The 134,580-nt window shown below is 41.5% G+C and overlaps 4 protein-coding genes across 8 annotated transcripts; 1 reads left to right on the top strand and 3 right to left on the bottom strand.

Moving 5' to 3' along the window:
* Positions 1-966: 966 nt before the first annotated feature.
* Positions 967-9,680, top strand: LOC134532091 (uncharacterized). Its single transcript, XM_063368341.1, has one exon. It carries the CDS (start codon positions 1,139-1,141, stop codon positions 2,108-2,110), a length of 972 nt encoding a protein of 323 aa, XP_063224411.1. The 5' UTR covers positions 967-1,138; the 3' UTR covers positions 2,111-9,680.
* Positions 9,681-10,207: 527 nt separating this feature from the next.
* LOC134532090 (fatty acid hydroxylase domain-containing protein 2) lies at positions 10,208-35,496 on the bottom strand. Of its 4 annotated transcripts, none has more exons than XM_063368339.1 (7): positions 35,367-35,496; positions 20,652-20,799; positions 18,277-18,380; positions 15,570-15,715; positions 14,921-15,102; positions 13,529-13,801; positions 10,208-11,983 (listed from the first exon to the last, which is right to left on the bottom strand). In XM_063368339.1, the coding sequence occupies exons 2-7, from the start codon at positions 20,786-20,788 to the stop codon at positions 11,824-11,826; spliced, it is 1,002 nt and encodes a 333-aa protein (XP_063224409.1). In that variant the 5' UTR covers positions 20,789-20,799; positions 35,367-35,496; the 3' UTR covers positions 10,208-11,823. The 4 variants fall into 4 exon arrangements, with proteins under 4 accessions (XP_063224409.1, XP_063224407.1, XP_063224406.1 ...); XM_063368337.1 differs by lacking the exon at positions 35,367-35,496 and adding an exon at positions 29,550-29,651; XM_063368336.1 differs by lacking the exon at positions 35,367-35,496 and adding an exon at positions 24,256-24,507.
* A 9,231-nt stretch (positions 35,497-44,727) lies between these two features.
* On the bottom strand, positions 44,728-70,749 carry LOC134532089 (adenylate cyclase type 9). 2 transcript variants are annotated; one of them, XM_063368334.1, is made up of 8 exons: positions 69,340-70,749; positions 63,976-64,958; positions 62,043-62,252; positions 58,824-59,084; positions 56,745-56,845; positions 55,409-55,537; positions 54,562-54,661; positions 44,728-54,130 (listed from the first exon to the last, which is right to left on the bottom strand). In XM_063368334.1, exons 1-8 carry the CDS (start codon positions 69,561-69,563, stop codon positions 52,431-52,433), a joined length of 3,708 nt encoding a protein of 1,235 aa, XP_063224404.1. In that variant the 5' UTR covers positions 69,564-70,749; the 3' UTR covers positions 44,728-52,430. The 2 variants fall into 2 exon arrangements, with proteins under 2 accessions (XP_063224404.1, XP_063224405.1); XM_063368335.1 differs by lacking the exon at positions 58,824-59,084.
* An 8,528-nt stretch (positions 70,750-79,277) lies between these two features.
* LOC134532309 (gamma-aminobutyric acid receptor subunit alpha-2-like) lies at positions 79,278-132,823 on the bottom strand. Its single transcript, XM_063368727.1, has 13 exons — positions 132,561-132,823; positions 130,105-130,177; positions 129,919-129,991; positions 107,389-107,590; positions 103,067-103,245; positions 96,828-96,895; positions 94,547-94,767; positions 89,723-89,805; positions 87,295-87,429; positions 84,794-84,946; positions 83,354-83,514; positions 81,821-81,973; positions 79,278-79,625 (listed from the first exon to the last, which is right to left on the bottom strand). Exons 1-13 carry the CDS (start codon positions 132,821-132,823, stop codon positions 79,278-79,280), a joined length of 2,112 nt encoding a protein of 703 aa, XP_063224797.1.
* Positions 132,824-134,580: the final 1,757 nt, after the last annotated feature.

The raw sequence follows: 134,580 nt of genomic DNA, 5'->3' as shown, positions 1-134,580 counted from the left end.
ACATGAAATTCGGATAGTACTGACGCCTTCTGCCTTCTGCCAAGGTGATGTTGAGGGTGTGGAGTTGCTTCTGGGCGCCAACTAGCAATAATAGCTACGTGCGAGTGCGTAGCCGAGACTCTTGACTCAGGGCGTGACGTCGCCACGTGGCCGGCAGGCAGTAAGGGTCGTTCCGTCAGAGTTACCCCCGGCTGTTTTAGCCACCAGGGACGCTATACTACGGGCGTTGTAACAAATACGCGGGGCTCGATTCAAAGTGGTTTATTGTCAGGCACGCTATACATGCGCTGCGTCGTGCATGACCCGCTTACTGGGAGCCGCGCTCTACAGGACACGTTTCTTATGTGCTGAAAACTCACGCAATTCCGGTATAGATGGCAAGGGCGGAGGTCGAGAGGCTCCGCGGGCGACTCGCGTCTCGTCTCCTTGGAGGGCGGTGATTAACTGGCGATGGCTGTGACGTCCGCACGACTCCCCAGCCTCGCTCCCGCGAAAACGTGTCGTGTGCAAAAGTAATCCCGGGCCATGCACGCCGCCTGATCGCGCTAAAGTCCAGAATTACAATTAATATTTAAACATAGCCATTACTCAATTAATATTGGTTTTTAGAGTGTTGAATGTTAATTTCAAAGTCCAGGTAATCAGGTCACCTAACAGTATCCCCTTGGTCGACTCTCGCGCAGGCGACAGTCGATTAGGCAGGGCAGCTTACGTTCGAGGCGTTGCACCACCCTGCACCCAATTTTTTTTCTCTCATCTACTTAGAACACTATTATCGATAGAAAAATTAAATTATATGCTATTACATGTCTCTTTTTTTACTCAATAAATTAACCGAATTTGCCAATTTTTTGTATTTTTATTAGATATTGTCGTAAAAATTTACTGCTTAAAATGATTTGTATTAAGAATTATATATACGAAAATAAGTCGGGATATTAATTATTTTCAAGAAATTTGTGTACGAAATGTTGTCCAATCGCAAGTTATCAGAATGTGTTATCAAACATTGTGATTTTTTTTTTATTTCTGAAATGTACGATTGAATCAGATTGACACGTAGGCTCGGTAGTGATTTTTTGAAATTATTTTACAGTTATATTTTCCGTGTGTTTTATTTTACTTTAAGAGTCGTACAATGTGGGTTTTACACACACTGATCTTCGCTGCGGCTGTATTGAATGCAAGCTCACAGAACTCGAGCGAGGTGTCTGGTGTTGGCGTCGCGCCCTCACAGCGCCCCTCGGGGGACCCGGTGGGCTCCATGAGGCTGCCGATGGAAGGGGGCGGGGCGGTGGCCTCGGTGGCGGAGCAGCGCGCGGCGCGACCCTCGCTGACAGAGGGGGGAGGCGCGGTCGAGCTCTCGACGCCAGCCTCCGGGGAGGCTGCTAACTCGTCTGCAGCCCCGGAGACAGCGCACTCTCTTGACGCGGTCAAGCAGTTGGACGTGGAGCAGCTGCTGGCTGCCGAGGGCGAAGCCAGCGCCCGCAATCGGACCTCCTCCGTGGTCGGCCGCAAGGGTGCGCCCGCAGATGTCCCGCTAGACACTCCGAGCGTGACCGAGGCGGGTGAGAGCGCAGAGGTGCAGTCCTTGTTCACAGACGAGCCCAGGAGCAGTGTGACGCCAAACATCGCGTGTCCCAACTCCACGCTGTCGGGGAACACGAGTGCAGGGGGCAACTGCAGTCAGAACCAGCACGCTGAGGTGTCTTTTCCGGAGGCACCTGGCGTCAAAAGCTCTGAAGCATCTACAGTCATGCCGACTGTTTCTAAACCTGTTGTGTCTGAGCACTCCACGCCAGAAACCCAGGTTGGCACTTTCACAAACAACACCACCGCTCAGAACACCTCGCGTAACGACCATCCGAAGAAGAAGACGAAGCCTTTGAAACCTGCCATGACGTCTGATGAAAATGAGACGAAGGAACAATTGGAAGCCACGGACACGCCTGCGTCGAAAGGCGACTACATCGTCCCTATTATCGGGATAGTCCTTGCAGTTCCCATGGTGGTGATCCTTTTCATGTTCTTCTATAAAAGAAGTGCCGAGTTCTGGGAGCGGAGACATTACAAAAGAATGGACTTTCTGATTGATGGAATGTACGACTGAAAGAATATGTAGTACATTTTCTGTTGGCGGCTTGAACCTTTTCTTTTCCATTTCTGGCATTTCAATAACTTGGGCTGTACTGCAGGAAAGGTTAGTAGTTGTGGCATTTAGGGGCAATTCTGAATAAACTATACATTATGATAATGATGATTTTGAATGCTGCTTGGTTGATTACCCAACTAGAGCCTGTTTTTAAAACTAAGTCTGCACTACTCTGCTTCCTGAAGCATGGTAGTAGTGAGTCAATAATACAATGAAGATGGCACATTGCTCCCTCTACTAGTAGTGCAGTACTTAAACCCATATTGTCAATAAATTAACCAAATAACGAACAGAACAGATGAACAGGCATGCAAGTAGAGTCGTACAGATTTGCAAACAAAATAAGTTAATATCATAGAGTAGGGGTTTCTGGGAAATATGCAAATAATAACTTCAGTGAAAGATTGAAAGGTTTGTTTTGTTTGGTCAGCTTTAGTTATAATACTAAAATCTTAAATTTTAAATTTTCTGCGATTTTATATATGTTGCTGAAGTAACCTAACCAACCTTTCATTTCAGTTATTGTTCACAATATTTCCCAGAAGCTAAAAATGAATTACGTAGGGAGGTAAAGAATGATTGGAATTTTTTAAAAAAAGTAATCGGGAAATAAATGAGAAATAAAAGCAGTACCCAAAAATTAACATTCATAATTTATTTTTAAGTTTCTCAGAGAAAGTAAGTTGTCACTGGGTCTATGTTGACAATATTATAGTAAAATGTGAAGAGTCACTGTTTATAAGTAAAAAAAGAAGAGTAACAAAAGTAAGGTTGTTAGGTTATTTCCGCCCCATTAATAATACGTAAATTATATTTTTAACTTGGGAATTAACGTATTTATTAATGATGTTCAGATGACCAAACCATCCTTTCAGTTTGGTATCGTTAGACTTAGTTCCTAGAAGCCGCAACTCTGCACACTTGCTTCGCTTATTATTGAAGTGTGCATGGGTGGAAAATGTGTTGGTTCTCGGCCAATGGAAAGTCATGGCATTTGTTCAGTCCTGTATTCTTGTACTAGCAGGAGCTGACAATATATTCAGTGCTGCATTGTCTGTAATTGTTCTTTAGAACATGCTTTCCAATATGTGCAGGGAATCGTACTGCTTTTTTTTTTTTTTTTTTTAATTCTGCTGCAGCCTTATAGCATAATTCTGAAAAAAAAAAAACTTGCACGATTGAGTCTAGTGAATATGTTTTAACATGTCAGATTACTCGAATGTGCAATGTAGGCTCTTATGAAACACCGTTTTGTGAGAAGGGGAAATGTGCAGAAACAAGCCGATGGATTAAAGCAGCTTAAGGTGCGTCAGTCGGGAAGTAAGCAGAGCTGCTTGTGCTTGATTAGGTCCTTCTTCGGGTCAGCTGGGTGACATCTGGGAACGTCTGAAGCCAACCTGTTCACACGTGTTCGTCTTGTTTTCCGAACGTCGGTCACAGCATCCGAGTCGGGACACTTGTGAACACCAGCGTTCATGGCCTAGTATAACTGTTCCAGGCAATTTTGGAGTTAAGGTGCTTTTAAAAAAGAATAACTGTATGAAAATTGTGGTCCTGGGTTACTGTCACCCAAAACATTTTTGCTAGTTCAAATGTTTAATATCTGAACTGTGCCGCTCTCTTTCTCGGAGCATGGCGGGTACACCTGCCTGCCTGCCACCGATGTTTCTTTAGACAGCTCGAGCACTTTCTGCAGTCGCCTCACATTGCGAGGAGGCAAAACAACTTTGCCCCTTTTACACAAGCATGTACGCATTGGAGAAAAAAGTCAAGAATGTGCTAATTCACCTACAATTAATTAATATATAAAAAAAAATTAACTCCATATATGTTGGATACATCTATAGTTGTGTAATATACTTGATTTACTCTCTGTCCTTTTTTATCACCTAAAGAACAAATTTTAGGTTTTTGCAAACCGGAAAACTGGGGGGGAAAAAAGTACATGTTATCCCTTATTCTGATGAATGCACTGGACAGCTAGATGATTGACCTGTGCTTGAACTGTGTTTGCAGTTCATAAGCTGGCAGTGGGTATAGTTGGAATTTAAAAATAGTACTTCAGTTGGATTCATATGAAAATAAATGTGGGAAAGACGAAAGTGGTCAGGTTTACCAGGAAGAGGAAGATTGTCAGGAGGGAATATCGCTGGAGGGGAGACGTGATAAGTGAGGCCGACAGCTATAAATATCTAGGGGTGGTACTGCAGGGTAACCTGGGGTGGGGGGAGCATGTAGACAAGGTAGTGAAGAAGAGCCGACAGGCCCTGGGCATGCTGGTACGAGTGCTCAGGGGGGGAAGCAGCAGCATACGTGACAAGGCCTATAAAACTATGGTCCGCCCCATGCTGGAGTATGCCGCAGCAGTGTGGGACCCATACACGGCAGTACTTGAGAGGGAGCTGGAGGGGGTGCAGAGGAGAGCAGCTAGATGGGTGAAGGGCAAGTAGAGGAGAACGGACAGAGAAGGGAAGGGGGAGTGCAGTATCACAGAGATGATGATAGGAATGAGATGGGAGAGCTTAAAGGATAGAAGACAGAAGGAGAGACTGGTCAAGATGTACCAGGTGCTGAGTGGAGTGGGAGGATGGGGAGAGCTGGGGGGCAAAGTCAAAATGGGAATGCCTAGAAGTAGGAAGGAAAATACTAGGAAGGTTTTCAGAGGTGGAGAACAGAAAGGGGAAAAAATGCGATGGTCGTGAGGACAGTAGGGGAATGGAATAGGCTGGAGGAGGAGTGTGTGGCGGCTGGGAGTGTGGACCAGTTCAGGAGAGTGAGGGGAAAGTAGGGAGAATGCTTGCCACCGGGCACTTTGTACCCAATCGCAGCTATATATTAAATAAAAAAAAAAAACACCCAAACATACAGTAGGTAGTTGTAATTTTTATCTTCACTTGATTCAGAAAAGCCTCTAAACTCTGAAATTATTCTGGTACGTGATATGTAATCCATTTTAATAACTGGTTGTATCCTTGTTGCCATTGGACTGTATCCCGAATCCTTTTGATTGGTAACTGCCTACGACATGAGCATTCATAAAAAATAACTAGTGGCCTTAATGCATATTACAGTTATTGTAAAATGTATTAAACCTCCAAATATTAAGTCTACTTGCTGTACAAGTCTTTACAGTTTCAATCTTAAAATGAAATGTGTAGGGAAGTTGGGTCAGTTCAAACTGCCGATAGCTTGTCTTCTTTCTGCTTTAGTCTTGAAACTGGTGATGCCACTGAGTTGTACTAGGCCAGATATGTTTTTTTATCTAAAATGCAGTCAAAAGCATGGATAAATTAAGGTCGTGTAATGAACGTAGGTCCGGGAAATTCTTCTCTTTATCACTAGAATCATTACAATGTACAGAGCTACAATGGATTCCTGTTACGTGGCCTGCCGTACCATCAATCATTTGCACGGTACATAGCAGTGTTGTAGAGAGAGAGTAGTTGTGTACTACACTGGTCATGTGGCATTCCACACAACAGGGATCCAGTGTAGCCTGTCTCGCTGTAAAACAGTAATAGTTCTGGTGATAAGGAGAAGCATTTCTGCAAGCTCTACACATCTTGCACATGTTTACGCAGTTCTGATTTGTATATTTGATCCACACTGCGTACTCACAGATCTGTGTAAGGCTTCTTGGATCGCAGTTGCGTGAATGCTTTGTTGATGTATTGTTGCACTTGCTAATTGCAAAGCCTGTTTAGTTTGTACGTAGTGCGGTCGTCCGACGTGACGACTCGCAGCAGCCTGTTGAGGTCGCAGTTGTTGGCGTTTGTTGGCAGCGACGGCCGGTGTGTTCCACTAGCTCATCAACTAATATCGTCAACGTGTTTGCTTATTACATTTATCATTTCCGTGTAATGTCTGCCCGTGCTTTTCCTTCGTCGCATCTGCATGGCATAAAGCAATGCGAATCTTGCCAGACTGAGCACCAGTTTCGAACGAGAGGGACGGGCAAATGGCAGTCTCTGGTAGATGCAGCGAAGCAGCAATAAACTCACGCTGGCTTGTTGCTAGTGTTGATAATGTCGCTCTGGAGGTGTAGCAATGCGAGGAGCTGAGTATTGTCTATATTGGAACGTACGAGCATTTAACTCATTGCTATTGTGAATACTTAATGTATTGTGTGTGTCTACATTACAACATGTTATTTTAATTTTTTTTTTTAATTTCAAAAAGTGTCTTGTAGTGTTTTATTAACATAATTGTCAGGAAGTTTTGTTTACTTTCTAATTTTAAATTTTCATAATGTGACTATCGTGGAGTCTTGTCGCCACATCGAGGTAATTTGATTACGACCTGGGTTCTTGCGTGAACGAACACCTCGAGGTATCCTCCCACTGCTACCAACGCTCACACCGCTGTGTGTGGAGCGACGTAGCCACGTGTCCGCTATGCTAGTTGTCGCGACAACGTATGCTTTACGAAAGCGTATGCGTCAGCGGTCACGAATGGAAACAGGGAGGTTTTAATGCAAGTTTGGACACGAAACTAACAGTTCTGTCTTGATTGGTGGCCATAAGCACCCACCACGAGCAGAAATGTGTGATTTATTTAGTTTTGTTAATTTTAAAATTTGGTTAGTGAAAATAAATACGCGTGTTTATGTATGTGTATACACACTGCCATCAACTCAAACACTTAGTGTAAATAATATTTTTTTGCAGTTATTTTGAAATAATGTGTTGGATTTTCTTAACAGTGAATGATTGGCCGATATTAACTATTAATAGGCAGAGTATTTATAAAATGCTTAATAACAACTAATAGAGTGTTTGTCAGATGAAAATCAATAGAATGCTGATTGCATCTGGATTAAAACACACCAAATCACAAATTACGAAACTGCATACAGCTGTACAAGCGTATATGATTGCAGTACGGGAGTTGATGGTAGTGAATTACATTATTATAAGTGTACTTAGTGATGGTGGATGTATGTTGTTCCATTATTGGTAGAACCATATTATCGAAAGATTTTAAGTAGATAAATTTTATTTTTTTATTTTTATATTGGTGGTTTATATTTTGGTGTTTTATGGTGCTATTAATCTGAAATTTGAAGTACGTTAAATGGAATCTTGTATTGTTATTCCTCAAGATGATTTTTATGCTTTTCTGTGGCCGTACCATTCCTTTATTTGGTCTGTGTTGCATGCACTTGTTCACTGAAGATTGTTCCAGAAGTGCTGTAGTGGTTTGTTGACATGCAGATGTTTGTGTGGGTTAGAGCTTTGTTTACAGTGTCTGTGAAACTTGGTTGTTGTTTTATACCAGTTGGGTTAGGGTTTGGCACTCTGTGGAAGCTTGACGTAGCAACTACTCTGCCACATGTAGTACGTATTTATGATTTGTTTCACGGCAAATGGTGTGCACCGAATGCCTGTCATATTGTGTAAAAGCTCTCTTATTCCTCTGATGATTGTTCTTCAGTTGGGTTAAATTTGGTGCTGTAATTATTTTAGAGTTAATGGTTTTCTCTCCATGGTTACTAATTAGATACCACTTTGGTTCTTCTAGTAATTTTTTTATCGGATTAGCAAGCTAATTATTTTAAGTAAAAATTTTTTTAAATGTTAAATATTAAGCTTTTTTCAATTTTATTTTAAATTACGGTCTGAATGCTGTGAAGAGAAGAATATGTTTTTTGAAAATGTTTCTGTACATAGCATTGTCTGTGTCCTTTGAAATTATCTTCACAGGCGTTAACAGATAATCTTGCCTTGTTTTTAAATTCAGTGTTGACGTGCAGTGGTGCTCTCTGATGGCAATGGCACATGCAGTGCAAGAATCATTCAGAGAACTCGCTGTCCGAGCTGCGATATTGGAACATTCACTTGTCTTCTTTGCTAAATAAAAGACTAACTGTGGGGCTATACAATCTATATCATGCCGGTTACTACGTGTACATAAACCATGACGTCATATGTGGCAGTGATGAAAGCAGACAATAACATAGTGTCTAGTAGCAATACCTTTTGAGTGGCTGCTAGGGAGTTAGTGGCAGTAGCAGATTGTAGCAATAAGTTCCCATTGTGTTCCCCTGCCATTTCGTTAAAAAACACAAAGCCTCTTATGTTCCTGGTATTCTGTTAAAACAATCAATCCCTCGCTCATGCCGTACCGTCCAAAATCACGCTTCATGTCTGCTAGGTGTGCGGATGTTGCAAGTTGCAATGCTGTGATACGTACACAGCATGGAAGTGCTTTGCGAGACGCCTCCGCTGCTCGTGTTTGCTGCGTCTGCGGTCTCGATGTTTGCAACAAGCAGCTTCGTACAAGAGAATTGTTCATTATTTCGCACCTCCCGTATTCTTCATTTAATTCTTGTAATGTGTTTGTGATTGATGTTCCAGAATAGATATTTAAGATTTAGATAATGTGAACAAAAAATATTATTCAGGAATGTATTGTTTAGTAACTTTGTACGGTAAAACTCCAGTAGTTAATGCTCCATCCAACCAAAACACCCAACTGTGCTCTTTGATAAGAGTATGCAATATTTGTCCTGCTTATTGTAAATTCGAACTGAAAATTAAGAATTGAATTATGTTGAATTTGACAAAGAAAAAACTGGCCATCTGGCAACTATGGAAGTGCTGTTTTCTTTGAATATATTGTTTCTCTTATTTCACAGGAACTGTAAAAGTATTTTGCATACTTAAAACTCATATTTCTATCTTTTGAGTTCGCTCATTTATCATATGTATGTATAGAATCAATCTGTTTTCTATACAAAATTATCCATAACTATGTTCTCTCTCCATTCTACTGAAGTCTGAAGTTTCGCTGTGTTCCTGTACCAAACTACTGGTAATAAGTGTGTACAGGCATTATTAAAATAATGCGATGTTAATAGTACTGTATAATATAAAAAAATGTATTATATAGAAACTGTACATAACTTGCTATGTTGCCATGTACTGGTTGAGAATATTTAACTTCATAAATACCACTAAAAGCTTAAGTTTAAGAGATGAGTGTGTGGTCAAAATGCAAGACCTTACTGCTTATATGTGCTGTAATCTATAACAACAGTGTATCATTTTATAAATAATGCAAATATGTCAATGGGTTTAATTTTTCTTTATAATTTTTATACTGTAATCAAAAGTTTCACTAATTCATCTGTATCATCCAATTTGTTTTAAACAGTTTGTTTTTAATATAACAAATATATGTTCTTGATACGTGTTATATTATCAAACTGTTGACAAGTAGTTTTTAAGCTTGCTATGCCATGTTCTAAAATAGAATTTAGTTTTTGTATCATGTTTTCAAATAGTTTAATAAAAGCACATTAGTAACACTCACAATTTGTTTAAAATACAGCTAATGTTTCATCTATGGTTATTGTAGTTTAAGGGACATGCATGAAACCGTATGTTCCTACGTAAAGACTGGGATTTTATGAATGTTTAAAGATCGTGATGCTGATGAGTTTTATGCGACAGTAACTGCACACACAGTGATACTACGTACTGTAGCACTAAAGGGGGGAAGAGAAAGTTATCTTTGGAGAAAGAGACTAGATCAAGCCTATTTGTTTTTCAATGTGTCTGCACTTGGATTTTCTGGGTCTACTATACCTTTTGATTAGGTCTCTCTCTCTCTCAGTGTACACAAGCAAGGCAGTTGAACCTGATCTCGTCTTCATTCATAGAACTGGTTTGGACAGTCCCACACCACTCTTGTACATGAAGGTGCAAATTCTTGTTTTGATTTTCAAGACTGAAATCTGACGTGTTGCATACCGGGGAAACCATAGTAATGCGTGGCGCAAAGTAAATTAACGTAAGAGTTAATATGGTCTGAACTAACATTTTCAAAGTGCATTTTGGCTTAGGAAACTAGGATGATAGTGCTTCAAATTATTCCAGTTCACAGAAAACACCTTATGCACTCTACTAAAATAGTAAAATAAATTATGTGAATCATGTCTTCATAGGTTTCACAAATCCCATCACAAAAACAGAAACTTTTTATCCTGGCAAAAAAAAAAAACCCTTGTTCCAGTGTCCATGTGCTAAAACTAGTTAAAGTAAAATAACACCAAACTTGTACAGATTTAATTACAACAATTGACAAATAGGTCTGAATACATTTTATCACATGAATACACTGCATTGTTCTAGAATCTCGCCGTGTTCCTCGCAATATTGACACAATACATGCAAGTCACAGTCACTCCTGATTATCAGAGCAAAATAAAACAGCAAGCGTTTGATCACACCGACTTCAGTACATGCTGAGCTTGCCTCGAGCGGCATGACGCAGCCGCTGGAAAACGGACAAACAATAGCAATAAAACACAATGCTTATCCCTTGCGTACACAGGTAGTGCTGAAAAGCTGTTTGCCGGCATCCAAAACAAATCGAGTAAAAATATACACAAGATCCATAATGCAGAACAGACGACACACAACTCTCTCAACTACACTTGATCGAACACGTTCTACCACAATTTGCACGGTTAAGTATGCGAGTCAAGTGTATGACATTGGTTTGATTACACAGTACACTCAGTTTTGTCTACACACTGAGAATGATACAACCTCACAAGTGCCTCTTTATATTCACACTTCTGTGATAATATTTTGCTTGTATTGTTATAAAAAAATATACACTGTTGAACTACTTTATACAAAAATAGCAATTTTTTTTTATTTTCTGGTTTAAGAGCATGATAGTGAAGTAACCTAACACACAAAGCTTTAGTATATATTTTTTCCCCTTACCAAACAAGACACTTTAAATGTGCAAATAAAAGAGTGCAATATAAATTTGCTGACATCAAGATGATCAGTTAGCTAGAAATGCCAATCATAAAAAACAGCCTTGCATGCACAATATTTTTTGTTAAAAAACAAACACACATATTTCACTTATCAGTTCGGAGATAAGGTACAAGCCATGGAACACTTGTCGACCGCCCGATGTGGGAACTGATCAGGCTCATCACTCCCGGTGCACAGCGCTGCGACACGCTCACACCTCTGCGCTACACGGAGGCAACAGCTGTACCGGCACCGTCCAGCACTGTACATGGACGCCCACAAAACGCAACTCGCACTGCCAATTCCCACATCCGCGAGATAAAACACTCAAGTAAAAAACATACGTCAGACTTTACATTAACGACTAAACACATTCATAAAATTTTACAATCACTTTTAAAAATGTTGACAAACACCTGTCAACACACAAGGTATTTTGAAACTGATTAACTTTGAACAAAAATATTTTTGTCATTTATACTTTATATTATGTTTGTTGATAGTGAGCTAAACTAACTTTAGTCTTATGGTCGCCTGAAGGCTGAGCTCGGTATTATCTCAACAGGCACAGCTGCAATGTTACAAATTTAAAAAATACAATTAAAAAATATATTAATCAGACATGGTTTTTACCAAAGAAAAGTCTGTGAATATTTTTAATTCAATTCTGTCCATTTTTCTCTGACCTATAATTTAATCAGTAAATTTATTAAATCAAACATGTAAATTTCACATTAACTTTACCAGTGATGGGAAAAAATTTGTATTTTCAACGGTCCCAGGTGTTAAATTGTGAACGGTCAGTACAGATATGAGATTCAGGGCAGATGCCAGTGAAGAGTAACGACACTCGAACCAATTTAGAGAAGCGACACAGAGCCCGTGCCAAACCCCCTACTTGGCCGCGCACTTGTTCTGGTCGGGGAAGACCTCGCGCGCAGGCACCAGGCTCAGCATCATGATGTGGCGCGCGTAGGCCCGAGAGTTGCGGAACGCCGTGTCCGTGCCGTGCAGGCGGTCGAGCACGCCCAGCACGCCGAAGCACTGGTTGAACCTGCAACGAGCACAGGCGCGTTTTTGTTGCTGGCCGTCGGGTCGTCTGCGCGCTCCCTTGCGTGGGCCGGCTGGTGCCGTGTCACACGACTCTCCCCCCCGGCTGGTCTCGCTTCCAGCGGGACGTGACTGCACGAGTGTTGTTTACTTTCAGCACACCTTCTACAGCGTGTTTCCACGTTGCAGTGAGCATTCAAACCATGCAGTTCCCCTGACAGCAAGCAATACCGGGGACTGGCTTCTACCTGAAGCGGCAGCCAATGAACCTCTGACAGAGAGTATATCTGCAAGTTTAAATGTCACATAGAACAAGGAAGAGTGGCTACCGAGACAAATGCTTGGATCAATGACCACAGAACATGCAGTGCAAAGATGTGGCAAGGATTGTTCGATGCCTGGACCGTGAAACTGCACCCCCAGCTTTATCATATGCATTAACTGACAGCATTCCAGAAGCTGTCCACATCAAAACACTAAAACTTATCTCAACTTTAATTCATAAATTATTGTATATTTTGGCCAAGTGAAAGTAATTTATAATCTTCCTTAATGTTTTTTAGTAAGAAAATTCGCAAAACAGACAGTCAATGATACAACACCAACCAAGCCACTCATGTGAAGATTTTTTTTCAGTTGGATTCCATCTGTTGGTCTTGGCAGCTAAGTCGCACTACTGTGCTGTCAGCATTTACACTTTCTTTGGAGTTTATCATTACTGTCACTTATCATTGTAGTACTGTTTCCCGTTTTCTAGCGGGTTAAATTACTCATTTCACATTTGGAATTCCAGTTGAAACTCTATAGACATTCGATAATCTGGCAAAACCACAACTCAAGCAAGGCGATGGTCCCTCACATGCTGGGTCAACAACCCTTCACTGCAGTTTTGTTTCTGCGTGTGAATAACGGTCAAACCAGTAATGGTATGACTACCATAAGCTTGTTTTGGAGGTCATTACAAAAATGGGGGATGCACACACTTCAAAATACTTAATGTTACGAGTGCAATATTTACTGCACAATTTTTTGACGTGATAACGTCTTACAAATCGACGAACGCCGGCTGCAAGCACGAAAAAGTGTCCCGTTATGCACATTGTTCCATTACGCTGTCGGCGAGTGCAGTAATAATAGGTTATGTTACAATTGACTAAAAAATTATGGTGACTTATATAATTGATGATAGATATTTGATCACAGTTTATTTACATGAAAACTCGTTCATAATTATATTTAAACTTTATAGCTAAACGCCAGTTTTTAAAATTAATTACAAGTCATCTACACGTGAACTGTTTCGTCGACTGTTTATAAAGTGAAGTGAAAAGTTAATGTGGTTTTCATTGCTTATTACAACAACAATTTCGGCAATAAAGGTTAATTATTCTTGCATACATAATTTCAAGTATTTATTCTTTTATTATTAAAATAAAAATGATTCAATTTTATTCATAAAAGTATGCAATCATTTCATCAATGTTTTGTTATGACGTCACGTTAAACTATCGTCCGTGAACCGACTTCACAGACAACCACTAGCACGAACCTGAGGTGGTGGAAGTCGTGGGCCTCGGGCGACGGGAAGAAGGGCAGGTGGTAGCCCGAGTGGGCGTTGAGCGTGGACAGGATGGCCAGCGAGAACCACAGCCAGGCGGTGGCCACGTGGGAGCCCATCAAGAACACGCCCAGGAAGGGCGGCACCAGGTTCGAGAACACGTGCTCCACCGGGTGGCAGTAGATGGCGGTGACCGCCACCGGCGCCGTCCACTCGTGGTGGCGCTTGTGGATGTGGCGGTACAGCACGCGGCTGTGCAGCAGCCTGCGGGCGGCGCGATAATACCCAGCTCTTTACAGAACAAGTAACTTCTGCCACTGATGTTTCTTTAGACAGCTCGAGCACTTTCTACAGTCAGCTCACATTGTGAGGAGGCAAAACAACTTTGCCCCTTTTACACAAGCATGTACGCACTGGAGGAAAAAGTAAAGAATTTTACCTACAATTAATTAAAATTTAAAAAATTAATTCCATATATGTTGGATACATCTATAGCTGTGTGATATACTGGATTTACTGTCTTTTATTATCACCTAAAGAATAAGTTTTAGGTTTATGCAACCCGACAACTGAGAAAAATATGTAGATTAACTGTGGTAAGCTGCTTAGCTTGGCTTCTACTTTTCAGATACATTACTTTTGCATGCTAAACTTAATCACTGGCTATCTCATAAAAAAAATTAAAATATCTGAAGAGTAACTTATCTTTATATCACAAGTACAGTGTAACAGGCCTTTACTCGCTCTATACAATACTTTATTTCTGCCGTTAGATCTTTCCTTGTTTAGCAAGTGGTCCTGCAAGATAGCCTACCTAGCACATGAAATCAGAATTTTGTAAATTGGCATTTTCATGTTATAACTCATTAAAATCCAAATCTATGAATAGAAAATTTTTAAGTATAGGGCTGTTATAAAGGTGTTAAAAACAAATACTTTAACAAATAGTAGATGTTCCGGAAGCGGATACCCCTCAGCACCAAGTAACACAGTTATTAAATTTGATCCTGGCAGTGCTCTGGGAGTTGGGACGAATTCTCCCCTCAGTATTGCTTGGTAGAGCTCTGATTGCAAATAAATACCACTGTCACTGTTTTTTCTGTAGCTGCCAACCTCGATAACAACAAACCGATATTGAAGGTCAACAACTGTTTCAAGCACTATAGAAAAGAATTCTTTGTAGTTTAACATTCTTCCAGAATTCTTTCTTTTGACATACAAGTAGAATATGCTTACCATCGAGGACCTCGAAACAATTAGGAAAATTCCATCTCTTGTAGAAACTTTCGATGACACACTCCAGATCTTCTTCAGTTGGAAAGGACATGTGTTTTTATTTTTTTTTTAAACTTTAACAAATGGAGGCGAGACCCGCCCACCCACCTGTGGGAGTAGTAGAAGCCCAGCTCCTCCATGAGGATGTGCACGGCCATCTCGGCCAGCACCCAGTGGAAGGTGGGCAGCTCCCGTATGGGCGGGAACCCCCGCCAGCGCATCAGCAGGTAGCTGAGGTAGGACACGGGCACCCCCACCACCACCTGGTTCACCAGCACCCAGCCAATCACCTGCACACAACGCCAGCCCTGCCGGTCAGCGTCTCGGACAAGCAACACTTTCATCTGCAGCAGAAACCACTATAGGTTTTTTAAAATAGAGAAAGAGAGAAAGAGAGAGAAAAAGAAAGAAGAGAGAGAAAAGACAGAAAGAGAAAGAGAGAAAAAGAAAGAGAGAAAAAGAAAGAAAAAGAGAAAAGAAAGAAAGAGGAAGAGAAAAATAGAGAAAAAGAAAGAAGAGAGAGAGAAAAGACAGAAAGAGAAAGAGAGAAAAATAAAGAGAGAGAAAAAGAAAGAAGAGAGAGAAAAGAAAGAAAGAGGATAGAGAAAAAGAAAGAGAGAAAAAGAAAGGAGAAGAGAAGGAAAAGAAAGGAGAAGAGAAGGAAAAGAAAGGAAGAGAGAAAGAGAGAAGGAGAGAGGTGTTCAGATACGAGTTCATAACCCAGAAGTGTTGGGCTGCCACGGGAAGGAGAACTGACCTTAATCAACTTGGCAGAGTCGACGGGCTCGTTGGTGCCCGGCTGGATCTTGTACCTGCGCAGCGCGGCCGGTCTGTTGGTCACGTCCAGCACGGTGTAGATGCCCCCAAACACCCAGTACACGCACATCGTCAGTGCGATGGTGCCTGCGGACACACCACACCACAGCAGCGTTGCTATCTCTCACCTGCGCCACCAGCACCGACACTATCACGTGCTGATAACACTCTACACCGATACCATACTCCATTTGTGAGGAACATAATACCACGTGCAAAATAATGACACAATTTATATTCAGATCTGAGATTTGAGGTGTTCAAAGTGCTATTAATCATACCGGTTCCCTTACAAAGAAATTATCCCCGCATGGGAAATTTTTTTGAATAAAAAAAAACTTATAACTTTAAATGAAACTTTATGATAGTGAAACTATCCTGGAATAAGTTTTTGTACACTTTAATTGTGATAGCAAGAAATAATCACATCTTTAAAAGAAAAGAATATTAGAAAGGCCATTATATTTTTGTGCTGCTATCTCTAGTATTTATGCCGTAACATCACAGTGTGTCTTTCTTTGTTTGTTTTTTTCCCCCACAATTTGCAGGACTCTGCCCTCCTCAGCTTTTACAAATAGTTTTTGAGGGGAATAAATACTGTGTTTTGGTCACTCAGGTAGATCAGCTGACTGTATGGTCCAAGGTCATAGCAACATAGTTTTCCTTACTTGTATTATATCATTCTTAATATTCTTATAAGTAATTTGTATATTTAATTACTTAATTCAGAAAAGCAGTCTATGCTTTTACTGATTTTTAACTTTTTTTTTACTAGGTTATTGTTTGTGTATATGCATTTTTTTCAGTATTTTGTTAATTTTAGGTAAATATGGTTTTTATGCCAGTATTTTAATTTTGGATATTTTGAAAGCTATAAGTATGTTTCTGGAACATTGAGTATTGAGTTGGTAGTAAAAGGAAGGATGAGAGACAGATGCATGATTCAGCAATGCCAATTTTTTAGAATTTTTTTTTGTGCCGAGCCATTCAGGTGCATTCTAAATGTAATTCTTATGATGGGAAAACCGGCAGATGTTCACTCTCACTAGAGACAGATAAATTATCATGCTGTTGCATCAGCCAATTATAAAAAGACTTTGTGATTTTTCATAGTTTTTCATAGGAAAAATCACATTGCAAGGGTTAGGAAATTTCTATACTACTGTAAGAACTTGTTGTAAGAGCTGCGTTGTGATTAGTCAATGAGGTCACACCCTGCTTTGTGGACATAGCTGCATAGCCTTGTTTTATAGTAGTTGTTCGAGTGCTGTGACAACAGGGCACGTCATATCATGTATTTTATACGCACGGTAGGCGTTGGCCACAAACATTCATTACTGCGAAGCCCCTCCTGCACTCTACCTCCTCAATAATATCTGTGGTGTCAGTGATCGACAATCAACTGTTTTTCCGCGAGATATTGGACTTATGATGATATGAGATTCGATATTGCTATGCAAAATTCTGTATCAAGAATTATTTATATCTAAGTAACCATAAAATAATATACTTATTAAAATATAGTTTATAAACAACAACATTCATTAATTTCTTTCCTGCTACAGTAAGTAGCTAAAATAATTCACGTAATCTTTTTTTTTAAAATACAAATGATGAATGAAATACAATAAACATCAACATTCATTAATTTCTTTCCTGCTACAGTTAGTATTTAAAACAATTTATGTAATAATTTTTTGACGTGACGTCTAATAAATCGATGAACGCCGGCTGCACGCACAAAAAAGTGTCCCACTACAGATGTCCCACTACGGATGTGTCCTGTTTGCTCATTGTACGCATGCGTGGCATCTCTCTTCCACTTGATTGGAACAACCATCATTTGAGTTTTCAATCATATTTTCGTAGTTTGAATTATTAATATTATGTAATTTAACGATTGTCCACCGATTTTCAGCACAATCGGTACGGTTATTTAAAAGTAATGTTGAATATTCAAATATGTTTTGAACCAACAATGGTGTTTTACAGTTACACATATTAATTCAAATTACACCCGGGATCTTTTGCACAATGTTTTAAAAATTTTGTAACACATTATAAATAAGTTTGCTGTATTTGGGATGCGTATTTGTTATAAAATTGTGTTATAAAAACGAAATAATATTATTCCCCTACCGTGAACAAAATTTTTATAAATACTATGTATATAACATCTGAAACACTTGTAAAACTAAATACGGCGCACGCAACACTTCAAAAGTAATAAATATATTTGAATTAATGAATGCAAATATGTAAATGTAAATTTATTAATTAAACTGTACATTTCATTTCACTCCTTCTTTGTATCCATACAAAAAAGTGATGATTCAATTTTATTCATAAAAGTATGCAGAGGTAGATTTTATCATACAAAAAATAGAAAAATTAAAAAAAAAAATTCTTCCTGAAAGAATATAATATTTTTAATGCCTAAATGGTTTGGTTGCAAAAACCTATTATGGCTCAGTCTCAGGCCGAATATGATATTTCCTTTTCTTCTGGATCAATCATTCCATCAATGTTTTGTTATGACGTCACGTTAAACTATCGTCCGTAAACCAACTTTACAGACAACCAATTGTTTTACAAATACAAATGACGGCGACACGTAGCAGCTCCGAGATGCCCTGCCGGCCACTCACCGTAGATCCAGAGCGTGACGGGGTCCTCGCCGACTGTGTCCAGGAAGCGGTCCCATAGCGCCTGCCAGAAGTCGCCCGACGCACCCCAGAACCTCTGCAGGTGCCTGCAACGCCCCACGCCCGCGCTCGTCTCGCCACAGTCGCACGCTTCAAGGCCTTTATACTGCCACTAACATTCAATTCAGGATAACTCACGTATGATGTGTTTTCGTTAGCAAATACTGGCTTTGAAATGTACTGTAATGATAGGTTGGAAATTTTTCAACTAGGTGGTAAATATATTTTAGAAAAATAAAGAGGACTTCCAAAAAAAATCTTGGCCACTAAAACTAAAAACTATCATCAAAAAATTAAACTTCTGGAACATTTTCTACAGTTAGCATATTTAGTTTAATATTTCAAAAGTTCTAATGACATGCAGTTAAAATAAAGTTTGCTTGAAGGATACAGCATTTATTGTCAGACTATAAACAAACAAAAAGATATGTGAGTTTAAATTTATTTTTCTGAATTTGAAAGTTTAACAAACAATACCCAAGGTAAAAAATACAGTTTTCTGGTTAAGAATGCCATTACTAGACCTCTAATGTAAGTAAAAATGTATTATGTCAAAAAAATACTACTCGATTAAGTCACACAGTGTTTGATGACATGTAAACAGTTTTAAATAATAGGCACATGATCATAATCCATTGCATGTGTATACTTCTATTTCTGATGATATGTTTTATATAGCTTGGAATTGCATCATATCAATAAACGATAATTAAAACTAATGAAATGTTGCAACAAATGCACTATTTCCGATGAGCCACTGCTTCCAACATTTACCAACAGTCACAATAGTAACACACAGCAGATAGAGCAAGAACGAAAGGAAGGGAAATTACAATTGCAATAAGCACATTAGAATGATAAAACCCTTGTTCGCTCAGTTTTGCCACTTTCCTACTTTCATTTAAATATTTGTTCTTTGTTTTTTATAGACTTGCTTTATTACAGATTACAAAAAAAATATACACCTGATTATTTTCTCATATAATACCATAACCATTTAAAGTATTTGGCATACCTAGTTGAAAGAAACGAATTTTTCATCGTGACTTAAATTAAAATGTGTTTACCTTCCTACAGCTTGATAGCCAACATCAAAATTATTACTGTAGCTAAAGTTTTTTTGTTAATCTCTCCTTTCTTCACAAGTGGTACACATAAAATATAAACTGTGTCAAATCATTTTTAAAACATTGTCTAGATAAATAACTTTGTAATATGCAGAGGGTCAACATACTATCAGACTCAGCATCTGTTAGGATGTACTAATTAGTATATCAAGCCTTACTTCTCTGTATCACCGAGAGCCACCGCAAACAGTTGAAGGTCGAGTTGTCCACCCATAACAACACACAGCAGACAACCATGAATCTGGTCTGTGAGTGTGCTTCCTCCGAGTGTTGACTTTAGCCAGAGGTGAGAGGCACTGTTTGCTCAAGCATTTGCAACTGAAGGAAGTGCTGAGTCACACGTCCTGTATGCAAATCACGGCCTGTGTCGCACGCCGCGAGAAGTGGCAATGCTCCACCCGCTTTGTGGCGCTCACCGCACGATGGGAGGCATGGGTTCACTTCCCAATGACCGCAGTTTAGTTAACAACTTAGTAGAAGTCATCTCTCAAGCTTGCCCGCATAAAGTGTAAAGCCACTGTGTTAAGTCCACTACTTAAAAACATTCATCACTACTATCACAATTGCACATCAAACAAAGAGGGGCAAAAAAGTTAACACTACACTGTCGTGCACAGACATGCTTACAACAGGAGACCTGCGCGGCACAGAGCGCTGGCTCCGAGTGTCCACACAAATCTGTACACAAATGTTCCAGACTTTTCCAAAATCATAATTACAAATTTAAATGGCCAATTATGTTGCAATTTTCTGAAAGAAATACAGACAATCCAGCCTCCACCATATCTATGGCTATTCTAGAACCAACTGTCTCCTGCCTACACCATTTTACAGTGTGTAAAACTATGCTAAACCACCATATAGAAAAAACTGTGTTCCAAATTTGGGTGATGGCATATCGTAGAATGACATCTGCCCCTAAAATTATTATCACTGAGAAATATTCACGACTTTTCCAGGTTTTAAAGTAAATTCCCCGACATCCCTGACGAATTTAACTTCCTATGACTATGAGGATATCATGTGGGTACAAGATGATAAAGGTGGCCACCAAGTACTACTTGAAAACTGTGTGTTACTTATTGAAAGTGTCGTTTGCTCCAAACAATGACTAACAACTGCAGACAGATGCCAGATACACTGTCATCTGAGCAACACAAAGTGAATGCACGTTTGCGGAGCCATGCTCACCAGGTGAGGGTGTTCCTGAAGGCAGCGAAGCCAATGAGGGCGGAGCTGACGACGAACAGCACGCTGCGCAGCGAGGAGATGAGCGTGGGCTGGGCCGCGCCCTCGTCCGGGGCACGCTTGTCGCTGGCCGTGCACATGTTGCTGGGGCCTGCGCACACAAACCATCCCCTTCGCAGCCCAGCAGTGTGCTGTCGCACTGTCGCAGTGAGTGCGAGCATCTACTAGATACGGGTGCCGCCGCGTGATTTAAGGGCATGTGGACCCGGCTATCACCTCTCAGGGTCATGACGCAGCCCAAGTGTGACGAGGCTCGCAACCCCCAAACTACCCGAATCTGGCCTAACCGCCCACTCTCAGCGGCAGGCACGCTTCTTAACTAACGAGAATTAACCAGAGTGGGCTCTAGGCATCCCCACACATCGTAGGACGACAAGGAGTCACACGTGGTGTCGGTTGGAACCGGTTTTATTGATTCCCCTTACGACTTACACTTTCGCCTTGAAATACACTGTAAACACACACATGGTAGAGAGATCAACTTAATGCAAACCAGCAATTAAAAATGCTAAGCACTGCCATGCCTTAACCAGGAGTTAAACTCGTAACATATGTCCTGGCCATACTGAAATTTGTAATTTTATTTTATCAACTAGAGATGAAATGATTTGTCATCTCTTCATAATGTAAATTGAATTTCAGAAAGTTTTTTCTTCTGCAGTAAAAATGCACCCCTGACATGCCAATGGTAAACCATTATGACAGAGTAACTTAATATACACAAATAAAGAAGAAAAAATCTATTGCTAAAACTAAATGTTCAAAACTTTTTTAATACTGCAATTTTGATTCACTGTGAAGCAGACTCAAACCACTGTGGGATGAAAGTAGAGGAACAAACAAAAGTATGATGAAGGAGTCGAGGGGTTAACGTGTGTGCAATTGCGAACTGCCTGGCAGAGCTAGGCAGTAGGATGATGTCGCTGCAGTGTGTCTAGCCAAATATTGTAGTAGGACAATAATAGGAAACTCAAGCTATTTAACATGGTGAACGCTGGTGACACCCGACTGCAACGATCCTAGTGGCTCAGCCTGAAGAACACCCGCAAAATTTAAATTCACATGTACATATTACAATGGGCAATCTTGGTACAGATTTTCTGTCGTAATTTGAAATCTTGTTGTAGGGTAATGAATTTACACTCCATATATTTGTATGAAAACAGTGTATTCATAATCAAAACAAGTTGTAATAATCAACAAAATTATATATTGACTTAACAATCATGAAAAATGACCCAACTTTAAACATGATGCAGATCATACAACTTTTAACAATGAAACATAATTAACTTCAAACCTGAATTTTTACAAAGTTTTTTCGTAAATAATTGAGTGAAACATGATGAAAATAGTAAAATTTTAATTTCTCAATATCAGTGCTCATCTGGAAAAAAAAAAAAAAAAAAAATGAAAACTTCAAAAATTATATTTTCGAGTAACGGAAAACACCATTAAGTGTTTTTAACGTTGCTAACTTAAACCAACCCAACCAATTTTAAGCATTTAAAAATGTAGCTAACCTAACCATATCATCTGTTCAAAAGAGTGAACTATTGTTAAAATACTTGAAATATTGTGTTGCTGTTCAGCAGTCATAAAATAGAATGAGAGAAACTCAAAAATATAATTTTCAGAATTTAATTTAAATTTTTTAGAAGAGAGCATATTCTAAAAAAAATTACCATGTAATATTTATTATATTGCTTTTAAAACCATATTATATATAAAAATAATAAATATTTAAAAACATTAAACATTACAAATATATGTGACTTCTTTATTTCATGCTCAGTAATCTCATTTATATTTATTTCCATAAAGGTTGTAGATTTATTTTTTTTCACAGTTAGATGAAGACTGTAATAGTCTTCTTATTTTAAACGGCAGTTGTGCAAAATTTTGCCAATAAGTATCAAAATTCCTTTTTAAAGGGTGGGAAAAAGTACGTAATAGATTTTTTTTTTAAGCCGGTGACATTTCATCAAGCTCGGAATAAAACTTAAAATTCGCATTAAAAAAACATGCAAACAAAAACACACAAACTTTCTTTATATTTATGTATATACAAATATTCACGTAAACACAATCCAGCATTTGGAATATGTTTATAAGATTTATTTTTATTGTAATTAAAAAATAAATGTGATATGCCTACCTAGTGTAAAATAACCAAACCAACGGACTGGCTGTGTATCTAGTTATTATTATTACACTTACTTAAACAATAAAAACTAATGATATTTTATTTCTTTAACTATGGTGTTGAAATGTAACAATGAGTCAAATAAGAAAATGAAAAAAAAAAAAAAAAAAAAACCAGAAAGAAATGGACGGGTGTCGAACATGAGTACTTTTGATCAAACACGCCTCACCGCGTTGATAATATACATAGTTTAAAACTTCCTGTACATTCCCTTATTAATGCAGCAATACTGAAATTATAAAATATTTTTAAAATTGCTAGTATTTCTTTGTGTTTCAATTTAAAATTTATAAAATGTACGTATTCCATAACAGTTTTGCTTCATAGAGATTTATTTGGCACACAGATAAGATTGTTATGTCTCCCGGTATTCATATAAGAGAATATATTATATATATATATGTATATGTATATATATGTGTATATATATATATATATATATGTATATAAAATAATGCCGCCACACGCAGACGACTTCGGCACCAACGGGTCTAAGAAATTTTAGCCAATTTTATCTTCAAAAAAGACTTCTGAGCAATTAGCAATATCATAATTTAATCAAGCAAACCCTGAAATAACTTTAATAGCTATAATAAATAACTATAACTAGAGAAAACTTAAAAAAAAAAAAGTACGTTAAAAATAGTTAAATAACCATGCGTCAAATGCGCTTACGCTGTAAGATCAGGCCATCCCGCTAGAATGCGTTGTATATCGTGTCTCCCGTTTTCTTTTATGACTTTCCTATATTGTTTTACTACAATATTTGGTGTAGCGGAATTGCAATAATAGCCCGTCTCCGGCCGTCACGTGACTTGTAGCCAATCGGATGGCCCGAAAAATTCTATTCGTTCATGTGTCTAAAGTTTGGCAAACTCTTTGACGGGCGGACGGAAAGATTATATCTATGGTTTTAGATGCAGCAATCAACTTTTACCTGAATATAGGCCTGTGGTATTTGTATTACGTCGTTCAGGTGTTTTGTAGAATAACATTGCGATTCTTTAAACTGGCGTTTAAACATTTCCTTTCACAACTCTGAATTTGACCGAGGTTATGCTAATACAATACGTACAAAAAACGACATAATAAGCAAACACCAGCGATACAGAATTTCCAAGAGAAAAATCATTGCTTGGATTGTTGGCAGTACTTATTTGGGAAAAGTTTCTAGCGGACAGATAAACTTAAATTTAAATCGCTTGGCTAGCTGCGTGGCGTTGACGCACTATTATAATTACGGCTTTGCCTTGCTCAGGAACAGGCAGTTATTTAAAAACCTGACAGTTTCCTATAGGTGTGGTTTTGTCGACACAAACATAATTACCATCTACAACTTACTTGTGGAGATCTCTCGCCATTTCTTACGACTTCTCTTGTTACTACGGCCCATTGTCAGTAGTTGTGCTGATTCTTTTCACCTGTCACTGTTAACTACCGAGCATCAACATTCAACACATTGCCTGCCAAGTGCCAAGTCGCGCTCTCCTGCACTGTTGCCAAACTTTGGAACTGTAGTTCTCGTTCAGTTACCACAATTCTCGTACGTGCCACGCATTGGCAGCCTGTCCCCCAAGGGAGGGTAGTTGGTTGGAATCAGTTCGAACTAGAGGTGTAAAAGTAACGAAAACAAGCGTACCCGTATGTATTCGTTACTATAACAATTAGTATTCATTACTATCGTATCGTTACGTTACTCGTTACTTCTGATACCTCATAACATGCTATGTTATGTTATAGCAACGAATCGAGTCGTATTGCGTACGCGTACAGTATGACGTCGCGTAAATAATATTAAATCGAATATAAACAATTAACAATATTTGATAATTAACAGTTTTTGTTAACCAAGAAACAATTGCAGTGCGGCTTTATTATATTATCTCTTAAGAACAAAAAAAAACGTGAAAATACGTGATAATAAAAAACAAAAACATACATATTTCTAATTTGTAAAATATAGGTATAATTTCTTACGTTGTTTCTGTTCCAATCTCAAACTTTGTCTACACACACAATACCCAATAAACAATAAACAGTAAAAAACATGGACGACGAATTTCCAAATTATACTTTACTTAATAAACAAACATCGTTCTTTGTAACGTACGTTTTTAAATTCATCGAATCAGTGCGCGCATGCGTAAAACATACGAAAAATGTGAGTAACGAAATGCATTCGTGTGTAACTCTCGTTACTCGGTACTGGATGGCGAACCCGTTACTCAGTAGTCAGTACCGAATACATACGGTTTGCTACAGTTGTAGTTCGAACACCCAGTTGGTACATGCTGCATAATGTAGTTCCAAGCGCGCTGCAGTCAGTAACGTAGTGTTTTAACTGAAGGAAAGCAGGATATTCTACCAGCTCCTCTTGTAGACGTTCATTCGACAAATAAACTCTTTACTTAAGATGCCACTCTTAAATAGTTCATCTCCAAAAACGGATCAAGGATCCGCAAATTATTTACTTTTCACTATCCGTCTACTGCTTTTACAACGCACGGACAATGGCAAGCAACGTGATTGAATTTCACTGTTACGAAAATTTAATTGAGATACGAGAAAATAACATGATCGGGAATTACATAGGCCCTAAATGATTTTTAAAAAATCCACAAAGTAATGAAAGAACACTAGATATTCTTGCGCGTTATTTGATTTTCTATGTATTTAACACGTTAACAAACATGGCTACCACTGCGGCCAAATACTCGGCTTCTATTGGCCGCACGGAGTAACGTAAACGGCAGAGCTTGGCATTGCTGAGCTAATCCGAACTCTGTGGTCGCGTGCATGCCATTGTAGATACTTCGTTTTGTAAGATACGTCTCCGTTTCCACGCCATTGGGTGGAATTTTTGCTTTTAAATTCGAATTGTTCACTTCCATATAAAAGTATTAACACCATATAACTACCAAAATTATTTTTAGATATACTAGTAGTAGGCTTACAGTCTAATTCCTACTTTCAACTGGAAAATGGTTTGATCTTTATGCTGCATGTGTATTCTGGTTTTAGCAACCCAAGCGTCGCGCTGCAATGCTGCCACTACTTCAGCGATGCAAATTCACGTGTTCTCATGTTGCAACTACACTTATAATACGAAACTCGAAATCTAACTTACGATTGTTTAAAAAAAATGCCGAGCGTGATAAATATATACGCAAATTGTGTTTTCAACTACATTTCGTGACACGAAACACAGGTAGTTTCCGCACTCGCCGCTAGAATTCGTTGCTGGAGCAGCTACGTCGACATTGAATCATTTGATTAACAGACGGAAATGTTAAACTATATAAGTTACGGTTGTGATGAAAGCGAAAAAGACTTAGAGAAACACTAAACCTCAGCTTTGGACCGGATTTTAGACAAGAAATTATATTAAAATTGTCAAAATTCACTATACAGTTAACACTGTAACGCTATAACGTTTCCCTTTGTCTTTGTGAACTTTGGTTCGTACCATTCATCACTGGTGGCAGCACCATAGGACTCCCACCAAATGCTGTAAACCGAGAGATAATATATAATTATGTTATATATCGAAACTCATTCGGGCCACGGGTGTTCCCCCCCCCCCCCCCCCAAAAAAAAACAACCTCGACAGCCAAAAATTACAAAAACCTCAGAAAAACGCTCGGAAATCGCACAACCGACAGATAAATAGTGTCGACTTACCATTGGCCAGTTACTCAAGGAAACGCATTCACAGATTGTATCTAGGATAAACATCAATAACCATAAATCCGGGTATTGCTGGAGTACCTTGTACGCTGACATACCTACATATCGACGTACAAACGCACAGTCATTGTTCTGGCATGGTTAGTTGTTTACCTTTCTTTTGCAGTCCACACAACAGGGCCTTATTGTTGTAAATGATACGATGTTAGAACGAGCATCACTAGTGCCATGTTCGTACCAAGGAATCGAAAGTCAACACAGCCGCTCGAAGTGTATCACTTCTCTTCACTTCACTTCTTGTTGTTTTGGCCTTGGGGGGGGGGGGGGGGGGGGGAGGGGGGGTGTAGTAGGTAGTAGCCCTTAGCCACTAAGTGTATAGAGGGGTCGTGAACTCTATAGCAAGCAGTATTTAATAAAATTCGCCAAAAATCAGTAACACATTAGCAAAACAATTAAATTCATCCGCCCAAATTTCTCTCTCCAACAAACACGTGCATTTTTTTCTTACAAAACGATTCATAAATGTGAAAGTTTACTTAAACTTTATTTTATTACTAATATAATATTTCTAAAAAAGAGGTGGCAAATCCGAAGGGGCGGAAAAGGTAAAAAAAAAAAAAAAAGGGGGGGGGGAGGTTGGTAAAAATCTCCCGGGATCCGTACACCATCGGAACCGGTTGAGTTATGATTTTTTTTTTATCGCTTGAGTTTACGCACCTAGAACGAAAATTACGTCTATTGCTAAATAATAAGTCATGCTGCGATACCCGCAGATCACGTTTACAGTTTTGGTTACAGTTGCACACACAATGGGCTGGTGGATGATCACTGTGCACACAACCTGGCAACGCTGACAGGCAAGCTCGACAGCGGTGTGACACGAGGCAAGCGAGCGCGCTGGGTCGCGGTTGGCGTGTCGCAGCCTACATTCGACAACATTCCGGCAACTGTCTTCCCCCCCCCTCCCTCCGACACGGCCACCAGGAGCAGCGCTGTCTGTCGGCTCGACCCGGGGAAGCCTTCATTTCACAGACGAGAGAGCCACACCCGAAGTTCATACTCGCTTTTTTTTTCCGTACCACAACAGGTGTATTTATTTGGGGGGAAAAAAAATCGCGGGCATTTATTCCCCAAATGCGCGGGTTTAACATATTTTGCGGTCAATTAGGATAGGTTAGCTACATTATAAATACTTTAAAACATTGGTGATGGTTGGTTATATTAGGTAAGTATAGCTACATTAAAAATACTGTAAAATCATTTTATGGTTGCTTAGCAAATAACTTTTTAATATGTAACTATCCAGCGCTGGGAAACCGTTTACACGATTTCACAGTATCATTAATGTACCTAGCTATCCTAACCAAATCAACCGTCCACAATGTTTTAAAGTATTTATAATGCAGCTAACCTAACCTAATTGACCATTAGTTATCATGAGCTGTCCAAAATAAACATTCACGGACACACGGCAAACAAAGAATATGGCGGCGTACAAATAAATACCGTTGCCTTGTTTATGGTCTTTCCTTTTATCAACACCGCCATATTTATTTACAATGAAAAAAAAAAACCGAAGATGCACGATCGCGCGTTTGGCTCGCTCGTCTGTGAAAAGAAGGCTTCCCCATGACCCGCGGAGACCAGTAGCGGATCCAGAGGGGGGGCTAAGGGGCTCAAGCCCCCCCCCCCCCAAAAGCATCTGGGTCCACTATTGTTTTAGTGTTTGCCTTGATAAAGCCTAGCTTCAGCTGGGTCAAGCCCCTCCCAAACCAAAATCCTGGATCCGCCACTGGCGGAGACGTACAGCCGGGCGAGCTCCTGGCGCCAGCCCTCACGAGGCCTGGCTTGCCCGCATCCATCCAGCGCCCGCGCTAGCAGCAAACAACACTTTCCCGACATCCGAGCAGAAAACAAGCCCTACATCACCTGATGTCAACCAAACCAACCCATCGATGACATGTATTGTGGGCAGAAAGACGAACACATGCAGACTTAAATATCAGACATAACAAGAATTCCTTCAACGAAATTGTTTGCCGTGGTTGTGTTGTCCTTCATACCTGTGTATGTTCATCGTTGGGTTTATCTGTTTGTCTTCATCTGTTATAAGCTTGTTTTCTGCAGGTTTATGTTTTCATTTCTAATTCTTTCTTTTTTTCCCTTTGCATTTATGACATTTCCCCCCATTACAATCAATGCAAAACTGCAGTGTTTTATGTCCAGAAAAATTGTATTAAATCGAAATTCCCCATTGCATGACTCATTTAAAAAACGCATCTGAGCAGCTCGGTCAAAAAAACAAAACAACAACATGATTCTCATGCGATCAGGCGCGTGTGACGACGCTAATGTGCTCGCCAGGACATTAGTATGTAACGAATATCCTCTAAATGTTGACGACTGTGGCAAAGGGCGGATATCCTCTAAATCAGCGGTTTCCAACCGGTGGGTCGCGACCCACCAGTGGGTCGCGACTCAGTCCTAAAACTATCAGAAACCATAGAATAAACCAACAGAAAAGATAAGAAAAATCGAAACAAATCGAACGGTGTTTAGATTGTTTTCATGGTTCTTGATTTTTGGCATCTGGGGCAGACAACAGAACGACTACATACCTCACAGATGACTCACACAGTCACACAGGTGGTGCACACTTTGGCAACGCCGCTCCCCCTCCAGTTCTACCGCCACACTGTCGAAGGTCACGCCACGTGAGCGCTATCGTTTACAAACCTGTCACTCAGTCTTACTGTGGACATCGTGCAGTGAGTTACATATTTGGTTATATATCTACTGTTAAATAAATAACTGTTTTGCTACAAAGTGCTTATATTTTTCCAACCATTTTCAAATCATAACACAAATTGTTTATCAATAATCAATCTGTTTCAAAGCATACATTTATATAAGGAATGGATACGATACAATTAAAGTTTTATACTTACTCCACCATGGACCGATGGACAGTGGAGATATTCCGATAGGTAAAGGTGGGTCGCCAACTGAAAAAGGTTGGTAACCACTGCTCTAAATGTTGACGACTTTGGCGAGAGGGCGGATATCCTCTAAACGTTGTGGCAAGAAGGCGGATATCCTCTAAATGTTGACGATTGTGGCAAGAGAACAACGTCTCCCGGGTCGCGGGTGACTGCTTTTCACGGGCTCCTGTTTCGAGCTTCGCTTCGTCTTCAGCACAGTTCGTCACAGTCACAGTCACCTGAGGGTTCGTCCTCATTCATACCGTCTCCTCACCTTGTCTACAAATAAAATATCGTCAACTAAATCGCGTTTATATTTTGTAACTTTTTCTGATTAGTAAGTTTATTGCCTTCATGTTACAAGTGAAGATTCTATTATTTACATATTAACTAAGTTATAATTTTCTGTTTCATGTCATTTACTCTGGAAGTAAAAAGTATATATTGTAAGTTTATTAGGATATTATTCAAGTGAACCCTAGGATTCTAGTGTGTACTAACTATTTAAATTTTAAGTATTTTCAATTTTTAACATTTTTGTTTTGCAATTGTTTCAAAAAATGTTAATGTTGATGTTTCTTTTTATTTAATTGACAATTGGCTCAAATATACAATGTTTGTTATAATTTTATTTAATTAATTGCTAGGCAGTGTTTATAAAGCTGCTTGTTCCCAGATCGCCTTCCAATGAGAAGCATATAACTATAATTTTACATATAATTTCATAAACATAATACATATTATATTTTTGTATAGACCTTAACATAATGAAAACTGCTTGTTTGTGCATGTCATATTGGGCTCAGGGTATTCCGTTAAAAATCTCTAAACCATTCTGTTCTAGGAAGTATCGTAGACAAAGGCTGATGAAGCTGCACGATTGTTTTGCGGTTTTTGTTTATTCATGTGTGTTTGGCAAGCTATGGAAGAAGCTGGGATTAAAGAAGAGTTAATAATTAGAGTGATGCATTGTGCGAAATGGAGGAGGGATGACGAAGTAATTAAAACAAGTCAACGGAGTCAAGCATTGTCTTCACTGCTATTCCTTACACCGTTGAAGATGATTATGAAGAGAGTGGAAGAGAAGATCTCAGAAGGAAAGATGAAGGCCATGCATGTTATTTGCTGATGATTTGATGGTGTGAGAAGAAAAGGATGAAGAGCAAGTAATGGCATGGAGTGAGGAAGTGAAGAAATGTGGTATGATATTCAGCACTAAAAAGACTGAAGTGATGGTCATGACGAGGAACAAAAATGGAGTAGGTGATGCTTTGTATTAGTTGGTGCGGAGTTTAAACAGGTAGAAACCTTCAAGTATCTAGGAAGTGTATTGGAGGGAGGGGAAAACAAGGAGGAAATTGTAAGGAGAGGACAAAAAAGAGATGCATTCTACAAGTGTGTGAGAGATTTGGCATGGAAAGGGAGGTGACATTAAAACACAAAAAAGTGTTCTACAATACTTACTATGCACCCGCACCCGCAGACACTACGGGGCACAGACTTGGACTGTGGACCAGGGAGATGCTGGGAATATCAAAGCAACAGGTATGAAGCTTATGAGGAGTGTGTTGGCGGTTACGAGGCGAGACAGGATCAGGAATTAGATACGCAAACAGGAGCAGGAGTACAGGACTTGAATGAGATCATGATATGGCAATGTCATAAAGGGAAAAGAGATTATGCCTAGAAAAATAAGTAGTTAAAGTACACAGAATGAAGGCCCAAGGAAGACCAATGAGGAGGTGGGGAGAGCAGATAGCTGAAGGAGTGCAGGGGAGAGGAGAAGAATGGAACAGAGTGAAAGAGGAGGAATGGTGGAAATGACAGAAGATGGAGGAATTATACTTTGCTGACCCGGCCGCAGGCTGGGAGCAGCTGTTGATGGCGGAGGTGGTGATGATGTTCATTCAGGCTGGACACGAAACTGTTTTTATCTAAAATCAGGCCATTAAAGTGTTGTTATTGGTGTAACCCAAGTTAGAGGCAGGGGCGTAGCCAGGATTTTATTTGGGGGGGGGGGGGGAATTACACATTTGGCTATTCACCCACCCCCCTTGTGAAGCGGGGGGGTCCGGTGGTCCTCCCCAGGAAAAATTTGGATTTTTACGTGCAAAATGGTGCTATTTTAGCAGTTTTCATAATATAACATTGAATATTGTTCTGCTGTAAACATTATTGATTTTGAATATTAAAATAACACAAATTACAAACTCAACTCAGGTAAAAATTAACCTTCCACACATTTCGAGGGGGGGGGGGAAATTGATCCCTATGATCCCCCCCCCCTTCCCTACGCCCCTGGTTAGAGGATCTCAATTCCTTGTTTATTGCTGGCTCGGGCTCGTAGAGGGGTCAAGCAGTCCAAATGCCGAGCCATGTTCCGGTGACTGGCAGCAGACAGGAAGCAGGTCGGTACAGTCCGAAGCAGCGCGATGTGCGAGATGCGGGAAGCTTACGATTCACGCCGAGTAATCGACATGCCCGAAGATTACCGAATACTTGCCTTCGGGTGTCTTCGGAATTCTTTTGTTTTGCTATGTAGCTAACCTATCTTAACCAATCATCCTAATTTTAAAGAATATTAAATGGACCTAACCTATCATAACCCACTGTCCACACAACCTAACCCAACTGACCATTTTCGTTCTCTATATCACAGATTTGTAATACATAAACCTAACCCAATCATTTGTTAAAATGGTGGACTATTAGATCACAATGTCAGAAAAAATTGTCAAAAAGTACTTGTTTTTATTATTATTTTCCCTTTTATAAAAATTACACACCTTAATAATTGCAAATTTATTATTTCAGAAGAACAAACATAAATGGTGTTTTATTTCTTTTTCATTCATACATAACTTTCCAGTATATGTAGGTAACACTCACATTGACTAGATTTTCTCATTGGTAGCATTAAAGAAGTTAGCATTGACATTTCCGGCATTTAAAACCGACGTTTTTTCACCTAAAAAAAAAAAAAAAAAGGAATTCCGAAGACACCCGAAGGCAAGTATTCGGTAATGTTCGGGCATGTCGAATACTCGGCGTGAATCGTAGGCTTCCCGCGAGATGCCAATGCCACTAGAGTGAATCACCTCCCATGAAGCATGGGGCCAGTTTGTTTCTCAATGACTCACAGGAAAGGAAGTTTAGAACTTGCGCAACATGGAGGGAAAACAAAAGAGAACAAGACTGGGGAAAACACGCCTGTGTCAAGGCCTTTCTCGTGCCAGTCACCGGTCACAAAGGGGCAATTAATTCCCGATTGATAGAACCAATTAAACAATCGAAAACAACTTACTTTATTTTATTTTGAGTATTTGATTTACCTACTGTACGGCGTTTTTCAAGTGAGCTTAAACAAACAAACGAATAAAAAAGTAGTCAACCAGGCGACGGACCGAATAATGGCTCTTGTTTGTTGTATACGTAACATAAACACTATAAGCACACAGGCTTTATTGCTTGAGTCAGACATAATAAAAACTGTACCTGAAACGTATACTGAAATAATGTTTTACCACCAAAATAATCTCGATTTTTGTTTAGATTTTGTTAGCTTTTATAATTTTTATGACAGCAATGTTCTTGAAAAAGCTTACGAGTTGTGCACATTTATGAATGGCGATAGAAAGTCTCCCCTTTGTCCAACTGTGGTTCAGCCGCCCCAGTCTAGGGTCTCTGAGCTCCAGCTAACACCAGCACTTTAATAAGGTGCTCCGTCAAGCCGCATTAGTTAAGTGGTCAGATCACTCGGTACCAACAACACTCGACATGGAGTCCTTGGGAGGAAACAAGACGAAAACAATACATTTTAATATAAATAAAATCTAGGTACTTACAACTATAATCTGTTTGCTTTCAAATCCTTTCCTTTCGTTGGTGGAAATAATAGATTTTTTTTTTTTTTTTTTTTTAAGATTCGTGGAGGGACACACACACACACACACACACACACATATTAACATCACCCTACAAAGAAAAAAAGTTTTTTTTTTTACATTCACAAAACATTCCTTTGGAAACCAGTTGCCAATAAATAGTTTGTAATACTACAAAGAATATAATATTGCAAATTGGTAAAAAACTCTTGACAGTGTGGAAACAATATTTCTTGTCGCGCTTATAAAAAATTGGCAAAAAACTTTATATTTTGATTGATGTTTCACACTAACGTAAATGTTTTAAACAATGGAAAAGATAATCGAATATTCAGCAATTTGACTTTGGTTGGTATTATTATGTATGCTTAGTTATGTTTCCAGCTAATGTTGGAAAGCTATCCAGGGAAAGATTTACAAATAATTTAACTAATGTAGGTATTGGAACAACATAAAACATAAATGCCCCCGGCAAGAATCCGAACCACGTATTTATTACTACGAAAATGTTGCTTTAATGTAGTAACCATGAAAAAAAAAAAATTCCGAAATATTTGTAATTGCACATGATTATTTCAGATCTATTAAAAAAAAAAAATTACTGCCTGAGAACACATGGTTAGCAATGTATCATTCCACTTCAATAATAAAATGTAAAAGCTGTCACTTTTTTACTAACGTGAAATTTTATAGCCCTAAGCTGTAACAGAGCGGGATTATCAAACCAGGCAGTCTTCCGGAACACACTCAAACGTAAGCTGTCGCGTAATGAATGCATGTATATCAAACTATAAAATTTTAATTTCCTGAAGATAAGGCAACACGCAATACACACGATATTGTACAGTAGTGGAGCTCCCAGGGGGACAGTAGTAAACAAGCATTGTTGAATGCTATTGCAAAATTAACGCTTAGCTCCCACGCACAATTCTGCAGTCATGCTGCAGCCACATAACAATACGATGTTTATGTGAATGACATCATAGTAATTAGAAATTGAAATGCTACTTCACTGTCTCACTTATCCGAGCAAACTCTCATCAACTACACTAAACCACACATTTATGCTACATTTTATGAACTAACCGGAAATATGGATGGCCTGTGAAATTTCCACGGGCCTAAAAGCAAACAACTTTTGTGGTTAAATTATTTAGTCCGAAGAAAAAAATTCATTAAAATTTGTAGTAAGTAGTTTAAGACGAAACTACGCAAAAGTTCAAAGAATGAGAATAGAGGGGAGGGGGGTGAGATTGCAATCAGCATTACATACGTTAAGTGTGTGTAAGGAATTGTGGGAGCAAGTGCGAATGCGTTAATACTGGTTATTTAGAACGAAGCCTCGCAGCGTGGCATCAGTCCAATTTTGGTCAATATTTATGTACCCTAAGTGCTGCATCACTCAAAGAAAAGTACACAGACTTCAGTTCAAGACACTAACTTTATTCTTCTGAATGTAAGTGTAACGCTGTTTTAAAATTTCCTGTGTACTTATCTAAATCCCAATAACTGGCCTCAATTTACAATTTCGCAAAAAAAAAAAAATTACATATCTTGTTCACGTCATAAATGTATGTAGCTGAATACAAGGATTTCCGTGGGAGATAAGGTTTATGTAAACAGACCTGCGCAGTTGAAACCGCCCCATCTATCATTGATTTGCAAACTGCTCTGTAAATGTCAAATGTCACAGAACAACGTAACGCATTATACGTTTAAGTGCTAACTCTATCGCCAAGAGTATAAAACCAAACTAGCCACCTTGCTTACTATTTTCGTTTTTTCCCCAGTCATAATCCTACGTGAATTAGATTCCCGGTCCATTGTTGTATGTCACAACGCAATGTAGGCTATACGTATATTGTTTGCAGTACCTGTCAATGTTTACAAAACAACTTACCCCTAATTCAACCAGCAGTTTAATTTTCTTAAGCACCGCGGGGTTTTAGGATAATGTAAATTCACATAAAGAAAATGTAAATCATGCTACAATTATTAGCACATTTAACTAACGAAACATAAGATTTACACTTCGCAGTTCATTGCAGTGCTACCAACATAAAACTGGGAAAATTGTAGGGTATATTTAAGTAATAGCATACTAATGTGAAGATATATCGAAAAGTACCCCTTTTGAAACAGAAATATTGTAGGTTAAAAACTTTTGATCATCTATTTATTTGTAACTTTTCCATATATATTGCTCTCTAGGTAAATTTGTTTTTTACCTACACTGGGGGTGGGTTCCTATTTCTAATGGTGAGCACTAAGAATACTAAAGCTTTTCGCAATGGTTTTAACTTACCTGTATAGGCAACGACCTAGAGATATATAGACTGCTAGTGGGAGGCCATCTTTGATTCCAATTGAATTTGACAGAATGGTGGGCAAACAGTGCTTTGTTAGCAGACGACATACGTTGACAGCAGAAAAGTGGCAGTGTACTAAGTTAATTATGAAATTGCATTGAATCTGAAATATTAACAGTAAAGAGACAACTAAAACTCGTAATGAACGAATACGACTACAATAATAACAAACCCACACACCATTTAAAAGTGGTCATTATTCCATTGCAGTCGATTATTTTAAATTAATAGTACTTAGTTGAGATAAATTCCACGTACTGTATCAAATTACCTACACGAAATACATATTTAATAGGTTCAATAACTGATGTACATATATTGGTCACAAACGTTGGGTCGAAGAAGGGTTAGCTATTTTCTAGCGCATTTAATGTCGTAAATACACATCGCATTACAATGAAACTGTATTTATAATTATATTTCACTCGTTACATCTTTAAGTATTACCCGCAAAAACTGTAAAATTGCGAAAAACCTACATTTTTAGGGAATTTACTAGCAACTTGCATCTTTCTCCCATAAGAACCAATGCTTTTGCAGCTATGTTTTGCCCACCATTCTGTCAAAACAGCTCTCTGTCTCTCTCGCTCGGATTGTAGTTCCCCAGTATGCCGTCGACAGCAGCAATTGGCGCTGAAAGCAGGGTGACAAGCAGTCTATATATCTCTAGGTCGTTGTGTATAGGTTTTCCGGTTGTAAAATTAAAATTGGAATGCTCATTTTCTACTGAAAGCCCATTTTTGCTTACAGTCATTAAAATGGAGGTCGACCTCCGTAGCGTAGTCGGATGGACACCGTGTGAGAGGCTCTGAGTTAGTCCCGGGCAAGGCATGGGTGTAAATCTACAGATGGATATTTGATTTATATGTTAAAAACAGGATTTGACTAAGAAAAGGCATCTAGTGCTGGTTGTGGGCGGAAGCCAATAACCATTAAAAAAATTAATTAAAAATGGAGGAATCCTTAAAAGCCTTGTCACTCTGTCAAATATTTATCTCCAACTATATTTCACAATAGATTTTGAAGGGTAAGGTTGGATGAAAAATTAATTCCTATCAAATAAATTTGGACAGAGATCATCAAATATGTTTCAAATATTATCACACTATCAAAGTTTATTTTTGGTGAGCTATACCTACCTCAAACTTTTCAATTTTATTCTTGTTTTGAAATGGAATAATTCATCACAGTTCTGGTATGAAGTTTTGAATTTTTTAATGCTATTTAAACATTTAATTTATAAATTTCTAAAATCCAAACCTCCTCAATCCTTACGACAATCTTAGTATTACAATTTTTATTGACATAAAACCATTGTTAAATAAACCTTTTTTTCATATTATTTTCCCTTTATGTGCTACACTGAACACTAGGTAAAGCATTCCTTGAACTATGAGGAAGTTCTGAGTTTGCCCTGTGATTAACAGAATCTTGTACCAATAACACAAGCGATGTTCGTACAAGACCAGCTAACTGTGGAAGTTGTAGCTCTAGTTCTGATTCTTAATGAAGAGTTTTGAACAAACTATATGAATACATGTGAAACTTCTCCATTTTCAGAGTACCTAACTACACAATCTTGGACCTGCCACAACGAAAAATAAATCTTTGAAGACTAAGAAGAAAGCAGTTTGTTTCTAAATGCACAGCTCTGTACACAGCACGTGTTATGAACAATCCATGCCTTACTTCCAACTCTGAGGGATAGTGATCTATTGAGATCACCCCAATGATTTCTGACGCAGAAGCAACTCTCACTCTTCTGGTAAAAGCACAGCAGATAGGAAAAAAAAAAAAACCCCTTTGCTTTATATTTGCTACATTTGAGATGCTTCGAGAAAATTTTTCAAACAGTGTCTATTCCTTCAGAAACCACAATTTTTCACTCTTTGCTGAGAGGATGTGATTTTCAGCAGGGGAATTCCTGTTTTGCACCTAGAAAATCCACAATATGTTTATCTTGTGGCTACTAGGAAGAACCATTGGCTGTTGAAAATCCTCTATTTTTGAGAATTATGTTAGTTATGATCAGTGGCGGATCCAGGATTTTGGTTTGGGAGGGGCTTGACCCAGCTGAGGCTAAGCTTTATCAAGGCAAACACTAAAACAATAGTGGACCCAGATGCTTTTGGAGGGGGCTTGAGCCCCTTAGCCCCCCCTCTGGATCCGCTAATGGTTCTGATACTCAAAAATATTTCACTGTCTTAAAAAGTGCATAATATTTACAAGTGCGCTGAAGCGTTCAATTGGAATGCTAATTTTGAAGAATTTCCACAGAAAATCTTCTGCCAAACCAGTGGCGTAGCGTGCCATCTCGGCGCCTGGGGCGGGAAACCCATTTTGCCGCCCCCATTCTATAGGTGCTTAGTTAAAATTAAATTTCACATGCAATGAGGTACCTTTTATTGAAGTTAAAATAGGATGAGCGGTTTTACAAGCGGATTCTACGGGCCTTATGAGCAGCGAAGTCAGAAATAACTTTGTCAAAATCAATATTAGCAGCCAATTCTTGTTCAATCGACAATATAGTCAAGTTTGATAGTCTAGCAGAGTTATGTTCTTATATATTTTTAATGCCTTTTTGGTAATTATATTTAATTTTCGGAGCTCCGAAGTATATGATCAAATTATAATTTTTCGGGGGAATCGTTAAAGTATTTTTTTAGTATTATTATATAGCTATTTTTTATAAGTAGTAATAGGGTATGTATTTTATGATGGATGCACCGATTTGTGATGAAACGATTTTATGATATATATATATATATATATATATATATATATATATATATATATATATTAAATGTTGTCATATAAATTTTGCGTCTTTTTAACTTGCTGCCTCCTCTCACTGTTCGCAACCTTATTAGTATTTTTTAAGCCTGCTATTAGTTTGGGTTTTAATATTTTTTTGGGTTTACCTGCGCTCGCGGTACGGGGCAATATAGGAGTTTTACTGTGTCCCGGTTTGCGGAAGTTGTTTGGTTTGCCCTAGGTTAAGGTCAAACTTTACAGTACAATGCGTAGTACTAAGTTCAATGAGTGCGAAAGAGAGGCATCGACACGGGCCGACGCGTGAAACAAAAGATTTTGTATGAGTAATTAACATAATAAGGAGTGCCGCTCAACTCGGCTCGCGCGCGCCGGGCGGCGCGGCGTGGTGGGATGTTGCCGTTCGTATGTAAACAAACAAACGTTATAAAGAGCTCTGTCAGTGATTTCGCAGTTTTTCTTTTAAATAAATATTAAAAAATAGTTGGTGCGCAAAATTTGAGATAAAAATGGAACATTATAGTGTGTCTGACACATGTAATGAATGAATCATAGATCAGATCTCAACCCGCTTCACCGGCGACCCGCCCCCTCCGCCCCACCCACGCTACGCCACTGTGCCAAACCACCATGGATCAGTAAATTATTTGTCAAGACAAAAATATGCTCCAACAGGAACATTGTAGGTTGCAGATGGCCATTCATATTTGTGTGTGTGTGTGTGTGTGTATGTATATATACATATACACACACATATACATATATACATACACACAATATCAGTCGTGGAACGTAATTTTGTTCCATTTTCCATGAACTTCAAAATTATGCAAAGTATCACTTGAAACAATTAAAAGTTTATTTAAGGCTCACTCTCACATGCCATAATAAGTTTTTAATTTTTTAATAATTTTAATTTAAGGGCTATTTCTAAAATTTTGACTCCATATCTCCCTTGCATTTGTAGCTCTGCATCAATTATTTTTAAGACTATATCACTCAATGCAATATGTGTGTGAAAATTCGCACAGATAATGATAATTACAAATACCTGCATGACTTTATACATCCATGACATCACACTAAGTGATTATCTGTAGAAAATATTTATGGCAGAACCACAAATGCAAGGAAAATATCAAATTCAAATTTTATAAATAGCCCTTAAACAAATGAAATGAAAAAAAAAAAAAAAACTAACTTGGCACGTGAGAGAGCATTAAGAGCAGTCCTGCAAACAGCCTTGTCCTAGTAACTGCAGAGAGAGCCAAGTGATGCAGAAATACCCCAACGCTAAAAATCCCGCAAGACCAGGCAGCACTAAGGACCTTGTGCTCTTCACAGCGTTGGAACATCACAGCTTAGAGATGGAGTATACGTGCCAGCTGCCGCTGTGCTCTGAATGCTACAGTGGTACTACAGTCTGCACACACACCCTGTCCACGAACTACAGGATGTTCGTGTGCACTGGTGCTCTTTCCACTGACCTCATTCACAGTGGCATCTTGTCATGCAGTATGTAAAGCTGGGATTACAATAGCTTGTTGTGTCCATCCACCATCCATCCGTCAACACCACGCATTTAGCCGAGCGATTAAAAACATGACTTCCTCCAGTCATCAAAATATTTTCCCAAATAAGTGTTGCTAATAATCCAGGTATTTCTCTCTCAGAGATTTATATCAATGATGGAAGCGCTGTTCCAGAAGAGGGGTGGTGGGGGCAAATTTTATTTAGGAGGGTATATTTATGTTTTCTTAATTATTTAACTTCATGTGTTAAACTTTTATCTCATGAAAACTTGTATGGAGCCATTATGGCCTAGATATTGGAGACCATAAATTTGTAAATAATATTCCAAGGCCAATCTCAGACTTGTTTAATTTTTTTGAAACTGCGATAGCCTCTCCCAAAAGTCTTCCTGAAGCCGCCATTGCAATGATGTTTGCTATTTATGTTGTGTTTCTGTGCGTACTGAATTAGAATATCCTCGGAAAAATTCAGAGTCACTGTTTTTAACAGCCGCAGTGTTGTTATGCAAAACATCTGACCGAACAAATACAAACTCCACAGGCCTATATTCTTGTGACAATTGACTGGCTCAATCAAACCATTCATACAATCCAAACGTTCGCCCATCAATAGTATAAGCTTGCCAAACTTTTCACGGATGGATGACGGACGGACAGAAGTGACTGGCTACTGTAGTTACGGCCTAAAACTGGACTACTATTGCAATCTTTTACCAAATAAAATTGTCCACAGAAAATATTCAAATTCACTTTATGTACACAATTTAATCTCAGTAATTTACATTACTACTTTTTCAAAATTCATTTGATTAACATATACATATGATTCACAAGTTTGGTAGAGTTAACATTACGTAGGTTGCGAATGGCATGCAATATGCATTACAGATATGATTGGTGCAGACGAGTAATAAAGTAAGCATCGTACATTTCATAAATATAATAATACAAACATTCACAAGCGCTATACAGGTCCAGACACATCCAACCAACGATGGTAAAGAGTCAAATAATAAAAATATGTCATAATAACAAACACTGCAATGAGTATGGCCTTGGTGACAGCTCATGGACACACCTCGGATGACCTTGAGTCCGTGACCCCTGGATGAGGCCTTGTACGGAATGAAAACGTCTAGTCTCCAGATGTGCAAACACTATCACAATGAGTTTACACGGATGCACCTTGAGAAGCTCAGCTATGCTTTCTCTGCCATGTGTTACAGATTCATCACTATTTATCGCTAACCCTTTCATCCCACTCGTCGACTGCAATGGACTAATTATATCTTGATGATACACGGAGTTTATCAAACCTTGAGTGTGTCCAGGAGTTCATTCTCAATGAGTATGAATTTTTTTTAATTATAAATTTATATATCATAACATAATAATTATATATTAATATTATGAATACAGCTTATATTATTACTATAATAGAAAATAACAGTGCAGTTATAGAAAAAATACATAAAATTAAAATTAATTGTTAAAAATTGACAAAGTGAGTCTGAAAGGGTTAATAATGGCAGGTATAGGAATACTGTGTTGCCAAAAACAGCTGTATAACTTCACCGCGAAGTGTGACAAGTGCAGGGCGGTCTCCCACGTCTTGCTTGCTGGACAACAGGACACACTACAACACGGAACCTGCACACCACAACGTTGCGACGTCAACACAGGGAGAGAACTTCAACGTGATAAATGGGATTGATGTGTGTGATCGAGTATTCCTAGCTACGGACCAAATTAAATCATCCTCCGAAGGTCCATCTCTGTCCACACCAGACGTCCTTCTGAAGCATCGGTCCCAACCAATCAGCTGGCAGGGCAATACATGGCATTGCTGTGTACCGTCCATGTTGCCAGATGATGTTGCGTGGGAGCAAGAGAGTACGGAAGCTCACTTTCGTCCTCCTTTCCAACCTAACATGGGACGAGGTAAGTCTCAGATGTTCGCTCACAGACTTTCACAATAACAGAACGTAAATTACTCACAAGGGTACCCACTCTCTTCCTACAGATAATTTCCCTGACTTTTACACTTTTTCCTGTTCTCCATGTTACAGCTAATGTTTTTTCCCCTTGCATCATTAGTTTATGGCAAGATAACAGTTATATCATGATACTCAGTTTTCACAGTTATCATTTTTTTACATCAGTACCACGGTCAGTCTGAAAATACATCTGTTTGGTTAAACTTTGAGTACAGTTAAACCTCGTTTATCCAGACTGACTGGGACCAAAGGCAATTGGGACAATTGAAAATCAGGATGATCCAGGTAATAAGGGTAATAACAAAAAAATAATAATCTTGAAATAAGCAGACTTACAGTTTACTACAATAGAAAAATTAATGTTTTGTAACAAAATTACATAGTATGACCTACATTGTTTACAAATCATTAAAAATTGTATAAAATAATCTATGTCAAAGCCTCGTGATCCTGTTAGCGTCAGACTGGTGCGGAGTAGTGCCTCGGCCGGGGGGAGGGGGAGGGGAAAAGGGGGGGGGGGGTAAACTGTGCTGCTTGTTATATGAATCCATTATTTACTTTTAGAATGACCCTCAAACTATACGGTGGGTGCTGCACACACTTAGCATTATAAAAACTAACAGCAGTTCTTTTTTTGCTGCTGTGGTGATCTGGGTGAAGGCATTGTACATTTATATAGCGATAATATTATAAGGTAACATTATCGTGTGCTAACCGTCTTTGTTTGCATAGATGTAGAATACAACTGTCATTTTTATGCAAACATTAAATATATGTGTCACATGTCTACGAATCTGATCCAGATTATCTGGAGATCCGGATAAACAAGGTTTTACTGTACTTCAAATTAATATACCTACTGTTGTTTTCATCCCTTAAGTTTAAAATTAATGTCAGTGATACAGATTATTAACCGCTCACAAATTTATGATCACAATAATACTCATTATGGAAAATTACTGACACTGTTTTATAAGGTTTTGTGATATCCCTGTGTGTTTCAGATTTTTCCTATCTGTGGGAACCCTGGTCCCACAACCTGCATGGAAGTGTTTTCTGGCAGAGCGTGGCACCACTGAACTCTCCAGCTGAAGCCAGGGCAGAAAGCTCCAATGGAAATTCTTTAAATGATTTATTGACCAATTGTATTCACGAACCTGTCTACAAAAAAATGTCACCGATATCATCTACATAATGTGAAGTGAAGTAAACGCACAAGATCGCTGTTCATCCGGATGATAGAAATGATTAGCGAATTTTGTGGTGTTCGAACCCGGCTGAGAGAAAATTTAAATCTACAATTTTGGGCAGTGAGCTCTCACACACATCTGGTTCACCAATCACCTTCCTCCTCGTCTTCCCACTGCTTCGAGTCTGTTTTTACCCGAGTGACCCCCACTCTAGCTGATCCTGTTGCAGTGTTGCGTATGTGCGCAGTTGGTGCCCGCAAAAGTTTTCAGCTCTGGTGTTTTCTCATTCTGGTCATAGAGTTTAACAGTGTTTATGGAGTCGTTACTGTGTTGGGCAGTAGACAGACTTACGTTTTTAAGGTAATTTTCTTCCAGTTTTCCAAAGTTGGTTTCAGTTTTTACAACTTGTAAATTTTATCTGACAATGGCCTTGTTTTGTCTTTGCGTGCGGTTTAGGTTATCCCTTGTGATTTTTCTATATTTAATACTGGCCATGATCAGTTTTCAGTATGTTTGCTCGTGACTACATGGTTACTGCGTGCTTTTTGTCTGTAATTAACACCAGTGTAACTTTTACTTGCATAGAAAGTGGCCAACGTCCAGAGAACATACATCTGCATAGTATAGAAATGTTTCTTGAATTTTAATTTTTCTCCCTTAAGAACCGCCATATTGATGAAATTTTGTAGCCATGCATCATCTTTGTTTATAAGAATTTTTTCACACAATTCACCTGTTTGTAATTTTGGCTTAATTCTGATAGCTCATAGTGGCCACTATGACAAAAAGAATAAAAAGTTTGCTATTCATAATTTAGCTATCAAGGACATAACACACAAATCATTGGACTGGAATACAAAATGTGACCCACATGTCTAATGATGTCTCTCACACCGGCTGTTCATTTGGAGGACATGTCACATTTGTCTTCCAAGGCCTTCACTTCGTGGCACATCTAGGTCTTTGCTCCCACATCTGTGCGATTTTGGCACCAATTTAGTTGGTGCTGCTGCCTATTTACAGCAATCTGTGTCCACAACCTGCTATAGTCACCTCCACATAGTTGAGTCAATGAAAAGCTTTCATTGGCTAATGGACTGAACCGTAACTCCTGTTGCTCCCCATCAAGGTGGCATTTGGAAAACGGCTATCAAAACATTCATAAGACATCATCTGAAAAGTGATTGGACTCCCAAGTTGTAACGTATGAAGAACTGGAAAATGGAGCAGTTCCATCTTGAGACCACTCGCCACTCACCCCACTGTTACCAGGTGGTAGGACATAGTTAACTTATCTAGAAGATGACCTAACCCATGAAGTTATCTTTGAAAGATTTGTGCAATGGGAGTGCGACTTGATGTAAGCTTTTGGACATAAGCCATTGCTAAGCACATGTGCAATGGCGTATGTCCAAAAGCTTACATCAAGTCTAACCCATGAAAATTGGAGCTCCTCACGCACTGAAAGATGGGCCAAGAAAGCGGCTAACACTCCTGAAGCCTCTGGGAGAAGAGTAGTTATGCACTTACCAGCAACAAGCAAAGTGGATTGTCCCACGTAAAAACTGAGTCATAAGGGATGGGCTTGTTCACCAGGCTAACACGCATCTCTGGAAGGGTGTTTACCGAGACAGCTGAAGTGTGCCTCGGTCAAGATGGTATTGCAAGAGCGACAAAGTGAGGACAACAAGGGCCGAACTGAAGCACCGACAGTCAAACCTTCCAATTCCATTAGAACTATTCAAAACTGACAGTGTCAGGCATGGCAATGTAACATTTATAAAAATATTTTAGTTTTTAAAACATTCAGCATTCAGTGTCTGGGACTTCTTTGTTTATGAACGCAACAGACCTTAGTGGTAAAGATGTTCGAGTTTCTTCCTAGTGACGGAATCGTGTAAGGAAATTATTGTTTCTGCAGTGACATTCAAGATGGCTAACCAGTAAATGTCTCATGTGAAGTGTATCTCATATTCCCATCCTTTGGGCTTTATACCGTGGTCTTTCAGATAGACAGTCAAGTTTTTCATAACTCTCTATAACAATTATATAAACATACGTGCACCAAACATGTTTCAAATCAAACAATTAAAATTAGCAAATACATAAAAAAAAAATACAATTATTTAAAATGTTTTTAAAATCAAAAACACCAGTGATACCACAGCCCACAGAGTAATCGATTATACAAAATCCAAATGCAAGCACATCAGTTTACAAACAAACAAAAAAAAAAACAAACCCTTACTAACATTCACAGAAGCACCATAAATACATATCAGCACCAACATGTATAACTTTGTCATGATAACGTTCATGACATCAGAGCCTAGAGCCGAAGAGTGTGTCAAACTACTGCCCAGATTACAATGCACACTGCAATATCCATGAGTGTTTCTGATAACAATATTCAGGGTAAAAATGACAAGGTCATACAGGTCACACAAGGTCACACAAGGTCACGAGAGGCTGGCACAATAGGTGCACGGCTCTGCTGTTTCTTCGGGCCAGTGCTGCATGAGGACTGACAGAGGCACACTGCGTGATCCAATCAACGCTAACTAACATCAGGTGGGTTTCATGTTTGCTACAGTACCATCAAATATCCCTGACAAAAAAAAAAAAAAAAGAAAGAGCATGTGTAACTCAGTACACGGGATAGAAGTGAAACTTCTTTGGAAATTAAGACCTCGACTCGTAAGTGCTCTCTTTCTCTCTCTTTGACGTCACAAAAAGTTTCAAAACAATGTTTCACGAAAACATTGCGTTCAAATTCGGCCTTGAAACTGTAATTGAAATTTTTACTCTCATTGTGCCTCAAAGAAGTTTCACTTCAAAAATATTTGGTTACACAGCTGAAACAGTACTCATACAACACTTTAACAATACTGATTCACAGAAGTAATTAAAATAGTACGTACTTGAAAGAACATCATTTTCTTGCAAATATGGCTCGATGGCACGGTGCACAACAATAAGCTCAAACCCCGTTGTGTCGTCCTCTGTCCAGATACTCCCTTACTAGACGCCAGCATGTCGGGTCGCGTCAGACACAGGCGGGTCCCTACCGCCGCGACCCGCCTATCCCTGCAGCATGGCGGCCCGACGAGTTCTCTGCACCGTTCGTAACCTATTCTGTCCTTTTCGTGTCAGAAACATTTCACAATGTTTTACGAAAACATTGCATTAAAATTGGGCCTTGAAACTATACTCCCATCACGTCCAAAGAAGTTACAGTTCAAAAAGTTAGTTTTGAACTACATGTGCACTCAGGGGCGGCTCTGTGGCAGAGCAAGCCAGGCGACCACCCAGGGCCCTGCATCACCCCTTTTATTACCTACACAAATATTTATCGTAAACTGCAGACCCTCAGTTCATTTTATAGAGTGAACATAATTTATTTAAATTATATTTTAGTAAGAATATCAAAATTTTACAAGAAAAATTAGCAAATACCTATTCAAAATTCAAATTCCAAGCTGGCTTATAAACGTTGTGTCAAATAGTTTACATACATACACAAAATTTTCCAAAGGATGGCTCCCAAACTGGAATTTTTCTCTGGGGGCTGTTTCAAAACCCCTCTCCCCCTCGGTAAGACCCCTCTCCGAAACATAAGGGACCCGCAGTGAAAGTAAATGGCCCAGGGCCCCGCAAAAACTTGGACCTGCCACAGCGCACAAGTCAAATGGTTCGGACATTTGTTCCCTCTTCTGCAGTCTATTTCATCTGGTTCTAAATCCTGGTTTTTACAAAAACTACTCTACTGCAACCATGGTTATTGGTTTTGCAATAAATAATTTTATAGTCCACAAGAAAACTATTTAATTAACTCCAAATCTTTTAAGATAAAAAATGTACATCATCAGTAACTATATTCTGATATTTCCAAAGTTTTCGATAATTCCCGACAGGCAGCACCCTGGAACATTCCTGTACAGACTGGATCTGCCCGTGCCACTGTGATCCAAAAATTTCGTCTACTGTGGGTTCCCAATGGAAACTGATTTCTCCCTGTAGAGAAACCTCCCCCAACAACCAATATGGTTGTAATGAAATTGTAACAATATCTTACACTTTTTATATTAACTCATTGGTTTTTTGGTTACACTATGAAAAATATCCTGCACTTGTACATAATATTTGTTTTATAAGATTCATTTACTACATAGTATAATTATTTAAAATAGTTTATAAATAATATCATACATAATTAATTAAAAAATGGAACTAGTATACTAGTATACAATATTCAATGTATGACAAGCTTATGCATAAACTACAACTACAAGCTATTAGTAGTTATTATTTTTCATAAATTAAAAGGCAATATCATGTGTAGAATCCAACTGCATTTTTAAAATAAAAAAGTAATTTTTATGTGAGTAAATAAACGTGGTAGTTTGACAGCTTTATCTCATCTGCAATTTTGATCACATACATTATATGAACCAAAACTTGAGAATTGTATTCCAAATTTAAGAAACCAAGCAAATATTATAATGGCATACACTTTCATCTTATAACAGAACCTATAGTTTCGATGCATTAGTATGACTTGCAAAACACAAATTATAAAAACAATTGGTAAAGTAAAAATAAAATAAATAACTGTTGCACTGCTTTCTGAGCTGTGGGAGGAGTACAGTCAGATAAAGATAAAAACCTTAGAAAGTTAAAACTTTATTTACATGTTATTGACTAAAAAAAATATTAGGTAATAAAGCTGGACTAGCAATGATTCGTCGCATTCGTCCGTCCTTTAATCACACCATCTCGTTTCCATTGCAGGTTTTAAAATTGTATTTGCACAAAATTTATATTTGATATATGAAAGAATAAATAAAAAATAAATAAATATATTTATATATATATATATACTATATATAAATAAACTGAGATAAAAAGTGTAATTAATAACATACTCAAAAACAATATTTGAATAAATATCAGAGTGGAAAAAATAATTTTAACAATTCATAAAAACTTACATGATCATTAAACTAATTTATTTTTACTATAAGTTTTTCTCTCAAATTTATTTTTCTAGTCAGTTGGCAGCATCGAAATGGAAAAATAGTATGACGGACGTGCCTAGTGGATAGGTCCTCTAGTTGACAGATGAACGGATAGCAGACAGATGCAAAGGATCATTTGAGATTTCACCTTAAATCTGCCAGTAATTGACTTTTCCTTGTAAATAAACATAACCCAAAATTTAATTGCATGTAGCTTTAATGAAATAAATGAGGATGGAAGAAAGTTTGTCAAAACTTAAAAACACAAGTTCAATTACTGTAATTTACTAATTTTTGCTGGCACCTTTGAGGTTTCTCACGGCCGAGATCATCGCGACAGGAAATGTTGTCGCAACCAGGGGCGAAAATATGTAGGGATTTCTGGGGTGGGGGGGGGGGGGGATTACGTTTATCATTCTTGTTTCACAGTTACGATTCCTGTTTCACAGTCCCAGTGGAAGCGGGCCCCCTCGTGAGGGAAATGTTGCTCCCACGGCGGCGCCAGGCTTTCCTCAGGTTGCAAGGATGGGGGCTAGACCACCTGAACAACCCCGCGCGACAGACCTCCCGAGGCACGGACATAGAGACCGCACGGCAACATACCGGCCCCGGCCAGACAGCCTGGGGTCCAGCTTGCTCGGAGATACCTCCCGAATGTCGCACTAGACAGCAACTGATGCCACACTGCACCAACTCCACATAACTCTAATACAAACACTGCATGCACCAATACTTCATATCACGTTTGGTAACTAAGAGGTAACTATTTTGTATTTACAGTTTTTCCACATCTTGAAAAAAAATAAAAAATAAAAAATAAATAAATCCTTCATTTCCTATAATTTGCACTAACATAGCTGCACCCTTTAACCCTTTCAGTCACTCCTTGTTAATTCCTAATATATACCTTATTTTAAGTTTTTAATTGTAAATAAACTTTTTTTTTTCTGGATTTCCTTTGTTTGACAATTATATTACCCAATAATACAAATGAATAGCTATTTTATAATAATTAATAAAAGAAAATTTATTTATTTCGTAGCCATAAAGTATGATGTCCACTAGAATTAAGATAGGCCTTAACCCACACATTAAAGGTTCGATAAACTCAAATCATCATTGATATAGGTATAAACTGTCCACTTACGCGGACGAAAAGACTGAAAGGGTTAAAAGGGCTATGACCAATCAGCATTCCAACACCCTGTACAGCAACCCAGCAAGGGCGAACACCTAACATACAAAATGCGTTAATTAGTTATCCATAGAGACACTATTTTATGGTTTCATTTTTTGGACATCATCTTTAAAACAGGATATTTTGGTGTTATTGTTTTCATTTATAGAAATCATGTTTTTGTCGCATAAAGATAGGGCTTTCATTATTCAAAAAATATTACTGAAAAATATTTCCTGATGTGATAAGTTGCTTTATGGCTGTTCACTGTATGCACACAGTTGAAATATAACTGCCAGGAAAGAACAGAGAATAAGATTCATAATACCTCGACTTAACTACCCTGTCTTATGCCAATCCAGAGCTACATAATTTTAAAATCAGATTCGTTTGTCTTTTGATTTAATGTCTCTCGACTCTTGATTCTCCACTCCGTCCACACTATCGTTCAACTTACGACATGTTCGTACATGTTTCATGAGAAGGAAATTTTGTGTGAGAAGAAAAAAATCTTTGATTCATCAGACAATTTTGTTAGATTTTTATAAAGCCCTTTATATCAAAATAATACCAGTTTATGTTTTTGTACTTCCTAATTATATTGTATTATCTAAGATTTTATTACAATACTTTTTCTAAACTACCATGTTTTATCTCATACAAGTCGCACATTTTATACTGAAATCAAGTTTGAAAGGTAGGGGTGCGACGTTTAAGCGAAAAATTTTTTTTGTTAGCTAATGTTATTCATAAACATAAAACCCATTCACAGAAAGTACGTTTATTTAAAAGTGGAGTATACAAGAGCACGCCGAACAATTTCAATTAATAAGTCATGCAACAAAAACCTTTCAACTTTAAATAAAAAAAACAAAATGTAAATGCAAATGCGAGCGTGAACTAACGCATAACTATGTATCGTCATAGTACACACTACGAAAGAGTGCGGGCCATCAAATGTAGTTAACTCGGCACTCGACAGAGATGCAATCAGCGTGATATCGATATTCGACTACGTGTGTGCGCTCTATATGGGAAGCAACATAACTAAACATGAATGATGCCAACAAGCACTGGCTACATTTTTATAAGTGGTACACCGCGGCGATGCAGACGAACAGATAAAGGTATTAACGTTTAAAAATATCTTTAAAAGAAAATGTATACGTCAGACAACTCCATATTTTCATTAATTAAATAAGTGGTAAAGTCCGAATAAATATTAGATTTTTACTTTAAAATAAATCTTTTATATGGAAAAGATGCCTACAGAAAGCGCTTGGAATCTAATAACAGGACCAAAAACGTGATACGACGTTTATGCAAGAAGTTTTTCTATCCAAATTTTGACACCCTAAAATATAGGTGCGACGATTATGTGATAAAAGTGGGTATTTTTTTCTTTAGTTTCTAGTTCCAACTAAACACAATTTGTATGCATAATTGTGCCCTGACTTATGCAAATTTGACTTGCATGATTATTGCTCGGTACCACCTACCACGTAAGTTAAAGGTATTACTGTACACATTTGAGTAGTGTTCCTCATAGTTGTGAGTATTTACACAGTTACTGGTTAAGGTTTTGTGGCATTTTGAAGCAAATACTTTTAAGTTTGGACTAGGCATGTAGCATTCACACAGAATTGATTTTATGGTATCGTATTTTACACTTGAAAGCAAGACGTTGGCAATTGGTGGCAAACTATTAGTCGAACCAGGTTAGCATTAATTTACTAAGTATAAATACACAAACTGGTTGAAGAATTATTGTATTTTGTATTTAAGGTGATTTAACTTATTGGGCGCTGCAGCATGAAAGCTTATGCAATTTTACTATATCAAAGGTTGCAACTTAAATTGCAATATATCTGTTTCAAATTCCAAAAAAAATAGCCTAAATTTTTGTTTTGATTTTAATGAAATTTGGATTTATACATGCGTGATTTTTTTTTTTGACTACTCAAACCTTTTTCACTCTGCTTGTAGTTGACAAAACTTAGGAGACAGTAACATTTGAATTCGGGAGTTCTGGAATAAGTTAACCATTTTTTTTACTGGTAATTTCTGAGCTACCAGATGAGTATTTGAGTTGCATTGTTTACCCAAGAGTTTGGTCAGATAGTGTAAATATATTGAGAGATAACATTGTTATAACTTGATTTAAATTTTATTTAAATTCTGATCAAGTTTTGAATTAAGGTGCATTTTGGTGTTATATGGTGTGCCGACATACTTTCGAATGTTGTTTTAGTTTTATCGCAATCCACCAAATTATCTTGTCCTTACACACCTGGCATCATATGATATGTTTGCCATACAATTCTAATTCACATTTAGTTTCTTTAGGCCACATATAAAGTCTCTGGCTCTTACACACATGTCAGTTCAAAAGAACTGAATGCAAAGCTTGGATAGAGTACAAATTCATACAACAAACCTTTAAAGATAACATCTTACAACAAACTTTACTGAGGATTTTATCTTCAGTCATGTAGAGAATACTGAGTTTAGAGTACAAATAAATATTTTATAAAGTATAATTAGTTATAATAATTATAGACAAGTATGTGACAGTTCACATTTCGCACACAAACAGTGACATCCAAAAATTAATCATCTAGCTAAGTATTTAAAAAATAATTTGTACCATTAATACAGAATCCACAGATACACATAAGCATACAAAAAAAAATACATAAAAGCATTTAGCTTGTAAACAGCACAAAAATAAGGCATTACTTTTCAACAGTGGCAAGACTTTGCCTGCGAGTAACTGACAGGCGAGCTGACAGAAGCAGCAAAGCGGCTGAGAGGTGAGAACAGAACGGTAATCTCGGGAAGCAGGGTTCCCGCACGACGACCCGGGAGGGTCGCGGAGGCCACAAGCGCGAAGCGTGCACGCGCGCGGCTCAGCCGTGGTCGCCGCCCAGCCGGCCCTTCACCAGGTACACCACCATGTCGTCCTTGCCCTTGACGTAGACGCGGCCGCGTGGCTCCAGCTCGTAGCGCTGGGCCAGCACGCCCGCGCACCCGCCCGCCACCTGGATGCGGCCCGGCACACCCGTCGAGTCCATGCGGCTGGCGATGTTCACCGCGTCGCCCCAGATGTCGTAGTACAGCTTGGAGGTGCCGATGACCCCGGCCGTGACGTCGCCCACATTGTAGCCGACGCGCAGCACCAGCTCGAACTCCAGCAGGTCGCGGTTGAAGTCGCGCACGACGCCCTGCATGGCCAGCGCGAACTCCACCAGCTCGAACAGGTGGCGGCCGGGGTCCCTGCTCTGGCGCCGCACCTCCGGGTTCAGCCCCGACGCGGCCATGAAGGTGCTGCCGATGGTCTTGATCTTGTCCACGCAGCGGAACTCGGGCCGCGACAGCAGCTCGTCGAAGTCGCCGATCAGCTCGTTGAGCACGCGCAGGTACTCCTTGCCGCCCTCGTACGACTCGTCGTACATCTCGTGGAAGTTGACGATGCTGGCGAAGATGACGGCCACGTCGCGGTGGTTCTGCGAGTACTTGGCTGTGACCTTGAGCTGGTCGGCCACGTGCTTGGGGATGATGTTGTGCAGCAGCCAGTCCGCCTGATCCTTCATGCTCTGCACTCGCGCCTCGTCTCTGCGGGCCACCACGTTGCCGTGGAAGCTGATGCGGTAGCTGATCTCGAACTCGCGGTTCAGGAACCACACCAGCATCAACAGCAGCAATACGTCCAGGAACACTTCGTCCTGGTACAGGCGGTACGTGTACGCGTCCGGGGTCGTGGCCGCAGTTGTGACGTTGGTCACCGGCATCGCGGTCCTGCTCCTGACGGGTGTGGCCGTCGACGTGACGTTCGCCGGCGGAGTGTGGAGGGCGGACGGATCGCCGAGGTTGGGACAGAACTGGCCGCGGACCAAACACACGTAAAGGATCCCTGCTACGGATGACAAAATACTTTTCATCCAACAGTTCAATTGAGTGAAATTACAAAAATGGACTAGGCCGACAAACAACAAGTAACAATAGTAGTAGTCCAAGCTGTGGTTCAGCAACGAGTCAACGCACGAGAAGTTGACGAGCACGGAGACAGCGGGCAAGCTGACCAACAACGCCCCAAAAAGGTGCCAAGAATACCACCTAGAAAATACATCGAAAACCTTCTTCGATGCCTCTACGACAGAGATGCTGGTGTGAGGCGTGAGCAGGTGGCGGGAACAAAGGGCCACTGCGATCAACTCGACGAGCAACGACACCGCGCACACGGCAGCCCAGGGCACGGACGCCTCGAACAGCAGGAACAGGGAGACGGCGACCATGGAGTAGACGAGGGCGGAGACGAGCGTGTCGAGGTACGTGTTGAAGCGCGAGGTGGCGAGCGTGGGAGGGTTCTCCCCGTGCTTCTCGGTGGTGCGGTGGGCGTGCGTGCGGTACTCGCGCTCCATCTCCCTGTCGCGGAAGAAGAGCGTGATGCGCGACAGCGGGGGGTTGTAGAAGTAGCTGTCGCGCGACATGACGTTGTCCTGGACGCAGCGAATAAGCTGCAGGTCCGACTGCTTGCGCAGCTTGCTGAAGCACGAGCCGAACGTGTCGTTGAGCGGCGCAGGCAGTTGAACTCGCTTTCCGTCCGGGTCTGCAACACGGTTCGTCAGTTCACAGCCCCGACTTTCAGCTGTCTTCAATCAGCTCATTGTGTGGCATTATTATCAGTGTGGAATCTAACACTGATGTGGCAGTAGTGATTGTGCCTGTTTTCTGATGCCAAGAAAAGAACAGTGTAACTTCTGACATAAAATTGGAGACAATTTCTTTTTTAAACACACACAAAGGATACATGTACCTATGCATCTTTGCCTGACAAAAGTAAATAATGAAACCTATAGTATATTTAAAAATTAATTGAAAATTTATGTGTGAGTAGTATGTAACAAAAAAAAAATTACAAATGAGAAGCATAAAAAAATGGTTATATATTCTTAATACATTAAACACTATTTGTTACAAAAAGAGAAAAAAATCTTTTATTAAAAAAAAAAAAAAGACGCGGAGCGGGCGGGGGGTTACCTTGGTCGGCGTCGGTGACGCTGGACTGGCTGGAGGTGTAGTAGCCACTGACTCGGTGCGTGAGGAGGTCTCCCTGCGCCATGCCGTTCAGCGCAAACAGCTGCAACCAGCGACAACACGTTACGCCGAGTCTCCCCTCCCCTTGCACCCGCTCCAGTCCACAGACTATCACGACGGAGGGTCTCATGTGTAAAGATCTTACTAATACAAAAGGTTCATACACCCTCTCAACTGTGGGCGAACAGCGCTGATAAAAGTCCCCCGAGCGCCTTATCGCCACGCGAGGCAAGGCGTAATTAATGCGGCCGGCGAAACAACAGCTAATTGTCCTGTCGCATTAATTATCCTGCCGGCACCACCGACCTATTTTCCTTCGAAAGAAAAACTCCTCCTCCACCATCCCTTTTCATTGCCTCTACAGCGGCAAGGATAGACAAAAAAATACAGAAAAAATACTTATACATTTAGTAACAACAGGAACTCCTACAATCTTCTGCTATAAGGGCTAACACTCGATGGAGCCAACCAGCCTACTTGAGACACACGCTTGCTAACTCGAGTTGCGGTTGGACTAACAACAATTTGCACTAGCTTGCAGGAGTACCCTGAGGAAACCCTGTTGATCGGTACAGCCTTGCCTTTGTTTCCCAACTGTGAAAACATCTGGTGTCGAGTTTGTTGGGACTCGAACCCAGATCATCTTGGCGAAAGGCTATCTGCCTGGCTGATAAAGCGTGGCATTCAGATTCATCACCCTGCACCAACACACCGACACAAGTGGGACGTTGTCGTAAAGGGACGATGTCTCCCAGGAAAGTACAGTGCATGGACGGCATCACGGCATCACCTGCTGCTGGATGCTGCTGCGACGACTCGTGCTGCGGATGCCCGAGTCCTTGCGACTGTTGACCGACACGCTCATGCTCAGGCGGTCCTCCGCGGCCGGCACGTCCAGGAGCGCGCTCGCCAAGCCTCCCTGCACCACGCACAGACACTGTGAGACACAGGGCAGGGGAGGGACCAAGAAGAACACAGATAGGAGGCGTGGGTGCGAGGTGTACCAGTAACTCACTAGCAAACCCACCAGCATCTCACTACAAATACATTAACTTCTTACTTGGAGTATCATTGTGTTATAACACTGTAGTCAGTATCTTTCATATTTGCAGTGCTACCAACTGCAACACTCACCATCAATAATCACATTTTTGCACACAATTAAACAAGCGCTAAACAAATGCTATGACGTTTACGCCAGATACCAGACTTCATTAAAGATAAAATAATTAAAACCACTTCTATACAGTAATGAGATAATCGATCCACCAAGTAGTTTAATAATTACAAAGATTTGAAAACCAACTATTAAATAAAAGCTAATATAAGTTTCAGGATTCATATTTATTTTAATTATTTAACAAAGATTTACCTTCTTATTACATGAGATACATAAAGAATATTTATTGTTTAAAAGCTGATTTTGAGAAATTCTTATGTTTCTGTTTTCGTAATACAATACACAACACTCAATAGTTCTGTAACTGGACGTCTAAATTCGTAATACCGGTAATTACTGATAATTGGCAATACTTGGCAGAACTGTTTTACACACTTGTTACTGCATGCAATGCTGCAAGATCCTTCCTAACCAAACCAACAGATTATTGACACTATCATTAGACACAGTGGAAGATATTTCTAATAATTCCAGCTCGCAGAATTTTTAGTTAGGTACCTAATACAGCATTATTTTAAAAATTATAACAAAATAAATTAAATTTGTTAAATAAAAATTTCACTGAAATAAAAAAAAACTAATACAATCTGAGATAGTAGTACTATCTCTTATTAATAAAAACACAGGTATAATGACTGTAAGTATACATTTTGACAAGACGTAAAGGTCAAGTGTGTATATGGCAAGGCTGGAAGGTTGACCTTATCAGATAACTTCTCCTTGCATACTACCGGAGGCGCACATTTACACTTTTCACAGTCACGGTTTAGCAAGCGCGAGCGGGTCTCTTTGATGAGGGGCTTCTTAATTCCAAGGGAGGAAGGGGGGGGAGGAGACCCCCCCCCCCGGGGGTCTACACCCATCCTCCAGGGTACAGTTACGTAGTTAACCTCGGTGTGTGCTGCACGGTTTGCAGAGCACTGGGACGGGAAAGGGGGAAGCGCACCTGGCGAGGGTGACTGTTGGTCGCGGGCAGCTCCGTGTCGGGCCGCGCAGTCGGGGGCGACGCGGCGCCCACCGCCAGCAGCTCCAGCTCCTCCGCGGTCCCTGCAAGCAGCCCCGCGCTGACACGGCGCTCCACAAGCCACAGCAGCCACAGCACAAACAGCACAGACGCAGCCACCAGCCGCCCGAGCGAATCGAACTAACACTCACCATGAACACAATGAGAATCCCTACTAATATAATTTATTTATTTGGAATTTGTCACATGCCCACCAACAGTCGTAGACTTTAGTGGTGGGGCACTACATGTAATAACAAGAGCACAGTTATCACTGCCAGTGTATGGACTCCCACCTCCGTCGGTACCGTAGGAGGAAAACATCTACAGACGGCCAGCAAACGAGAGCAAGAGAACCACACACTAGCAGTGATGATAACAAAACAGACAAAACACTAACAAAGGTTAAAGAACCATAACACATAAAACATATAGGTAAAATAATATTATTAAATGTTAAGTGAACATTAAGTGAACATTTGAAGGAAAAATAATATAGATATGACAGACCTAAATCAGAAAGTGTGTGTGTGTGTGTGTGCCTGTTTTTCCTTCTTTCATGCAGCAACGGAGCAACGGATCGATATGATTTAAGCATATAGATAGTTTACTGCCGGAGAGTGACGTAGACTACATATAATTATGAAATTCCAACCCTAAGGGAGTGATAAAGGGATAATAGAATGGAAAATCATAGGAGGTAGGTCACAGACACACGAACAGTGAGTTTGTGCCATTTCTCTATGTCCGCCACACAGTGAGTTGTGCTTTAGATACTTGCTTGACTTGGCCTGAGTTTATGAGTCTCGGCACATCACATGGTTTTTGTGTCATTTCCTCAAAACATTACATGTTCAGGTACGGAAGCAGTTTAAAATTTACTATGTAGTTACTAAAAATGGTAAATTACATATTGTTTTCTAAAGACGTTACAAGATTCAGCTAGATAAAAAAGGGTGACAAAACGCTGAACGTAACCAGAGCCTCAGACAGCGGTACTGTCTCCAAAAGACGACGACCAGTAGCACACGAAGGACGACGATGACACAGGAATAGAGGATGAAGTAGTTTTGAGAGCGAGCATCACAAGCGGTAACACACCACGTCACTCACCAACGTACATCGGCACATGACTGTTTACAAAGCTGCAGCAGAGCCTCGTCGCTCGAGGGAGATGACCGCATGTATTAGGGAATTCGGAACCGTCACCAATTTTCAGAACCCGGATTTTTGGTACTAGTCTTTAACGGAACAGAGAATTCCAGGTACTTTCGGTTCTAGGTAGTTTTTTTTATTAAGGGTGCAGCAGTCTGTGGTTGAAGTAGTAATAGTTATTTTGAACGAAAAAAAGTTTTAGTGACCAAAAGGAAAAAATACGTATAAACATTTGTGTTACAATTTTTTAAATTGCAAAAAGGATCTACTGACATGAACAAATCACTTAATTCTCAGCCTTACTCTCAATCTTCAACTTTGTGAGGGGGGGGGGGGAAGAGAGAGAGAGAAAGAGAGAGAAAGAAAGAGAAAGAGAGAGAGAAAGAAAGAGAGAGAAAGAGAGAGAGAGAGAGAGAGAGAAAGAGAGAGAGAGAGAAAGAAAGAGAGAGAAAGAAAGAGAGAGAAAGAAAGAGAGAAAGAAAGAGAGATAGAGAGAGAGAGAAAACTTGTGAAAAATCACAGAATTAATAAGTTAAAATATTTCTTCTTATCATGACAAAACAAACTTAAAAGAAAAAAACATGGTTTTTTTAAAGAATCCTGGAGCACAACCACAGGCACACAGCAGTCCGGAAACCGACAGACTAATGAGGAGTGTCCGAATGTCGCATCGCCAAGGAGTAGCAAATGAAAGTGACCTTACAGCGCAATAAAAATTAAAATTTAAGCTGTCAATGTTGAGAACCCCGAAAGTACCCAAAGACCCTGGAATAGATTTTAAAATTTCCGGGAAATCCCTGTAATTTCGGGAGCCAGGACTTCTAGGTTCTGAACCCTAGCACGCCCAGCTGGAACGGAACTACGCACCCGTGCTCTTGGGAGAGCGGCGGCCCGGGTAGCGCCACGCCCGGCCCTTCGGGGAGAACTTGCCGTAGCTCTTGACGGACACGGGGCTGCGCAGCTTGCCCTGGTCGTCCGAGTCAGAGTCGAGCACGCTGCGCAGCGAGCCGCCCACGCGACTGGGCAGGCTGGTCGTGGAGCCGTGCGGCGCGGCGCGCAGGCGTGCCGGCGCGGCGCGCATCTCCGCCACGTCTGCCTTGCGCCCCACCACGAAGTACGTGTCCACGCCTGCGCGCACGAGGACACCGGTGTTACCTCAGAGATCCTGTGGCAACATTGCAAGTACTATGGAATCTTCCTGGAAAATTAATTTATATACAGTAGAACCCCGATTTTGCGAACACGGATTTAACGAAAACAGCGATTTAACGTAAAGGTTTTCAGGAACCATCAAAAAACACCAATTTATTAAAATAATAAAATAGATTTACAAAAAATGAAAGTAAATTGTAACGGAAACTTATTAAAAAATACACTCTGTGGTGTCAGTAATAGAATGGAGGTACTATATATTAATATGTGCCTTTGCATCATCTGTCCAAACACGAAAAAATAAAAAAAATTGTTCAAATTGCTTAAAAACTCCAGACGCTGTAACTGAATAGCGTAGGTGCGTGCCATTGCGCGCGCCTGGATAGATAGACTGTCCGCTCACATGACGTCATGAAGGGTTTCTTTGTCCGAATCCCCCTCCCCCTACCTTATCAATGGCTTGACTCACCACGTTATCTTCCAATCACGCCCGCATAGTAACAGTGCTAGCCAATAATCACACGTTTCCAAATATTCCCTTTCCCATCCTCCAGGTTTTTTCAACATGTGATCACGTCACACCAATACGCCATTATCATTATTCTCAGTAAGAGCTTTGTGCGCGGTGTTTAGTTTTTGGAATACATTTTTTATAAGTGCTGTTCTGAATTCAATATTTTGCTTTTCTTCTTGGATTTTGACTACAGATTGCGATTGGAATTGACTAAACTGCCTGTTGACGACCTGCTTAGCTTTTCTATTGGTACATGACTATTTACTGTTTTTAGATATCGGCTTTGTTACGTTTTTTTGACAATTCGTTTGTTACTGGTATTAGAACTGGAGAAAACTGGGACACAGGCGGTGGAGCTTTTATTTTTTTCCTCTAAGCTTGCGTCTATTGGCTGGCTGCTAATGGAAGGTCACGAGTCTGGGCGGAGCGTTGAGTGAGTTATACTACCCATGCGCAGCTCAGCGAACAGAGAGAGCCAGCCGGCGGCTACGCCGCGCCATTACAACAGCTGACCGAGTACAATTAATTACCTTTCTCCGCGTACGGCGCGCTATGGACGGTAAATTTCCATCAATTTGCGGCCATTTTTTTTTAAATTTTTTACTGTGACGCAATGTGTATGTAGCTCGTATTTGTTATAAACGCTGAAGGTTGCGACTGTATTTTAATAAACTTTAACGTATTTCTTACACTTTTAATATTTTTTTTTGCCTAATTTTTCACGGTTGCTGAAAATATGTACGTACGACTGAGGTGCACGTACGAACCGGGGGCCGTACGAGCGAGATCATAAACGTTTAAGGTGGAAAGTTAACAAAGTCTGAGATAGCACGGCAGCACAAGATATCGGCGTCGACCCTGTCTACGATATGGAAACGTAGGGACGCGATTATGAGTGGGGGGGGTCATTGAAAATCGGTAAATCGGATTTAAGGAAACATCGATTTAGAGTAAACATTTTCGGTAACCATAGCACTTCGTTAAATCGGGGTTCTACTGTAATTACAGTGTACCCTGGTTTTTAAAATGAAGCATTTTTCAAATGTCAAATTTTCAATGCCACCATAAACACGAAAAAAAAAAAAATTTTTATTGGCTGCGAGTGTACGACAGTTGCACAGGTTGGCTCAGGCATTGAGTGTTACTTTATTGCTTGAGCATGGAGCTGTGAGAGCTGTTATGCTCTGTAAAGTGATACTAAGTGGTAAATTTAAATTGTCTATGAAAAATTAAAAGCATACTTACTTTAGTAATCTGCTTATTGTAAATATACAAATCGTGAATAGAATCAATTACCCCAGGTCCAAATTAAATGATACGTCAAAATATCATAGAATTTTGTAACATATACACACAAACCTTATTGTTGTGAACATTTTGAGCTTTATTTGTTTATGTCTCTTAAGGATGATGAAATTTGGTTGTCATTCAAATAATATTTCTAATCTTGAATTTGTCAGTTTCTACATCTTGTTAAATAACTATTTTGTACTTAGGTGTATTCAACATCTGACATTATGCATCCCATATCACACAATCAAACGGAGTCATAGGGCATACAACTAGCTATTCAGACTGGACTTGCACATAAAAATTTCTTTTACACCACAAGTACCAAGTACCAAAGTACAAAGGTCTCAGTGCATAGCTGTACTATCTGCGGAAAAGTTTTTCTCACAATTTGTTTGCAACCATACGAACAGGATAGCTCATGGATTCCTTCCAACCATCAAATATTGTAGTAAAAATTGGTTGTCTGTAAAGTCGGTTTCCGGACGATAGTTTAACGTGACAACGTCATAACAAAACATTGATGAAAATATTGCATACTTTTATGAATAAAATTGAATCATATTTATTGAATTATCACTATTCTGTATGGATACAAAGAAGGAGTGAAATGAAAATCTACAATTTAATTGATAAATTTACTTTTATTTGCACTAATTAATCCAAATATGTTTATTACTTTAACGAAGAGATTATTTTAACTATAACTTTTATACATGTTTGCTATTTAACTTCTTCCAATCAGTGTTATTCTGTTGAGGATAGGACGATGATAGGTAAAAGTATTGAAACAAATGGGAGTGTTTCAAGTTTGATGTGCCTCGAAAAAGTCATATCGATGGTTGTTCCAATCGAGTGGAAGAGAGATAGATGCGTTGCAAGCGTATAATGAGCATAACGGGACAATTAACGCAACGGGACAATTAACGCAACGGGACAATATGCGTAACGGGACTATGAGTCATCCTTTTTCGTGCGTGCAGCCGGCATTCATCGATATATTAGACGTTGTCACGTCAAAAAAGAAAGAGGAGCCCTGCATCATGCCGCTAGACCACGGTTGCACCAGTATCGGGGACCCATCGTCGCTGGGAACACCCACGAGAGGCAGCGCTGCCAGGGTTAGTTACCGTGGACGGGGTCGCCCGGCTCCAGCACGTAGGCGTCGCCCAGGAACTTGCACGTCGCCCCGGACACGTGCACCCGGCCCGGCTTGCCCGTCGACTCCATCTGGTTGGCCAAGGTCACGTCGTTGGACCACACGTCGAACTTGAACCTCTTGGTGCCGACGATGCCGCACAGGACCGTCCCCGTGTGCACGCCGACGCGCATGTTCACTCCTGCGCGACACACACACGCATGCACACATGGACTCCCGGAGCCAAAAAAAAAAATGTTTGCTGTTTATATAATTATGACCTCCAGGATGAACTCCATATTTCTGCGTACACTCGGTCAAATGCCACCCCACTCATTGGCTGCTTGTCTCGTGAGACGTCCCAACGTAGCAGCCTGTGATTCGATAAAAGCTTTGGTCGGGTTGTTTCTCATTGGCCCAGTGACATCCAGGTGAGTTGTGAGCCAATGGCAGAGGCAGCACTGAAGGTATAACTATTTGTGTCTTGGCCTATCGTGAAATGAATTCGCGAATTTTTCCGGTCTCTAGTTATTGAGGTTTCTCATGACACACAGTGTAACCAGCAATGGCCATTGTCCAAAATAACACCTTGAATCAAACTTCTCAACTGCAAGAACCATTCAAAGAACGTACCAACTAGCGCCTGACTAGCTAGGCCCCTTATGCAGAGCCTGTCATGGTCCAACTCAAACATTTGTGGATGTGACAACAATAATGTAGACATTTTGTGAATGTGACCATAACAGCATTATTGGTAGAATTTTGTTTTGGAAACCAAAAAAATTATGAAGCTATTTTGGCTTAAAAAGACTGTTCAAAAATATTGGACAGTTTTAGACTGAATATCAATAACATAGTAATTTAAATACTTCAGGTTGTACTAAATTTTTTTAAAAATATTTCAGTAGATTTTTTTGGTATTCTTATAATTGCTTACATGCTATTTATTATTAATTGACAGATGGCGCAAGCCACAGTGAAGAGAGTAGAGCAACACAACACTCACATTTATAAACAGAAGCAAAGAGAAGACTTTTATTATGAACGCCATTACAGCATAGTGCAGCTGTTAACACAAATTTTTACGAAACCACTTACTATCAGACCTTGAGTGAGAACCAATTGCTAGTGAACAGTGAACATGTAGTAATTCTTTCTTCAGCTAATTGGTGAAGTTTTACGCAGCAACTATACTCAGCCTGTTTACAGTACTGCATTATTATTCGATCAGGGTTGAACTCAAATGTACCCATAATACAAAGCAGTGCTACGGCTGCAATGCAGAGATATTCCAGAGTATTCATTTCCTCCTTAACGAAAAGCAACAAAAAGAACTGAATTAATTTTTTGAACACTAAACAGATCATAAAGGTGGGAGATCATTTCTAAATTACCAGTTAATGGAAGGTTTAAGAGGCAAATGACTGCCTGGTAGCAAATGTGAACTCTAAACTGTGATCTACCAGTGGGATGACATTAACAATAGCTAACTGCAACATTAAATAAAATAATAATGTATGAAAAGTTTTTTAATTAATTTAACTAATTAGCTATCCTTTTCGAATTTGTTTTCCCAGCCGTAACAAAGTGTTAATTGATGAATAACTTTACTTAGATAATTTTTTTTTATTACCAAGTAAGATGCATAAACAAGCATAGTTTAACATATTTGAGGTTTCCATAATAAGCTTGGATCTGAAGTGAAGGAAAACAATCTCATAATTTGATTTAGGCTACCAGGTGCGGAGTTTCTATTCATTAATAACTCAGGGCAAGAGAACACAATCGAGGCCCCTTGCTGAAGCAGGAGGTACGCGTGGAGGAAGGGACACTGCCTGAGGAAGACACCGGCCAATGAGAACGTCCATACCCACTAGGTAGCAGGTGAGCAGTGCAGTAACCACACCACAGCGTCGGACACTCACCCTCATTCCGCTCGCGGTCGAACTGCTTGATGGCATCGATCATGCCCAGGCCCATCTCGATGCACGCGCGGGCGTGGTCCGGCATGGGCTCGGGGCAGCCCGCCACGCAGTAGTAGCAGTCGCCCAGCGTCGAGATCTTCTCGCAGCCGTGCACCGCGCACAGGTCGTCGAAGCGCTCGAACAGGTCGTTGAGGATGGCGACCAGCTGCTCCGCGCTCTTGTCGGAGCTCATGCGCGTGAAGCCCACGATGTCGGCGAACAGGATGCTCACGTCCTCCATGCGGTGCATGTTGAACGGGCGGAACAGGGAGCGGATGTCCCCGCCGGCGTCCGACAGCAGCCAGGACGCCACCTTGGGCGGCATCACCGAGTGGATCATCTTCTCCTTGAGCTGCTGCTCGCCCTCCAGCTGGCGCCGCACCAGCAGCGACTGCCCCACCTTCACGAAGGTGCCGCGCATGCGCACGCGCGTCATCACGGAGATGTGCAGCCCGACGAGGTGCGCGCACAGCTGCAGCAGGGCGCGCACGGCCACGCCGCGCGGCCCCGTGGCGTCCAGGAACTGCACGCCCGTGCTGAGGTGCGCTGTGAGCGCCTCGAAGGCCACGGAGTAGCCGACGCAGACGGCGACGGCGGCGTACAGGGGCAGGGGCACCAGGGTGTACACCACGAGCAGCACCTCCAGGCACAGCGCGAACTGGCCGACGGGCGTGATGTCCGGGGGGTAGTCGATGGTGGGGTCCAGCACGATGAGCGCCAGGGACGGCAGCGTGATGACGGCGCACACGGCGGCTGAGAAGTGCACCAGGTAGCGCCGGTACGGCCGGGTGTAGGTGACGAGCGTGAGGCCCGCCGTGCACACCAGCAGCACGAAGAAGGCCGAGGCCAGACCGACCCAGTGGCGTGTGTGGCCCAGCAGCCCTGTCGCCACGAAGTACGTGCCCCACGAGAGCGACACGGTCAGGATGTACAGCAGCGCGTACCTGCGCAGCGCATCGCACGCGAGAGCGACGACTGTCAACACGTGGCACACAGACTGGAAGATGGCAGACAAAGAGCCAGACACTGAGCAGATTGCTTCAGGTTATCTGTATTTCATAAAGCAGAAGAGCTAATCAAATATGTAGTTGAGATTGGTCACATTGCAGCTCTACACGTGAATGCAGGGGGGAGTGGTACAATACTAAAAGCACACAAGTAAGCCTGCTATTTAAGTTTATATTTTTAAACTGTCAAGAGTTATCTGTTAGTAAAAAATAATACAAATCTGAATATTGGACCGTCTGACACTTTCCGCTAATCATTGAATCCACCGCAATATGCACTCCTAGCAAGAGTTAATTTGCTATGTCCTTTACGCCACTGAACTTTTGACGTATGGATATCGACATCCAAACGGCAGCTTGTAAAATTTGTGTATACTTATCGAAACTGTTTTCAACTGGAAGCTATTGCTTTGTAAGAGGATAATTGCTAGTTGCTAAAAATCCAAATGAAATCTAAAAATCCACCTAGTTATAAGTTCACTTTAATATACGGTACCTAGGTGTTAAAATACCTGATAAACATGATTTATTACAAGTATGTTATTACTGGCTAGAGCAGAGACAATACATTCATTGGAAAACGTTTAATGTGTTGCAATGAACTTATTTTGTGATGTGGAGTTTAAAAATTATTTTCTTTGCAACGAATTTAACCAACCAATTCATGATATTTCTTGTCAATTTTTAGCCTCTTAGTCCAACTCCTCCCTCATAAGCCTTGTGTGAACAACATACTAAAATTTTTCTGACTTTCATAGCTACTTTAAATATATATCTGCCAGCTATTTCATGCTAAAATAACATCTATACAATTAAGTTCATCACAAATTTTTACATAATAAATTACCAATAAATTATTTTTGTTTATTATCCTAGTTTCTGAAGGCTTCAGTAAGATAAAAATATATGAAAGAAAAAAAATCCCTAACATGTCAATTTGCCTTATACGTAATAATTGATTTATTTTTATTACAAATGCAAAAGTCAAAACATTGATCTGAAGTACCAAAAAAAAAAAAACTAAGTAACTTAATTTATTATAATATTCTTGTGATTACTATCACTATGAAGCTTAAATAAATTTGGCTAGTCGATGCTAACTGCAATGCATTCATACAACCGACAATCATTTTTTGGTTGCGAGAGCAAGATCTCCCATTTAATACAGTGCAAGAAATGAAGCGGTGCAATTAATTTGAAGTAACAATACCAGCATATGCCATGTTAGTGTAATGCCAGTATGACATGCCATTAGTATAATATGATAAAGGAATAAAACCAAGTTGTTCATAACTAATCACAAATGTTCAAACCTGTGGAATGTGTTCAAAACTTGTACAGAAAAACATCAAATAAGCCATTAGAGGAATTGTTAAATCTGACTTTTCTGCCATTTTTAGAAACAACTTCTTTGCACGTTTTTCCATGTTTCTCCATGCTAAAAGGCAGAATGTCTTTACTGAACTGTAAAGTATTTGCTTTCAATCAAACCTTGTCCATCCAGAAAAACTGGGACCAAAGGCAAACCGGACAATCGAAAATCCAAATAATCCGGGTATTATTAATAGTTCATGGAACGGTGTAGTTCTGACGCTCCAAGTATGCCATGATGTTTAGTCATCTGGTGAGTGTTCGTAAACTCAACAAAGAGTGTTTTATTACCATAATTCTACCATCCATGCAGGAAATGTACATTGAATCAAACTAAATAGTGAATATTTGGCATCTTCTTGCAAACGTAGTTAAAAATTGTTGTGTGAGCATTAAATAAAAGGTCTACAAATCTGATCCGTATCATCCGGAGATCCGGATTAACGAGGGCTGGATAAAAAAGGTTTCACTGTACTACAGAATCTAAAGGAATAGGTACATTTCAAAGAACTACATGAGTGTTAATTATTACTTCATTTATCTATTTGAATGGATTTCTGTGAAAAATTAACACCAATCAAATAATGTAATATCAATCATTTTTTATTAGGGTGGGTATCGCCCAAGGCTATCAATCTAAATTTTTATCCACGATTGTTTGCAATTTCGTAAACACAATTTAATGGGTTGAATGAAAATACAGTTAAACTTTGCTAAGAAGTTCCTGATGACTTAAAAGTCAGGATTTATTACTCCGGAACATTTCTTAAAAGTTTCATACTCTTGTAATGAGTACAAAACCGAGAGAGCCGTAGACTCAAACTGAATGTGACTCACATGTAGTTTCACACCCGTCACTAGAACTCACTACCAGAGTAGTTGAGTAGCTACATCAACTATTGAATCATTCAATTTGCAGAGTGAAAGGTTAAACTATATAATAGAATGTCTCCGATAAAAACGAAAGACTTGAAAAAATACTAAAACCTGGATTGGACCTGAATTTTATTAAAATGCTGCCAACCTTGTTAAAATTCATTAAAAAGTTTCTGCACACGCTAGATTACTATAAATTATTAAATATTAAAGGGCAGTTGTACTATTATAAAGTTTTATTTTTTTATTAACTATGCAAAACCATGGAAACTCATTTCCTAATAAATTTAATATTACTTTAGGTATAAATAAAGGATATAGGCTTACCTAGTACGAAATAACCAATCAAATGGACTGCGCTATGTATTTAATAATATTATAGCAATACGATAAGCAAATATAATGTATTTATATATATTTGCTTCAGCACAATTTGTATAATCCAGCAATCTGTAATATAAAAATAATTAAAAAAATTGGTTGTCTGTAAAGTCGGTTTACGGAGGATAGTTGAACGCGACGTCATAAAAAAACATTGATGAAATGATTGCATACTTTTATCAATAAAATTGAATAATTTTTATTGAATTATCACTATTTTGTATGGATACAAGGAAGGAGTGAAATGAAATCTACAATTTAATTGATAAATTTACTTTTATTTGCACTCATTAATTCAAATATGTTTATTACTTTAACGAAGAGATTATTTTAACTATAACTTTTATACATGTTTGCTATTTAACTTCTTCCAATCTGTGTTATTCTGTTAAGGATAGGACAATGATAGGAAAAGTAGGAAACGAATGGGAGTGTTTCAAGTTTAATGTGCCTCGAAAACGTCAAATCGATGGTTGTTCCAATTGAGTGGAAGAGAGATAGATGTGGCGCAAGCGTACAATGAGCGTAATGGGACACAGCGTAACGGGACAATGTGTGTAACGGGACACTTTTTTGTGCGTGCAGCCGGCGTTCATCTATTTATTAGACGTTGTCACATCAAAAAAAAAAAAATCTCACTGCACAGCTTTGAACCTTGCTCCTTTAGCTTATTAACTACACATTATAACCACTGTGCTACAAAGCCTGACAGAAAACTCTACGGAAAATATGTGTTATAATTGTTGAAAAACTTGGAATTACTCTTTACTATGAATATTTTAGTTTACTAAAATATAACCCAGGGTAGTTTAACTATCATAAAGTTTATTTCGGCACAACAATACGTTTGGTATATCACCTAATTTTTATGAAATGGGTTTGTGTACATAAACATGTATCTGCCATCTTCATAAAAATTTTGTTACATGGTGTGCGCACAGCGTGAAAATTCACTCTCATAATTTTTCTATAATGAAAGTTCAGAAGTATAACTTCAAAAAGCTTTAAATCTAAGAAGTGGATTATTATTGATAACAGTGTCTTCAGGCAATGTATTCCACATACGCAAACAAGGATGGCTGGTACACAATAGTAGGTACTTATATTATTTCTTTATTGAAATTCTTAAGGTTGGCTGTAGGAAACAGTGTCGCAAGCCAAATCCGGCCCACGGGCATCACTGGTCTAGTTAAGGGGGCGCCTCCCATTTCAGGTCAAAATTTTATATTTACAGTAATTACAGATAAACTTGTAGACGTTTTCAATTGTTTAACCTTCACGAAATGAAAAATATATACAGCGCATACATACTTTTTGCACAATTAGCTGCCAAAGTGACATTTTTAATGTTTTTGGGTTGTGCAAATAAGGATGATTTAATTTATTGTGGAAGATCTGAAATTTTTTCGTTTATTAACTGCAATGTCACTGGCTACTTCAAGAAATGGTTTGAATTTCTTTAAGAAAATATTAATCACTTTTTACCCGGCATTTCAAAATTCTCAAAATTGTTATGATTTTGACAGCCAAGAAACATGAAATGGGTTTATGTGAAATGAGTGAGCATCTGCGACCCACAACAACATGACCTGGCGGTGAGGTTGAAGCAGTGTGGGCACTGCACAGCATTCCTTCCCCTCCTATCCCCTTCCTCCCCCCCTCTTCCTCCCCGCGGCTACAAGGTACGTACCGGAAGCGCAGTCGTATCTGCGGGAAGGCGCTGAGGCGGTACTGCTCCTCCAGGACCTCCGAGTCGAAGCGCGGGTTCCACCAGGACTGGGGGGACGCCCGCTCGAACAGCACCGGCATGCTGGCCCCGCAGCAGCCCACCCGCGTCCCGCTGCGCACCAGGTACGTCTGGACGCTGGGCGCCATGGCGGACAGCTCCCCCTCCTCCTGCCCCGCGGGGAACATGACCGGGGTCTCCCTGCGGGTCACGCGGGAGCGCAGCCCGGCGTCTCCTTGTTCATGAGTGGCCGAGTGGCCCTAGTTGGTCCTCGGGCTCACGATAACCTCACAGCACACACCATGTTGCACTAGCCAGAACACTTTATATTCGATGACATCGGTAGCTTTGGTTTCATGGGAACGCTGCTACACACAGTCAACAGTACGTGGTTCAGACGATTCATGAAGTGGCCCATGACTCATAGAGGTCAGAGTAAAAGTCAGTAGTTATGTTTACTGGTTAAAATTTTTATTAATGTGCTGAATCGTAGGTACATATTATTCTTGTGGATCAAAAGAACCTAACAACCGACACTGGCTAGGTTTAAACATGGTATAAACCCTTGGTGTAATTAAGATGAGTATTCTTTGGGTGCTTGATTTATAGACCACTTTACAGCCAGTAGTATTGAGTACTTTTCGTGGAAAATCAACATTATGAGTACTTAAATGTTAAGGATATGCAGGATATAATCAAAACACATGATAAAATCACGTCACCGTATCACATCTCATGCCTCAGATCTACAAAACGAAATCTAACAATTCAAAATATTGTGGAATGACAGGTATGAATCATTAACCAATGGCTATTTGAGGGTGTGTCGGAAGAACGCGGATTTCAGTTGTTTCAGCCAATGATCGGCAGGAAAATATTTAAAGCCGCTAGCAAAACAACAACATTGGGATCGTAAAGCCGGAAATTGATTCTAACCGAACAGGATTGCGACCGTTCAAATTAAGCAAACCGCTTCTACAAACCTGTTCCACTGGCACGTCACTTAATTTATCCTTAACGACACATAAAAAGCACTCGGCACGTTAATCAAACCGACCACGAGCGATGGGCAATTTGCCAACAAACGAGCTTCCTGCACAACCAGCTTGCACGCTTCTTCGTTGTCATGGCCAACACGTACTTGACATGCGTGGCCAATCGGTGTTCAGCTCGGAATGTCTTCAGACACTGCAGCCCGTGTAAACATAGTTTGTTTTCTGCTTGAACAATTACAAAGCAAAGGCATAACAATCTCCAAACCATTATTCATCCACAAAAAACCTTCGACGTGCGCTACCAACATCTAAAAAAGACGAAAAAAATAAAAAAACTCCCGCTAAATTCAAACATTACAATTAGTGGACCGAAACTGCAATCATTACGCAAGGTTTGATAAATTCATAAAAAAAGGGCTACTCTTGATTATATGAACGTCATAAATAAAATCTTAGTTTATTACGTGCAAGGAAGGATCGAAAATAAAAGCATACATCCTGCAAGTTGAGTATTTAGTTACCTATCAGTATAACGTTCGAAGTCAAGGTCACCTTATCTAGCGTAGATAAAACAAATGCTTCTTTGGCGTAGCTCTGTTTATTATTTTCTGCACTAGATCTCAAAGTGAATCATTTGGTAATTCTCTATATGTTACTGAATCAAGCAAATACACTTTTCAAATATATATATGTGTGTACCTAAGTATATACCAAAGGAGGTAAAAGCGTATACTGATTTATATCTTCTTGCGTATGCTCTATGAGTTTGAACAGCTGATGCAGGTACATAGTCGGATTGGGAAGGGGGGGGGGGGGGGAGGAGTTACATTAGGTCCGGACCCCTCCCTCCCAGGATTAAAAAAAAAAAGTGAACTCAAAATAAGAAAACCTTAGCAAACTAGTTAAGTATAGATTATTTTATAAGGATTATTGTAATACTTAGTGCGGGCTACAATAATGTTTTTCCTCCCAATTATAGCCCGATGTGCCTCGTACACAGAAGCAACAGGAATTGTGTTTCCTGTTTCTGTGAGCATGTCTTTCATACATTTACAAGTGTGTTTCATGTATTTAACACCATTAGTTCATGTGTATTTATGAATTGTTTTAAGGAAATCATCAAATAATTTAATTAATAACAAAATATTAAAATTAATTAAAAACCAATTATTTTGACGTGACAACGTCTAATAAATCGATGAACGCATCATTTCATCAATGTTTTGTTATGACGTTGTCACGTTAAACTATCGTCCGTAAACCGACTTTACCGATAACCAAGTTTTTTTGATAGTTCCGAAGATAAACAAACCTTTTTGATGCTGGTGTCAAATACCAAAATCCATTTCGGTTTTAATTGGTGTGTACGCTGTAGCGCTGTACTCACTCTACGCTTGACGAGTGACGATATTACGTTGATGTGAAATACACGAATTAAGTGCTATTAAAATGAGTATGACAGCAGCAGGGTAAAGTGCCCACCTTACCGGCCACCACCCCCCCCATCCCTGCGCTCACCTAGTTGGCCAACTCCTCACCCGCATGTTTGGGGCATCTTCGCCTCCGGTACGAACACCGCGACCGTATCCCTCGTCGTTAAGGCGGTGCCTCCCATTTCAAGTTAAGATTTTATATTTACAGTAATTACAGATAAAATTGTAGGTTTTTTCGATTGTTTAACTTACACGAAATTAAAAAATATATATATACGGCACATACTTTTTGCATAATTAGCTGTCAGAATTACACTTTTTAAGATTTTTCGGTTGTACAAATAAGGAGAATTGCATTTAGTTTAGAACTGAAACTTTTTAGGTTTAACTGAAATGCCACTGGCTATTTCAAGAAATGGTCTGAATTTCTTTCAGAAAATATTACATAATTAATTTTACCTGACATTTCAAAATGCTCAAATTTGTTACGATTTTGACAGCCAAGAAACATGAAAAGAGTTTTTTGTGATATAAATGTAAACCATATCATGAAGTAGCCAGTGGCGTTGCAGTTAAAACTAAAAAGTTTCAGTTCTGCAATAAATGAAATTCTTTGCACAACCCAAAAATGTTAAAAATGTAACCTTATCGGCTAATTATGCAAAAAGTATGCGCTGTATATATTTTTAATTTCTTGAAAGTTAAAAAATTGAAAAAGTCTGCAAGTACATTACTGTAAATATAAAATCAAGACCTGAAATTGGAGGCACCACCCAGGGAAAGCCTTCTTTTCACAGGCGAGAGAGCCGAACGCGCGATCATGCATCTTCGGTTTTTTTTTTGTTCGGTTAGGTTAGCTACATTATAAATACTTTAAAACATTCTGGCCGGTTGATTTGGTTAGGATAGCTACATTAAAGATACTGTGAAATCATGTAAACGGTTTTCCCCAAATAAATACACCTGTTGTGGTACGGAAAAAAACAAGTGAGCATGAACTTCGGGGAACTTCGGGTGTGGCTCTCTTCGTCTGTGAAATGAAGGCTTCCCACCAACCACAGGCTCGTTTGCATTTCTCTTTGAATATGCATGTCGTCTTGCAATGCGGGTCTCTCCTTCGCGCGGTCAGGAGAGCTGAAGGGGCTCCCCCACCCCTATCTCCTTCCCCAGTAGCTGTCGGTGCAGTTGCAGGCTGCTTTACAATAGTTTGCGGCGGGGGAGGGGTTGTTAAACCACCCCTTCCTTCTCCCCGATAGTAATCTATACAAATTATAAAGTATAAAAAATTCCGGTACTCCAGTGTCAAGTGTTTTCTGATGGTTTTCTAACATTCTCCCAATTTATCCGTCCGTCTGTTTAGTTTGCAACAGCACAAACCTTCGAAAACGACGACTTCGTGAACAATATTTAGTTCTTGTTTTCGCGAATATAATTATGTACAGTTCGGTGTTTTAAAATAAAACTTTGTCACTAAATCTTATACTATAGGTACACTCAAAATAGTAACAATAAATAAAAACATAAATTTTGTTGTTAAACTAATTACTTCAACAAATAAGTATGTTATTATTTACCTACTCCAATATCACCGCGCGTCCATCGTTTCGCGCCAGACGTGGCGACTAACACCTGCCAGTTGGCACGAGCCAGGCTGGGTCACGTGACCAGGGGGAGGTCCCCTCCCTTACACGAGTGACTTTTGTATTATTTTGTGTTAATAGTCATTGTTCCTTTACTTTTTGACTTGATAACGTCTAATAAATCGATGAACGCCGGCTGCACGCACGAAAAAGTGTCCCGTTATGCTCATTGTTCCGTTACGCTGTGTTCGTTACGCTGTCGGCGAGTGCAGTAATAATAGGTTATGTTACAATTGACTTAAAAATTATGGTGATTCATATAATTGATGATAGATATTTGATTACAGTTTATTTATATGAAAACTTGTTCATAATTATATTTAAACTTTATAGCTAAACGTCAGTTTTTAAAATTAATCACAAGTCATCTACACGTGAACTGTTTCGTCGACTGTTTATAAAGTGAAATGAAAAGTTAATGTGGTTTTCATTGCTTATTACAAAAACAATTTTGGCAATAAAGGTTAATTATTCTTGCATTTTAAAAATCTGATTACTAGTATAATTTCAAGTATTCATTCTTTTATTAGTAAATAAAAAATTATTCAATTTTATTCATAAAAGTATGCAATCATTTCATTAATGTTTTGTTATGACGTTGTCACGTTAAACTATCGTCCGTAAACTGACTTTACAGACAACCAATTTTTTTTTTAATTTTCTAGTGTTAATAGATATTGTTTTTACTTTTTATTTTTGAATTACAGAAATACTATTTGGATGTTTAGTTCTTTAATATGCCAATAAATGGTTTTCACATACATTTTAATTTTTTGACGTTTTATTTCTAATTAAAAATAATTTAAGTAGTTTTTTTATGAACAGTAAATTTTTAAATACATTTTTATAAGGTTTTATAATTTTTTTTAGTTTAAATTTAAAAAAAAATTGTCTCAATTTGTTTCACAACTGGCATACACTATATTTCACTGTGAAACGAAATCAAACACACACATGTAAATGTTGCTGCGAAGTACAGATGTCGCTGCGAGTGGCACTTCCCACCCGTGCTGCAGGACTGTTCGTGGTCCAGGATGTAGCCCCGAGACCAATGCTCCAGTGGTCCAGTTGGCGGGCTGCAGTCAGGTGTTGCCGCCAGGGGCCCGCAGTCGCCGCCAGGTGAGTGTAGCATCGTAGCCACGGCTGAGCGCTGGCGTAGTACCAGGGGCTCGCGGAGAGTTACAGACCGAGGATGATCGTCATGCGCCTCTAGGCGTCTTTGCGGTCTTAATGCAGGTGGGGAGAATCACTGGGGAAATGAACGTGGCGTTGCCCCTCACCCCCTTGAGTGATTCGCTTTTAAAAGAGCCGATATTCGATTTTTTTTTCCTTTTTCTAACCTAACTTTAAGTGTGCTGGGCTGGAAGAGATCTGGTTTTAGGAAGACTAAGTCTATACGCATTAAGCGTGCAGGGTTTCAACCATGCAGGTAGATAAGAAGAAAAAAAGTGGTGAGTTAGGAAACAAGGATTTGCTTCGCTTTATATGAACATCATTGATGTATTGACTAATAAAGCAATTCTTCTGGAGGAAGGGTCCAAAAATTGTCAGAAAAATATTTATCATAATTAGCACTGTTGACAATTTATTTAATAGAATTCCAACAAATGGTATGTATAACATATTTAAATAAGAAGTTAATTTATTATATGCAGAGTTCTGTTATGTATAGTGCCATTTATTAACAAACGTTTAAAAACAAAACATGTTATTAAAAAGCATCCAAATAATATCTTTTTATTGTGAACATACAGTGCAAAAAACTATGTATGAACAATTGTGGCATAAAAAAAAACACACTTATATACGTACTATAAGAGTTCCATTAAATAATTCTGACACAAATCTGTTGGCAAAGTCAAAAATACATGATTGACAAACAGTTTCTCTAAAGAAAAGAAACATTACCAACGAAAACGTGTTGTTGTGTTTAAAAAAATAATATAACAATCAGTAAACTACCTACATATTAAACGTTAATTATTAGGCATAAACACAACATCATAAGGATAAACACCACCATAACAAAAATGATCCAGTAATATTATGTTGTCATACAAATAGTCAATGCTCATGAAAATACACAGGTTCCAATATGGCTAAAAACAAATAATGTGCAACGTATGACCGATGCACATAAAAGGTAATACAAATCAGACAATTAGCTGTTGTGAACAAGCCAACATTAATTGGAGTTTTAGTGAGGAAATCTGACAGCTCGCCCAGATTTCCTCAAGAGCACTGCAGGCAGTCAGTGGCTGAAGGAGACCTAAGGTGGGTCGGTCCAGTCAAAGTCCTGCTGGTAGGTGTAGTAGGCGAGCCAGTAGAGGATGCTAGCAGTCTCCAAGATCACAGCAGGCAGTCAGTGGCTGACGGAGGCCAGCGGGGGGTCGGTCCAGTCAAAGTCCTGCTGGTAGGTGTAGTAGGCGAGCCAGTAGAGGATGCTGAGCAGTCTCCAAGAGCACAGCAGGCAGTCAGTGGCTGACGGAGGCCAGCGGGGGTTCGGTCCAGTCAAAGTCCTGCTGGTAGGTGTAGTAGGCGAGCCAGTAGAGGATGCTGAGCAGTCTCCAAGAGCACAGCAGACAGTCAGTGGCTGACGGAGGCCAGCGGGGGGTCGGTCCAGTCAAAGTCCTGCTGGTAGGTGTAGTAGGCGAGCCAGTAGAGGATGCTGAGCAGTCTCCAAGAGCACAGCAGGCAGTCAGTGGCTGACGGAGGCCAGCGGGGGGTCGGTCCAGTCAAAGTCCTGCTGGTAGGTGTAGTAGGCGAGCCAGTAGAGGATGCTGAGCAGTCTCCAAGAGCACAGCAGGCAGTCAGTGGCTGACGGAGGCCAGCGGGGGGTGGGTCCAGTCAAAGTCCTGCTGGTAGGTGTAGTAGGCGAGCCAGTAGAGGATGCTGAGCAGTCTCCAAGAGCACAGCAGGCAGTCAGTGGCTGACGGAGGCCAGCGGGGGGTCGGTCCAGTCAAAGTCCTGCTGGTAGGTGTAGTAGGCGAGCCAGTAGAGGATGCTGAGCAGTCTCCAAGAGCACAGCAGGCAGTCAGTGGCTGACGGAGGCCAGCGGGGGGTCGGTCCAGTCAAAGTCCTGCTGGTAGGTGTAGTAGGCGAGCCAGTAGAGGATGTTGAGCAGTCTCCAAGAGCACAGCAGGCAGTCAGTGGCTGACGGAGGCCAGCGGGGGGTCGGTCCAGTCAAAGTCCTGCTGGTAGGTGTAGTAGGCGAGCCAGTAGAGGATGTTGAGCAGTCTCCAAGAGCACAGCAGGCAGTCAGTGGCTGACGGAGGCCAGCGGGTGGTGGGTCCAGTCAAAGTCCTGCTGGTAGGTGTAGTAGGCGAGCCAGTAGAGGATGTTGAGCAGTCTCCAAGAGCACAGCAGGCAGTCAGTGGCTGACGGAGGCCAGCGGGGGGTCGGTCCAGTCAAAGTCCTGCTGGTAGGTGTAGTAGGCGAGCCAGTAGAGGATGCTGAGCAGTCTCCAAGAGCACAGCAGGCAGTCAGTGGCTGACGGAGGCCAGCGGGGGGTCGGTCCAGTCAAAGTCCTGCTGGTAGGTGTAGTAGGCGAGCCAGTAGAGGATGTTGAGCAGTCTCCAAGAGCACAGCAGGCAGTCAGTGGCTGACGGAGGCCAGCGGGGGGTCGGTCCAGTCAAAGTCCTGCTGGTAGGTGTAGTAGGCGAGCCAGTAGAGGATGTTGAGCAGTCTCCAAGAGCACAGCAGGCAGTCAGTGGCTGACGGAGGCCAGCGGGGGGTCGGTCCAGTCAAAGTCCTGCTGGTAGGTGTAGTAGGCGAGCCAGTAGAGGATGCTGAGCAGTCTCCAAGAGCACAGCAGGCAGTCAGTGGCTGACGGAGGCTAGCGGGGGGTCGGTCCAGTCAAAGTCCTGCTGGTAGGTGTAGTAGGCGAGCCAGTAGAGGATGTTGAGCAGTCTCCAAGAGCACAGCAGGCAGTCAGTGGCTGACGGAGGCCAGCGGGGTGTCGGTCCAGTCAAAGTCCTGCTGGTAGGTGTAGTAGGCGAGCCAGTAGAGGATGTTGAGCAGTCTCCAAGAGCACAGCAGGCAGTCAGTGGCTGACGGAGGCCAGCGGAGGGTCGGTCCAGTCAAAGTCCTGCTGGTAGGTGTAGTAGGCGAGCCAGTAGAGGATGTTGAGCAGTCTCCAAGAGCACAGCAGGCAGTCAGTGGCTGACGGAGGCCAACGGGGGGTCGGTCCAGTCAAAGTCCTGCTGGTAGGTGTAGTAGGCGAGCCAGTAGAGGATGCTGAGCAGTCTCCAAGAGCACTGCAGGCAGTCAGTGGCTGACGGAGGCCAGCGGGGGGTCGGTCCAGTCAAAGTCCTGCTGGTAGGTGTAGTAGGTGAGCCAGTAGAGGATTAGGAGCAGTCTCCAAGAGCACAGCAGGCAGTCAGTGGCTGACGGAGGCCAGCGGGGGATCGGTCCAGTCAAAGTCCTGCTGGTAGGTGTAGTAGGTGAGCCAGTAGAGGATTAGGAGCAGTCTCCAAGAGCACAGCAGGCAGTCAGTGGCTGATGGAGGCTAGCGGGGGATCGGTCCAGTCAAAGTCCTGCTGGTAGGTGTAGTAGGTGAGCCAGTAGAGGATGTTGAGCAGTCTCCAAGAGCACAGCAGGCAGTCAGTGGCTGACGGAGGCCAGCGGGGGGTCGGTCCAGTCAAAGTCCTGCTGGTAGGTGTAGTAGGTGAGCCAGTAGAGGATTAGGAGCAGTCTCCAAGAGCACAGCAGGCAGTCAGTGGCTGATGGAGGCCAGCGGGGGATCGGTCCAGTCAAAGTCCTGCTGGTAGGTGTAGTAGGTGAGCCAGTAGAGGATGAGGAGCAGTCTCCAAGAGCACAGAGGGCAGTCAGTGGCTGACGGAGGCCAGCGGGGGGTCGGTTCAGTCAAAGTCCTGCTGGTAGGTGTAGTAGGCGAGCCAGTAGAGGATGTTGAGCAGTCTCCAAGAGCACTGCAGGCAGTCAGTGGCTGACGGAGGCCAGCGGGGGGTCGGTCCAGTCAAAGTCCTGCTGGTAGGTGTAGTAGGCGAGCCAGTAGAGGATGTTGAGCAGTCTCCAAGAGCACAGCAGGCAGTCAGTGGCTGACGGAGGCCAGCGGGGGGTCGGTCCAGTCAAAGTCCTGCTGGTAGGTGTAGTAGGCGAGCCAGTAGAGGATGTTGAGCAGTCTCCAAGAGCACAGCAGGCAGTCAGTGGCTGACGGAGGCCAGCGGGGGGTCGGTCCAGTCAAAGTCCTGCTGGTAGGTGTAGTAGGCGAGCCAGTAGAGGATGTTGAGCAGTCTCCAAGAGCACAGCAGGCAGTCAGTGGCTGACGGAGGCCAGCGGGGGGTCGGTCCAGTCAAAGTCCTGCTGGTAGGTGTAGTAGGTGAGCCAGTAGAGGATTAGGAGCAGTCTCCAAGAGCACAGCAGGCAGTCAGTGGCTGATGGAGGCCAGCGGGGGATCGGTCCAGTCAAAGTCCTGCTGGTAGGTGTAGTAGGTGAGCCAGTAGAGGATGAGGAGCAGTCTCCAAGAGCCCAGAGGGCAGTCAGTGGCTGACGGAGGCCAGCGGGGGGTCGGTTCAGTCAAAGTCCTGCTGGTAGGTGTAGTAGGCGAGCCAGTAGAGGATGTTGAGCAGTCTCCAAGAGCACTGCAGGCAGTCAGTGGCTGACGGAGGCCAGCGGGGGGTCGGTCCAGTCAAAGTCCTGCTGGTAGGTGTAGTAGGCGAGCCAGTAGAGGATGCTGAGCAGTCTCCAAGAGCACAGCAGGCAGTCAGTGGCTGACGGAGGCCAGCGGGGGGTCGGTCCAGTCAAAGTCCTGCTGGTAGGTGTAGTAGGCGAGCCAGTAGAGGATGTTGAGCAGTCTCCAAGAGCACAGCAGGCAGTCAGTGGCTGACGGAGGCCAGCGGGGGGTCGGTCCAGTCAAAGTCCTGCTGGTAGGTGTAGTAGGCGAGCCAGTAGAGGATGTTGAGCAGGCCGAAGGAGGCCGGGAAGACGACGCGCGCGGTCCTGTCGATGTGGGACACGCTGTTGACCTGGCGCACCAGCTCCCCGGGCCCGCGAGGTCGCTTGCCCGCCGCCAGGGCCGCCTCGCGCTGGCGCCGGCGCCTGAAGTCGTCGTTGCCGGCCAGGCAGTACAGGAACTGCCTCCAGTGCGGCACGAGGCGCTCCGTCTGCGTGTGTCGCGTCACCCGCACCCGGGTCGCCGCTGGGGCGTGGCTCGCCACCGGGTCCTGGAACACCACGCTCTCTGGGGGGAGCTGAATTGTTGCCCCTTGGAAGGGCAGCCCTTCAGGATGTCTTTAACAGTGTTTTTTTTGAAAGGTTGTCTGAATTGTTGCTCCATGGAAGGGTAGTCCATCAGGATATCTTTAACAGTGGTGTTTTTGAAAGGTTGTCTGAATTGTTGTTCCTTGGAAGGTTAGCCCATCAGGTTTATTCTGACGTGGTGTTTTTGAAAGGTTGTCTGAATTGTTGTCCCTTGGAAGGGTAGCCCATCAGGATTTTTCTGACAGTGGTGTTTTTGAAAGGTTGTCTGAATTGTTGTTTCTTGGAAGGGTAGCCCATCAGGAGTTTTCTGACAGTGGTTAGTTTAGGTGTAGTTATGTTAGGTTAAGTTAGGTTAGGTTAGGTCACTTTAAAACTAACCACAGTCAGAAAAATCCTGAAGGGCTGCCCATCCAAGGGGCAGCATTTCAGCCGCCTAGCTCACTACCTGCAGCTTTTAGTCCACTCGGCTTGGGGAGTGTCACCTTCCCGTGGCTGCACAACCCCTCGGTTTGCAGCGTCATGGAGGACCGTTGAAGAAGTTAAAGAAGAAATAGTTTCGTGGTAAGAAACTAATTTTATCCCTTTTTCCTCCCAAAATGTCTCTTAATTATGTGTAATTTGGGGTGAAAAATTTTGAAAAAAAAATTAGAATTTCTAAATTAACCAAATTACTAGCGATGATAGTTAAATCTCAATAATCTAAATACTTTTACTAAGTAAATTAAATAATATTGATTTTATGCTAACCTTTTTAAGCATTCAGTTTATTATATTGGTTGGAAAATCTGAACATGAAAAATATTTAACGTGTGCAATAATTATAACCGTTTGTATACAACAATAACAGCTACATGTACAAAGTTGGTCCATGCTGTTAAAGCCGTTTCTCCGATCCGTATAATTCAGTGTCGTTGGTTTGATCGCACTTACTATCATTATAATTTCAAGCAATTTTAAGCTGTAGTGTGGCAGGGGCACTCACATTGTAGATTGGGCTGAGCAGTAGTGTGGCAGGGACACTCACATTGTAGATGGGGCTGAGCAGTAGTGTGGCAGGGACACTCACATTGTAGATGGGGCTGAGCAGTGGTGTGGCAGGGGCACTCACAAGGTAAATGAGGCTGAGCAGTAGTGGTGAAGGGGCACTCACATTGTAGATGGGGCTGAGCAGTAGTGTGGCAGGGACACTCACATTGTAGATTGGGCTGAGCAGTAGTGTGGCAGGGACACTCACATTGTAGATGGGGCTGAGCAGTAGTGTGGCAGGGACACTCACATTGTAGATTGGGCTGAGCAGTAGTGTGGCAGGGACACTCACATTGTAGATTGGGCTGAGCAGTAGTGTGGCAGGGACACTCACATTGTAGATGGGGCTGAGCAGTAGTGTGGCAGGGACACTCACATTGTAGATTGGGCTGAGCAGCAGTGTGGCAGGGACACTCACATTGTAGATTGGGCTGAGCAGTAGTGTGGCAGGGACACTCACATTGTAGATTGGGCTGAGCAGTAGTGTGGCAGGGACACTCACATTGTAGATTGGGCTGAGCAGCAGTGTGGCAGGGACACTCACATTGTAGATTGGGCTGAGCAGTAGTGTGGCAGGGACACTCACATTGTAGATGGGGCTGAGAAGTAGTGTGGCAGGGACACTCACATTGTAGATGGGGCTGAGCAGTAGTGGTGAAGGGGCACTCACATTGTAGATGGGGCTGAGCAGTAGTGTGGCAGGGACACTCACATTGTAGATTGGGCTGAGCAGTAGTGTGGCAGGGACACTCACATTGTAGATGGGGCTGAGCAGTGGTGTGGCAGGGGCACTCACAAGGTAAATGAGGCTGAGCAGTAGTGGTGAAGGGGCACTCACATTGTAGATTGGGCTGAGCAGTAGTGTGGCAGGGACACTCACATTGTAGATGGGGCTGAGCAGTGGTGTGGCAGGGGCACTCACAAGGTAAATGAGGCTGAGCAGTAGTGGTGAAGGGGCACTAACATTGTAGATGGGGCTGAGCAGTAGTGTGGCAGGGACACTCACATTGTAGATGGGGCTGAGCAGTGGTGTGGCAGGGGCACTCACAAGGTAAATGAGGCTGAGCAGTAGTGGTGAAGGGGCACTCACATTGTAGATGGGGCTGAGCAGTGGTGTGGCAGGGGCACTCACATTGTAGATGGGGCAGATGAGGGAGCTGCGGCGGCGCGCGGCGCGGGCTGGACCGCTGAGGTCCAGCAGCTCAGAGGTGACTGTCAGCTCCTCTGGCGCGCCCTCTGCATCCTCCCACTCCTCCTCGTCCACAGGTATCTCGCCGCTGCCCACCTGCGCGCAGTCAGACACTCTTCTACATCTCGTGATCGCAGAGTCATGCACTTTAATGCTTGAGGAAAGGACCTTCAAGATTGCATTTTTCTGAAAACAGTTTTTCCCTGACTAAGAACTCACAATGTCACAAAGACCTGTGTAAGGGAATTGGGAATGACCAATCACCTGCCACTACATGAGCGTAACACCTCGATACCTTCAGCCAACCAAAACTAATAAAATGTGTTATCACATGGGGAAGGGTTACCAAATATAAATCGTGGTACCATATTGCATTATGCATGGTTTGTGTCGACAACTTGCCAAAAATATTGATCTGGAGCAATGCTCTTAATATTTATGAACACTTAAATATATGAAAAATACTAGGATGGTGCGTTGTTACCCATCTCCCTGGTTTCCTTTCGCTGCAGTTTAGTCTACCGGTCTTAGTTATTCCCTTTCCCCATGGGACAGGCACTGGTTGCTGTGTTCATGTCCGAGGTAGAGCTCCCTTTCAACAATCAAGGTTGTGTTAGTTAACCTATTCGTTAATTCCAGGGTTTTGCGAAAATTTCATTAGTGTACAAGAGCAACGAAGGAAACTAAAAATGGTCGATAAATTGTAGGCATGTTCCTTTTGTGAAGGCCAAACATCAAATCTGGTTTTGTTTTTCCTAGCAAATATATAAATGAAGAGACTGAATAGTTTCTTTGGGAGTGTGAACCAAATATGTGGTAAAAGTAGAGATTGACAGAACGTTTTTTTTCTGTACATAAACAAATATTTGCTGATGTCTAGTATGTACGTTTAAGCGATAAGTAGGCACAGGACTGGAAAAAGAACTGGCCTCAAATTCGTTTGAGCGATCACTAGGCACAGGACTGGAGAAAGGAACTGGCCTCAAATTCGTTTGAGCGATCACTGGGCACAGGACTGGAGAAAGGAACTGGCTTCAAATTCGTTTGAGCGATCACTAGTGTTACCGCTTCCGGTATAGTTTAATGTTCTTAGTAATTAGTTTGAATCATGCTACTCAGTAACATCCATGAGAGAATTAAAGAATTTGAACCCTGCTCTTACATTGTTTGGTTTTAAAGCATCTCACACCTGCGGAATGAAAAGGGGAACTATATTTTGTACAATCACGTGCGGTGGGATCGTGCCACCCGCGTGAAGTTTGACCCTCCTTGGGGGCAAGAGTGTGAGGACAGATTGTTGACCGCGGCGTTGCTGGAGTAAAGCAACAGGGCGGTTTCACTAGGCACAGGACCGGAGATAGGAACTGGCCTCAAACTCGTCCGAGCGACCACCAGGCACAGGAATGGAGAAAGGAACTGGCGATCACCAGGCACAGGACTCCTCCAGTGCGCGCGCGGGCGGAGTGAGGGCGTCACCTTGGTGAAGTAGTGCACGCCGGCGAACTCGAGCAGCGTGGCGATGCAGTAGAAGAAGCTCATGAACAGGAAGCAGTCGAGGGCCGTGGCGTAGCGCACCTTGGGCAGGTCCGTGCGGCTGTCCAGGCTGATGGTGGACAGCGTCAGCACCGTCGTGATGCCTGCAACACCGCCCCGTCCCAGCCCTCCAACCTCGCAGGCTCCACGCTCAGTCGTCGTGTTACACAACACGTATTACACGTATTGGACATACGCCATTGCTAAGCACATGCATGTCTGTAGAAGAAAACGACAAAAAACACAAATGACAAAAACACAAATTAAGCAAAAAAATTGCTGTTGTCAGGATATGTTTTGTCGTGTTTTGTCTCGTTTTAACTGTTGTGCTGAATTTTTTTGGGTTCGCTATTTTTCTGCTGTCATCATTTGGAGGTTTTTTTTTTTTCGTTCTGTTAGTCCATTTTTCTTAGTTTTTTTCTTTGTTTGTTGACCATATTCCTGTTGTGGAGTATTGTGTGGTGTTTATATCCTGATAACAGCAATTTTTTGATTAATTTGTGTTTTTGTCATTTGTGTTTTTTGTAGTTTTCTTCTACAACATACATGTACTTAGCAAAGCCGTATGTCCAAAAGCCTACATCAAGTCATGCACTCCCATTGCACAAATCTTTCAAAGATAAAGTATTATACGTTTGATAACATGCTTAGCATATATACCTGTTAAGCCAGAACTACAGTATCCCGTCGCCTCCGTCCGTTAAACCGTTAAAGGTCCCAAAAATTTTCATTAGTCGGCCCGGCAAAAGTTTGGCAAACTCATACTTTATGTATGTATTGTTTTAGATGTGGCAGCCTGTTGTTACTGGAATACAGGCCTGTGGTGTTTTGTATTAGGTCGTTCAGAATTTTTTTTGTATAATAACATTGCTGTTCTTATAAAACTCACGTAAAAAACAACCAATCACGAGTCTGAATTATTCCGAGGACATGCTGGTACAACACGTACAAAAAAACATGACATAAATAGTAAACAGCATCGAAATAAGTATCTGCGAGAAAAAAACACTGATTGTTAGTAACACTTACTTATTTTAAAACAAATAGTTCAGTCTCAGTTTCAAATTATTTCTTTGAAGAATACAGGATATTATTAAAATGAACTTTGCATGATTCGATGGCGTAGTTTTTGATTATTCCCGAGGAAACATGACCGCCGCTTCGTCGTGAGCCAAGATGGCGGCCGACGCGCCAAGATGGCGGCCGACGCGCCAATATGGCAGCCGGCGCACCAAGATGGCGGCCGGCGCACCAAGATGGTGGCCGACGCGCCAAGACGGCGGCCGGCGCGCCAAGATGGCTGCCGGCGTGCCAAGATGGCGGCCGACGCGCCAAGATGGCGGCCGATGCGCCAAGATGGCGGCCGGCGCGGCGCGCACTTACCCAGCCCCACGCGGTCGCTCGTGGCCTCGCGGTGGATCCAGAAGCTGACCCACGACAGCACCACGATCAGCGTGCACGGCACGTACACCTGGATGAGGAAGTAGCCTGCGTGGCGCTGTAGGTTGAAGTTCACTTGCAGCACCGAGAACTGCCCTGCGACGGGAACCACACATAACTTAGAAAGTCACAATTTAGAACTGTCATAACTTAGAAATCTTGGAAAAATCCTCATAACTTAAAAACACACAACTTAGAAAGACCATAACTTAGAAACACACAATGCAGAACCACACAACTTAGAAACGTTATAATGTAGAAAGTCATAACTTAGAACTGTCATACTTAGAAAATTCTAAGTTATGTGTTTCAAAGTTATGTATTTCTAAGTTATGACAGCACCCCCCCCCCCCTTGCTACCCGCCACACGCTCTCTCTCTCTCTCTCCCGGCCGGACACCTACACTAGACGGGAAGCCTTCTTTTCACAGACGAGAGAGCCACTCCCGAAGTTCCCCGAAGTTCATGCTAGCTTTTTTTCCCCGTTCTATCTCAGTATCTTTTCCAAAATGTTTTAAAGTATTTATAAAGTAGGTAACCTAACCTAATTGACCATTAGTTATCATGAGTTACAATGAACAAAAAAACCGAAGATGCACTATCGAGCGTTTGGCTCTCTCGTCTGTGAAAAGAAGGCTTCCCACACTAGACACTGGACAGGTCGCTGCACTTCATCTACTTACCGTGCTACACAGTCAGTTTCTTTTTCCTTCTGTAAATGCAACAGAGAAGCCACGTAAACGTACATTTACATGGAAACAACTGCACCACTACAAAATAGCGTTCACAGCAATATTGGGTTCGCATTCTTACCCGGCCATTTAAAAGCGTTCCAAAACTAACACGGTAAAAAAAAACTCAAATTGTTGAATATTCAATTACCTTTGCCATGGTATTGAAAAAAAAAATGCTTGACTGGAAACATAAATTAAAAATGTTAAATCATGCGCCAATTTTCTTAAGAAATACTCGGTATTATTTCGAAGAAAAAAAAAGTATTCTGTACATGCAAAAATAGCCATAGCCATGTGTTGTACAAAATTTACAATGTATATTTTTTTCTTGTAGCATAACAAACTATTTCTTGGCAACTTGATCCCGAAGGAGTCTTTTACACCACTTTTCAAAACATCGCAGGCTTTCGCGGCCACTGCCAACATTTTCTTGGCTTCTGAGTGTGGGCCGTGTCAGGTGATTGTCTCTGCGACGTTTCGGCAGTCATATCGCAGCTGCCATCATCAGGTAGACTGAGCCTGACTGATGGCAGCTGGCGATGGCTGCCGAAACGTCGCACGGCCCACACCCAGGAGCCAAGGGAAGCCTTCTTTTCACAGACAAGAGAGCCAAACGCCCGATCTTGCATCTTCGTTTTTTTTTGTTCATTGTAAATAAATTGCGTGGTGTTGATAAAAGGAAATACCATAAACAAGGCAACGGTATTTATTTTTACGCCGCCATATTTTTCGTTTGCCGTGTGTCCGTGAATGCCTATTTTGGACAACTCATGATAACTAATGGTCAATTAGGTTAGGTTAGCTGCGTTATAAATACTTTAAAACATCGTGGACGGTTGATTTGGTTACGATAGCCACATTAAAGATATGTTAAATCATGCATGTAAACGGTTTCCTAGCGCTGGATAGCTACGTATTAAAAAAGTTATTTGCTAAGCAACCATAAAATGATTTTACAGTATTTTTAATGTAGCTATACTTATCTAAAATAAAACCAACCATCAACAATGTGTTAAAGTATTTATAATGTAGCCAACCTATCCTAAAAATCGACCGCAAAAATTTAATGCCGCACCGGTTTATACAATGAGATAGAACGGCGTATGACGTATGAGTAAGCTACATCCCATATAAACACACCTGTTGTGTTACGGGGGGGGGGGGGGGGGGGGGGGAAGCGAGCATGAACTTGGGGGAACTTCGGGTGTGGCTCTCTCATCTGTGAAATGAAGGCTTCCCCAGAAACCAACAGAACATCGCTACAAGCTTTGAATATATATATACTGTATAGAAGTCGCCAGCCCAGGTTAAAATTTCTAATACGGTTTTGAGGTAGTTGGTTAATTCACCGCCGCAATCGCCACCATCTCTAGGGCATCGACTTGTGGTGGTCCCTAGCGGACAAGTGTCGAACTCTTCAAACACCCCTTCCCCCTCCCGTTGAACGACCGTGAGCTGCAGTGAATGATGGATGGGGGGTGCGGGGAATGACAGCGGGCGACAGCGCTGCGCTCTAACGTGTAAGTAAGAACTAAGACGATACAGGGCGTTACGGCAGCGCACTGCAGCGGTGAAGTTCCCAAGCTGCTCATCATACGCTTCTGAAAAACGTAGAGTAAATCCTATCCACTCGCGACTTCTATACAGTATATATATTCAAAGCTACGCGGGTGAAGCAGCAGCAACCAGGGCAGGGCGGTAGGGGACCCACCCTCGCGCCGCTGGAAGGTGAGGTTGCGCTGCGGACTGCTCATCAGGTCGAACTGCGACAGCGCCAGGCCGCTCACGAAGTCCACGCTGCTGTCCGACTGCCAGCGGTACACCAGCTCGCGGCTCGTGTACGCGTCTGCGGCAACACGCGACCCCGCACCCTCACAAGTCAGCGCGACCACGCACCTGCCTTGTAAAACATTGGTTGTCTGTAAAGTCGGTTTACGGACGATAGTTCAACGTGACAACGTCATAACAAAACATTGGTGAAATGGTTGCTTACTTTTATGAATAAATTTGAATCATTTTTATTTTAATAATAAAAGAATAAATACTTGAAATTATACTCGTAATCAGATTTTTAAAATGCAAGAATAATTATCCTTTATTGCCGAAATTGTTGTTGTAATAAGCTATGAAAACCACATTAACTTTTCACTTCACTTTATAAACAGTCGACGAAACAGTTCACGTGTACAGTAGATGTAAGTTGTGTGCTGCCGCTGTCTTTCTTCTCCTCGGACGCATAGGCCAATCGAGTGGAAGAGAGATAGATGCGGCGCCAGCGTACAATGAGAGTAACGGGACACAGCGTAACGGAACAATGAGCGTAACGGGACACAGCGTAATGGAACAATGTGCGCAACGGGACACTTTTTTGTACGTGCAGCCGGCGTTCATAGATTTATTAGACGTTGTCACGTCAAAAACACAATGTCGTAACTTAGAAAAAAATATATCTGAGAACTGACACTACTCATAAACACACAACTTAGAACTGTCATATCTTAGAAACACACAACGCAAATTCACATAACTTAGAAACACGTATCTTATACAAACACAAAACGGAACCACACCACTTGAAAAAACGTCGTGACTTAGAAAAAAAAAATATATCTGAGAACTGACACTACCCATATTAACTCAACTTAGAACTGCCATATCTCAGAAACGCACAACGCAAATCCGAATAACTTAGAAAAACAGAAAATCAAGAACAGGCATAATTAAGAAAATTCTATCTTGTGTGTTGTGAAGTAGTGACAGCAGCTCAAGCCTCAAGCCGCTGCACAGTCGCAGTCTCCACTACTCCCTCCCTCACTACTGCAGCAGGCTGCAGTGCTGCTACTGCATCGGGCCAGAGTCCCACCAGCCAGTGACAGTAGGAGTGACAGAGTGAGATAGTGACAGAGTGAGATAGTGAGATAGTGTGACAGTGATTTAGGGAGATAGTGATATAGTGAGATAGTGATATGGTGAGATAGTGAGATAGTGATATAGTGAGATAGTGAAATAGTGATATAGTGAGATAGTGATATAGTGAGATAGTGATATGGTGATATACTGATATAGGGATATGGTAATATAGTGAGATAGTGAGATAGTGAGAGAGTGAGACAGGGACATAGTGAGAAAGTGAGAGAGTGAGTTAGAGAGTGAGAATGAGCGTGTGAGTAAGTGAAGCTGGACTCACAATGATCCGTCACATCCGTCAGTCAATCACGTGACCTGCAGCCAATCAGATGGACAGAAAAGTTCCACCCGTCCGTCCGTCCGTCCTTCGAAACCTTGCCCAAGTTTGATATAAACTTTCGACGGACGGATGAAATCATAACCTCAAAAATATATGAAAGGCATTGACTTTATTTTTAAAAGTTTTTTTTTTTAGTTAGTTCATTTGTTTAGCTGCTTCCGTAACATATTTTTAACTTGCTTATGAACACGTTTTAAGTTTGATATTTGTAAACCTAAAAATAATCCGAGAGACAAAAGCAATTAATAATGCATGGTAATATGTATAAATAAATATTTTAGAGGTTGATTTGATGATTTATAAGAGCTTAGCGTACATGATCGTCAAACCGGTGAACCTTCAGAGGATAAATCTCCCCAGAAGCATCCAAGTAGAAGCATATTGTGACAGACGTACGGAACACTGCGTGTCGCTCGGACGCAAGAGTGACAGATCAGCGAGTCCAGCGAGAGAGAGAGAGAGAGAGATGGGGGACGCACCACAACGCCGAAATACCACAACGCCGAAATGCCAAATTGACCACAACGCCGACAGCTAGAAAACTGCTGTGCACCACAACGCCGAAATACACTAACGCCAAAAATTGTCATTGCAGGACTGCCACAAAGGTTAGGTTAGGTTAGGTTAGACTAGGTTAGGTTAGGCTAAGCAAGGATAGGCTAGGTTAAGTTAGGTTATATTACGCTAGGTTAGGTTAGGTTAGGCAAGGTTAGGTTTGATTGCGGTATTTCGGCGTTAAGATACATTTAAGAAACACACACAAATTCATTCAGTTGTTATTTCGACGTTGTGGTACACAGCAGTTTTCTAGCTGTCGGCGTTGTGGTCAATTTTGACATTCGGCGTTATGGTATTTCGGCGTTATGGTAACGACCCTGAGAGAGGTACTCACAGCTGCCGAGCAGCAGCGGACACGACTGCCGGTCCATGGGGAAGTTGCGCAGCTGCATGGGGCACTTGGCCTTGATGGTGAGCCTGCAACCCACCCGCCACACCACGTCACATCCGCCCAACCTCTCCCGCCAGTCGGACAACACCGCGAGATCGAAGAAGAGTCAACACGCGAAATTAAATTTCAATATTCCAGGCCATTTGCATTCATCACAGCTTCGCAGCGTTTTTAGAAAACAATTTTTTAGAAAAAGCCAAAAACAAAACTTTTATAGGTGAGAACAGGAGGTTAGGGGTCGCAGAACGCGACCTGGTACTCCTGAAGGGCCTCGGGGTTCGATGCCAAGTCGCGGCATTCGGGCCCCGCGGCCCACAGGGCGATGATGAAATCCCCTCAGGGGCGTAGCCAGGGGGGGGGGGTTATGGGTTCAAACCCCCCCCCCCCTCTTAGCTCTAAATCTTTTATTAATTTCTTATTCATCACTCAAACAAATTTCATATTAAAATTAATAAAAATTTTACCATTACACTATTTAAATTTAAGTACCGAAAACTGCTAAAATAGCATTATTTTACACCTCAAAATCCAAATTTTCCCGGGGGAGGACCCCCGGACCCCCCGCTTTAATACGGGGGGGGGGGAGGGGTGGCATGCTCTTAACACCCCCCATACACAAATTACACAAATCCTGGCTACGCCACTGAATCCCCTTAAGAAATTCTGCTGGGGGGGGGGGAGGGGGGGGTTGCTTCATTAAGCACATATTCTGAGCCAGTTGTAGCCGGCGGCATGGATTCCCCTGCCCGGCCGGACAATATCAACTACTCAAGAAGCTAACGGGTTAAATAACGTTTTCCAATGAAGTAGTTCGGCTTCTGGGTTGTAGCAGCGTCCTAGGCGAATAATTCACCGACGTTTCGGTCGAAATTGCAGTCGCCATCCTCAGGGAGCAGTAGGTAGGTAACTGCTCCCTGAGGATGGCGACTGCAATGTCGAACCGAAACGTCGGTGAATTATCCGCCAAGGACACTAGCTACAACCCAGAAGCCATGCTACTTCAGACAATTGGCCGTGAAAGCGCCTGCGAACATTATTAACCGTTTTCCAATGTCCGTTTGTAAATTACGCAAGACGCAAAAAAAAAAAAAAAATCGGCAAATTTCCAACTTCTTGCGTTTCGGCTTGTGTTTTCGCCTTCTATATTTGAAGTGAAGTGTGGCGAAAAGTTTTAAAGATTCAGACATCGCGTGTAAAGACGGCTTATATTTCTTTATTACTTATTAAACTATCGCACAGTGAAAGCTAAAGATGCTTTAAAATCAAACTATTGAGTATAATGGTGAAAAAAAAAATATTTGTGAAAATAAGTCCAAACAAATAAAAACTTTTTTTAAACGTTTTACAACAGGTTTGGTGATGCATTACGACCGCGTGTTTTATAAACAACCGTAGTTTTCTTATGTTAGTTGCGTGTTGCGGCCTTGCGGTCTTGTGTTTCTTGCGCCGAGCTTTGCTTCATGTCCGCGGCTTGTTACTGGTTGACGCAAGAAGCACTCGACCAATCCAAGTGGCTCCAGTGCTGGAGAGGAGACAACCACGCCCCTTTTGAAATATTCCTCGCAACGAGAGACAATGCTGTAATCTAAGGATAATATTGGTGCTGAACATGTTCGAAATAAATCATCATCTCCAGCTAACCTATATTTAATTCATCATCCTCTAGAGCACATTGAGGGTTGAGTGAGTGGCCAACAGTCATACACCGAGTTCAGTATCAGTGACGCTTACTCAGGACTGGGTCAGTTACCTGCAGTCGGCTACAAAGGTACCAACATCCCTGCAGTCGGTTACATAGGCTTCAAACCCCCCTTTAAGTCGGCTACATAGACTACAAATATCCATACAGCCAGCTACATAGGCTTTAAAAAATCCCTGCAGCTGGCTACATAGGCTTCAAAAAACTCTGCAGCTGGCTACATAGGCTAGAAACATCCATGAAACCGGATACATTGGCCACAAACACCTTTGCAGTCGGCTACATTGGTCACAAACACTTCTGCATCTGACTAAATAGGCTTCAAACACCTCTGCAGCTGGCTGCATGGACTTCAAACACCCCTGCAGCCGGCTACATAGGCTAAAAACATCCCTGCAGCTTGCTACATAGGCTACAAACACCCCTTGAAGTCGGCTACAGTGGCCACAAACATCCATGCAGTTTGCTACATTGGCCACAAACACCTCTGCAGCTGGTTACATTGGTCACAAACACCTCTGCAGCTGGCTACAAAGGCTACAAACACCCCTTGAGGTCGGCTACATTGGCAACAAACACCCCCTGCAGCGACACTGCAGACTGTGAATAGCGGGGGAGAGGGAGTGGCGCCGGATATCGACAGTGGCGCCGCTTTTAGCTAAGATAAAAGCCTGGGGAATAAAGTCTGTTATCTCGGCAGCGTGGGGTAAGTAAATCCACTCCATCTTTTCTTTCTTAAACAAAGAGACCCATCAACTTGCTGCCTCGGTAAATTTTTTTCTCTCTTGAAATTCAATTCCGAAGCCACCGTGGGAATTTCGTCACCGGTTGAGACGAGGAAAATATTCCACAAAAACCTTACGCTCATAAATATATATTACTGGCGCAGACAATATTATATATTAAATATATACAAAACAAATTTTGACAACTGACGGTAAATAATGTAAAATAATCAGTACAAGGCTATAACTTAGAAGAAAATTTACCGCATGAAATGTCTTAGTCACAACATATATTGTAGTGGATTAGTGTTACTAATGAAAAATTGTATCTGAAGGTCCTACGTTTTGCTGGAAAAAAAAAAATCTAGAAATTGGCTGTGATCAGTTTTCTAAATAAGTGTCCCGCCTACCTGGGAAGTCAATTATACGCCCCAGGAGTAAATTATCGTCGCATCTACGTGGCTATAGACTGTCGTCACCTCCAAAGACCTGTCACACACGAACTTTCGCTTCCAACAATTTCCATTAGAATTGGCCATATAACTTTGGAAGGCTATGTCATCACATCACCTAAAACGACACTAGCGCAACCATGTATATTTGACTTGAGCTTCCACAAAATATTTTGTATATAGGATTGGTTATAAAATATTTCGAATGTTGGACTGAATCAGCCAATAAGCCCAGCGTAAACAGAAATGGAATCCGTTCCAGTCACAAAGAATTTTTACAATTGCGAAGACACATGGGCTATTAAATAGTCTACATATAAAAGAGAAATAATTAAAGTATGTTAGATTGAATGTTGTATGTAAGATAATTTTTTCATGTCAAAGGAAAACTTAGCGTCTATATCCTTGAAAATCACAGAAACTGTAAAAGTTAAGTATTAATATGGGTTAAAATAACAAACTTTTTAAAACTTAGAAGAATAATCATTATAATATCATACAGTACTGCGATGAATATTTAATTTTTTTTAAATGGGACTAAAATTTAAATAGTGCAACAGAGTTCAAAAAAAAATATTGAAGATTATCTGTCCAAATTTATTCGACGTAGAAGATTGGAAGCCATATTTCTTCCAATATCACCCCTTCAGTTTTTATAATATACCAAAATTATACAGGGCTATACATGCCAATAATGAAATTTCGATGCCTCTAATGCCTGTTAATAGGAACATTTTGTAACATAAACAACCTTTAGATAGAAGTTCAAGGTTGAATGGAATCTAACAGCTACATGTGAAGCAACTGATCTCTTCAGTAAGACAATGTTTAAGATCAGGAAACTACCTCTCAGAGCAGAGACTCAGCAACTTCGAGTTCGTGTCGGCAATAGAGGAGTGAGGATTGTTGGTGAGTGTGTGCAGCTGAGAGATAGTGTGCGAGAGCGAGGGTGCGAGGGGAAGTGTGCGAGAGCGGGATGCTTGGGTTCGAGAGCACGAGGGGAAGTATGCGAGAGCGAGCATGCTCGAGCTCGAGGTCGCGAGAGAAAGTGTGCGAGAGCGAGGGTGCGAAAGGAAGTGTGCGAGAGCGAGGGTGGGCGAGCTAGGTGCTAGAGCTGGTGTGCGAGATCGAGAGTACATGAGGAAGTGTGCGAAAGCGAGGGTGCGAAAGGAAGTGTGCGAGTGCGATGGTGCGTGATGTAGGTCCTGGATCTAGGGTGTGAGCTCGAGGGTGCGAGAGGAAGTGTGCGAGTGCGATGGTGCGTGATGTAGGTCCTGGATCTAGGGTGTGAGCTCGAGGGTGCGAGAGGAAGTGTCATGGCCGGATTCAGAGGTCTGGAGGCCTCGGGGCAACAGAGGAGCGGAGGCCTGCTGGCCCCAAATTATTTTACAAATAAAATGAACAATTTTTTTAGTTGAGTTTTCCAGTAAATAATTTATTGTGAAATCAAGTAGATTCTCTTAGTTTTTTAAAAACATACATAAATATAATCGGAGACAAGAATTATATGAAATTAAATTTTAGTGTTAATGAATATTTCTGTTAATAGGTATTTAATAATAATATAATCATGTATGTACAAAGTACTGTGGGTAAAGGTAAAACAGCGAAAAAAGAATATCAAAGGAAAAGATGTTTAAAAGTGTTTACTTGTCGGAATTTGAAAGATTTTTTTTTTCCCGAAGTCTCTATTGTGGTTTGTGGGGGCCCTCCGTTTGTGGGGGCCCCGGGGGTTTCGCCCCGGTTGCCCCCCCCTGAATCCGGCCCTGGGAAGTGCGCGCGAGAGCGAGGGTGCGAGAGCAAGTGTGCGAGAGCGAGGGTGCGAGAGCAAGTGCGCGAGGGTGAGTGCGCGAGAGGAAGTACGCGGGAGCGAGGGCGCACGACGACCCACCTCATGGAGTAGAGGATGTCGCCGTTCTCGCTGAGGCGCAGCAGCTTGTTGGGCACGGTGATGGTGTGCACGTACGAGTTCTTGCCGTTGTAGAAGTAGGTGTCGGGCCGCCAGATGCGCTCCAGCATCTTGATGCTCAGGCTCAGGCTCTTGTTCACGCCCACGAAGCTGAGCCGCGAGTCGCGCCAGTACTGCCGGAAGTAGCAGTCCATGGAGTAGTCCTGCGCGCACCCCACCCGCCTCACCGATCCCCGGCCACAACTTTTACAAATAACACTTTCTTGCAATGTTTGGCATAGTCATTGTCAAAATTACAATTTATTATTATTTTTAAGTAAACGAACAAAAAAAAAATTGGTTGCCTGTAGAGTCGGTTTACAGACGATAGTTTAACGTGACAACGTCATAACAAAACATTGATGAAATTATTGCATACTTTTATGAATAAAATTGAATATTTTTTATTGGATTATCACTTTTTTGTATGGATACAAAGGAGTGAAATGAAATCTAAAATTTAATTGATAAATTTACTTTTATTTGCACTCATTAATTCAAATATGTTTATTACTTTAACGAAGAGATTATTTTAACTATAACTTTTATAAATGTTTGCTATTTAACTTCTTCCAATCTGTGTTATTCTGTTAAGGATAGGACGATGATAGGAAAAGTAGGAAACGAATGGGAGTGTTTCAAGTTTAATGTGCCTCGAAAAAGTCAAATTGATGATTGTTACAATCGAGTGGAAGAGATAGATGCGGCACAAGCGTACAATGAGCGTAACGGGATAATGAGTCATCCTTTTTCGTGCGTGCAGCCGCCGTTCATCGATTTATTAGACGTTGTCACGTCAAAATTTTTAAAAATTACACACTCTACAGTGGAACTAAAACTGTAAAATAATAAATTGATCTGATTTCCTATGCAATGTGTGGAAACAAGTTGGTTTTTTCTTTTGGTTATTTAAACAGATTTTATATTTTAGTTCTGAGGGAGTATATAAATTAAGGAGGGGGCAGGGTACAGGACCACCACTGACTACAAATGTGTTATATGAGTCTCTGTGCACATACACAGTTCTCATCCTTTATTACCCTTTCAATACCACTTACATAAAATAAGCGAAAGTAGCCTTTGTGTCAAAGGTTTAAGCAAAATAAAACATTCAACCTTTTGTTTCCATTAAACATACTAGTTTCTTAAGAAACAAAAAATTGATCCATTAATTTAAATGAGAATATATATTTAAATACTTTACAGCATTAATAAAATAATCAATTCTTATTTTCCCTGGAAGCTTTTGTACTTATTTAAATATTGTCTTTCAATGGCATCACGCAAGGGCTGTGAGATAGCATATGTTATATATATAATTTTATTTATTTTTTATTTCTTAGCTAAATCTCCAGCAGCAATCTCAACTGTTGGCACGCCTGTAGCTATGGCCGCGACGTCACGAAGTAAATTCAACCGGTAGATACAAGACGCCCGCTAGTCAAAACAATTGAAAGCTGTATATTTATTTTATTTATTTATTGCCTTATTTTAAGTGGCGAAGGCAAGGCGTAGCGCCTTGTCTTACACTTAACGACATACATATTTACTCACTAGGTACATTCAATGTAAACCTAATAAATGTTATAGCCTGCACATACCAAAAATTGTCACAAATAAATTTAAATATAAACTGAATTAACATATCAGTACAAATATGAAAATAACAAAAAATTAGTATTTAAGATACACATGAATTACCTGAAGTATAATATATTATAGTCATATTATAATTTTTTTATAAATCTATCTAATGCTAAAGTTATAAAGATTTAAAGATATTTAATAACCAAAATATTTATATAAAAACTAACAAAGACACAAACAATTTAAATATGTAAACCAATACATTTTCTTACAAAAAATCATACACATACACGTACATTCACACATATTCAATCACACATATCTGATACCACAGCCAAACCTGATTATTGGAGATAAGCAAGTACCTGAATAATGTTTTCTTAAACATAGAAAGGGAATTTTGATGTCTGATTGACTCGGGTAGTTCATTCCAGGCACGAGCAGTGGTCACAGAGAAATATTTTGAGTATAGAGCTGTCTTATGTTGGGGGATGAGCAAAGAACAATTACTCTGAGAACGTGTGCCTTATACCATGCCGTGACTGGTAACTGAATCACTATAAACGACAAGCATTACGTAATATAGTGTTATAATTAGAGCGTTTAAAAGTCTTTTACTGAACATATAATGACTTACCATATCTTGTTCCGAAATGGGTCCCATGCTCTTTATCAACATGTTTGTAGTCACCACGGTGGGCTGTCCTGTCGGAAACCAAACAACGTGTACACGTTTGGCTCGTAAAATTTTAATAAACAGTTGTTAACAACATAATGATTAATAAAACTAAAGTAATAAACAAACTTTATTATTGTATGCATTATATTGGATAGTCTGTTATTACCTTACAATAATTTGCAATAGTACCAAAATTTCATAGTGTTGTTATTTGAGAACTCACACATTTCGTGGGTTAGTGGAATATGCTTCTGATATACTACAGGTGGAAGTGACGTTTCTGTAGCTAAAACTACTCTGCTTAAAATTAACACAAGTTAACTCAAAATTCTCCATAAATATTATACAAAACATACGGAGTGCATTTTCTCATAAGAAAAAGCTAGCAAATTAAAAAAAAAATTAAACTAAGCCTAATTTATGTCATTAGTGGTACAGGCCAAATTACTAACCTACAGCGTAATTTAATATAGGGTTTTAGTATTATGCATTGATTTAAGTTTTATTATATAGCTATATTTTATAGACTTTAAATATATAATAAAAATAAAAGTCAAAGTAATAATAATACCCAATTAATTACATTTTGCCTCGTTCGAACCTAAAATAATAAGAACGTCAGGCAGCCGTTGCAACTATCAGGGCGACCGGCTGCTAGAGAGCGCATGCGCAGAGAGAAGACTGGAGTAGGGGAAAAAGAGGGAAGGCAGTACAGGCCACCAGGGAGGGGGTAATAAGAAGAAGAGGAGGAAGGAGTGAAGATTCTTGTTTAGCGATGACGTCACACTCATAAATGTCTTCTTGCTGCCGGCACAATAAAACACTAGATAGTCTTGCAATGAAGCTATTTTTAACGTATTTAGAACATAAACAAACACGGCTACCACTACAGCCAAGTACTCGGCTTCTATTGGTCGCACGGAGCAACGTAAACGGAAGAGCTCAGCACTGCCGAGCTAATGCGTGCGGATTCGTCCCCGTCTGCGAGCCATTGTAGAAACTCTGCTCCGGGATATTCGTGTCATTGTAGAGCGGGCCCGAGTGGACTAGAGACTAAAGAAAGTTACAGATGGAGCATAAGCTCTGAGCACTGTGGCCAGTTTGTTCACGTAAGAAGATGTCAGCCATTTGTTTATATAGTAGGTATATAGAAATGTAGTTTACTACCTAATCTTGTACACAATCATTTTTCTCGAGTCAAAAGTCTTTATTTGTTTAATATTCATGCACTTTTCCACCACCATGCATACATCACTTATGAGAAAATGCGATTTTCTTCATGTCACAATATGGCAACGACCTGCTTCCCCCTTACATCCCCTGGCTTCAGCAGAGATACCTACAAACTGTGTTTATGCTCCATCTGTAACTTTCTCTAACCTCTGGAGTGGACTGGTGCGTCGTATAAGGCCCGACTACAATTATTGCAATGTCCTACACTCTGTCCGAGGGACACTGATCACTGATTGGCCCACGTGACGCTCTGACGCCATGCGTGTTATTGGCTGTGGTGCGAATATCCCTGGTCAACTTGAACTTTTTGTCAAAATCTGTGTTCTTTGGTAGCATAGAAATATGAACACTCGTGTTATTTTCTGTTTCCGGTTCCCGTTTCAAAATGTAAACAGCAAACAACGGACATTTATTGGCTTTTAATAAATTTTGTCTTACAGATATAAATAAATATATTGTTGAACTCCCACAAATGTCACAAGTCAACTAGATATTCAAAACTTAGCTGCGTAAACATTTACAAAGCAACGAAATAGTAAAAAAAAAAAAAAATGGAAGATCAATTATTTTGGCGCTGCATATTTACTGCGCTCTGGTGACTACTTTTAGAGATCGGACATCGCAGTTGTAGACAGGGCTGTTTTCCGTGCGACAACGTGACGTCACACACCAGGACCAGGACACGGATCACGCAGACGGAACAGCTCACAATCGCGTCCGCTGCTTCCACAGTGCTAGGATACGTAACTAATGTCAACCAATGAGATTTGCATTTCAAGGTTACTAAATATTAATTTAATAAAAAAAGGGGAGGTTGTCTGTAAAGTCGGTTTACGGACGATAATTTTACGTGATAACGGCATAAGAAAACATTGTTAAAAAATTGCATACTTTTTAATTTTCAAATATTATTTACAATTTTTTGCAAATTTAATATATATAATTTGTTTAAATATAATCACGAACAATTAGTTAAAAAAACACCGCCTTAACCTATTTTATATTTATAGAAGATTTTCTCGCACGGTGGTCGGCCGGTTCTTGCACACACGAGCTCAGGCGGAACGTGACAATTATTTTTTTCGTGCGTGCAGCCGGCGTTCATCGATTTATAAGTAGGGACCGGAAAAATTTGCGGGTTCAATGACCTCCAGGATGAACTCCATAGTTCTACGTACACTCGGTCAAATGTCACCCACTCATTGGCAGCTGTCTTGTGAGGCGTCCCAACGTAGCAGCCCTGTGATTCGATAAAGCTTTGGTTGGGTGTTTCTCATTGGCCCGGAGTCATCCAGGATATTTGTGAGCCAATAGCATAGGCATCACTGAAGTATAATTATTTGTATTTTAGGCTGTCGTGAAATGAATTCGTGAATTTTACCGGTCTCGATTTATAAGACGTTTATCACGTCAAAAATAAATATATATGCTTGGAGATTTTTTGCAGGGGTAGACTTGACGTATGCAATGTATGATGGAGACGGGTTCGCAGGGCTGCCGAGGGGGAAGTAAGCGCGCTATCCTCGTGTCGCGGGGGTCAATGGAGCGCGAAGAGGAGGTCCTAATGGCAGCTCGATCACCGCGCAAGTGGCGCTGCTCCGCGGCTGATTGAGGCCATCAGGAGACGACTCTCGCCCCATCAGCGACACCTCCCCACCCCCTCTCCACTTCCCTTTCAGTAGTCACAAACCACGACTGTCAACCAGGGGAAGCCTTCTCTTCACAGACGAGAGAGCCGAACGCCCGATCGTGCATCTTCGGTTGTTTTTTTTTTGTTCATTGTAAAAGGTTACGTTAGCTACATTATAAATACTTTAAAACATTGTGGACGGTTGATTTGGTTAGGATAGCTACATTAAAGATACTGTGAAATCATGTAAACGGTTTCCTAGCGCTGGATAGCTACATATTAAAACGTTATCTGCTAATCAACCATAAAATGATTTTACAGTAGCTATTTTTAATGAAGCTATACTTACCTAATGTAACCAACTATCTGCAATGTTTTAAAGTATTTATAATGTAGCTAACCTATCCTAATCGACCGCAAAAATTTAATGCCACATCGGTTTATACAATGAGATAGAACGGGGGGAAAAAAAAGCGAGCATGAACTTCGGGGAACTTCGGGTGTGGCTCTCTCTTCTGTGAAATGAAGGCTTCCCGTCACTAGCGTAGCAGGAGCACTGTACCAGGAGTTATCCTCGCTACAGGAGACCGCGACATTGCTCGCTGAGGTCGACCAGGGTCTGCCACTAGACACGGACTGCGACGCGCTGATTGTACTCTAACGATTCGTCTGCACCATCACAATGCCAGTCACGTTCAGAGCTAAATTATAAGTGAATTTAAAAATGTGAGTAACGAACAAACTGTAGTTTTATTTTGCTTAATATGATTATTTTTACACGTACTATATTATTAATTGTTGACAACACCAATTGTTGTGCCCTTTTTTTTCTCTCGAATGTATCAACTAATTCTTGAAGGCAGTAGTGCACATGAGTATATTATATTATTTATTACTGTTGTGACATATACACCAACACCCCATAAAGAAGGCACTAGGGTGTGAATGGGAGAGGGTACTATACTACTCATATAAACTCATATATAAATAGTGTTCTTCTTTATTAACAAAAGAAAACACTTATCATTGCTTTTTGGTATCATCGATATTCGGTAAATGCACAGAAAATGTACAATCCCATTATCACAATTGGACCATGGTATAGGTTTGTTACATGGAACATAAAACCTCATTTAGGATGCATGACTTTCTGCATATATAAACCTCTGCATTGTTATGTATTATATTTTTTCACAAAATTAAAATTGAAATTTCCCTAATATTTATAGTTGAAACTAGCTGCCCGACCCGGCTTCGCACGTTTATACCTATTGAAAAAAATTAAGCCACACCTCCCATTTACGGTGATGGTAAATAAAAAAAATTCATTGAAAATGTATTACAATGCTGTATAATGCACCGGAGAGAAAATGAATAGCACCGATGGTTTCCCGACTCGTGCACGCAAGGTACAACTGATGTACCCGTACTTCGCTACGGCAGTCTACAGGCAGATCACTCTTGCGCCGCTCATTATACATGCCCCTCCTTGTGGGTACGCCACTGCCGCGCGATGCCCGTTGCCATGGAGACGCAGAAGGCATGAACAATGCAAAATCCTGTTCTCATGCACACAAAGTACCCACTGTTGCCTTGTTTTAACCACCCATGGGATCTAATTTCGGAAAATGTCATCCTATGTAACATAAGGAACATTACTGTGAAGTTACAAATCTGTAAAATATATATACTTGAAAAAAAGGGCAATTTTTGATATTTAAAGTACCCGCAAAATTTCAACGGTGATGAGGACTGCACTAACAATGAAATAGTCGTTGCCATAGAGACGAATGAAGCATCAACAAAGCAACAGCCGTTGCCATGGTGATTTCCTACCAAAAACTGGAAATTTTGATATATTACGCCCACGAAACTCCCCTTGGGATCGGATTTCCACAGAATCCGTTCTTAGTGAGCGTCTACATCACAAAATGAGTAACTATGCTAAATTTCAAGTCAATCGGGTGTATAGTTTTAGATATCTCGTGATGAGTGAGTCAGTGAGTGGTACTTCGCCGGCGCCATCTACTTAAAATGTTGGTTTGTCCTGAATTTTTCCTGAATTTTCTTTTCTATAAACCTCACGGAGCCCGAGACCTTTCCAACGACTGCAAAACCGTGGAAATAGGTTCGTGCGTTCTGGAGTTATAGCGTCAGGAAGGAAAACCCGACTTATTTTTATATAGTAGATTAGTTACAGAGCACTATTTTTTCGTTACAGAAGTATTAGTATTGTTCATTCTATTAAAATAATACAAGACCACAACATAGACATAGCTACGACAACACAGAACACCTGCTGCTCTTGTCGCATGCTGTGGAGACGAGAGCTACAAATACAACAACACAAAGCAGCTTATAGTCTTGTCGCAAACCTGTAAGAGGCGAGCTAAAGCGTCGACCAAACGGAATAGCTACTGGCCATGTCGCAAAGCTGTGATACACGAGCTGTAGCCTCAGTCACATGTAGCACAAGCTGGTCTTCTCCCAGGTAATGTGTGTGACGAACTATAGCCACAAGGAAGAACGCACCCCGCAGCCTTGTCGCAAGGCCAAGGCAGACAGTTCACAATACCAATATCACTACGTTTCTCCAGCAATACTGTGTAGTCGTGAAGTCTGCCGGCAAGGCAGGGGCTACAGACGTATATTGGAACATTTCCCTGCTTGCTCGCACATCCTCTGCTTACTCTGTCCTATCCTTCGAGCTGGGCTAAGGTTCCACCCTTTAAGGGGCCCGCCTCGTCAGGGGTGTATGTGTGTTCGTGAGGCGGGATGATAAGTGCGACGCTCGATGGTATTTCTAGCGCGGTATCGCCTCTAAGCCCAAGGCTCTGAATTGACGCGTAGTCTTCTCGTCGTCACAGGATAACTGTGAAATTTTAGCGGTGACCACAACATTATATGGCCGATAAATGAAGATAAATGTGTAACGCAAGTCCTTTAAGTGCTTTCAATGATCTGTACTGGTTGTTTTACGCCTAAAAATTACTCTGAAAACATGCGTTTTAGCCATTTTAACTCTTCTAGAAATACAGTTTAAAAACATGATACAAAATTAAAAGTACTTTTTGGCCCTCAGCGAACTCTTAAATGCTTTTCGTAAACAGACCCCACTCGGATATGTTGAGTAGTTTTGAAATCGCGTTGTTTTCCCTGAAGCTCTGCGCGCCGCGCGTGTGCCCGGGTGGGCGGGGGCCTTAACGCCGCACAGTCCGGGATGGACTGCAAGAGACTCACTGCCTGAAGGCCGGTCCACGCCCAACTGAGACACGTGTGTGTGGCTGGCTGGCCCCAGGGACCTGCCACAGGGGCGCAGCAGGGAGGTACCCACCCTGGCCGTGCGTGGGCGGCTGGCTGCTCTCGTAGTCCTTCAGCAGGTTGTCGAGCACCAGAGTGATGTTGCGGCTGATGGCGTCGCTGGTGGTGGTGGTGGCGGCGGCTTGCGGCGGCCTGTGCCGGGGGCGGGAGTCCCCCACGTGCCTGAACCCCGCCGCCGCCCGCCCCCAGGTCCTGCGACACACACACACACCGCCTCCACACACTGCTGCTTGCCCGAGATCGGGGAAGGCGCCAGCAGCGCTGATAGTCTCAGGGCTCAGGACACAGCCAACTGTCTGGTCAGCTGAGTGCGGTAGAGGGGCTGAGGCGGCGACTATGCTGGGTTGGTGGCCCCAGCCGCTGGTCATGGCTGAAGCTCTAACACCTTCCTGATCAAAGAGGGGAGTAATTCCTTAACAGCTCTGTCTTAAGTTTACTTGTCTCTGGAATGTAACAAAAAAAAGTGGGGTTTTATGCAAAGTCGGTTTACGAACGATAATTTTACGTGATAACGGCATAAGAAAACATTTATGAAAAATTGCATACTTTTTTTAAATTTTCTAATATTATTTACAGTTTTTGTAAATTTAATTTAAATAATTTGTTTAAATATAATCACGAACAATTAGTTAAAAAAAAAAACACTGCCTTAACGTGTTTGATATTATAGAAGATTTTCTCGCACGGTGTTTGACCGGTTCTTGCACGCTAGGCTCAGGCGGAGCGTGACAATTTTTTTCGTGCGTGCAGCCGGCGTTCATCGATTTATAAGACGTTATCACGTCAAAATGGGTCTGTAAGCCGGCTCCCATTCTATCCTTATAGGGCGCACATTTGGGAGGAGTATTGGAGGATGCCGACCCTAAGGTTGGAACATTGCTGCTGCTTGCCCTAGGCCCCCAGTCTTCTGTCAGGCTGGCCAACGGCATTACGATGCCGCTATCTTAATATATTAAAATGGCTGTAACTTTTGAAGTATTAATTTTAGAGTAAAACGAAAAAAAAATTAAATCTCTTTTTAAAACCCAATTATGATTCCGTTTAACAAGAATGTACTTCGATTCTCTCAAAATAAAATTTAATGGCACGCGCTTCTTCTTACTTCCGGTTACACATTTCCGTTGCAATCACGAAGTTACTCCCACCAAACGCCGTATACCGAGAGTAAGATGTTACACATAAAAAATAAAATAAAAATTATGCGTGACTTAGTCCGCGCGTTAGAAGTTAAACTTACTTGGCGTAATAAAAAACTAACTTTAATTTTACATGCAAATATTTAATAGAAATAAAATAATAAAAGGCTTGGAGTCATAGTTTTAATACGGTTTGTAAAATTAAAATTCAATCAAATTAAGAAATATAAATAAATACTCAGTTTTCAATATTAAAATAAACACAGATGTATAAAATTAATTATTTTATTTAATAAAATAATATATATTTAAATAATTATGAAAAAATAAATATAACGAAATGTTATTATAATTTATTAATTTTATTTATTAAATTATAATTTATAAATTTGTAATGCAGATAAAATATACATACGGGAACATAACCTAAAAATACACTTGAAAAAGTTTATAAACACATTTTATATCACTAATATTCAATATAAATTCATGATTTTAATTACATTGACCATTATTCAATTTCAATTACTAAAGAATATGATTGGAAAGGACATATATAATTTTTATTTGTGTGTAGCCTTTTTTTTTCATCCTGTCAGTATTTGTTTCGTGCTACGCGCGCGTGTTGTAAGAATTCTCATCATAATTTTTTATCTTCATAACCCGCCTTGTGGGACCCTCACGGACAGGGAAAAGAAGGGGGGGGGGGAGGCTAGGCGGAGCGCGGGAAACAGCCCTGGGGCGGAATGTGTCTCCGCCGGATGGGTTAAGCCCTCACGTCTCTCGCCGCTGCGCTTGTAACTCCACTTCCCGCCGCGGGCTGGTTCCCTGCCTCGCCGCCGGCAGCGCTGCGGTACGCAGTGACTGAAAACACTCGTGCAGAACCGCGGCTCCGCCTACAGACCTTCGCACACGATCTGCCCGAACTGCTGTGTGTGTGGGGTAGCAGTATAGGTAGTAGGTAATAGGTAGTAGGTAATAGGTAGTAGGTGGTAAGTGGTAGTAGGTGGTAAGTGGTAGGTGGTAGGTGGTAGGTAGAAGGTAGAAGGTAGAAGGTTGTAGGTGGTTAGTGGTATGTGATAGGTAATAGGTGGTAGGTAGTAGGTGGTAGGTAGTAGGTAGAAGGTAGAAGGTGGTAGGTGGTTAGTGGTAGGTGGTAGGTGGTAGGTGATATGTAGTAGGTAGTAGGTGGTAGGTGGTTAGTGGTAGGTGGTAGGTGATAGGTAATAGGTGATAGGTGGTAGGTATTAGGTGGTAGGTAGAAGGTAGAAGGTATAAGGTGGTAGGTGGTAGGTGATAGGTAATAGGTGATAGGTGGTAGGTAGTAGGTGGAAGGTAGTAGGTGGAAGGTAGTAGGTAGAAGGTAGAAGGTGGTAGGTGGTTAGTGGTAGGTGGTAGGTGGTTAGTGGTAGGTGGTAGGTGGTAGGTGATATGTAGTAGGTAGTAGGTGGTAGGTAGTAGGTAGAAGGTAGAAGGTGGTAGGTGGTAGGTAGTAGGTAGCAGGTGGTAGGTAGTAGGTGGTAGGTAGTAGGTAGAAGGTAGAAGGTGGTTAGTGGTAGGTGGTAGGTGGTAGGTGATAGGTAGTAGGTAGCGGGTTAGAAGTATCTGACATTTCATATCTCACTGGTGCAATACCGTAATGATTTTTTTTGAAGAACAACAACACTCATTTGTATTATTACAACTTATTACAACATAATCCTTTTAAAAATATAATGGCGTCCGAGAATTCGGCATGCCTGTTGTCCCAACCTTAAAGGTGAGGTCACACACTAAAGATTTCCTGTATTTGTCATTCTTACACAAATGTTTCTGACAGATATTTCCTAGATGTTATGCAACGGGTATATAATTCGCGCATTGTTTGTGATTATTTTCTCTTGCGTGACTTTGTGCAGCAGTTATATCACACTTAGTAAATATCTGTTAAAAATATTTGCTACAGAACAACAAATGTAAGAGACGTATAGTGTTAAATTTACAGAAATAGTCCTTAATGAGATTAATGATAAGGAAAAACAAGTGAGCCAGTCTTTCAATACTCGCCAGAGACTTGTAACATATAACCTCATTAACGAGCAAATTCATGTGTTCTAATGTTGCAAACACACTGATAGTACGAAACTCGGACATTAAATTTAACGTAGAATTCTTTAAAATAATGCTTAAAATGGTAAATATCGCAAATTGCGTTTTCAACTACATTTCTGGACGCGAATCGCACGTAGTTTTTGCACCCGCCACTAGAATTCGCTGCCGGAGCAGCTGCGTCGACTATCAATCATTTTAAAAGTAGACCAAAATTTTAAACTTTATAATAAAACAATTTTAAAAAGCGAGAAAGGCTTCAAAAATTACTAATCCCTGGCTGTGAACATGATTTTAAACAAGGAATTTTATTAAAAAACTGCCCATATTGTTAAAATTTATCAAAAAGTTAATACTGTTAAGTTTCCCTTCGTCTTTGTGAACTTTGAATCACGCAATCTGCCACAGATGGCAGCACCGTGGAAACACATTTCCGTTTCATGCGACTTCCGTTCCATTCACGAAATTACTCTTATCAAATGCAGTATACTGAGAGCTGAGATGTTACACATAAAACAAAACAAAAAAAAAATGGGGCGTGGCTGTGTCATGGACACGGCCGTGTGTTGTACGTGAATACATGTACGCAACAAGTAATATTTTCTATGCAAAATATAAAATACGCTATTTTATGTATGTTATAATCAAGTTTGAACACTAAGAAGTCCTTCGGGTTTCCATGTTTTAATTTTTTTATTTTAACACCATATATATTCACTGTAACTATTTTACACTTTTAATAAATGCAACCGATATATTTTGACGAGAGCTGACGATTAAAACTCAAACAAACGTCGTAGCTTCTCCGAGTCAAAAAAGTTACACTAAATGTAAATCTCGAAACACAGAAAAATGATTTCAAAATGGCGGTGCTTCCCCCTCCACCACGCGCGATGCGTTACAGCCGTCACTTAGCGTAACGAATTATTTGATCCTTTAGTTATCCGGTGGTGTAATGGAGATGATAGATATGTAGCTGCAACACCAAACTGTATGCCCCGATTTTGTTATCGTTCGTTTTTTTTAATTGCCTCCCACTGTGGAAGCAATTTTCAAGACGTGTTCGCGTCAAAAACAACGCAGCGGGCGAGGGCCGAACTACGAGACCCACCGCGCGCTCCAGACTCGAGGGCGCGTGCCCCTGTTGACGCCGGCGGGGGCCCGCCCCAGTCCGCCCCAGTCCGCCCCAGTCCGCCCCACGTGTTTGTCAGGCCGGTCGAGAGGGCAGTCGGCCGAGATAATCCCCGGGGAAAACAGCCCCAGGCTGCGGGCAGCTCTCTCGCCAGCCACTCTCCCCTGAGAGTGCATGCAACCTGCACTGCACACCCGCTCCATTTGTCAAGGCCCTGTGTCAGTCACACTGTCCAAGTTTTGTCTGAAACTGTGTTCGACAATAGAGTTAAAAGGGTCACATTGTAAGGGAAATAGCTTCAAATTTTCTCCATCAAATAAATCTGGCAGATAACCTCAAATATTGTTTCAGATCACGTCGCACCATCGAAGGTTATATTTGGTCTGAGTTATTTCAAACTTTACAATTTTAATTAAATTTGAAATTAAATAATATATCACAGTTTTTTGTGGAATTTTTGTGTCTTTAAAATATCTATTGTTACATGATAAAATAAATGTTCATTGATTATTAAAAAGTTGAAGAAATAATTTGCGTTTTACATATAACATTATTTCGCAATCGACATATTTTAAACATTATTTTTGTTATTTCTCCTTAATCTTTCAAGTGCTCTTCGCCATTTCTAAAATTCATTGTGACGGAAAAGGAAGACATTTATTTACTTGTTCGCTCAGCACGATTCGGATTTGCTGATTTTGTCCAACTTCTTATATGTAAAATATTTTATAGAAACTCAAGTCAAGTCATCCAACTTGTCAAATAAAAATGGCTGCCATACTGACGTTTTCGGTGACCTCATAACCCTCCAACAAAATTAAACTTCCAACTTTTTATTTTATTTTATTGGAATATGCCAGAGAACGTAGCTCTATTTTGGGACTATATAAGTTCAAGTTGCATTCTGTAAAAAATAAAATTCCTTAAGAGAGCTTTGCAAATACCCTGTGTGTGAATGAATTTCAACTTTAAACACATACTGCATATTTAACTCAAACATTCACAATACAATTAGGTTTTACACTGAAGGAATACAATCAGGTTTTTTTTTACAGAGAATGAACAATAATTATTGTTTTGCATTGATTTTGTTTTTAAAATTAATTCAAAGCCGTTACAAACTGGCTCATGTAATTACAGATTCTGCAGACTCATTCATTTTTAATTCAGAGAGATTTTGTGCTTACAATTTATCACGTAACACTAGCCTTCCTAAGAGCGAGTTTCACCAGGGAAAATAACAGTTATTATTTATTAACGTCTCATTAAAGAATGTAAACTTCGCCATAACTTATCGAAGCGCAGCAGAATCTTGGTTAATTAGGACGGCGAACTTGCTCAGGAGGAAGAAGGGAGGAATCACAGTCTCAGAACTGTTCCTCAAGCCCTCGTCTGCTGCCTCGACTGCCTCAACAGCCGGGACAGCCACGCCGCGCCGCCACACACGGCTCCGGTGATGCCTGAGGCGTACTTCGTCACACCCGTCACTTTCAATCACACATTGTGATTTTTTTTCACGTGACAACGTCTAATAAATCGATGAACGCCGGCTGCACTCACGAAAAAATGTCCCGTTACGCTCATTGTCCCGTTACGCTGTGTCCCGTTACGCTGTCGGCGAGTGCAGTAATAAGAGGTTATGTTACAATTGACTAAAAAATTATGGTGATTCATAAAATTGATGATAGATTTTTGATTACAGTTTACTTATGTGAAAACTTGTTCATAATTATATTTAAACATTATAGCTAAACGCCAGATTTTAAAGTTAATTACAAGTCATCTACCCGTGAACTGTTTCGTCGACTGTTTATAAAGTGAAGTGAAAAGTTAATGTGGTTTTCATTGCTTATTACAACAACAATTTCGGCAATAAAAGGTTAATTATTCTTGCCTTTTAAAAATCTGATTACTAGTATAATTTCAAGTATTTATTATTTTATTATTAAAATAAAAATGATTCAATTTTATTCATAAAAGTATGCAATCATTTCATTAATGTTTTGTTATGACGTTTTCACGTTAAACTATCGTCCGTAAACCGATTTTACAGACAACCAATTTTTTTATTTTTTTGCAAATGTAACTGCAACATTCAAGTATATTTACATGAAACAAACTATGTCGCTTCCAAAATATATTCGCAGTAATACTAGGTTCGGATTCTTACTCGGGAATTTATGCTTTGTTAAAAGTTATTTATGAACTATTCCCTAAATAGCTTTCCACAACTACCTATATGTGAAAATTAATAAACATAATAAAATAAAATAAAGTCAAATTGTTGAATATTATATATTTTTTTCCTCCTGTTTGAAAATACTTAAGCTTGTACAATGCAAGAAAAAAAAGAGTCACAATTTCTAAGCGAGTGAAAAAAAATATTGAATATTGTTTCCCAAAGTGTATTTCATAAATACAAAAATAAAACCAGAGCAATCTGCATTATATTTATTGTAGAATTAAAAAACTATTTATTAGCAAATGGTTTCCAACAAATTTTATTTTAAGAGTAAAAAAGTTATCTTTGTAGCAAAAATAATAAATAATTAAATTTTTTAAATGTGGTATCGAAATATATACTAAATCAGGTGGGATTGATGTTATAATACGATACCGTAGATAATATATGAATGGTATTGTGTTCTAGTATTATTATAGTATTCTTTACGATACCACAGACGTTAAATTTATAAATTTATAATCGAAAATTAATATTTAAATTATAATATTTAAATTATAACATTAATTCATCGCACAATATACTGAACCGGGCTGGATTATAGATTATAATACGATACCGTGGGTAATATATCTTCGGTATAGTAATATACTAGAGTAGTTAGGAATGTAGAATATAATACATGCCCGAAAGTATCACAAAGAAAAATATTTTGTGCAAACAAGCGTTTGAATATTCCCCGCCCTAAACCACCATATTAACGCACTTGACCCGTAAGAATATAGGTATGGTAATGGCGTTAGCGCCGTCATGTTGATGATTTTCATCGCGATGTATAGGTTCTTGTTCCTATATTGATGAAGTTGGGATAGCAATATTTGGTTCAAAGAAAAGCTGTATTAAGAAGGAGATATCCTAGCCAATTAAATAACAAAACCTCTTCAATTTCTTTCTCATTTTTTTTAGGAATTAAAAATCTATTTAATTTAAAATTGGATAACGAAATACTGTTTCTTTTTCTCTCCAATGACTGGACAATTTCACTTGTCCGAACCGAGAGGTCATTGTTAATCCAATCTTCCCCATACTCAAGCGGTCCTCCTTTCATCTGAAAATCCTATCGCTGCAATCCGTTTACCCTTATTTCATTTCTTCCGCGTTTCCTTCCCGAACTGAGGCACAATGCTCTACCGAGAAGTGGCTGCGTAGGGCGAGCCGGGTGGTCCAGACTCGGACGAGAGATGTATTCCACCTCTGCTTCACTTCCAACACACATTTTGCAGTGAAAAAAAAAAAAAAAAATTGGTTGTCTGTAAAGTCGGTTTACGGACGATAGTTTAACGTGACAACGTCATAACAAAACATTGATGAAATGATTGCATATTTTTATGAATAAAATTGAATCATTGTTATTGAATTATCACTATTTTGTATGGATACAAAGAAGGAGTGAAATGAAATCTACAATTTAATTGATAAATTTGCTTTTATTTGCACTCATTAATTCAAATATGTTTATTACTTTAACGAAGAGATTATTTTAACTATAACTTTTACACATGTTTGCTATTTAACTTCTTCCAATCTGTGTTATTCTGTTAAGGATAGGACGATGATAGGAAAAGTAGGAAAAGAATGGGAGTGTTTCAAGTTTAATGTGCCTCGAAAAATTCAAATCGATGGTTGTTCCAATCGAGTGGAAGAGAGATAGATGCGGCGTAAGCATACAATGAGCGTAACGGGACAATGTGTGTAACGGGACACTTTTTCGTGCGTGTAGCCGGCGTTCATAGATTTATTAGACGTTGTCACGTCAAAAAACTACATGTCAAACATTTGCTTTCCTAGTTGCAATACAGCTCTAGAGCATGGCAGAACGTCTTCGCGTGACTCGACACATCGAACAAGTCACATACGCCTGGGCAGTCAACTAGGTCGTCGTGCCTTGAACTGCTTGTTAGCTGAGTGTCGCTCATGTTTGGCATTGACCGCGGGTTTGCTGTGGACTCAAGGGCACACGTTACAATTCACGATCTCCTTTGAAAGATTTGTGCAATGGGAGTGCATGACTTGATGTAAGCTTTTGAACATACGCAATTGCTAAGAACATGTACGTCTGTAGAAGAAAACTACAAAAAACCCGAAAGACAAAAACACAAATTAAGTAAAAAATTACACCTGTGTTTTCGTACCATGTGCGTCTCTGCCTGAGGGCGGGAGCAATTAGCAGTTCCCGAAACGTCGCTTGTTTCTGTTTTGGAAAACTACTGTGTTGGTTTCGTATTTTTCGTTTTGTCGTGTTTTTGTCTCGTTTCAACTGTTGTGCTGAAGTTTTTTGGGTTCAATATTTTTATGCTGTCATCATTAGTGTTTTTTTCGTTCTCTTAGTTCATTTTTCTTTGTTTGTTGACCATATTCCTGTTATGGAATATTATGTGGTGTTTATATCCTGTTGAAAACAGCAATTTTTTGCTTTATTTGTGTTTTTGTCTTTTGGGTTTTTGTATTTTTCTTCTACAGACATACATGTGCTTAGCAATGGCGTATGTCCAAAAGCTTACATCAAGTCACGATCTCCAGTCAGGCATCTGAGTGCTTTTTATGCATAATATAATATTTAAAAATTTGCCATTAGTCTTTGTGCGTTACTGTAGAACGTAACTATCTAACACTGCAAGAATCGTTCATGTGACAGTAAAGAGACGAGGATGAGAGCTTAAATACAGAATGTCCATAAAGGAATGTTCCAGATTCAATGGTATGTCATAATCGTTTAATTAGACTATTTACAACAAATGATACATCAAGTTGAAGGTTAACTACCCTAGTTTTTCTTACAAATGTTCAATATATGCACTGCTTCTTTAGTTATACGGCTCACATCCAACCTAAAGTCCAATTCTTCCCACTCTTTGGTTAACAAGTCCGGAGTAATGGAATTCTGTGTCTCAACTCTGGCAAATCAATAGGTAGCGGCGGAACGTAGACACGATCTTTTATAAAGCCCTAACGGAAAAATCACATGGCGTTATGTCAGGTGAACCTGGAGGCCGGTGAAAAAAAGAGGTCTGTCGTCTCGACCTTTACGACCAATACAACGGTCAGGGACTTGGACGTTCAACCACTTTCGTACGAAGAGATTCCAATGGGGAAGGGCTCCATCCTGTTGCCAATTAAAGTTTACAGGTTCACCCTCCACTAATCGGAGAAAGAGCCATTCTTTCGCGCTGCGAGCGAGAAAACAACAAAGCATTATTTGTGTTACTCTTTAACTGTGATCTTGAACCAACACTCTTCAACGCTTACAGTCGATACTGATAAATGTTATACCTGAGACATTCTTTTATGGACATACTGCACTTTCCGGCCAGAGTATTTAGGCGACTCCAGTTCGAGAATAGATACAAACAGCTACAGAGTGACGCACAAACCTCTGGACCTGACCGCCCACCCTCTCATGACCACCCTGCAGCAGGAAGACATTCTCCTAGCCGGCCGTGTGCTCGGGCGATGCAGCCCCCCCCCCCTCCCCAGAGTCTACCCGCTGCCGGTGTGTGAAGCCTTTCTTAGGGCTGTTATGGCAATCCAGTAAACCAGCTGTTGTTCGGCCAAACGAGACCATTCACCAGAGCACACTTTATCGAGGTGTGATGTTTGATTTTTGGTTTTTGCCTGGGAGGGGCATAGTACTAAACGAGACTTCCCATCTGAGAAGACACAAGAGGGTGATGTGTTCTACACACAAGAACACTCGGGTGTCACACTCACACATGTAAGGCTACGAGCCCCTCGTGATGATTCACACGACCAGCGGCAGGCAGGTGAGCGGTGCACGGGAAGCCTTCTTTTCACAGACGAGAGAGCCAAACTCCCGATCGTGCATCTTCGGTTTTTTTTTGTTCATTGTAAATAAATATGGCGGTGTTGATAGAAGGATACTAATGGTCAATTAGGTTTGGTTATCTACATTATAAATACTTTAAAACATAGAGGACGGTTGATTTGGTCAGGATAGCTACGTTAAAGATACGGAAAAATGCATGAACTTCGGGGAACTTCGGGTTTTGGCTGTCTCGTCTGTGGAAAGAAGGCTTCCCAGCGGTGCACAGGTAGTCGCCACTACGGCGCAGTCTGGGCCGACTAATGAAGCCGTGATGTGGCCGAGACTACATTGTCCGCAGCCGGGCCGCGGGGAGATAGAGAGACTTCTGGTGCGGGGACTATCGATCCTTGTTGTGTTCGACGTAGCATTGTTTGCATCCGAGGGAAGGAGGCGGACGAGATGAGGGTGGGATCCTCCTGTCTCCTGTCTCCTCAGTGCGGATCCCCGTGTGCCCGCACGCGCTATCTGTTGGGCGAGCCCATAACTACCAGCAAATAAAAAATCGGAATAGAGGTTCTCATACAAAGTTTTTTTTTTTGAGATGGGGGACCCCCGCCAGGGGGGTCCTCCCCGCCAAAAAAATGACTCTTTATTTTAAAAAGAGAATACAAATGGTTACATGAAGGGGAACATTTGGTACATTTACATCAAAAAGAATTACAATAAATTATAGATACATACATAAATTGTCCCTTCCAACATTCAAGTCCTTGGGGGGCAGGTGATTTGTGTGAGGTGAAGTGTCTATTTACATTTGGTGGTGAGGGTAGTTAATACGTTTTTTGGTTATATTAAGTTATCTCCTTGGCGCCGCAAAACTAATTTAATCGATGCGAAAATATTAATGATGTTTTGTAATAAACCGTCATGTAATAAATAAAGGAGTAGGAGGTGCAAAAACTCATTGTATTACACGCCAAAAAATTAGTTGCTACCTAAATAGAGTGAATTTTTCACTGTTTTTTTTTTGCCTGATAATAGCTTATACATTACTTCTCATAATAAATTAATGCAGTTATATCAGCAATACATTATGAAAACTACTATCTAGCGGACGGGCCCATTACTACTTCAAAAAACTAGGTCTCAGTCTTGGTAATTAGAGTTTCTCCCCCATGGCAACCTCTCAGTCATCCACTGACCTCCACTCCTATACTCTTGTACTCATCATTGGCTCATCAAAGAACAGCGCCACTGTTTACTAAACTGAGACTTGGCCAATTGTTTTTCCAAAGAGAAAACAATGAGATAGTTAAACTTTGGTTTTCCAGAAGAACACTTGGAATTTGGTGATAAAACGGAGTAACAAACCGAGAATGTAATCAATCTTACTGGACGGGGCAGAAATTGTTTTGAGTAGTTTGATAAAAAAAAAAGAGGATAACAGGTAGATAACTGGTCAGGCATATTTTAAATAATGTACAGTGCCATTAGAAAAATTAGTAATTGATGGTAAATAAGACCTTAGAGATTTATAAAGTGTGGGAAAGACGATGCAGGTAATGAAAATATCAGGTAATGCTTGTTGGGACAATGAAAGATTAGCGTGAGACGGATAAATCGGGAGACTCTTGTATAGGTACATGCCCCTCGTATGTGAGACACACACTATTCTTGCAGATGCACTGCTTGGGGCTTGTTTGGACAGGTAGGAGATGTCTGTGACTCATGAACACATCTTGGGATAAACACACTCATCAGTTACAAAAATGGACCAGATTCTGAAGCCATTCTAATGCAGATAGTCTTTAAAACTATTCACAAAAAATAGATTTATAATCAGTGTGTAGATGTGAAGGCAAGAGTTTAAAGCTGCATATACATTATTCAGAGAACAAGAAGCAATGTGACTTCCAAAATTAAAGTGTGTTAAGAATAAACCAGATACAGAACTCGTGCTCATATATCGAGCCATGTCAAAGGTTGGGAAAAACCTCAAGACCACTCAGGACATAGGAATTAATAGGTATCAAGGTAAGCGTGACAATCACATATGTACTTCTACAAACATTTTTGTAAAGTTTTGGTTCAATGTCACAATCGAAAGAGTAACTAAAAACAGTTTTAGACAAGCGCAAGCGCGAATACTGCTTTGTTGTTTTTTTCGCTTGCGGCGCCACCTACACAAAATGGCGATTATAGAGGGAGAAGCTGTAAACTTTATTTTGCTACAGGTTAGAGCTACTTCTCCACACTGGAATATATTTATACGAGAGTGGTTGAACGTCCTATTCCCTGACCGTTGGTCAGGTCGTAATGGTCTTTTCCGTTGGCCTCCACTCTCACCTGACATAAAGACATGCGATTTTTTTTCCTTTTGGGGCTTTATAAAAGACCACTACTCAATGGTTTGCCAGAGTTGAAACACAGAATGAAGAGGCTATCGCTTCCATTACTCCGGACTTGTTAACCAAAGTGTGAGAAGTGTGGATGTGTGTCGTTTAACTAAAGGTTCACATATTTAAACATTCTAGGTTAGTTTACCTTTATTCGATGTATGATTATTGTAAATAGTCTAAATTTAACTGTTATAATTTACCATTGAAACTGGGACATTATTTTATGGACATCCGGTGTATATGTACACACATAAATGATTTACGGAATCAATTAAAACAGTGGACAAAACAAACTAGAAACAACGGTACGAAAGAACTGGGGAACAGCGGGGATAGCGAGTATTGAACACAAACAAGCAGAGGGCCTGGAAACAGGGTCCAGACACTCGCCCTTCGCAGTTTGTGACGATTGAGGGTCGCGGGGAGCGGGTGGGCAGTCACATACGTCCAGGTTACTGTCGCGCGCAGTGGCACGTGGTGGGAAGGGGGGGGGGGGGGTCCAGCCAGAACACTGCCCGACCAGCGTCTCTCGTAGACGGGCGCATGGGCACTCGCCTCGACACCACCGACACGTGTTTACACACCACCAGGCAGGCACTCGGGCACTTGCGACACCATCCACACTCGCCGCCTCGCTGGTTCACGCAGTGCATTCTCTCGCCGCGTTGTTGCACACACGAAGAAGACCTCTCCTCCCATCGCACCAGGCACTCCGCCTCACGGGGACGGGAGGGGGGGGGGAGACTCTGTTTTCCGAGTCGGAGCCCTTGTTTTTGAATTAGTTTTGGGCCCACCCGCCGGATAGTAGATGCCATAGTATATTACCAACATAGCTACATTGATTGTGAGAAGTAATGAAAAGCAATAAAAATTTTTTTCACTTCATTTTGGTAGCCACACACACACACACACACATATATATATATATATATATATATATATATATATATATAGGTATGTCATACCATAAATATTGCATCACTACTCATTTACATAGAACATGTGTTTTTATTACAAACCAATACTAAGCGATTTCTTTGCACAGTAACTGTATTCTACTAAGCCATTCGTTATTCGTCAAGTAGTTAAATTATAATCATAAAGCAAGCACTTCGGATTTGAACCTCCCGCTCGAGATCTTTTGCTAGTAGTTATGGGCCCACCCAACAGATAGCGCCACATGTCGCGCCAAACATGGTTTCAGTTTCTACTGCAAGAGTCGCACTTCTTTGTCCCACCTCCTTGTTCTATGGTCTGCCCTGCCAACAGGCTGTTCTGAACGCCAAGTATAGGGCGATACAGCTCAAAAGAATGACGACGCACATTTATGTTTATTTAAATCATTATTTTGGATAAACGCCATCTGTTAGTTTGCGCTGTAAGTCATAGAGAAAACCCAAAGAACGGACAAAGAAAGATGAATACACAAACACACAAAAATCAAGTCAAATCAGCCGATGTCAAATGTTAAATTTTATGCGTGAGGTTATTTACCCACAGACATGCAACTGTAATTAATTTGGATCTTTCATAGAGCCTTATATTTCATAAAAATTTTTGTATAGTAGGTTTAAAAAAAAATCCCTTTCGGCATAGCCTACAGGCGTAGGTAGATTTTGTATGACCTATTTCTTTTGGAAATGTTTTGGAAACTTCTATAAACTCCTGGAACATTATAAGATCTTAAAATTAAATAACATAAGTACTATGTGTTCTCCAATATTCCAAAATGATCGATTAAACTTTTTCCCATATTCCATGCAAGCAAAAATATTTTGAATGTTTTTAACTCGGTGCAGCTATCATTGAGTAGCTTAGAACGAATTTCTCATTTTGCCAACTAAGGTAGTTATGCAATTTTTTATACCTTCAAACACTATTTTTCATCCTTTGCACTAACTTAATACGTGGTCGTATAAAATTTTTCTTTGGTCAATGATTAAGATAATATTAAGACGATTAAAAAAAAAATTCAACGAATTTGATACTAAAGAAGTTTTGTATTTTCTTAATTTTAACACCTGTTTTAACGACACTAGTTCATTTCATCTAAAGGTTTAAGAGGAAGTTTACGATTTATACAATAAATTATAATGAATTTGATAAAATATAAATTAAAATAAATTAAAGACTTTTTGTCTTTCAACCCTTGTTATTTCCACTCCTTGCAGTAATTGTTACATAAATATTTACTTTAGACCGAAGTTTCAGACAATATTGAAAAATTCTAACAAACATAAGAATCAGTAGTATATAATTAGCCGGTCCTGCGGCAGACTTCAAGGTTGTGGAACCTACGGTGCCGACCACCATCTTGGATTCAGACGTCACGTCTCACGTTCCGCTCCCAATATGCGCCCTTGAAGGGTAGTGTGGGAGTATCTTCCAGTTCTCTTTTAAAACATTCCAGAGCTTTTAACATACAGAACTGCTAGGGATCGCTCCCTGTTGTTTGATCGGGAGGGTATTAGACCAGCGGCTGGGGCCACCAACCCAGCATAGTCGCCGCCTCAGCCCCTCTACCGCACTCAGCTGACCAGACAGTTGGCTGTGTCCTGAGCCCTGAGACTTTCTCAGCACTGCTGGCGCCTTTTCCGATCTCCCACAGTCACAGTGGCCATCTTGGATGACCTTTACTTTGACCTTTGACCTTGACCTCTAACCTCTATCAAAATCTTGTATTCCGCCATATTGTCATCAAGCATCCAATCCCCGAATGTTGCAAAAAGAAAACTTAGTTGCGGGCAAAAAAAGGTGAATACGCAAACACACAGAAAATAATACCACAGCACAGACGAACACAGCGGGCCGACAACTACGAGACAGTTGACATTATAACAGTACCTAAATAAAGTCATGAATAGACATAGGAAAACACAGCGATGTGCAGACAAACCAAACGATGTACTAAACAGATATTCTGGACAACATAGAGACATAGAGCTATGTGACTAAACCGACAACGCCAGTAATGACGTATGACAAAAATCAATTGCCAGTTAGGCAACAAATTTCACACATAGCTTTCAGAAAGCCTGTTTTGAAATATTTAAAAAAAAATATTATCGTAACTTGAAATGGGTAGTAACTGTGATCCATTTACCCCCCAAGCTACTTCAAGTACGTTTGTATGTGTGTGTGTTTGGCGTATACATTTTATGTGATAAGTTAATTAGCTTAATATGTAGGGTTCAATAATAATTAGTTTAAAGTCATACTATGTAGTTATATAAGTTTAATTTTTGGTAATCACAGTTTTTGTCCGTGTTTATTCAATATTTTAAAAATATTTTTGAGTACTTTTTCTCTGTTCGCAATGAGTACACAATATAAGAACACATGTTGAAAAAAAAATTATTTAATCATACTTTTATCCGTAGTTTAAGTGTAAGCTATTTTCTTAACTTAGCCATTTTTGACGTGACAACGTCTAATAAATTGATGAACGCCGGCTGCATGCACGAAAAAGTGTTCCATTACGCACATTGTCCCGTTACGCTGTGTCCCGTTACGCTCATTGTACGCTTGCGCCGTATCTATCTCTCTTCCACTCGATTGGAACAACCATTTATTTGACTTTTCCGAGGCACATTAAACTTGAAACACTCCCATTCGTTTCCTACTTTTCCTATCATCGTCCTATATCCTTAACAGAATAACACAGATTGGAAGAAGTTAAATAGCAAACATGTAAAAAGGTTATAGTTAAAATAATCTCTTCGTTAAAGTAATAAACATATTTGAATTAATGAGTGCAAATAAAAGTAAATTTATCAATTGAATTGTAGATTTCATTTCACCCCTTCTTTGTATCCATTCTAAATAGTGATAATTCAATAAAAATGATTCAATTTTATTCATAAAAGTATGCAATTATTTCATCAATGTTTTGTTATGACGTTGTCACGTTAAACTATCGTCCGTAAACCGTCTTTACAGACAATCTTTTTTTTATATCTGTATATAGTGTATATATTTTTTAATCTGTTTTTAGTGAAAGACAAGGCGGCGCCCACGCCTTAACTCAGCCACATGTAAAAATAAGACGTACATACAAACAAACATTCCTCACTGCAAGGATCGTTCAAAGAACGGAATGTGTTTCTCAAGGAATGTGCACCCGAGGCGCCGGCGAGGACTGTGCAGGGGCAACCCACGAGCCAGCACCGCGGTCGATGCAACCCGCACAGCAGCGGCGTACTGCGGCGTGGCCTAGCGACCACTGCCGGCTGAACGCGGCAGGACAGTTTCCCTGCTGTGTGGCACGACTCTGACTGCAGCACTTCCCTGTCCCTCTATCGCGAGGCCCTCGAATGAACATATTTCACAATAAAAAAAAAAGGGGGTTGTCTGTAAAGTCGGTTTACGGACGATAATTTTACGTGATAACGCTACAAGAAAACATTGATGAAAAATTTCATACTTTTTTAATTTTCAAATATTAGGTATTTACAGTTTTTGAAAATTCAATCTAAATAATTTGTTTAAATAAAATCACGAACATTCAGTTATAAAGCCCGCCTTAACCTGTTTGATATTATAGAAGATTTTCTCGCACGGTGGTTGGCCGGTTCTTGCACGCTCGGCTCAGGCGGAACGTGACAATTTTTCGTGCGTGCAGCTGTCGTTCATCGATTTATAAGACGTTATCGCGTCAAAAAAAAACCATACATCTGGGCCGCTGTAGTGTTACGGACACCTGCTGTCTGATTGGCCAGGACACAAGGACTGCGCGGGACACGAGGACACGTGTCCTGGCGAGGACTCTGCCGTCCTGTTCCAGGACACTTCCTGCCTCGCGACTGCAACTCTGCGTTGCACGATGTCAGCTTGCACCTCCAGGTGGCGCCTGGTCGGCTGCAAACCGCATGCAGAGCTCCGGAACACGCCATTGACAAAGAGCTCGATATTTCTGACAGGTGTCTCATTATGAGTTATTTTAAGTTACCAAGTCATACGTTTCGAAATCTTCGTTTTAAACGTGTATTTTTGGACAGCGGATATACATAGCTATAACGGGTGATCACACAGAAATTTTCATGCTGTATTGTAAGCTTCACGACGTTCGCTCAAAAATTGTCTTCGCCTTGCAGGCCACATACAAGGCTTAGATGGTAGGGGGTGCTAGAATAGGTGCTGGGCTAGACTTGAAACAGCTGTACCTAAGTCTGGGCGATGGCACCACCGGGGTATCTAGTTCCGGCCCTCTGCTTCATGGCCACTGCCATTAGCCGCACTTGCGTCCAAAAACTTCTCAGCCATCATTCTCTAAATAACCAATAACGAAATATTTGGTTGCACTAGGCACTATATTAATAAATTATTAGACGTAATATGAAAACCATTTCTAAAGATGAAAGTTAAGAAACACTCAAATATAGCGTTAAAATTGTGTTACAGGATTAACTCCAGGAATAAAAAAAAATCTTCTGAAATATTATTTTCACCGTTGTAAAATGATAAACACTCGGCGATGAACTTGCCCCACCAAGAGTCACTAGCGTGGGGCCAAACTGGCCAGAAACATTGTGGAACACGCTCGAGCAGCGATCGCGATCAGCCAGCGAATGAACTGGTGGCGGACGGACGCGATGAGCTATGATGAATTCGGTTTCTGGATCACTGTAAAAAGGACTCAGGACGAACGGGTAGCCTTAGTTGCGAAGTGTATCCGCGCTGACCTTGGACTCGTGCGACAGCGGTTGGCTCCAATGCTCAGTGCAAGCCCAACACGGGATCTCATGCTCTTGATGGGCCGCCACGGTAATTGGCGACACAACTCCGGTTATAGTTCGACAGAGCTAGCAGGGGCCGAACAGGCTGTTTGCTGGGTGACTGGGGGTCACAGAGTAAAGCGCAGGTGGGATGAGCTCCAAGCATGTCCTGACCAAGGGCATGGTTAGCCAAACTGTCCACCGACACCAGAGCAGATAATTTTGCCTTAAATACATCTACGGAAGGACATGAGACAACTCGGTAAGGCCTAAGTCAAGAGGGGTAATAATTCATCTATGTCTATGATCATCAGATACACTGCTCGTCACTATGCTTCAGACTGTATGTGTAGTGTGTTTCGTGTTACATGTAGTAGGAAACAATAAGCACTTACATTTAATTCTTATAAAATTTTAAGTCATAAGCAGGTCGACTAGATGTCTAAAATTTACTTATGAGAAAACGAGAGTGAAGTAAGTGAAGTGTCAAAGATGCTTGAGTGTACAAACAACTCATGTTCAGGCTGTGCCACTGTGAATTACATATAAATGAAGAATAGTTTGCTAACTACCTTAAAAAATCTGCGATCACTCTCTTTTATTAAATTTTTAATTTTTAATTAAACAAAATATTCTAATTTTTAAAATTTACTTCACTTTAATCCTAACATTAGACTTCTTTAGTTTCTGTACATCACCTTAGTAAATAATTCAACATACATATACATGTTCATGAAGACCTTGGATTGACAAGACAAGTGTATGCATATTTGTAGCTATATGGATATGTATAAAAATATTTTTACCAACGAACATAAAGGCAAGATAAAATACACAATGCAGATTACTTTTCTTGATTTGATTTTATTATTTATACCTGTTTGACTTGGATCAAGCCATAGATTTATGTATTACTGCGCAGTTAGTGCAGTTGACTGACTGGTACAAGGCTCCTTTACACTGGGTGACACTAGGCGAGTATTTAATATTCTAGTACTCATTCTCAAGATGATAGGCTTCACTATAACACTGGAATCACCATAATGTGCGTATGCCCCATTACATTCATGAAAGCGTGCTGGGCCCATGACCCAGACGTCCATGGGAAAAAACCACGCTCTGCTACCAGTGCACCTGGACTCATGCTCGCCGGGCGAGTAAGGTGTACTCGCGGGGTTAGTTTCTGTTGCCTACCAAGAACTTCAGGAATCGTCGTGAAGAGTAGTTTTTACAGCTACAGATGCCGAGCTACTTGTAATCAGTCTGTATCTGCAGCCACATCCGCCGGGCGAGTAAGGCGCGCTCGCGGGGAAAATGAGCGCTTCATAGGGGGACATAAGGAGACATCGTGACGAGTGGCGAGTGCAGTTTCCCAACCACCTCGAGTTCCAGAGCGACCAGCCGACCGAGGAGTCAGCACCCGGGGCGAGTTGGCTGAACGAGAACACTGTGGGTGTGGGGCCGCCCTGCTAGAGCGCCGCAGTGTCTTCGCCCGGGAGCAGCGAGTGTGCGAGGTGCACTCCTCCATGCCCGCGTATCCCCGGTGCGGGCATGTTCCACTACTTGCCGAATTTGGGGATGATACTTTAACGTAATTTTAAGCAGGCCTGTGTCATGGGCGAAATAGTTATCGTTATTTGTGACTGCAGTCTTCCTTATCAACACTTAAAATATGCATTCCAACTCTGTTAACCATTTATTTTTATTCAGACCATGCTAGTGATTTAAACTTTTGTGTTAAAATACTCGCATGCCAAATAGTAATGTGTATACATAAAAGTGTTTACTGCTAATTTTATTTATTTTGTTTTAAATACATGGAACCTCAAAATAAATGAGCAGTACGCCTCAACAACATCAGTGCGTCACTCATCGTTCATGATGATTAACTTTTCTAATTTATGTTAAATAAATATTTTTAATCAGAAATAAGTCAAATGAGTGCTACACTGTACCGATTGAGATATACCTCCCTTGTTGGATCACACACAACAATATGTTTAACGTAGTTAAAATACCAAATTAAGCATAAATAAATTAGTAGCGCTCTCACATAGGATACTTTTGTGAGTGTTTGATGTCCTGAAAAACAATATGTGTATATGATGAGAATAATGGGATAAATATTATTGATAATGCTAATAACGATGTAACGTGTATTATCTCCAGCCCGCTAACCTCACCGCGACGATTGAGATGTGTTTCGTCACATCCCTGGTAGGATGCTTCCTGCTGCTCTACCAGTGCAAGGGGAACTCAGCTCTCGCATGTTGGCTAGACGCGCGAAGCTCGAGAGAGGATAAGAAAGAAGGTTCTTGTACACTTGACTGTTACTTGGCCGCGAAAGTATCGCCCGCTGCTTATGCTTCCTGCACGGGAAGTCTTCTTTTCACTCACGCCTAGCGAGAGAGCCAAAACCCGAAGTTCCCCGAAGTTCATGCTATTTTTCCGTATCTTTTATGTAGCTATCCTAACCAAATCAACCGTCCACAATGTTTTAAAGTATTTATAATGTAGCTAACCTAACCTTATTGACCATTATTATCATTTATCAACACCGCCATATTTATTTACAATGAACAAAAAAAAATCGAAGATACACGATCGGGCGTTTGGTTCTCTCGTCTGTGAAAAGAAGGATTCTTCTTCCTGCACAGCCTCGACGAACGGAGTATAGAGGATGTTCTGGTCAACAATGACAGTGGCTCCTGGAAGGATATACAAACCTCAGTTTCTGCTCCGACGCACCGAGGCACCACACCGCCACTGCGCGAGAGACCCAGCGAAGCTCCACCCGCCCTCCGCACCGACTGAAGGCCAGCGTCATCCCTCCCCTGGAGCAAGCTCTGCCACGAGGAAACACAACCGAGGTTTTGGCGTGACGTCACCAGCACCGAGGGTCCTGGATTCAAGTCCTGAGTCGAAGAGTGATTACTCGTGCGGCGAGTAAAGAAAACAGTAAACACCTAGCTGGAGTAAGGTGGTGGCATGAGAAAATAGTTGGCTGGTTCGAGTCCCCGGACGAGCGAGCAGCACTCGCTCGGTGAGTGCCGGTAGTCTCGGAGGAGCAGTACCCATCAGGGAAGAGTTGACTACCACCCGAGGGTGAACACCTGACGGCCTAGCAAGCAAGACTCGCTCGGCGAGTACCGGTAGTCTCGGAGGAGCAGTACCCATCAGGGAAGAGTTGACTTCCACCCGAGGGTGAACACCTGACGGCCTAGCAAGCAAGACTCGCTCGGCGAGTACCGGTAGTCTCGGAGGAGCAGTACCCATCAGGGAAGAGTTGACTTCCACCCGAGGGTGAACACCTGACGGCCTAGCAAGCAAGACTCGCTCGGCGAGTACCGGTAGTCTCGGAGGAGCAGTACCCATCAGGGAAGAGTTGACTTCCACCCGAGGGTGAACACCTGACGGCCTAGGAAGCAAGACTCGCTCGGCGAGTACCGGTAGTCTCGGAGGAGCAGTACCCATCAGGGAAGAGTTGACTTCCACCCGAGGGTGAACACCTGACGGCCTAGGAAGCAAGACTCGCTCGGCGAGTACCGGTAGTCTCGGAGGAGCAGTACCCATCAGGGAAGAGTTGACTTCCACCCGAGGGTGAACACCTGACGGCCTAGCAAGCAAGACTCGCTCGGCGAGTACCGGTAGTCTCGGAGGAGCAGTACCCATCAGGGAAGAGTTGACTTCCACCCGAGGGTGAACACCTGACGGCCTAGCAAGCAAGACTCGCTCGGCGAGTACCGGTAGTCTCGGAGGAGCAGTACCCATCAGGGAAGAGTTGACTTCCACCCGAGGGTGAACACCTGACGGCCTAGGAAGCAAGACTCGCTCGGCGAGTACCGGTAGTCTCGGAGGAGCAGTACCCATCAGGGAAGAGTTGACTTCCACCCGAGGGTGAACACCTGACGGCCTAGGAAGCAAGACTCGCTCGGCGAGTACCGGTAGTCTCGGAGGAGCAGTACCCATCAGGGAAGAGTTGACTTCCACCCGAGGGTGAACACCTGACGGCCTAGCAAGCAAGACTCGCTCGGCGAGTACCGGTAGTCTCGGAGGAGCAGTACCCATCAGGGAAGAGTTGACTACCCCCGAGGGTGAACACCTGACGGCCTAGCAAGCAAGACTCGCTCGGTGAGTGCCGGTAGTCTCGGAGGAGCAGTACCCATCAGGGAAGAGTTGACTACCACCCGAGGGTGAACACCTGACGGCCTAGCAAGCAAGACTCGCTCGGCGAGTACCGGTAGTCTCGGAGGAGCAGTACCCATCAGGGAAGAGTTGACTTCCACCCGAGGGTGAACACCTGACGGCCTAGCAAGCAAGACTCGCTCGGCGAGTACCGGTAGTCTCGGAGGAGCAGTACCCATCAGGGAAGAGTTGACTTCCACCCGAGGGTGAACACCTGACGGCCTAGGAAGCAAGACTCGCTCGGTGAGTGCCGGTAGTCTCGGAGGAGCAGTACCCATCAGGGAAGAGTTGACTTCCACCCGAGGGTGAACACCTGACGGCCTAGCAAGCAAGACTCGCTCGGCGAGTGCCGGTAGTCTCGGAGGAGTAGTACCCATCAGGGAAGAGTTGACTACCCCCGAGGGTGAACACCTGACGGCCTAGCAAGCAAGACTCGCTCGGCGAGTACCGGTAGTCTCGGAGGAGCAGTACCCATCAGGGAAGAGTTGACTTCCACCCGAGGGTGAACACCTGACGGCCTAGGAAGCAAGACTCGCTCGGCGAGTACCGGTAGTCTCGGAGGAGCAGTACCCATCAGGGAAGAGTTGACTTCCACCCGAGGGTGAACACCTGACGGCCTAGGAAGCAAGACTCGCTCGGCGAGTACCGGTAGTCTCGGAGGAGCAGTACCCATCAGGGAAGAGTTGACTTCCACCCGAGGGTGAACACCTGACGGCCTAGCAAGCAAGACTCGCTCGGCGAGTACCGGTAGTCTCGGAGGAGCAGTACCCATCAGGGAAGAGTTGACTTCCACCCGAGGGTGAACACCTGACGGCCTAGCAAGCAAGACTCGCTCGGCGAGTGCCGGTAGTCTCGGAGGAGTAGTACCCATCAGGGAAGAGTTGACTACCCCCGAGGGTGAACACCTGACGGCCTAGCAAGCAAGACTCGCTCGGCGAGTACCGGTAGTCTCGGAGGAGCAGTACCCATCAGGGAAGAGTTGACTACCACCCGAGGGTGAACACCTGACGGCCTAGCAAGCAAGACTCGCTCGACGAGTGCCGGTAGTCTCGAAGGAGCAGTACCCATCAGGGAAGAGTTGACTTCCACCCGAGGGTGAACACCTGACGGCCTACCAAGCAAGACTCGCTCGGCGAGTGCTGGTAGTCTCGGAGGAGCAGTTCCCATCAGGAAGAGTTAAATATTCCTGAGGGTGAACATCTGACGGCCTAGCAATCAAGACTCGCTCGGCGAGTACGAGTGAAACAACGAGTATGATCAAGCAGACGAGTCGCCATGGGTGGAGGGCTTTACGGACACAAGGGCAGAGGACGAGATGTTACAGCACGACAACAGCGAGTGGAAGACGTCGTCACGGCGTCACGCGGTGCTGGTTCGAGTCCAGGAGCCAGTAGCTGCGGTCGCTCAGCTGGGAGGGGGACGACGAGTCGTTCTGGTGCTGACGTGACCTTGAGGTTGGCGACATAATTGTCTCTCGGACCCGAGGCGAGCGGCGACAGCGAGTTATGCTCCCCTGGGCGAATAAATACGTCCCGTCGAACCACGGAACGAGGCGAGTAGCAAGGGAAGCCTAAGATGTCCATCAAGTTCTGTCCCTGCCCGAACACGCCCGAATATTCACCTTCGGCCAACCTCGGGATTTGTTTTATTTTTGCGCAGGAAAAAGGAATTCAAATATTAAAAGTGGTCGGTTAGGTTAGCTACATTAAAACAATTTAAAACACTATGGACGGTTAGTTAGGTTAGTATAGCTACATTAAGATAAACAGAGAAATATATATATATATATATATATATATATATATATATATATATATAAACCCGAGGTTGGCCGAAGGTGAATATTCGGGCGTGTATGGGCAGGGACAGAACTTGATGTACATCTTAGGCTTCCCGAGTAGCAACGCTGACAGTTCCTACGTAAGTACTCGGCGGTGTTTACATTAGCCTTTCAACTTAAACAATAAATACAATGGTCCATAATTAAACACTTCTTATTCGGATAGTGTTCTGAGCTGCGATTTAAGCACACTTGTAAATAGTTAGTCTCAGAGATTTTATTGGAGAGTTACCCCGTGTTTGACATTAATATTTGAACTGCATATGGAGGAAATGCCAATTTGGAGTTGAAAGCGAAACAGTGATGTGATTTATAAATTGTTTCTTGTGTGGGTTAAGTAGTTATTTAAAATTTCTTTTTTTAATCACATAATTATTGTATTCACATATAATGAATCATGAAGAATATTTGGACGTCACTAAGAAGTCGCCAGTTATTGAGCCAGGTCCATAAAGCCCGAGTATTCACGTATGTTAAATGAAATCTCATAATTTGTGTTTTTGGAACCGCGTTTATTTTGGAGGACTATGGTAATAAATGTTTTGTTTGAACCTTTGCGTTGTGGCACATAAACACCCTCGCATATTATTCCGTTCTGTAGAGAACAATAATAATAATAACAATGATATTACGGTTTTCCGTGATATACTGGAATGACTCCAGGTAAACTCTAGAAGGGTTCTCTGATAAAGGTCACGGCCAGATCCATATCCAGAAACACTTGAGTTGTGTCGAGTGTTGTCTCCAGTAACCTCGCTGCGAAGTGCCAACTTAAAAAATTGGTTGTCTGTAAAGTCGGTTTAAGGACGATAGTTTAACGTGACAACGTCATAAAAAAACATTAATAAAATTATTGCAAACTTTTATGAATAAAATTGAATAATTTTTATTGAATTATCACTATTTTGTATGGATACAAAGAAGGAGTGAAATGAAATGTACAATTTAATTGATATATTTACTTTTATTTGCAATAATTAAAAAACATATATTTATTACTTTAATTAAGAGATTATTTTAACTATAACTATTATACATGTTTGCTATTTCACTTCTTCCAATCTGTGTTATTCTGTTAAGGATAGGACGATGATAGGAAAAGTATGAAACGAATGGGAGTGTTTCAAGTTTAATGTGCCTCGAAAAAGTCAAATCGATGGTTGTTCCAATCGAGTGGAAGAGAGATAGATGCGGCGCAAGCGTACAATGAGCGTAACGGGACACAGCGTAACGGGACAATGTGCGTTGCGGGACACTTTTTCTTGCGTGCAGCCGGCGTTCATCGATTTATTATACGTTGTCACGTCAAAAAAAAACTGTTTGGAAGTAACAGTGATATACAGACCAAAACCAAAACATTACTTGAAAAATATTGTATGTTTGTTAAGTGGCACTTCATCACGTACAAATTATAAATGGTTTTGATGACATATTGCGATATACTTATATATGTTGTGAAACAAATTAAGGGTGTTTTAAACACAGAAAATTAATGTGTATACTACATCACGCGCGTATTTTTGATGTGTAACATCTTAGCTTTTGGTATGGGGAATTACGTGAATATAATGGAAGTCGCATTGAACGGAAATGTGTAACAAATAATGCTGCCATCTGTGGCAAATGGCGCGAACAGAAGTTCGCAAAACCAAAGGGAAACTTTAAAGTATTACCTGTTTAATGAATGTTAATAAGATATATAATGTTTTAATAAAATTACTTGTCGAAAATCAGGTCCAAAACCGGATTTTAGTATTTTTTAAGTCTTTTTCTCTTTTATCGGAGCCATTTTATTGTTTAAAATTTTTGTCTGCTAATAAAATTATTCTATAGTCGACGTAGCTACTTCGGCAGCGAATTCTAGCGGCGGGTGCGGAACTACGTGTGATTCGCGTCCAGAAGTGTAGTTGAAAACACAATTTGCTTATATATTTTTTTTTATCACGCTCGGCATTATTTTAAAGATCAACACGTTAAATTTCGTGTCAGAGTTTCATATTGTGTTTTTAGTTGCTCGCTCACATGATTTATTTTTTTTAATCATCGCTCTAAAAATATTGGCCCGATTTGCTTGATTCCACGCCAAAGAAGTCACGGGGCAGCTAGTTTAGAAATATATTTTGAAAATACAGGAAATTTCGAGTTAAGTTTTTTTAATACTCAAAGCCATTAAAAAAAGGTCAAAAATTCTCGAAACCATAATCTTGTGCCTGATGCGGCTCCCAGCTGATCTCTACATGCACAGCTCGGTGGGCCCACTTATTTTGGCCCACCTCAGCCCACCCTGAGTCCACATAAGCCCACCTCAGCCCACCCTGAGTCCACATCATCCCACTTCAGCCCACCCTGAGACCACATAAGCCCACCTGGGCCCACCTTGAGTCCACATAAGCCCACCTCGGCCCACCCTGAGTCCACATCAGCCCACCTCGGCCCACCCTGAGTCCACATAAGCCCACCTCAGCCCACCCTGAGTCCACATAAGCCCACCTGGGCCCACCCTGAGTCCACATAAGCCCACCTAGGCCCATCCTTAGTCCACATAAGCCCACCTCGGCCCACCCTGAGTCCACATCATCCCACTTCGGCCCACCCTGAGTCCACAGCAGCCCACCTCGACCCACCCTGAGTCCACATCAACCCACCTCGGCCCACCCTGAGTCCACATCAGCCAACCTCGGCCCACCCTGAGTCCACAGCAGCCCACCTCGGCCCACCCTCAGTCCACATCAGCCAACCTCTGTCCACCCTGAGTCCACATCAGCCCACCTCGGCCCACCCTGAGTCCACATCAGCCCACCTCGGCCCACCCTGAGTCCACATCAGCCCACCTCGGCCCACCCTGAGTCCACATCATCCCAACTCGGCCCACCATGAGTCCACATCAGCCAAACTCTGCCTACCCTGAGTCCACATCAGCCCATCTCGGCCCACCCTGAGTCCACATCAGCCCACCTCGTCCCACCCTCAGTCCACATCAGCCAACCTTGGACCACCCTGAGTCCACATCAGCCAACCTCGGACCACCCTGAGTCCACATCAGCCCACCTCGGCCCACCCTCAGTCCACATCAGCCAACCTCGGCCCACCCTGAGTCCACAGCAGCCCACCTCGGCCCACCCTCAGTCCACATCAGCCAACCTCGGCCCACCCTGAGTCCACAGCAGCCCACCTCGGCCCACCCTCAGTCCACATCAGCCCACCTCGGCCCACCCTGAGTCCACATCAGCCCACCTCGGCCCACCCTGAGTCCACATAAGCCAACCTCGGCCCACCCTGAGTCCACAGCAGCCCACCTCGGCCCACCCTCAGTCCACATCAGCCCACCTTGGCCCACCCTGAGTCCACAGCAGCCCACCTCGGTCCACCCTGAGTCCACATCAGCCAACCTCGGCCCACCCTGAGTCCACAGCAGCCCACCTCGGCCCACCATCAGTCCACATCAGCCAACCTCGGCCCACCCTGAGTCCACATCAGCCAACCTCGGCCCACCCTGAGTCCACAGCAGCCCACCTCGGCCCACCATCAGTCCACAGCAGCCCACCTCGGCCCACCATCAGTCCACAGCAGCCCACCTCGGCCCACCCTGAGTCCACATCAGCCAACCTCGGCCCACCCTGAGTCCACATCAGCCCACCTGTAAAGCAGCAATTACAACAGCCCGTCGCGTCCGTCGGTCGCCCGTCCGTTTTTTGTTCGTCCGTCAGCCGCCGAGAGATCACCACACCTCGTTCGTCCGCCAAAAATACTTTCCCTTCCTTATACATGCTGCCAACTGTCTGAAAATTCTATCTTAAATAATTAGATTAATTTTAACAAATAACGTAACATTTGCACTTTTAACTCATGATACTCAATTTTTTTTACTTGGTTTTTTTTTTTTTTTAATTTTCAGAGTCACCGTGCGTTATTAATTACACATCCGTGACTCGGACCATAAATGTCTCTATTAAAAAAAATAATTATGTCAGGTTCTGAAGGACCGAACAAACTCTTCAAAACTTCCAACATGATAATAAATTTGACACGCAGATAGCTCGCAGCCGTTCAGAGGTTGCGATTCCCGCGAGAAGCGAGGAGCGACCAAGCGGAGGGAGCCTACGATTCACTCGTCCTTCTGGACATACCCGAATACTCACGTTGGCAAGCCTTCTTTCAACAGACGAGAGAGCCAAACGTCCGATCGTGCATCTTCGTTTTTTTTTGTTCATTGTAAATAAATATACAACTCATGATAACTAATGGTCAATTAGGTTAGGTTAGCTACATTATAAATACTTTAAAACATTGTGGACGGTTGATTTGGTTAGGATAGCTACATTAAAGATACTGTGAAATCATGTAAACAGTTTCCTAGCCCTGGCTGGATAGCTACATATTAAAAAGTTATTTGCTAAGCAACCATAAAATGATTTTACAGTACTTACCTAATATAACCAACCTTCCACAATGTTTTAAAGTATTTATAATGTAGCTAACCTATCCTGATCGACCGCAAAATGTAATGCTAGACCGGTTTATACAATGAGATAGAACGAAAAAAAAGCGAGCATGAACTTCGGGGAACTTCGGGTTTGGCTCTCTCTCGTCTGTTGAAAGAAGGCTTGCCAACGTGAGTATTCGGGTATGTCCAGAAGAACGAGTGAATCGTAGGCTTCACTCAAGCGGACGGGGGAGGCCTAAGATGCACATAAAGTTCTGCCATTCCCGATTACACCCGAACAATTCACCTTCGGCCAACTTCGGGATTTGTTTTATTTTTGCGCAGGAAAAATGAATTCAAATATTAAAAGTGGTCGGTTAGGTTAGCTACATTAAAACACTATGGACGGTTAGTTAGGTTAGTGTAGCTACATTAAAATAAACAGAGAAATATAAATATTTTTAAATAAACCCGAGGTTGGCCGAAGGTGAATTGTTCGGGTGTAATCGGTGAATGGCAGAACTCGATGTGCATCCTAGGCTTCCCGCGCGGACGGGCGCGGGCCACGTGGTCGCGGCTACTCACGTGCAGAGCGCCAGGGAGACGAGCACCGCCACAGCTGCCATGCCGCGGCTGCCGGCGACCCCCGCCGCCGACAGCAAAATACGCTCGCTTATTTTTCCCCCGCGCGACGGGGCTGCTCCCCCCTCCACCCTAGCCTTCACCCCCGCCTCCCCGCGCATGCCCCGCCCCCCCTCCGGCCTCTCCGCCAATCGGCGCCGGCGTGTCTTCGAGCCTAGGAGGAGCCACGGCACTCCTCGACGCCTCTTCAGCTCTTGCACAAGCATTGCTGACGAAGATGCACGAGCTACGGGAGTTCGGTTTGCGTGATGATCACTTACCACAATAACGAGTTACCTAGTGGCGGATCCAGGGGGGGGGGCATCAGGGGCAAGTGCCCCCCCCCCCCCTTGTCTGCTACATTAACATTGCCGACAAAAATTATTGTTTCTGAAACCAATAAAATATTTTAATATAATTAATGAATTTCTTGTAGAATCATGAAATATGGTGGTTGGATGCCATGTGTAGTGTGAGTAGATTAAATACAAATTTAGTAAATTTGAGGCATTTTTTTCTCTGGCTATTCTGAAATCCTAGAGTGCCCCCTCCGAGGCGAACCTCTGGATCCGCCGCTGGAGTTACCACAAAAGAACGTCCCAGTTCCAATCGCATATCATCACAGTTTATAACAAATCATACGTCAGATTGAAGGTAAACTAACCTAGGTTTTCTTGTAAATGTTAAATATGTGCACCAACCCTAAAGTCCAATTCTTCCTACGCTTTGGTTAAAAAGTCCGAAGTAATGGAAGCATCTTCAGTTCCGTGTCTCAACTCGGGGAAATCACCAGGTAGCGGCGGAAGGTAGACTCGATCTTTTATAAAGCCCTGAAGGATAAAAAAAATCGCGTGGCGTTTAGTGTCAGGTGAACGTGGAGGCCAGCGAAAAAGAGCTCTGTCGTCTCGACCGTTACGACCAATCCAGCGGTCAGGGACTTGAACTTTCAACCACTCTCGTGCGAAGAGATTCCAATGGGGAGGGCCTCCATCATGTTGCCAAATAAAGTTCACAGGTTGACCAACAGCACATCCGTGGCCAGTTCAGAGACTCCTGTTGGCGACCGAGTGGCATCCCTGATGGATAGGCAACCGGCGCAGATGATACCGGCGGAGCGCCCAGGAGTTATGCAACCAGCCACACCAATACCTGCAATGCAGATATTTTTTGAATAAGACGTTCTGATTGATTGTGATGCATTGCCTTTGGACCTAGGTGCAGGAGGTGCAGTAGCTCATCCCGAGGTCTCGATTGAAGCAATTTGGGGTCCGGAGAATAATCCACGGTATCATACAGCAGGAGTAGGTACAGTGTTAGAAACACAAAATCCGACAGAGAAGTTAACGTTGAGAGGGTGAAATTTTAAATTAAAAAAATAACGGATTCCACTTACCAGTTATGCGGGTTTAGGCCTATGCCACGTCGTCGAGTCATGGTCAAGATGTTGAAGATGGCGAATATGGCGAACACAGAGATGGGCATTACGGCTCGTAGCACCGACACAACCCAGCCGTATGATCTCACCTGGAGATCAGTAAATTGTTTTCGTTAAACGATGGATTCGAAGAACGTTTTTGTGTGGATGATGCTCGTCTCGGGCAACTTGGCCGAACAGGAGACGAGACACGGACGTGGTTCGTGGCGAAGAGCGGCAGCTCCACTGTCAGTTGTTCGCGGCCAGAGGGGGGAGAGGAGTGCAGGAATGGCACCCTGCCGGCTCGCTGCAGACTCGCAGGAAGCACCAGGGGGCGCGGGGGTGAGGGGGGTTGGCGTCACGCCGAGGCCGAGAGAGACAACAGGATTGGCGGAGCTCGGAGCGACCCAAGCCTCTCCGACTGTCAACTGGTTGCTCGACGGTCCTGTCACAGATGGCATGTGAGGGATTCCACGCGGAATGTAAAGCAAAGGTAAAAAAAAAAAATCATCCACCGCCGTTTTACTGCGTGGACACAGGTGGAATGGAATTTAACTAACATTGACCTAG

Source organism: Bacillus rossius, chromosome 5 (genome assembly GCF_032445375.1).
Source record: "Bacillus rossius redtenbacheri isolate Brsri chromosome 5, Brsri_v3, whole genome shotgun sequence".
In the NCBI taxonomy this organism is placed as follows: domain Eukaryota; kingdom Metazoa; phylum Arthropoda; class Insecta; order Phasmatodea; family Bacillidae; genus Bacillus; species Bacillus rossius.
Note: the sequence above shows the minus strand (reverse complement) of the source record. Positions and strands in the feature narration are given on the sequence as shown.

Bases quoted from the DNA above. Each gene is read 5' to 3' on its own strand.
- LOC134532091 (XM_063368341.1), top strand. From the start codon at position 1,139: ATGTGGGTTTTACACACACTGATCTTCGCTGCGGCTGTATTGAATGCA.
- LOC134532090 (XM_063368336.1), bottom strand. From the start codon at position 24,307: ATGGGCCGTAGTAACAAGAGAAGTCGTAAGAAATGGCGAGAGATCTCC. The intron at 18,381-20,651 runs GTGAGCATGGCT...GGGGCGTTGCAG, and splicing joins TTCAGGAACACCCTCACCTG to GCACCTGCAGAGGTTCTGGG. The intron at 11,984-13,528 runs GTTCGTGCTAGT...TGCTCGTTGCAG, and splicing joins CACGACTTCCACCACCTCAG to GTTCAACCAGTGCTTCGGCG.
- LOC134532089 (XM_063368334.1), bottom strand. From the start codon at position 69,563: ATGTTCCCCGCGGGGCAGGAGGAGGGGGAGCTGTCCGCCATGGCGCCC. The intron at 59,085-62,042 runs GTAACTAACCCT...TCGTGCGCGCAG, and splicing joins GCCGGGCGACCCCGTCCACG to GCGTGGACACGTACTTCGTG. The intron at 55,538-56,744 runs GTGCGCTTCCCC...TGCGTGGTGCAG, and splicing joins CCAACAGTCACCCTCGCCAG to GGAGGCTTGGCGAGCGCGCT.
- LOC134532309 (XM_063368727.1), bottom strand. From the start codon at position 132,823: ATGCTTGTGCAAGAGCTGAAGAGGCGTCGAGGAGTGCCGTGGCTCCTC. The intron at 87,430-89,722 runs GTGAGTACCTCT...GTGTTGCCGCAG, and splicing joins TCCGCTGCTGCTCGGCAGCT to ACGCGTACACGAGCCGCGAG. The intron at 83,515-84,793 runs GTAAGTGCGCGC...GCGGTGTTGCAG, and splicing joins GAGCGACCGCGTGGGGCTGG to GCATCACGACGGTGCTGACG.